Source organism: Babylonia areolata, chromosome 10, assembly GCF_041734735.1.
Source record: "Babylonia areolata isolate BAREFJ2019XMU chromosome 10, ASM4173473v1, whole genome shotgun sequence".
NCBI lineage: Eukaryota > Metazoa > Mollusca > Gastropoda > Neogastropoda > Buccinidae > Babylonia > Babylonia areolata.
This window is the reverse complement of record NC_134885.1, coordinates 17,754,748-17,898,926: the sequence shown is the minus strand read 5'-3', so window position 1 is coordinate 17,898,926 and position 144,179 is coordinate 17,754,748. Positions and strand designations below refer to the sequence as shown.

Below are 144,179 nucleotides of genomic sequence, written 5' to 3'. Positions count from 1 at the left end.
TCTTGCTCACATCAGCAGGCAAAGTCTTCCCAGAGGGCAGTGTTCAGTCACCGGGTACTTGTTGCCAGGCAGATATGTGCTGGCTGATGTAGGAATCAGATCTTTTTCCAAAGTTGGATCCTGTTGTCTGCTTGATCGTTAGGACTCCTTTCTTTAGTAACTGATCTTCATACTTAGCACCCGCTACCAGATTGGTTGGCCTATGACCCTTGATATTGCTTCTGGGCCACAGGTCACTACAAGACTGTCCATGTTTCACTACAATATTTTTTAAATGTATACAGACATCAATTAAATCAATAGGACATGGAGCATTCATTATCCTTTTGATCATTTTAGATTACAAGGTTTTTGTACCATTTCTTCAAATGAACTTTCTGTGCTTTTCTTAAGACCTTTTCATATTCTTCGCTGCTGATTTCAAAGACTATATCAGTATATGATTAAGTTATGAAGCATTTTGTTGAATTGTTTTTGGCTTTGAATTATGCAGCTCTTTTCCTCCTACATGTGGCATTGAACTATGGTTTAGTATAGCTACTGCAGTGTGATTCTTTTCTCACCCCATTCTTAACTTCCCCAAGCAGTACTTGAAAGGGTTTGCATCAACATTTGATGGGTATCGATGACTGATGCATTTTCATTATCTAGTAAATTGTTTAATTTTTCAATATGTTTCATAGCTAATTGCATTTGTTAGCATTCAGCTTTTAAAAGGATCCAAGTTTTTTACATTCTGGAGCAATCAGTACGAAAACCAAACTCCACATCTTCAACTCCAATGTGAAGTCAATTCTGCTCTACGGATGCAAGACATGGTGGACAACACAGACGATGCAGCAGAAGATTCAGACATTCTTCAACACCTGTCTGAGGCGCATCTACAAGATCCGATGGCAGGAGAAGATCCAAAACAAAGATCTGTGGGAGCGAGCGGGACAGGAACCAGTGGCCAAGCAGATACTGCGGAGGAAGTGGGGCTGGATTGGACACACCCTCAGGAAGCCAGCGTCCAGCATCACACGCCAAGCCCTGAACTGGAACCCGCAGGGAAAGAGGAAGAGAGGCCGGCCTCGCAACAGCTGGAGGCGAGATACCGAGACAGAGCTGAAGCAGCAAGGGACCAACTGGACTGGAATGGCCAGAACAGCCCAGAACAGAGTGCGATGGCGAGGGGTCGTCAATGGCCTATGCTCCACCAGGAGCGATGGGCAAAATGAATGAATGAAGTTTTTTACATGGACATCAGAAAATACTGGCTTTACATTTGAGCTGAAGATATTTCTGGCATTACAGAACTAGGATCCAGTTAGATGGATTGTAGATCCTGCACACATTCTCTAATTCAGTGCACTTGTTTTTCTTAACTTTCAGAGGTAAAACAGTGAACATCTGACAACATAGGATCAAATGGATCAATGTTAGAATCAGCAACATGTGAACACAGATGAGGATTTCCCAAATCATAATTAGTAGTTCATCCAGTGCTTGTGCTCCTTCCAATGCTAGCATCACTTCCAACTCAACCATTATATAAACAAAGATTTAGAATTACACAAATCTGATAATCGATAACCATAGTTGTTTGGTCTACACTTATGCTGTGAATATATTTCAGTTGGAATGTCAAGGTGCTGCACACAAGCAAAACTACCATCAAGTGTCACTAATGTTGCAGCAATCAGTGTCCATATTTAGGGTATCAGCAAGAATTTAGTGTTAGCATCAAAATTACCCATAATCAACGCATAACATTCTAGGGATTATGACCTACAAGACTAGTCTCAATCTTATCAGAACCATAGACAGTCCCTTCAGGAGGAATGCAAACTGCACCTGATAATAGGTCTTTATCATACCCAGTCAGTACTTTGTTAATCTGAAACCAAAGAATGCAATCACAATCACCATCAGATTTGGATACTAAAAATTTTGTGTAACCTGAATAGTGTTTTCTAAAAGGCACAGGAAAACTTATGAAGAAGAAACATAGGCCTAGTTGTTCAGTCCCATCTGACAGTAGTTGACTTCCTTCATGCACTGATGGAAAAGATCATCAGGGCTGTCCAAGTAGTGTCACTTGTAGGTTGGCCACATTTTTCTTTAGATGGTAGACAATCTTTCGATCATGGCTGCATTGTGTCATGATTTTTTGCCAAGTTGGGGAGTTGAGACTGGAGTGGACTGAGGTCATGGTTGAGGTACACTGTCCTGTTCTTCTCGCAATCCTTCAGCAGCTGGCATTTCTTCATCACAGCGGCCTTGATCCACATGGATCCAGTTTTAAGAGAATTGGTCACGATTTTTTCGCGGAACCTTCTTTATCTTTTCCATTTTCGCAAGTGACGGAGAGATCTTCCCATTGCTTACCACAGCCCAGTTCTTCAAACAATTTCACAACCACTTCTACGTCTTTGTCTTTCATATACAAACCAGTTATCATCACATGACCTGTCACTGGTACTGTTCAGAACAGCCTGTCCAATTTGTACTTTAAAAGATTTGCAGTCAGCATTTGTTTATGCCTGGTTCTTTTCTTCATGCACTGTAGCCACTATTGCAGTAACATACAGATGAAAACATTTCTGGAAAACTTTAACCATTTGAAGGGCTAGAACAGGCTGATGGATTTCTGTGACACATTACACTGTGATGTCAACATTGACACTTGTTTAGTGTAATTTTTTACGGCATTCTTCTGCTTTCCTTTTACACCAGCCTCTGATTTGTTTTGTTTTGTTTTGATTGAATGCATCCAAAACTTTCACCTCTAGATCGTCCTTCACTTCCAAATCTCTGAATTGCTTCAATATTCTCGTGATCAATTCTGATGTAGGTGAGGACAAAGCTGGAGCTGCAGAGAAAGATGCCAAAGCAGACATTTTCACTTGATTGCTGTGGAGCCGATTAGTTAGGATTATCCACAAAAGAATGGTGTGCATACAATGAATACAATACTACCTGATGTCTGTGTAGGTGAAGGAAACAAATATGAAAAAAAAAGAAGATAAAATCTCACAAATGGAATGTCAGAAAACACAAACAAAGACTCTCAGAGCAGCCGAGGAAGTCACACTTAGACTGAACGGAGCTTGCGCACACACACACACACACACAAACACTTCCATGCCCACTCATGCACATGCACCCTGCATGTTTGCAGGAATACCTCCATTTGGGATTCCCATTGCTGCAGGCTTTGAAGGTGAAGACTGAACCAGGTAGTAAAATTTGCATTGCAATTCCGTGAAGACTGAACCAGATAGTAAAACATGCATTGCAATTCCAGCTGTGACACACCACACAAAAGCGGTATTTGCACTTTCAAGAAGTTCAGCTGTGATTACACATCGTGAGAAAAATTAAGCTACACAGCTGTGTTGATGTTCAGAAGTGGAGGGAAACCAGATATGTCTCATGCTGCTCAAGCAGAAGACTGTTGTGGGATGGAATCAAGATGTTGGCATCAGTGGCAGAGGTCAGACCTGAATGACTCATCAGCTCCCAAACATATAGAAATGGCCTCTGATAATTTAGAAATATGTATCACTAATGCTTTAGAAATATAAAGGTCACTGGCAATGTTTTAAAAATCTACTGAAGGAATGCATAAAAAGAGTAAAGATGGGATTGTTTACAAAACAAGAGTAGTTGCCCTTCAGTTTTTGGCCCAGAATCCTGAATGATTATATGCAGCCATGCAGATCTGACTGGAATATGCAGCATTAGAGTGACCCTCTTAAGGTAGTCAAGAAGTCCCTAGTATGATGGTAAGACAGTCCTTGGGACCCACAAGATTTTAACTTATCAGATGCCATGAAAAAACGTGTCCACATCCTGCCTTCCTGATATTTACTCCAGATTTAAGTAAATAGACCACAGTAATGTAAATGAAAAGAAACAAAATGGAAACGAAAGAAATGCTTTTTTTCAGATTTTGTAACAAAATTTTATCTTTCAAGTCCATGACTCTATGTTTTTTTATGCTGACAAAGCCAGTGGTTGTTTCCAAAGAGCTGTTATCTGATAGCCGACTGGTTTGACATTTCTGTTTGTGGTTGATTGTTAACTAAACCTGATAACTAAGCCACAGAACATCCCTAATTAACATGTGATCTTTGAAGACATCAGAACTGGTCAGTAGCCAAACATAAAGCCGCATCGGTTCAAAAACAAGTGAGCGTAGTAATCAAGTAGAGGTACAGACAGTGAAGGATGCACATACCCCTTTACACAGGTGACATACAAAAAATTCTACAATTTGTCATGTGTGATATGGTTGGGACAGTATCAGTACAATAAAATGAAATTAAATAAATGAATAAAAAGGAAAAAATAAAATAAGTGTACAATTATGTGCCCACTCCTGCTCAATAACTAGATACCTTGCACTTTTTCAGATTTCTAAAAGGTATATCATGTTTGGAAGCATAGAGACAAACAGCAGCAAGTATCTTGTGTGGAGGGGGCACATTATGTTTCATTACAAAGAAATGGTGTAACTTTGGTGTGCTGTATAGTTTTATGACACTGTTGACAGAATTTGTATTGTGCTTGTTGTCAGTCTGTATCCATCTTCTGTAATTGTGATGCATGGGTTTGATCTACACATTTCAGTCCTATTATTTAGCACTGTTTGACAGGTTTTAATAATTGATTTTGTTACTGTATAGGCAAATGTTAGTATATATCTGACACAAATCTTGTTACTGTGTAAAGCCACGTGTAAATAGCCATATGTGAAGATATATCTGAGACTGTCAATAGTGTTAAGTTGAAACTGCTGATAATGAAATATGATTTTTTTTTTTCACTTACCTTTTTTGTGTGAATGTGAGTGGGCATGACATTATTCTTTACTATGGCTTATGATCATGGCGCTGTTCATATTTACAATCCCAACTTTTTCATGGTGGTGGTGATATTCTTGCATATTTATTTGGTTTCTGGCATGTGTGTGAGGTGATATTGTTGGATAATTTTTGCTTGCAGAGAAATGCATGTGTGTGTGAGAAAAAAAAAGAGGAGGAAGGGGTTGGAATGGAGGAGGGGGAGATATGGGTGCTGAGGTGCTTGGTGCTCAGTAGTGGGCAGATGATGTTCCTTGGTATCAAGCTGTCAAGTGACATGGGATGGATCCTTGAAATATGAACTCGCTACTTTTCAAATATCAAACAGTATTAAGATGGTATGTCTAAAAACATTGATGATATTCAGATTTGTCTGGAAATCTCATTTTCAGAAATAGTTGAATAAAACTATAGATCACTAAATATCTGACATAAAAACATTCAGTATTTCAGAGGTTTTGACTATGTTCCTTTCTCCAACAAAACATTGGAAATGCACTGACAAAACATAAAGACTGCTGCCCTAAGAAATGGTTTTCCATGACACTTAATTACTGATATAAGGCTACTTTCAAGAGGTTTGAGTGTGATCCACTTTGACATAGTATACTGGGTAATCAAGAATGTGTTTTGGCTAACAGTGAAAGTACTCAAAGACATAATATTAACTTGATTGTAAAAGGAAATAAGTCTTCATGGTCATGTCAGTGCCGGTTTTGTTGTTTGTTCATGGCCAGTAAAAATTTTATTCTCTTCTTATGTTTTAAACATATGAGGATTAATTGCACAGAAATCAACCCTTAAGGTATCTTTTTTTTCTGCTCACTCTACACTGCCTAAATATTTTCTGTTTGTGACAGTGTTTTCTCTTAGAGCTGCAGTAGCCATATCTGCCATGCTTTACATGTCTGGTGTGTATACTAATAATTGCATATACTGATACAGGACATGTTGTTCATATAATATTCATCAAGCAGTCAAGGGAGTATTATTTTTAAGTATTCAGTAAACATACTTAGTACATTTGTTATATTGCTGGCATTGAACTCTGATGAATTTGTTTCTCTTTTTTTCTGTTGTTTAACACTAATAACAAATGAAGATCTTCATCCAACAGAAAGTGGTCTGTCAACTTTTGCAATAGAGATTTAACACTTCTGTATACCATCAGGTGAAAGCTGTGTCAAAATGGTTTGTCCTCCCAACTTCTACTTGCAAGGACCCATGGTCTGGCCTATAGAGCAAATGCTGGTGATCTCCCTATGGATTTCTTCCAGTGAGAACAGATCTACTTTTCATTTATGAAAACATGTATCATCATTTCTGACCTTTATAATCATAACACGTGAAAAATGCCTCTAATTAAAATAAATTATTAATTAATTAACACTTATCATCTGTGTGTACTTCCAAAGGCGATAAGCCCTACCTTGATCACCATCAACTGGGGTTTGGCACTGCATACTATCCTCATTGTCTTGGGCATGGAGAACTGATGACATGTTCTTTGTTCAGGAATGAGGAATTTGATTTTCGGAGTGGTAGAGTGGTACAAATGTGACCAAGCAGCAGTTCCAGAAATCACTCACACTAAGAGCTGAAGCCAAGCAGGTTTTCAAATCAGAGTGGAGTGAAAACAGGCAAGTAGTCTGTGATTATGTGTGCAGTCATAGTGCAGTTCACACACTGGCATTAAGTGGAATTCAATACCAGACATGAATAGTACTTTTACTTCTGATTTAAAAAACAATGTGGTTGCTAAAAGTCACACTGGAGTTGCTGGAATTTGATGTCATTAGCCAGCATTTCTGTGTTGCATTTTCCATTCTTTTTGAAAATTAAAATTCAGTCTTGAACTTCTGAAAGATACTATCCCTGTGTATTCTTCATCAGCCATGGGCGCCTTTTTGGCGTGTGCTGTCATGCCCTGTACGGTTCTTGGAATTATTTTGGGGTGTATTTAGTAGTTTTCATTTCTAAAAACACTAGGAATACTTATGTGCAGGAAATGAGACCTGGGTGTACACTGTAATGGTGAGATTGCTGACTGGAACATACACTCTATATTGCCAATATGTTCTGGTGGAAAAAATAAATGTTTTTAGTTCTACTGTCAGTGTCACCTGTGTAGGTATCATGTGTACTAGTCACTTCATTAATCAAATGAATCTGTAGGGTTTCATGAACTTAATGATGTATATTGGTTAAGTACTTGAACAGTGCCAGTTATAATGTCAGCCAGTTGAGGTTTCTCTATCTGTTCCATCTGTACTGATCAGTATGGCCATGGTGTTGCGTCAGTGGGGTTGGTACTGCAGACATGATGCTTTTTTTGTTTTTTGGGTTTTTTTACTTGGTATGAAGGTGGTTTTTCCAAGCATCAGCTTCTTCAATGATAATTTTGGAATTGTGTTTTTTACATCTCCGTGTTTTTTTTCTTTTTTCTCCCAAATAACAGCTTGTATGCGATGTTTTTTCATTCAGTTCAATTTTCTTCCAATAACAGTATGGAAAACTGTCATTGAAGTTGTTATAAATTAAATCAAAAAAAGAACACCTTTAGTTTTTTTTCTGTTTTGCTGAGTGTTTGAACTCGGTGTGTGTGTGAGAGAGAGAGTGTGTGTGTGTGTGTGTTAAGAGTAAATCTCTATGGGTGTACAAACATACTGCACACTTCAGAAATTACTCTCTCTTACAGTTTTGTGAGCACACTTTTATTTTCTATTTATCCATATGCCACAAAACAAGATACAATGTTAAATCCGAAGGAAAGTAGGCTATTCAATTTGTATAAAATTATAAGCGTTGCCAGTTAGGAGAGAGGCTGCTGCCATCTACTACAGCCATCATATGGAGCGGTGGCCTGTTGGTAATGCATCTGCCTGGGAAGCAAGAGAATCTGAGCACACATGATTGAATCCCACACTTGCCATTATTTTCTTCCCTTCACTAAACCTTGGATGGTGGTCTGGATGCTGGTCATTTAGATGAGGCAGTAAACCAAGATCCCCTGTGTAGCATACACTTACTGACTTAGTGCATGTAAAAGAACACATGGCAGGCAGCTAAAGGGTTGAAAAATCCACTTTGTAAGAAAGCGAATACACTTGCAGGCAGGAAAAGAAAAAGAAAAAAGGGGTGTGGGGCTGCACTGTACTAACAGCCTCTCCCTGGGGGAGAGCAGCTTGAATTTCATACAAAGGAATCTGTTGTGACAAAGAATAATACAATAAAATACTACTGTACATTTCTTACACTTAAATCGGAAAACAGTCATTCTATCTTAAAAATCTCTCTCAAACAGACACACATGAAATTAACCATAGTTTATTGTATTCTTATTCAACATGTTAAAGTGCAAGCCCCAAACATTGTCCTAGTTGAGTAACAAGGTGGTTAGTATTACTCTGTTGATTCAACATCAGTATTGCCCCATTGGTTCATCTCTGCTCCAGTCAGCTGTCTAAGGCCGTAAAGGGTCTAAGAGCACAGCAGTTCTATCTCAACAGATGATATGTCTCCAACCTTAGGTCTGAACTCAGTTTCCAGCTTCACTTGGGACAGCTGTACATCTCAGAAATATATGTTTTCTTGGCTTCATTGCAGAAGTATTCAAATTTATTCAAGAAAACATAGGCCATGTCTACATGACAAGCAGCAGGCATTCATATTCTTCAAAGTAAACTACTTTAAAATACACATGGGATAAAGTGTTGGCAACCATATAAAAAAAGTTGGCAATAACTTCTGAGACAATGCAATCCAAAGTACAAGACATGGGCAATTTCACAGACCCCTTGGCAAATGTTGTGTTCTACCACAGGCTCATATTAAACTTTACTGATGATCATGACGATACATCCACAAATAGAAATAAAATATGTACTGATGGGTAGAACTAGGAGAATGGGGTGCCTTCAAACATGTTTCAACACTTTTTCAAATGTCCATTCACTCCTCACAGGAAAGATAGCATCTTCTACAAAAATAAAAAAGCTGCTTTTCCTTTTCCATCTAATCTGTTCTCACCTCCCCTATCCAACTTCTCTCTCTCTCTCTCTCTCTCTCTCTCTCTCTCTCTCTCTCTCTCTCTCTCCTGTCAACTAAAACAGACAACACTGATGATCAATATAATCCCATCCCAGCTTTCCTGTGCTCAGTAGCGGTACTTGGTGGAGTAGTCTTTGGGTGAAACAACTAAACCACGGCCTTTCCTTGCTCCCCGATACACTGTCTCCACAATGTCTACAAACTCCTGGCAATCCTCCATGCACCAGTTGATTTTGTTGTTGTTACCCGTCCCCAAGTCAATCATGATGTGTTTGTTACGATAGAAAAACATGACAGTGCATGGGTCGTACAGTTCGTACATCTTGTTAAAGTCTGGTACTTCTGTTATGTCCACCAGGTAGCACACGGCAAAGTTCTTCATTTTCTCGGCGCACTTGTACATTGTCTCATCCATCACCATGCAGGAAGGGTCCCAGTCATGGCCAAACCGGATGACCACAACACGATCTTCTTCCGCCAGGATGGCCTGGTCAACCTGCCATCCATTGTGGAGATGCTGCAGCATGTAAGACATGGTGTCGAATCACACCAGGATCACCTCCCCTGATGACAAATTGAAGCCAATGTTGACAGTTGTGAAACTTGTCTTTAATACAATAATAGTTTGAAAGTCTGCATCAGAAGCCGTTAGCAATGCAATGATTATAGGGATTCCTATAACCATCAAAAAAGATATAAAAATGGCCAACATTTTGCTGAATACTTTCATTCCACTTGACCAGAATTAAACTTCTACAAATTTCATTAATCTCTGTCTTCCCTTCAAAGTTTCTTATGGATACAAGACATACAAGGTTATTAATGGATCCCAAATAACATCAATTCTGAACTCAGTCATTCAATGTACCAAAATCAGTTCACCACCTGGCACCATTCACCTGAACTATGACTTGAAGTATGTTCCTTGTGATATTAAAGTACATTTCATTTACTGTTTATGTTTTGACCAGTTGAGTGCCAAATAATTTTGAAAAAAAAGTGCTCTCCCCTGATCAGAGAATTTTGAGGCGTAATAAATCTTTAATAAATTCTAGCACAAAAACTATGAAAGATACAGAAAGAAAGTAAACATTGTTGTGGTGGAAAATAAATGTAGATTCTGTTTTCGCAATTAGTTTGATTGTAGATAACTGTTCAGGCATTAATAGTCAAGATAATATCTGTGCAACAAAAAAGTCTATTTCCACCTCGACATCATGACATCTATAAAGAAAACGAGCAAAATACAGCTAGAAATAGCATGCCTATTGTCAGATTATACCTGTAGAAGAAATTTAATCACACCATAAGCTTATAAAAACAAATCACAACTCGTAGTAGACATGTAAGTGAATCGCTGTCCCTGCAATGACAAACATGGGTATAGTCGATATAAATTAAAAAGTCAATCACATTCTCAGAAACTGAGCTGACAAGCTTTTTGACAACTTACGAGCTTTCACAAGTTACAAGGTGAAGTTCTTTGATGACATTCACTCCCTTCAAGTTGCACATAGGCCAATTAAAGTGTCTGTTGCACATCCGGCTTGCCACCTCTTCAAACAAGTCAACCATCTGATCCAGTGACAAAAAGCAATAAAAACAAAAAGCATGTGTTTCATGTCCAGTGCACGTTCAACCCTGCGTTTCATTAAAATTGAGGAGCATTGGCAGTTGTCATTTCCTGTGGTATTCAAAGAAATGTGAGTACATTGGCCTCCAAATGCCATGCACACTTCACACCTTCTGGCTGGCATTCGACCTATCATCTAACGTAACTCCTCTCCCTCTCCTCCCCCTCTTCCAATGCTCGCTGCACGTATTCTGTCAGTCATAACCACTTGATGTGTCTGGATTATAAAAATACCATTTAAATGAACATGCATCAGGTAGAAGACCCCTTTCTACTCAATAATGATTTGCTAATTGGACCATGTGGAATGCGCGTAAAAAGGGGACTGCATCATATCCAAAAAAAGGTGTTGAAAACTTTTTCCAGTGAAGGAAAAGGTCCCAGTCAGCGGATTTACACAATTTTGAAGCTGTGCATAGATTATAGGTAGCTACAGCAATGGAGAAGGATTTCTCCTGTCTGATGATTGGTCTGAACATGAAGGTGAATGACAACAACAGTGGTGAAACTGACTGCCCATTTGATGGTAATTCAGTCCGTCTATCCATTCAACAACATCAGACTCATCCCAGCACCATGTCGTCAAAGACAAGGACACACTCAGCAGTTCTGTACTATCCACTACCCCACCGAACACCAGAGAAATTCATTCTTCCCGCAGACCCACTACCTGAGGAAGCAGTCTGTGCCCCCTCCCTGGGCATGTTCCAGTCTTCCATTAGAACATTCTAAACTTTTTTTCCTTTCTTATTCTTCATCTTTTATGGTTTAGGAGTTCCTGCTGATTCAGCATCATGTTGGTCCCGCTAAATGGGTGTTGACCAATGAGATCGTATTTACATAGAGCGCGCGAGGCGCTGCGTGAGCGACGCCACAGCCGCGCGAACTTTCCGCCATGTTGGACACCTCCCGTACACCGGCCTTTTGCAAGAGAGTGACAACAGAGTACAACAATGTCCGGAACGTTTTGTGCAGCTTTCCTGCTCACTTGCAAAAGGTAATATTAAAATTCATTTACAACATCTCTTCTGCATGGGGTAGTTTGTATATTAAAATATTATTTATTTTTCAGAATGCCGCACTTTTCTTTTACCTGCATGAATTACAACAAATCATGTTAAAAATGGAACTAGAATCCCCTATAACCCCTACAAAATGAAACGTATTAAGGAAATTAAGTCAATCTTACATGTGCATTCATCTTTTGGTAAATGACCATAAAAACGCCTCTGTGTGTGTGTGTGTGTGTGTGTGTGTCACTGTGTGATTGTCCGTGCATGTGAGCGTGTGCACGCGTGCGTGTGTGTGTGTGTGTTCATGTGTATGCATGCATAATTGTGTTTGTGTGGGTGGTGGGAGGAGGGAGGGAAGAGCGAGGACGGAATGGATTGGGGGATCCTAAGCAATAAATTTTATTATCATCATCCTGCTTTGACGATACACACATGTCAATAAACACAGACGAGCTCTAAAAACAGCTGTTTAAAGATGGAACATTTTAGTGGTTCTAGTGGTATGTTTCAGTTTTAAAGTAATTTGTAGACACTATATCATTGCATAGAAATCATAACTGGTCATAACTCTGTTTCAGGAGGTGAAACCACGGAAAAATTCAGCTCCAAGAAACTTGACAACTGAGTCGTCGATGCCCATGTCTTCATCTCCATCTTCATCTACATCGTCCCAACCTGAAACGGGGGCCCCTGGAACAAGTGTTGCCAAACAACACAATTCTCTCATCACGGGAAAATATATTAGAAAGCAAATGAACAAACTTGTTCTCTTCAAAAACCAGTAACGTCTGTCCTAGAGACATGCATGTGCAAATGCACCTGACAATTCTTCACCTTGTGTCAATCTTTCTGGTACATTGTGATGCTACAATCTGTTAATTCACTGTGCCTTCTATGGCGTCCTTTACCCAGAAGAACATACACACAGTCATCCGTTTTCATGGTGCATACCCATGACATAAGGTTGGGGCTCGAACTTGTTCTGTTTGACTTGTGCTGTCTGATTCGGTTTTGGTTCTTTGTACTGATGTATGTCGAAACTTCCTTGTCCTATGTGCATTTATGAAATTGACTCTGAATCGCATTTTTTCCTTTGAATGTAATGTTATAATACTCTTGAGAAGTATGTGTATTTTTTTTTTTTAGAAAAAGGTTTTGCTAAAAGGAGAGATTTCGTTTGTTGTCATCTGAAGACTGGAGATTTCGTTTGTTTGTTGTCATCTTATTACACATTCCTTTGCTACAGTTATTTAGGAAACATGCATATTAGAAAAAAAAGAAGATATTTTTCTGACAGTTAATTCACGGAACTGACATTTGGTCAATTTTTTTGATGGTCAAATATTATAATTGGAAATTTTGTGTCTGTTTGTGTGTGAACGCGCGCGCGCGCGTGTGTGTGCATGCGTGTGCGTGCGTCTGTGTGTGTGTGACTCTGTGTTTGTGACTGTGTGTATATGTGTGTGTGTGACTGTGTGTGTGGGAGGGGTGGGGGGACTGTATATATTATAATGCGAGAACACAATAAAAATATGAATATATTCCCGTTATACTTTTTCTTACCTCCATCCTCTGCCGTGACTCATTTTGAAGCTCACACACACACACACACACACACACACAGAGTCACACACACGCACAGTCACACACACACACACACACAGTCACACACACACACACACATACACAGTCACACACACACAGTCACACACACACAAACAGTCACACACACACAGTCACACACACACGCATGCATGCATGCATACAAACACAAACAGGCACTCAGACGCGCGTAAACACACACGCGGGCGCACGCACAGTCTTTTCAAGACTGAGGTAGGATTAGACAAGTATCCATAAGAGGTGTCCAAAATGGCCGCGGCTCGCTCGCTCAGTTGGCGTCAAGTGACTGCAAGGCGCACACAGCGGCATTCCCAGTCCATGTTTATAGGTCAGTGGTGTTGACTGGCTGGGTCAAGCGTACTTGTGATTTTGTTTTGTTTTGTTTGTTTGTTTGAATCTAATTCTAATCAATGTTTGTTTTTGTTTTGCTTTGTTTTTTGTTGTTGTAGTCGGTTTTTTGTTTTTGTTTTTGTTTTTTGTTGTTGTTGTTTGTTTTTGTTTTGTTTTGTTTTGTTTTTGGGGGGGTTGTTGTTGTTTTTGTCAACATTCGACCATCGGACCTCGACCATAAATCAACCTGATGACTGTGAAAACTCATATGGAAAAAGAAGTATTACTCAAATTCTTCTTGTGTTCTTCCTCCAGCTCAGGTGAACACCATCTTGTTGATTACTTCACACACGCAAGTCTACATTCAATGAAGTCTCACTATCAAGACATATTACAATAAATGCCAAAAACATCACATGTTTGAAACGTTGAAATAAACACCTTATAATGGCAGATGATGTCCACAGGACTGGCTCAACAGAATGGAACGTCTTAGGACGAAGTGGAAGCAGTGTGGCAAGCCATTAAAGTGCTTTTTACCGAAATAAACCCAATGTACCTAAAACTTCAGGAAAAATGTCTTTCTTCTTCTTATTTTCCCCACGATGTTCACCATTTGTTTATTTTCGTTTCTCGTGAAGGTACTGTAACGTATGTATACATGTATGTTTACTATGCAATGATATATTCTGCAATGAGTGTGTAATTCATGTATATTGGCATGCCAGCCGCCAGGCATGCCGTTACTGACTCCTTGCTCATAAGTGTCTGCAACAGCAGAAAAAAAGGTGCGGGGGAGAGAAACTGACGTGTTGTCTACATGAACGTGTGGGGGCTTATTGTTTCAAGATTTGGCGTAAATGCTCATAATAATAATAGTAATAATAATAATAATGATAATAACATAATGATAATAATAATAATGTACACACACAACACACATACACGCGCGCACTTACACGCGGCACGGCACCGTGCACAGTTTGCGCTCCGTGCAGTGCGACGTCAGCATAAATTCCCGCCTCTCCAAACTTGCGATGGAGTACAGGCCCGGCGATAGATGAAACTCGGTGTACGTTGCCATATGAATGCGTTTTGGTCTTTGTTATCATCATGTTTTTATTCACTCATTGTGATAGGCTACATGTAATTACACACTATGTCATCTGCCTGTTGCATGTCAAACGCCGCATTTGAGGATTGACAATACAAGAGAAACTGAAAAGATATGTAACTACTTCAGTTCCGATTTTGTCCCGTTTTTGTTAGTTTCGGTTTCATTTTGACGATGTGTGTGTGTGTGTCGGTGTATGTCGGTGTGTACATATATATATATATATATATATATATATATATATAGTGTGTGTGTGCGTGTGTGTGTGTGTGTGTTTGGATAAATCCGGCGTCCCCCAGGAATCAGTGCTTGGGCCTTACCTCTTCCTCGCCGCTACATAAAATGACCTGCCAGAGAAAGTAAACTCACCAACGAACGCGACTATTTCAGGTTCAGGTTCAGGTTAGGCCGGACGATGCCACTGGCAAGCATCGAAGCCCCCTTACGGCTTTATACGCCTCGTTGGTTTTCGTTTTGTTTTGTTTTTTTGTTGTTGGTTTTTTCAGTTTTTGTTGTTGTTCAGTGTTGTTGTTGTTTTTGGTCAGGTACTCCCAAGCCCAGGCCCACCTTTGACCATCAAAGTCAAACAGTTTTCTTTATGATATCGTGGTCATCAATGAGCTTTTTAAAGGCATTCATGTTAGTTGCACGTTTGATTTCTGGAGTCTGTTCCAATTGTTAGTTACTCTGTAACTAAAAACATATTTCTAATGTTGCTACTATAATGCTGCTTCTGAACTGATTTTGTCGCACTGTTACTGGTACGGGTGACAATGTTAGTTTGTGGATTAATAAAGAAACATGCTTTGTCAATGTCATCAACATTATTATGTATTTTATACGCTTGTATCAAGCCCCTCGCATCCTTCTTGCTTTAAGGGAAGGGAGCTTAACTGAGATATTTTAGCCTTTCTTCATAAGAAAAATCATTTATTTCATGGACTAATTTTGTTGCTCGTCTTTGTACACCTTCGATTGCAGCAGACTGATTGACGCTTCAGTTAATTTTGGGAACCAAACTGTGTTTGCAAATCAGTTGTAATATAGGTCCTACCAATGCTTTATATGGTCTTAAAAATGTACTGCTGTCCAGAAAGGTGAAGGTACGCTTGATTATACCAATTCTCTGATTTGCCTTATCTATTATGCACCAATGCTGTATGTGGCTTGTCAAAGAATAGGTATTTATCAAAAAGAATACCTAAATCATTTTCTTCTTCACATTCTTCAACATTAAACTCTTTATCACCAATTTCATCAAGTGCAGGGTTTTTGCTACCAATATGGAGCACTTTTCACTTTGTAGCATTAAAGTATAGGTTCCATGTGTCTCTCCATTCCACTCAGTAGTGAATCTATGTCTCATTGCAATATTTGGTATACTAAAGGAGATGTGTATATTTTAGTGTCATCAGCCGGCAAATATTTTACAAGTGCTGTTTACTGATTGTGGAAGATCATTTATAAATACAGTAAAAAGAACGGGTCCCAGTATATACTGCCTTGGGGGATTCCACTCAGGACATCCGCACCACTTGATTGAGATCTACCAACCTTTACTTTCTGTGATATGTTACTAGAAATTCTTCTGTCCAGTGAAGTATTTTACCCCAGGGAGACCTCTGGATTTTGGCCATCATGGCTCTTGGTGGAGGGTGCTGATGCTGACAAGCCCTTCAAGTGTCGACTATCAGCCCCTTCGTCATCCAGAAGGGATTTCAAGGTCTAGCTGGTACTTTTGAAAACTGTCAAGCGGCTGAGGAACGGATCCTTTTTCAGTGGTGGAATGCACATCGAAGAGGCAGTCTCAGCTTCTGCAAAAAGCTGTGACATTCGTAGATCGGGCGGTGAAGGTCTCCCCTCACACCGTGCGGTGAAGGTCTCCCCTCACAAAGGGCTGAACTGCTCTAAGGGGGTAGTAATTAGATGCCCTGATCTGGGAGGAGTATCGGAGGCTGAGATTAAAAAGGAGCTGTCGTCGCAAGGCCCGGTGTAACAGGCCAGATCTTACCCTGGCCAGAGTTTACTCCCATAAGAACTGTCCTAGTCCAGAGTTTACCCCCGTAAGAACTAGCCTAGGCCAGAGTTTACCCCTGTAAGAACTGGCCTGGGCTACATCTTACCCCGGGTAATGTTTGGCCTAGGCCAGTTTATATCCTCTGGGTCATTTCTTACCCCCTCTCTTTTTCTCTGATGTACATTGATATTTGAAGAGTGCCAAGATTAACAACATTAGAATGAAGGGTATGTGAACTGCAAGGAATATATTTCACATAATATTTATTACCAATTGGCTTTTATTCAAAACTGGAAAGCAATCAATGAAATTGTTGCTTAGATAAAACTGTTGTCTTTTTTTTGCAATTAAAATTTTCGATATGGAACACCTGTTTCAACTGATGTTATCTTTGAACATGGAGTTCGTTCCTGGAGACGTTCAGTCGCTCTGTTGTACAGTAATTGCTTTTGATGAATTATGCCAAGTAATCTTGAGTTGGAAATAGAAAGAGGGAGACGTAGTGACACACCACGAGAGTTGCGGTTATGCAAGGTTTGTAATATGGCTGTGATTGGGGATGAGTTCTGTTTTATAATGGAATGACTTCCGAAACAAGCGTGTGCATGAAAAAAAAATTTTTTTGTTTGTTGTTTGTTTGTTTTTTTTGTTTTTGTTTTGTTTTGTTTTTGTTTTTGTTTGTTTTTTTGGTTCATAAGAAGCAGATGGAGTTTGTTAGCTATAAGTACGTTTATCAAATTTGCACATTCAAATGCTGGTTGTTATTTGAAACATATTTGGGTTTTCTTATTAAGTTATAGTGTTGAGTATTTGAATGTCTTCTTTTGGGCGTAAAAGTATCATTTCATAGCAGTCCTCCATAAGCAACTGGAGTGAAAGGATGAATAAAATTTTAAACTATATATTTTTTTTAAGATAATGAACATGGAAGAAAGAAGAAACTGAGAAGAGAAACAAGAAAGAAAAAGAGGGTATTGAAGAAAGGTATCTCCACTAAAAAATCAAAGAGCAAGAACAGAGACAAAGAACACACACACACACACACACACACACACACACACACACACACACACACACACACACACACACACACACACGCACACACACAAACTCCCTTTATTGTTGTGTCTATAAACCTTTCATTCACCGTTTCAGTATTGGCGCGTATATAGTGTTCAGTGGTTCTCAGCGGTGATAAGTGGTAGTCAATGGTCTTCTGTGATTGTCGTCATCGGTAGTCAGCAGTAGTCAGTCGTAGTCAGCAGTCAGCAGTGGTCAGTAATGGGCAGCGGTGGTTATTAGTGGACAGCGATGTCAGTGGTTAGCAGAAGTCAGTGGTCAGTGGTAGTCAGCAGTGGTCAGTGCTGGGCAGGGGTGGTCAGTTGTCAGAAGTGGTCAGTGGTTAGAAGCGGTCAGTAGTGGTCAGAGGTCAGTAGTCAGAAGTGGTCAGTGGTTGGTTCTGGTCAGTCAGTGGTTAGTGGTTTAAGTGATCAGTAGTGCTAGTAGTCAGTGGTGGTCAGCTGTCAGTAGTGGTCAGTGTTGCTCAGCAGTGGTCAGCATTAGTCAGTAGTCATCAGTGGTCAATGGATGTCATCGGTGGTCAGTGGTCAATAATGGTTAGTGGTCAGTCCATGGTGGCCAGCAGTGGTTAGCGGTGATCAGCAGTAGTCAGCGGTCAGTGGTGGGCAGCAATGAATAGCGGTCAGCAGTGGTCAGTAGTAGTCAGTGGACTGTAGTGGTCAGTAGTGGTGAGTGGTGGTCACTGGGTAGTGGTTGTCAGTGATCAGCAGTGGTCAGCAATGGTCAACGGTCAGTGGTGGTCAGCGGTCAGCAGTGGTCAGTTTGCAGTCAATAAGATTTTTTTTTTTTAAACAAAAAAAACAAAAACAAAAAAAACAGGACGTCTTGATAATGCACAAATGTGACAAGACAAAGCAATCTGAAGAATTTGACGTAGTGGTCAGCAGTGGCAAATAATGGTCAATAATGGCCAACAGTGTAGTGAAATCTGCTAAAACGTTGCGATATTGCTTACAATGTGATGCAAGCTGAACTCTGATAGTGGTCAGTAGTGGTCATACAGCGGTCAAACATCTTCAAGGACATAATGTACAAATGCGACAACATAATGCAGTCTGAGCACTCTTGAACTGTGGTCAACCATGGTCAGCTGTGGGGGAACATAGACCTGTGGGAACTCAGACCTAGAGGAATATAGACCTGGGAGAACTTAGACCAGGGGAAACAGACATGCTCCCCTGCACTGGATGCCAACTGGGTCACTGTTAACCTCTCTGATGTTATCTGAAAGTGAGCATGATGTGAGCGGGCGTGGCATGGCACGTGAAGGACATACGTGTGTGTCTGTGGGTGGGTGGGGGTGGTGGTGGTGTGTGTGTTTGTCTGTGTATGAGAACATAGACGCTATAGCGCTAGCGTGAGAAACAGGATTGCCTAAGTCAGCGCCGCCTTTGGGAGACTCCGTGACAACGTCTGGGAGCGGAGACGATTCAGCTCTACCACTAAGCTGAAGGTCTACTGTGCAGTGGTCCTTACCACCCTCCTTTACGCCAGAGAGACTTGGACTGTCTACAGCAGACACGCCAAACAGCTCAGCCTGAGCTGTCTCTGCAGACTCCTCCACATCAGATGGCAAGACAAAGTCCCCGACACGGAAGTCCTGGAACAAGGTGGCCTCTGCGCGTCTAAACCCTGCTGCAGAATGTCCAAGCCAAGTGGGCTGGACATGTGGCCAGAATGTCAGACAGCCGACTGTCTAATCAGCTGCTCTGTCAGGGCAAGCGCTCAGTTGGAGGACAGAAGAAACGCTACCAAGACTGTCTCAAAGCGTCCCTCAAAGATCTGGGCGTCGACATCAACACGTGGGAGACACTTGCCGTTCTGAACCGTCCAGCTTGGCACAGCGTAATCACCACAGAAGCCCGTGCAGCTGAAGCCAGGCGCATCACCGAAGCGCACCGAAAGCGTGCTGTACGTAAGGCCCGAGCAGCATCCACTGCCACAACAGCAACCACTCACTTGTGTCCCACATGTGGGCGAGACTTCAGGGCCCAGATTGGCCTCACCAGTCACCTCTGGACCCACAGCCACCGATCTTCCAACTGACTCTTGAAGCCATGGTCATCTTCGAATCCAAAGGACGAACATCATCACATAACTTTTTTGACAAACATCATCACATCACATTTTTGCATTAATTGCAAAGCGGATTGAGCGTTGGAAGGAGTTATATACATTCCCACTATCAATATTATTATTATTATCATTATCATCATCATCATTAATGTAAATGTGAGACAGACTGGTTGGGTGAGCGAAGTGTACACAGGGGGTATATTCCAGCCAGGAGGGGTAAGAAATGGCCTAGGCTGGTTCTTACCCGGGATAAGAACCAGCCAGGGGTAGGTTTTGGCCTGTTACACCGGGTCACTGATGTTTACAGGGTGATGGTACGAAAGGGGTCAGACAGAGTTCCGAGGCAGAAGTTCAGCCATGTGCGAGACCGCTGCAAGAGGGAAGAGGCGTGTGGCACCTGTTCAAAGGCGGTTCACCAGAGCGAACGCGGGAGTCCAGCCCTTTGCGTCAAATGCGGTGACTGCCCCACCTGGTAAAAAGAGAAGGATATCCAGAAGGTGAAGACAGAAAAGAAAATTCCCTTTTTCGAAGCTCGAAAGATAGTGGAGGCTACATTGCCGAAGGCAGGACCGTCATACATGGCTGTCGTCAGACCAGAAGGTGAACGTTGCGGTCCAGACGGCGTCCACGGGGACGCAGACAGACGCACGTACATCAGTCAAATTGTCGGCCTGGGTGGAGGCGCTGTATTCACCCCTTCCCATCCTGCACGGCGGTTCTCATGGGGCTGCTGGGCGGGGGATGGCGGGGGGGAGCATGGGGGAGGGAAGCCTCGGGCAGAGGCATGGTGTCCGCCTTCCGTCAACCTCCCTCCTCGTCCCGCCTCTCGTCAGCTGGCCTCTCAGTGGGTGGGAGTGCCCAGAACCGCCCCCCCCCCCTCCTCCAAAACCGAGTGAGGGGAAGTTTGCGATCTCGTCGGGGCTGGGGAGGGTTGAGGTGGTGGATGTTCTGGCTCGGCCAGGATCAGACAAGGCTGAAGTTAGCATAAGAAACAGATTTGCAGTCTTGTCTGACCTTGGGCCATCGCAAGCGGCGGAGCAGGAGGTAGCGATGGACTAGGTTGCTGCTACAATTTTAACCTCTTTTTTTTTGTTGCGATCATTCAGTGGAATATCCGTAGTTTTAACGCTAACCCTCAGGAACTCCAGTTGCTTTGTCGTTCTTTTAAACCTTCAGTGCTGGCTCTGCAAGAAACTCTGCAAAGAGATGGCAAGTTTAATTCTTTCGGGTTTTAACTCAATTTTTAAACCCGCTCAACCTAAGCAAGAGGGATCAGTGACGGGAGGTGTTGCTCTGTTTTTACGTAAGTCTCTCTTATATAGTACCGTTTCTTTAAACACACCTTTAAAGGCTAAATAAATAAAACCATCACTGTCTGTTCACTCTATCTTCTGTTCACTCTATCTTCCTCCTTCTGTCTGAGTTCTGAGGCAGGACCTCATAAACCAGCTTCCACGACCATTTTTCCTCAGTGTTGGGCGACTTCAACGACCACTCCCCGCTCTGGGGTAGAGAGGTAACATCAGCCCGAGGTCTTCTCTTGGAAAACCTCCACTCTGCGGATATGGTCCTATGTTGTCTAAACGACAAATCGCCCACTTACCTTCATCTATCTTCTGGGAAGCTCTCGTGTCTAGATCTGTCAGTCTGCGATCCATCGTTGGTCCTGGACTACGAGTGGAAAATACACAACGATCCGCACAGGAGTGACCACTTCGTTCCTGTTGTTTTCCGTTCCACAGATGTGGAAGGCGACTCTCTGCCTGACCGCCTAAACTACGACAAAGCCAACTGGGGAATTTTTAGTACTGCGAAGATAAGAGTGGAGCTGTAGGAAGAAACAGTATTGCAAAGCGAAGATCCGGCCTGCTGACACTCTGCCACGGATAATTTTATAATGCGCCAAAGCAGCCGTCCCATCGTCTAACTCCAAGCCTCAGAAGCCAAGGACGCCCTAGTTCAACGCGGAATGTCGGGATGCCCGGAAGTCTCAGAAGAGAGAGGAGACAGACAGCGTTCGAACCCATCAACAGCTGAGGGCGAAAGCCAGATATGTTTTTAAAAAGAGCAAGCGAAAATCATGGAGATAATTTTGCTCTTCCTTAACCTTCACTATACCCAAGAAGAAAGTGTGAAGTTGTTTTTTTGGTTTTTTTAATCAAAAGCAAAAACGTCTGCCCGACTTTTCACCATCTCAGTCTCTCAGACGCTTTGATTACAGAGAAGAAGGCAGTTGCTAATATGCCTGCTAACCTCCACAATAGAACTGAACACTGGATCTGCCAACAAATCTGCCCTTTTTCTCAAAACCAAAAATCTAAAAGAAAGAATGCCCTGCAACTTCTATTCTGACAACACAGAGAGCTATAACCTTCCTTTCACTCTGTAACAGTTAAAATCTGCCCTTCAAACCTGCACAGGTTCCTCTCCTGGAATCAGTGGACGAGGTTCATTATAAACTTTTGAAACATCATCCGGAAACCTGTCTGACAACTCTACTCATAGTCTACAACCACATCTGGACCCCAGGCTTTTCCCCACCCTCTTGGCGGACAGCCCTCATAATCCCTGTGCCATAACCAGGAAAGGACCCCTTTAACCCTTCCAATTACTGCCCAGTTGTACTGACCAGCTGCATCTGTAAACTGATGGAGAAGATGGTCAACGGTAGACTGATGTGGAAACTGGAGACTGACGGCCTTCTGGCGAAAGAACAGTGCTGTTTCCGCCAGCATCGTTCTACTGTTGACCATCTAGTCCGTTTGGAAACCATAGTGAGAAACGCGTTCGTCAACAGACAGCATGTGGTGGCCATATTAAAAAAAAAAAAAAAAAAAAAAAATATATATATATTAGTTTGGACCGGATCAGGGCTCTATAGAGGTGCAAGAGTATTCTCTTATCAGCGCCCCAGTCCGTGTGTGCCATGACTCAGATGATGTTCAGAGCTTTTTGGCAGGATGTTTTCAGCTGTTTGATGTGGCTGAGAAAGTTCAGCTTCTGATCGAAAATGACCCCAAAAAATTTGGCTCCACTGACCGCCGGGATGGTGGATTTTCCCAGACGGATGTCAGGGTCCTGATAGAATTGACGAAAGTTGTGAAAATGGATACATTGAGTTTTAGTTTTAGTGGTCGAAAAGGTGAATCCGTTCTCCTCTGCCCAACACTGAATTTTGTCTACGCAGAGCTAGAACCGTCGCTGGATGCTGGCATACGTGCTGCCAGCTGCGTATCGGGCGAAATCGTCTAACAACAAAGAGCTGTCCGATCCCTTCATCCCTTCTGAACTGACTGGACGATGTCGTTTATCTTGATGCTGAAGAGAGCCGGCGACAGAATGCTCCATTGCAGAACACCCAGCTCCTGCTCGTGAATGTCGGACAGGACGGTGCCAACCCGCCTCACCTGGAATTGTCTGTCTTGCAAGAAATTGTGGATATATATATATATATATATATATATATATATATATATATATTTTTTATTTTTTTTTATTTTTTTTTTTTTTTTTTAAGAGAAAGCCTACGATACCACATGGAAATTTGGAATCCTCTCAGATCTGCACAAGCTCGGATTCTGAGGACACTTGCCCCAGTTTATCCACAATTGTCCCTTTGAAAAAATTTCCTTCCATCGGTTATGAAATCGATCCCATGCTGATTTTTCTAACAAAGTGTATGCCGGCCTCTTTTACGGAAAGACGGACATGTAGTTTTGTCGATTTTTCTGAAACTTGTGCTCCTCTTTTAGCTGCTTTATCAGCAGTTTCATTGCCATGAATGCCCACACGAGAAGGCACCCAACAAAAACCGACATCAGTCCCCGTTTAATCCTCAAACAATGTACCAAATGATTTGCCAGCCTCAATAAGTCAGGTCTTGTTTCAAGGCTAAATAATTCTAGAGGATCAACATAACAAAGAATGCTATTTTCGAGAACACTTTTTGATGGCTCACTAAGTAGTTCAGAGCTTGTATAATAGCAGTTAGCTCAGCTGTGAATATGGAAAGATGTGTTCCAATAAAGTAAGATTTTTCAACTTTAAAGGCAGGAATATAGAAAGCCGCACCAGCATTTCTGTCATCAAGAACAGATCCATCTGTAAATATATGGAGATGATTCTGATATTTTTCTGCTATATGAACTGATTCTGGCAGTAGTTGTGATATTTATGTCAGTTTCTTCCTTTTTTGTTTCAGAATAACTGAGATAAAAATCTGCTTTCAACATTTCCCAAAAACGGGAACAGAAGTATGATGTGGTTTTGCAGCTAACTCTTTCACGTTAACATCAGATTCTTCTAACAAATTTGAAACGTAAGTTGCAACTGTTTCTTGTGATGAAAGTGTCAGATCTTACTGTCAGTTCATCACCAATGAAAATTTTTGTCATTGAAGTGTATCTCACAGCGAATTTTGCTGTTGCTAACTTACAACTGATGTTCATTTAAGGGAAGAATTCCGGCTGTGTTGTATGTTTCCCGGTTGGATGCATGAGAGGGGACTCCGAGGGCAATTTTGATATCCCGGCTTACAGTCTACACTTTGAATCTTTTGAAATAGATATGTAGGTGCACTGAAAAATATGATGTTCATTTAAGGGAAGAATTCCGGTTGTTTTGTATGTATCCTGGTTGGATGCATGCGGAGAGGGCATTGCGAGGGCAGTTTTGATAGCCCGGTTTACAGTCTACACTTTGAATCTTTTGTAATAGATATTTAGGTGCACTGAAAAATATGTCTTGTGCATAGGCTATCTTAGATCTTACAAGGGCCATGGAAAGATGAATCAATGTTTTTGTATCCATTCCCCAGGGTAAGTGGCTTCAAGTTACAATTTTCACTGGCATAAAATTGATACTTTTACTTGCCTCAAGTTGTGTGTGTGTGTGTGTGTGTGTGTGAGTGCACGCGCGCGCGTGTCAGTGTGTGTGTGTGTGTGTGTGTGTGTGTGTACAGTGTGTCAGTGTGTTGTGCGCATGTGCATATTGTACTGCATGCAAAGCGAATTTATTGTCGAACTGTAAAGTGACTGTGCATATAGGCTAAGCACGTGCTGCTGTTGGATAGGCCAATGTTACAGGAAACCAGCAGACATTTTCAACGCCTGGAACAGTGAAAGAGCGTAGTGAACTGCAACTGAGCCTCTGGAGAAATACGAAGTATGAATATCTTAAAACTGTAGGGATTGAGTTTTGTTTTGCAATGATGAAAAAATATCATTAAATGTTTACTGATTTGTATTTTTGTGGAAGACATTCTCAAATTCTGTTTTTGAAGGTTTTTTTCTTGCATTGTTCACTAAACATTCGGTGATTTACTGTGTAGCCCGCGCGCATTGAACAAAGCGGTATCGTTTCGTTCAAAATATGTTAAAACAGATCATGGACACATCGGTTTCTTTTATATCATTGGAAATGATAGTTATGATAAATGAAATTGATAGTTATGATAAATGAAATATGACTTACAATGGCATGTTCGTTGTGGGAATATGTCGATTTCAGGTCTGTTGATGCGAAATGGGAAATGGCGGTGTCCACATTATCATATATTAATTTTACGAAGCTGGCAGCAGCGAAAATTAAACGGTCTGTCAGCAACAAGATTCTTCTTCAGCGTTCCAAGGCCATGTTCAGACGGTCAGTCCAGAGTAGGCTACGAAGTCCGCAGTCCTCACAATTTGTCCTGGAGGGCTGCGGGACTGGGCCAGATCTGGCGCCTCAGTTTATTGTGTAGAGAGCAGTCTTATAGGACATGGGCTGGAGGTTGAGGCGCTCAGTCTGGAGAAGGTTATGAAGTCTGCAGTCCACTGGAGCTCTGTAGCCATTGCAGTTCCGCACAACCTGTCCTGGAGCGCTTTGGAACTGGGCCAGATCTGACCCTCAGCTCATTGTGTAGAGGGCAGTCTTGCTGGACATGAGCTGGAGTTTGAGGAGTGGTGTCACATGGACATTGGTCTGTTTGGGAAATTTTCAGTTTGTAGAGATGGGAGGGGAGCTGGCAGTGGCCTGTGCGTAGTCTAAGGATGGTGACTTGCTGAGCTCGACCCAGTTGATGGATGCTGTCCTCCTCTGCTCCCAGCCATTCTCACCAGCTGTTTCTGAAGTGGCTGCACAGGATGGTCTTTGCCTCCCCAAAGCTAAGGGGGTGGGCAGATTGGGTAAGCCTGCATCCTGCTTTGGAGAGCTTGTCTGCCTCATTTCTTGCAATGCTGCAGTGAGAGGGGATCCACTGCAGAATGGTTGTGGTTCTGGCGCTCAGCGCCTGCATCTTAAGACTGGATGCCCCACGAGGTTTTGTCCCCCACTCTGGTCTGGAGGCTTTGTAGGACAGCTACTTAATTGATGAGGGAGACAGTGTGGTCTGGCAAACTGTCTCTCTGAGGCTAGTAGTGCAGATGCTTCGGCTCAAAAATTGTTGAGGTGAGGCCAGTAGCAATGGAATGCCTCACTGAGCTGCCATCTGGGAATCAGATGTAGACACCACCTCCCCCGTTTCAAACAGCATTCTCGGCAGAGCCATCTGTGTGTATACACAGGACCAGGTGATGGTGGGGTAGCCCCTATCCAGTACTTCCAGGGTCAGCAGCTTCAGCTCAGCATCCAGGAACTGGCCTTTGCTTTGAATGTCGGGAATGTCAAGGACAGTAGGAGGGACATCTAGAGACCAGTCTTCAAAGTCTAGCAACTAGCTTTTGTTAGGAGTTAAAGGTCTTGGTAAAACTAAAAGACCTCTATTGAAAAGTAAACACACACAATCACACAGATGAATTGTACTGGGGAAATGATTTTGGCATTTGAATTATTCAGCATTGATTGAAAGACTGCAAACTGACAATGACGCACCATTGCATGGTGTGAAAGCTTCAAATGGTCCAGACTTTGGGAGGGGTTTAGCAGCTCCAAGTTTTTAGTATTTAAAATTTTTGGAGTGGCATCCCTGGACAGAATGATAAAAAAAGGTGCTAGAAAAGCAGTACAGCTCAGTTAACATGACGAAGGATGACACCCAACAGACAGACTCAAGCATAGATTCTCAAGGTCTTCACAAAGCACTGCAAGCACCACCCCCAAAGATGGAATGTGGATTTGAAAATTAAGAAAAAAATGAAAAAATCCCACACATAAAGTCGTACCCCTCCCCCAATACCCCTTGCACTTCCTCCCATCAGTGCAGCAGATTCTTTAACCTTGGAGTTGGCACCCTACCATTAGTATCAGTATCAACAAGAGGAAAAAGTATAATTTAGGTAAATACTGTTATCAGTTTCAAGAGAAAGGTATTCTAATTTTACACAATATACGATCTCACTAACTTGTCAACAGTTTCAAAAGAACAGCATTCCAGTTTTGTTTTTTTGTTACAGTGATCTTGCAATCTTGCCATGAGATTAAAACAAAATGAGAACAGTGTTTCAGTTTTATATTGGAAATGGAAAATAAATGTTGGAAGGAAAAAAAAAGATGCCAAAGAGGTGACCTGGAAAATTGTCTTTGAGGCACGCACACATGATCACATCTTCCCCTCCTCGCAGAACTGCACTGGCTGCCAGTTTCTTTCAGAATTCAGTACAAGATTGCCACTATTTGCTATGATGTTATCTCTGGCTCTGCTCTTCTTTATCTTCAGGAACTCCTCCAGATCTATATTGTGTCTTGGTCTCAGCATTCCTCCTGTGACATTGGCATTTTTTGCATACCAAACAGGCGAAAGAAACTGTGGGGAACATGCTTTATCTTTCATTGGACATGTCACCTGGAACAAACTCCCTTATTCTGTCTGACACGCTCAGTCTCTGTCCTCGTTAAATCAGCTCTAAAACTCACCTTTTCCATAGGTGTGAGGATGTTTTTCAACCCTGTGTGTCTGTCTGCGATTGTAGGTGGAGAGACAAATGAGGCTGTATCAGTATGAATGTCTGGTGTGTGTGTGTGTGTGTGTGCGCCCTGTTTATTTTTTTTATGCAAAAAGGCAAATGAATGTTATGAAATGTATGTGCATCAATGTATGTATGTGTAGTATTTATAAACGCTCTGAGCTCTCCAGAGATAGGGCGTCCAAATATTTATTATTATTATTATTATAGAATTGAACACCTGAGAAAGTCTTGAATTTGACTTAATGAATCAGTGAAGGACTGAGATCTTTTCTCACCCCTTTGATAGTCCTTGAGGTACTATGTGCTTGTCGTATGGATGAGATGATGATTTATAGAAATATGGAAATGAACATACCCAGCGTGTGTCCAACCCCCCAAGACAAAATATGACTGCCTTTAATGTTGATATATGAAAATCATGAATGATCAACATAGAATTTGATAAACAAGTATGTAAGAGTTTCAGCTCATGAATTAGGTAGCGGCAGCCCCCATGGCCGATGCCGGGAAACCTATGAACGCCTAAAAAATTGACTAATTTTGAAGTGCATTTTCTCAAATTTGATTTCATTTTGTGAAAAACTATCCAACTGAAATAATTATTTATCATCCATATTTTAAATTTTTTATTGTGTTTGCTTTATACAATGCGTAATGAGTTTGCGGATGGAAGAAAAAGAAGTGTACTGTAACGCGGAATAGCGATCCTTGTTCAATGGCGGCCGGCGTCTTTCTAAGCGCGACACAGTTTCAACCACATAGGCTAGTGGAAAAAATCGCATCCGTTGTTTTCCATTCATTGGTTACTGTTCGAAAAACTGGGAGCCGTGAAAGGCGAAAGTTCAAGGAGAACTTTCGTGTGTTTTTTTCCAAGCCTTGGGCGAAGTAGGGTAGTTAGATCTGAGCGCAAAGTTACGGGAATTTTTCGGCTATCTTTCAACGCCTCGCGCAGTTCGAAAATGAAATCTGACCCTACGCGATACTGTATGACCGGTAAAGAGCATTTTCTACTGATTTCAATGGTATCCGAAACTAAGATTTTTGATCCATGATCAATTTGCTCAAGCGATTCAAAAGCAGGTACCCCTCTTCGTCAGTTGCGTCGGCCCAATCAACATTCGACACAGGAGAGCGGCACTTCATCTAACACAAAAATGGCATTGTTTCTCCAGAAAATCTTAAGTTTCATCGGTAAGTTTTATAATATTTTTGAAAACAAATGTCTTTAGCACTTTCATGCACAATATTGAGCTGAAATTCTTTGAATCAGGATTTTGATCGATATCAGTAACTGAACAGCTTGGATCTATTTCATCAGTGTTTTCGTAACGTGACACCGTGTTTCAATCGGAACACGATTTATTTTTTTCTGAGTAAAACACACAAAAACTATTGATACAGAATGAAAAATGGACATGTTAAAACAGAGCCCATGAATTCCAATTACTAATATTTGATTGATTTTTGCTTTAGTAAGCAAAATATTACCTGGGTCTAAAACCGGAAGTGCTCGGGACAGCATTAGCGTTGTCTGCTACAGACTCGGTGAGTGTTAAATAAGTGAGTAAAAAAAATTGTAATGTGGTTTCTTTTTCCATAAGATGAGCATTTCATTCAACATCACACAGAAGTCTGATAGTCTGATATTCTAGTTGCTTTCTGCTTCGATAGCTGTGAAACTTTATATTAATATATACAGACAGATAACTATGCTCTCACATTCCAAAAAGAACAAGAACACCAATTCATACTAACCCCCCCCACCCACCCTCCTCTGCAAATTTTTTTTTTTTTTTTTTTTGCTGCCCCATCATCTGCACCGTTTCAGTGGCATTACTCCCACACCGCTCATTTAGATTCCCATATACACGGCCACACCCGGGTTCGTCCGTCGCAGTTCCAGCGTCGGCAGTCCACAGGGAACCATCGATGTTAGGTCGCCAGGAGGCCACACACCAGAGGAGACCCTGCACTGCTGCTGAGTCACTTCGGTGGTGTTCAGTGGTGCCTGTTCTGTTTTAACGTACTTAGGACACCACCTACTAAGCCCCCTACTAACGACAATAATGGTTTAGTCGCGGAGCCAGACTGAGTGAGCGTCCCTCCCAGAGTGGAGACCGCCACCACGTCCTTCAAACAACAGCCCCCCATGAATCTGCCGACACTGACAGGACTCACCCCAAGCACGGAAGTGGAGGGGTATCGAAACTGAGGTCACCATGAGAGCAGGGCATGAAAGGCCACAGACTTTGAGACTATTTTGTTTATATTGATGACGATGAAGGAGGAGGAGGATGACGATGATGATGACGATGTTGCTGTGGAGGTCCATTTTGGTTTGGGACTGCGTGACAAGGCTGTACTCTACGCTTCCTGTCATAATGATATCCTGGCGTTAACCAGGCCCGAGAGATACAGACACTTGCAGTGTTGGTCAGGTTATTAGAGCAACACACCCAAAGACGCATCCTTGAAGTGGATGACACTCGACTGTGTGGTCCCAGTCTCCCCATTTAAGTCCACAGCATACTCAACTCTGGGTAGGAGCCGGATGGGCCAAAAAAACCCACCTCCGCTGGGATTCGAACCCGCGTCCTCCCAGCCGTCAGTCCGCGACGCCTACCACTTCGCCACGGCGGCTGGTTCCTCTGCAAACTTCACTTTAATAATTTGCTGAAAGTTGTATAATCATTCCCCTCACTTGTCTCTGAGTATCATCCACCAATGGTAAGTAGAGGGGAGGGGGTTGTCAATGGCTGTGGCAAACTTGGCACTGAGCCAAATCACTGACCACTTGCTCTGGCTTAGAATCCCTGACTGCTGACCCACCACCTCCTCCCTCCAGTCATCCCCTCCCCCATTTCTTTCCTGTCAGTGGCGTAGGTGTGTGTGAGAGAGAGAGAGAGAGCAAGTTTGCATTTGCACATGTATGCTTGTGAGTATGTGTATGTATGTCTGAGTATGAAAAAAGTGTAATGTGAAGAGATATATGATTAATTTGAACAGTGCAGTCAACATCCTGTTTCTTAAAAAAATTAACACCAATTTTTAACAAACTAAAATTAGTAAAAAGAAAATCAGTACAATAATACCCATAGCCTAAGCTGCACATCAGGTTAAGTCAAACTATATAACACTATCTGGGATCCAGCAATTAAGAGTATAACGTGTGTGTGTGTGTGTTCGTTCGTGTAACCCATGATATGCTATGCATCTCGACTGCATGAAACAGGAAACAAAGAGATAATTCATGAAATGATAAAATGCAAAATACCATGCACATATTGTGAATGAAATATTCACTTTGATATATATATATATATATATATCTAAGACATCCATTCTCACATACACACACAAATAAAGGTGAGTACACAAAATATATATATATCCAAGAATAAGATACTAAGTATGATGTGCATATTAACAATAAAATATTCAGTATTTAGTAATCATATATACCTAAGACATTTAGTAATACATTCATCTCAATCATGAAATGTAGTACCCTGAAGTGGAAATATTTGAGTAAATAATCGCATGCAACAAAGACACATAAGTTGAACAGTACATGTAGATGGCAAAGCTCTTGTCAGCAACTGGAAAGGACAGACCCCCAAAACTTCAGCCTCAGTTGCCAAAGCATAAGTTATTGCTGCAATTTGAGTTATTGTGTGAAAGGAAAATGCAGCCAAATAGTTCAGTGCAGTGAATTTTGTGTTGCTGTTAATTGCATACTTACCTGTCAGTATGCCATTTTATAATTCTGTTATCACAGTGTTTTCCTCCCACTCAAAACACACAGAAATTGACAAAATCCTAAACATATATTAAACTGAGAGCTCTGTTTTTGGTTGTATGTTTTAAATTTAATATAACTTTTGTTCTTTCTTATGAGCTGATCTGTGTATCTAACATGTTGCAGAAAGGGCTGCTCATGGCAGGGCATGCAAGACCTATTCATTGATCCAAAAAGGCCAGTATGAACAGCTCAGGTAGCGAGCAGTATGTTATTGCTGATGCCAGGAAACCTGTGAGTGCCAAAAAAGATATTTTTTGGTGTGCATTTTCTCTCTTGTGAATCAAATGCCATTTTGTGAAGAAATAAAGATGCATCATCCACCTTTTATTTCTTATTTATTGTGGTTCTTCTACAATGAAATGCATGACTGGGTTCATGGATGGAAGAAAAAGCTAGAGAGCTGAAAGAAAACAGATTGATATATCTGTCATTTTTGCTAGCAACTTAAGTAATATTTGCTCCCTCTTGGGAACCTTTGTTGTGGAATGCCCCATCAACCTACCCATTCTGTACAATGCTCTCAAGTTGCATTTGTTTAAAAATTTGCAGTTATTTTGCAGAAGCTGATCAGCCATGACCACTGGTAACTTATTGTGGCTGTAACTTCAATATTTTTTCAAAACCAAAAATTTTAAAGAAGTCTCATCCACAACGTGCACCCTTATTTATGAGGAAATCGGGTATCATTCCTTTTCTGCCAACTTTAGATGAAAGTTTTAAGGTTGTTTTTAATTCATTTTGAAAGCTGACATTTCACTAAATACACACAAAATTTCCTGGTCCTACTTGTGACAGTTACTGAAATATTCATCTTTGCAGCATGCTACCCCAATAAACAGTCTTTTTTCCGCTGGTCAAATTGAAGATTTTTCAAAGTTTGAGACTCTGATACTTAAAATTCAGTAAATTATCCTGCCTGAAAAAAATTCAGTGCACTTTTTGTGATGTATTCTGCAAGATATTTTATTATGAAATGCAGCTGTCTATTCTTTTCAGTGCTGTAGACCTTCAAAGTTGCTATTCTGTGCAGATTGACATGTCTTGATTTTCTATTTCCCCCTACTTTGACAGGCATATTTTCCAATTTCTTTGCTGCTGAAGTGTCATTTTTTTCTTGTGCAGTATGCTATTATCATATGGTTTTTAGAAGTATATGAGTTTTCATAACAGTATCATCATGGACAGTACAGTATGACTGTGAAAATGTGAAAATATTAAGTACTAACAGCATGTACGCATCATCACATCTTTAAAATGGAATATCTTCAGAACCAATCAAGATATTCACTTTTTTTTGTTTGTTGTTTTTCTTATATTGTCTTGTTGTTTGCCAAAAATCACATTTCAGTCATTGTAATGAATATTTAAATTTTCACTGCCGCCACCTACATGAATGGAGAGCAGGTGTGGTGAAAAGGACACATCAGTGGTTGCTTTAACTTAGTTTAAGTGCATTGTTGGATTGTGAATTTAATTGTATCAGTGGTGATGTTATATGATATATATATTTTTTTATTTTGCAAGTAATTTTTTTCTCCCCCCCGTCAGGTTCGCATCTGTGAAAAGCGTTTCACAAACCCACTGCAGCCATGTCACGTGAATCCAGGTCCAAGGTGTACGTTGGGGATTTAGGCTATGGTACCACAAAGGAAGAACTTGAAGACAAGTTTGCCAGATATGGACAACTGCGCAGTGTATGGATAGCCAGGAAGCCCCCTGGATTTGCTTTTGTGGAGTATGAGGATCCTCGTGATGCTGAAGATGCCATAAGAGCATTAAATGGGGTGTAAGATATTCTTTGTATCGTATGTGTTTGGTCAGATATGTTGGTAATTGTTTAGAGATAAAACACAGCAGACAGATATGATCTTTAAAAAAAAAAAAAAAAAAAAGGGGGGGGGGGGGGGGAATCAAATTTAGCAATTAGCTCAAAGTTGCACATGCATTAAGTTTTGAATACTGTGCCTTTTGAACTTGTCACGTGATACTACTGATAGGCCAGGAAATTTAGATTAAAATTTGCGTTAGGTCAAAATGTCTGCAACAAAACCGTTCTTTTTACGATAAAATAGAATAAATCATACTGATCACACTGATATAAAGTTGACCACTATAGGGGGGCGGGAACATAGGTAGATTTTGATTTTTAATGTCCAGCCAGAATCGAATATTTTTATTACTTCTGCCTGTGTGAGAGCGCCTTACAAAGAGTGGCAAGGCAAGCACAGGTGAAGGTTACGCAAGCGCGGTATAAGGGGTCGCCAGAGGAAAGCGTTCAGCACGGTACAGTACATGTGACTGACTGCTGCCGCGCTGATGCTGATCTGTGAGCAGGTCACTGCAGCAGACAACTGATTGTGAACAGTAAGCTAGGAACAGAGCTCTTTGGAGTCGAAAGGAAACAAACATTTTCAATTTAATGTTTTTTATACTTAAGTGGTAGAAGACGCAAATCCGCTTTTATGAATGTTTTCCAGTTTCCTACCATTCATGACATATCATAAAGAATGAAATCGGTATTATACCGACTGCAAAGGTGAATTTACGAAGGCAGCACGGGATCATTTAGTTTGTAAGTACAATTTTGTTGATATTTTACGCAATGCACAACTTGGACCGGATATGCTTCATGCTCCGCTTATTAACGTGCAGAATATAAATATCTAAATATGTGTTAACCCGGTTCGGTTTCATTGAACATTATCGGCGCTCTGCCCAGACAATAAATTGGGAAGTATAGAGGGCAGATGATGGCAAAATTGAACATCATGTCTTGATGTGAAAAGAACGGTATGAAATACATATTTTTCTTTGGAAATGAAGCGGTATTTGCAAATGTGACTCACGAACCCTGGCGCAGTAGACGTCGATTTAGCGTGGGATATAAATAATAATCATAATGATAACAATGGATCATAAATTTTATTAATGATTTTGTAAAACTTTGTTGTAACACGTGTAACATTGAATCCAAGTTACCTAAACTAACTTTCCCAACGCAGATGTTTGAATTACTGGATTTATAATAATGATAGTAATGAATCTATCATGCGATCCTTAGCCAGTGCAGTGCATTCAAACAAAGCCTGTGCAAAATTATGTATTTTATTAATGATTACCTAAAACCTTATGATATATGTAACATGGAACCCAAAATACCTAAACTAACTCCCCCACCCTGGATGATTTTATTTATCAGAAACACTGCAGGCACTCCATTTTCACATCAATTCTCCCCAGTGTTTAACTGTTTAAAGTACTACTGTTTTTCTTATTATGAAATGGTAATTGTATTATTTATATCACTTGACGAGAGTTTTCCTCTTTATCTGAAGAATTGTGATCAAAACACCAGATTCTTTGTATCTTTCTATTTGGTCAATCAGCAAAACTGATAAGTGTTATCATCACAGTGAACAAATATGTAGGATTGCAGAAAAACAAAATGTAATAAAAGTAAGACTTTGAGAAAAAACAAAACCAAACAACAACATCAACAACAACAAACAAGAACTAAAAATAAGGAATTTTATTATCTGTGTAAAGCAGAACCAAAGAACATGTGTTCCGTGTCCGAATGTGACACCTGACTTCATCTCAAGCACTACTAAACGTGAAATGCTTCAAACTTAATTAATTTTAAGAAATTCATTCACAGTCAATGTATACTTTGGTTTTTCAGAACTTGTGTGATGTAAAATGTGGCTGTTCTAATTAAATTTTGCAAAACAATAAGCGTGTAGGGACTGACATTTTTCGGAAACAACAAATTTTTTCGTTCCACACTTCGTCTGTCTTGTGAACTGATAAACTACATCATTTTGTGATAAAACTTCACCAGACAGCAAAAGCCAAAATCAAGATAATTTAAGGGGGTGATTTTCTACTTTTAACTTTGTTGTTTGGAACTTTTGATGCAACAAGTCTTCAACTGAAAACAGTCTTAATAAACTACATGCATTGACTTGGTTCGAAATCTTACGCCAGTATCCGTATATTACTGCATCTCACCATGTGTCAGAAACAGTGATTGTGTCTAAACTTAATTGGATCAGAGATAAATGTACAAACAAATCATAACATTAACAATGACGAAATTAACATACACAGTTTTTTGTTGTTGTTTGTTTGTTTTTTTGTTTTGTTTTTAATATTAAAATAGCAACCACGGGGTGAGAATGAACATATTGGAGATTTCCGTGTAACATATGTACATCTCACACGCTGTCGGAAACAACACATTCTCTGAATATGTGTTCAAACACACACGATTGAAGGGTGTTTGTCAAACCGATTTATGCTTTCCCACGATGAATCCGCATGATTTATGTGGAAATAGTTCTAATTTTGTTTACATGTATATTTTTATTGGGTTGTTTACATGCACAGAAGTAACACAGAAAAGCAGAACTGAAAATTAATATACGACGTCGATTGCATTTAAATAGTTGAATAGACATTTTTTTTTCAGAAAATGAGTATGTGCTGCAGAAGATAGATGTGTTGACCACCTGTTGCAAGTAAAGAACGTGTAGTGTATTCATGAATGTGCTTGCCTTTGAATGAATAAAAATACGTCAAGAAGAACGGGTTGTTTACGTCTGTAACGCAGATTTTTTTCTTTGCATAATATTTCAAACTTAATGTACCACTTTTACTGATAATCAATGTTTTATTATCACAACGAATGAATATAGATTAGGTCTGTATGTACTGGATTTTAATCAGGTTTGTACTTATTTGTTTCTGACCACTTCATGTTCAGACACATTGCCATGTCACAAAATGGCGCTGAAATTTTGGATGTTTTTAATAATTTTCAATACATTTAAGACAAGAACAAACCATATTCTCACAAAATTGTTGCAGATATTTCTCTAATGAATTGCAATCCTAATAACGTGAAACATTTGAATAATCATTGTAAACACATGTTTATACTGAATCAGACTGAGAGACCCCCATTTCCAACAAAGTTCTGTAGACTGACCCATTTCATTTTCCAGGCAGTCTTTGCTCTTCATGACTATCTGATGCACCTCATTTTGCCACCTTCATACTCCAGCCAGATACATTTTCTTTCCCACGCTAAACTGACCTGTCTACTGCGCCAGGGTTCGTGAGTCACATTTGCAAATACCGCTTCATTTCCAAAGAAAAATATATATTTCATACTGTTCTTTTTACATCAAGACATGATGTTGGTCGATTTTGCCATCATCTGCCTTCCATGCTTTCTGAATTAATTGTCTGGACAGTGCTCCAACAATGTTCATTGAAACAAACCTGGTTAACAGGTATTGAGATATTCATATCCTACACGTTAATAAGCAGAGCATGAAGTATTTCCAAGTTGTCCATTGCGTAAAATGTCAACATGATTGTTCTTACGAACTAAATGATCCCGTACTGCCTTCGTAAATTCACCTTTGTAGTCGGTATAATACTGATTTCATTCTTTATGAAATGTCAGGACTGGTAAGAAACTGTAAAACATTCATAAAAGCAAATTTACGTTTTCTGTCAATTTAGTATATGATATTAAAAATGTTTGTTTCCTTTTGACCCCAAAGAGTTCTCTTATTTTCTGTACGGTATCTGTCGTCAGCCGCAGTGACCTACTAACGGAGGTATAGGACAGCATCAGTGCGGCAGCAGTCAGCAACAAGTACTGTACCGAGCTAAACGCTTTCCTCTGGCGACCCCTTATACTGCGCTTGCGTAACTCTGGCTCGCTCTTGCCTTGGGATCTTTGTAAGGCGCTCTCTCATGGCCAGAAGTGTGACAAATAATTATTAAAAACCAAAATCTAATCATGTTCCCGCCCACCTACAGCGGTCAAGTTTATATCAGCGTGATCAGTATGATTTATTCTATTTTATCGTGAAGAGAACGGTTTTGTTGCAAGTCATTCTAAATGTGAGATTGTAGAGCTCATCTTTATTGCAATTTAATTTTGTGCAGCAGATTTAGTGACAACCTATGAATAACATTTTTTTAACTTAGTGAATTTCAGTATAATGATTGTGTTGATTTATTGATTTTTACTTTTTTAGTCTGATACTATTTCCAATTATTCATTTATTGGCTGTATGTGTATCTATCTATCTATCTATCTATCTATCTATCTATATATATATATATATATATATTTACAATTATTAGTATCATCAGTTGTAACTTAATAAAAGTTTTTCCTTCTCTCAGTCTGAGTTTAAAAATTCTTAACCCCCTGCTCTTCCCCCTCTCTGACCAGGTACACTGTTCAGTTCCCCTCAGTCCCCACAAGCTGTGTTGGTTAATTGCTCAAAATAGACCTCAAATAGACTTCCTCGTGATGTAGATGGGGTTTTTAACGGTCAATATATTCAAAAAAGATTCTCCAAGCTAAAGCTACCACAGTACCAGTGTTTTTTGTCAACTAACTCGATACAACTCGAGGAAAAGTCTGAACATTTCAGTGATGAGTTATCTCATCATTGTGGCAGGGAAGCGTACAACTACATGGTTGCGCTGACAAGTTAACTCGTCATAGAGGCAGTCCAGGGGTTGACATGAATAATAGATCCCTTAGTTTATTGTATTTGGATCTTTTTCTTCTTTAAACAGTTTTATTTGTCAGATGTCAAACATTTGACTTACTCTGTTGTGTTGTTAGTGTTCATAATTTTTTTTAATTAATTTTTTTTATACTTTGCATGAAAAAGGACTAAAATGATCTTATAGAACTGTAAATTGCACACTTTTCTTTCTCTCATCCTCTGTCTCTCTGTCTGAGTGTATCATCTTTTTAAAAAAAAAATTTTGTGTGTGCATGTGTATGTTAATAAGTTTATGTAGGTTGACCAGTTGTAACTCATGTGATTGTAATGTAAAGAGGTTCTGTAAGCTTGCATATTATGTACATAAGTTTATGTAGGTTGACTGCCATGTGATTGTAACTGTTAGCTTTCAAAAGCTAGAAGTGCAGTTTTATACTAACATCCATGGTAGAAGAGGAATTAAAATCATATCAGGGGGCAGGTTTGGGGGACTGAAGATACTTTTACACTGAAACTAGTTCAGTAGTTGACTTATATTAAGTTTCAACAGGTAGTGATGAATAGAGACCAAGACTGACATTCTACAGGTTAGGACAGAAAGGTACAGAGAAAAGAGTATTGAGCATGGTGTCAGAATTAAGAGCCAGGATAAGATAGGCAGCCTGTCGTTCGTATTATTGCAGGGAGAAAATGTTAGATATTATGAGATAAACGTGCATGATACTAAATGATAAATGGAGAGTGTTGACTGATGAAAATGATACTGTGATTGTGAAGCAATGGGAAAAGGTGGTGTGTATATGTGCATACATATATATTAATAATAATAAAATAAAAAATTATAATTTGATAGTATTAACTGTTATCACTGAATTGGTAGATGCATGCATTGGTACAGTGATTGAGTGGTGATAAAATCTCCAGTTGCATAAAGCTGAAGAGGAGTATTTTGTTTTTGTGTTACTGTTCATATGTGCTGTTAAGTGTTAAATTTGTTCACAGGTGGACATTATTGTTATTATTGTCATAAGAAAAAGAAAAAAAAAAAGGAATAGGTATGCATCTTTTGTAAGAAACTTGGGCATTGATTTATTTAAGAGTGTAGACTTCACAACATATTTTAAGATGGGAGTATAATACAGTATTAAAAATGTTATGTTGTGTATTTTGATAGTCGTATAAATGGACGAAGAGCCCGAGTTGAGATGGCATCAGGCCGTAGATCATCTGGTGGTGCACGGTATGGTGGTGGCGGTGGTGGTAGAGGTGGTGGACGCTGGGATCCACCTTCCAGAGGAAGACCATCCTATGATGACTACCGCCCTCAACAGAGGCATTTCAGGTGAGTGATAAGTGAGAGGGGATGGGTAGAAACAAGGTTATTTTTCATTGTGACTGTGGTAAAATGCTTTAAACTAAACAAAACTATCCAAAAATATAAATTATGTTGTCATTTTGTTGCTTAAAAGTTACGGTAAATATTATTTGGTGTAGAGTATTTTGAATTTATATTTTAAAGTATTTAAAAAAACCCATAAAAACTACAAATTATTTATCATGTTTTGAGAGTAAAAATTGCATTATTAATACCCTTTTCCTGAATGATGTATTTATCGGCACCTGGTAAGATTGGTTGTTGTTGTATGTAATGTATGCAAAGAGGGTGGGATTAACAGTAATCAGAGATTTATCAGCAAATGTAATGTATTGCTGATGAGTGGTATATTAACATTTAAGCCATAGAAGAATATTCATATTGTTTATTTTAATGAGTTTTGTAAAAACATTTTCTGTAAATGAAATTTGAATGTATGAAAGCATTTAAACCCCTCAATAAATTGTGCAAAAATGACTGAATTGTCTTCAGACTAAAATAGAGTCTTCATTTATGGCCAGTTGCCCCAAGGATGGTTGTCCTTTAACCTTCTATCTCCCAGGTCTGCTGCTCCCCATCCCACTGTCCCCATCCCACTCCCCACACCACTGTCACCATCCCACAGGCACGGTTCCCTGGTCCCATGTCCACTCACCTGGATGTACCACCAGATCTGCTGTGCTTAGTCATACAGAACTAGAGTACACCATCCCACTGCCGCCCAGATTTGCTGTCTCATAGATGTACTGTCCCATCAGTGAACTGTCCACCAAGTCTACTGTCCCACAAGTCAACTGTTCCCCAGGTCTACTCAAGTCCACTGTACCCAAGTCCCATTGCCCCTAGCCCTGCTGTCTCTCTGTCAGTAGAAAAAAAAAAATTACACATACTTAACCATGACCCACTTGTGCAGACTTCAGCAGGGGTCTGACATTCCTGTCCTGTGCAAACTACTATCCGCCTATGCAGAGAAAATGAAAGTAGCTACGGCTGATAACCTCCTAGAAGGAGGTAACCTCCCCTGTGCCCCTCTGGCTAGCGTCCTCTTTTTCCGGCAGCCATCTCGACTCCTGTTCCTGTGCTCTGCATATGGCTAAGTTTTTTTGTATTTTCATATCTATCGATTCTTTAGCGTCCTTGTCGTTTGTCCAATTATGTCTTCAGCCAGGTCGCACAATTATGTGGCTCATTTGGGCGATCAGGCTAAAATTAAGGTGCGATCGCAATCGATTCGCGGACACTCTGGGTGGGCCCTCTACTTTGGGCTCTCTCAACAACGCCAACCCGCCGCCTCCTCCACTTCCTCCGCTACCTCCAGTCGACTCCAGACCCCCACTGCCTCCGACGTCTCCGTTGGTGACTTCTAGGGTTTCGTTACCCCATACTCAGGTCAGTGGTGCCATTGATGCTATTCATTTCCATCCGCAAACAGACTCGACATGATCTCGGTCCTGCCAGTCGGCAGTGCCCGAGTTGATCTCCTCTATCACTTTGCCCATACCCACAATATCAACAATGGAATGTGCCACAATCCCTTTGGGAAAACACCACCTTACACTGGCTTTGGATCCGCATGCTAGACAGGGCCCTATGTGCGATGCGTCTGTGGTGGCGGCCGTGACATCGGCTCACGCACCCCCCACGCAGCATGCCTCTTCTGTCTCGGATCCTATAGCGACCAAGGCGCTTAGGGATGCCCATGTGTAGGGAGGGAGGTCGACCACTACGGGACACGCTCGCCCATACGCGTGCATCTCCCTTGTCCCGAGCACCCGATCCAAGGGGGGCAACTCCTGCTTCGGCGCCCTTTCCGGTCACCACCGCAGGTACTTCCCTTGCACCGACATCGCCCCTCGCCTTCAGTGCGGGTGTGTGCACAGCCCCTACAAGCTATGCAGTAATGACCCCATCTGCCATACCGCCGGTTGCTCCTGTTTCCCACCTACTAATGACGGATCAGCAAGCTGCAACAACTATGCACCACTCTGCTTCCTGGTGCCACACCTACTACTACTGCTCATCTGCTGCAGCAAATCCGCTTCCACCCTCCACGACCACCTCCCAGCAACCTGGTCACGTGCCCAGCACACAGCCTGACCCATCCTATGCCATAGAAGAGACATTTTCTGATGGGGATACTGATACAGAGGAACACCTTTGAAAGATAATCCGCTGGTTTCCTTGCAAGAAGCAATAGCCCTCCTAGCTTCCTACACTCCAGATAGGGTGGAGACAGTTCGCGCACCGGGCACGCCTCTAACATGTGGTGCTATGGAGATTATAGGCATCCACAGATCCTCCCATGCCCCTCATTATGCTCTTACACAATCGACCATGGTAGTTGAGGCTGTGCAGAACACACTGGCATGCACCAGTGGCCAACCCATCAGCGATGTCCCCTCTGACTCTGTTCTAAATTTTCCAGCTGCAATGGGTCGAGGGAAATTCCTGAAAACTCTGCCCTGAACCACTTCAAAACCTCCACTTCTAGCTCCGGGCCCTATTCCTCAAAGACCCCTTCCTCTTTCTCATGAGGACCTCCTACTCCTCCCGCAAAACTTGCGTGATAGTCGCAAAGTAACATTAAATGACAAATTCCTCATGGATCTGGAGGAAGCTCTCAGATCTTCTTTAGAATCGACTGCTGCCATGGAAAGCTTCCTTGCGGGCCTTGCCAGGGCCCTCATGGAAACCCCCACTGAGCAACCAGCCAACCTTGACGTTACTATTTTCTCCCCTTTCATTCAGCAGATCAGCCAGCTTCTCATGTGTTTTACAGATATACAATCAGAGGCCTATATGAATATCATTTTGGCCAGGAGGGATGCTGTGCTCGACCAATCCCCATGCGTGCACTCTCCACCAGAACACGCTTCCCTCAGAGCACTTACCCCACCAACGGTTTCCTCTTCGGTCAGGGCTTCCCCACTGCGGCCATAAAACGCTACGCAGACTTGCATAGGGACCTTGTCCTTGGCGCGGGCCCTCTCCGCACTTTGGCACACTTGCGGCACGCTTCGCGGCATCAGCCATATACCTTCCAGCGCAGCAATGTTGCCACCTTCAGGCCGTGCTCACATCAGCCTTCCCCCTCAATCGCCAGAGTGCAACCCAGGGGGCAACCCAGGGTGTACAGGCATCAGCAGTATGCAGTTCGGCCTCCACACAGGCCTCCGATGACACGGCTGACCTTGTCTGCAGGTCACATCACAAAGGCAGTCAAGGCGTTTACTCTGCACACTGGAACCGCTGGCTTTCCTGGTGCTCAACCCACTCAGTCAGTCCCACGCACCCATCCAATATGGATCTCGCCAACTTCTTGCCTTCCTCTCCTCCTCCAAAGGCCTCTCTGCCTCCGCAGTACGCGTCCACTGCGCTGCAATCAGCTCCACTCTTCGGCAACTAGGCGGGTCCTCTTTCTCAGATGACCCCCTGCTCAGAGCACTGGTTCGAGGGGCCTCCCTCAGTCACGCATGTAAATCCCTTCGGACACCTTCTGGTCCTAAAATACCTCCGCAAGGCCCCCTTCGAACCCCTTGTTGTAGCTCCTTTCAAGCTACTCTCCATGAAGACACTCTTTCTCACCTCACTAGCCTCAGGTAGGCGGTGTAGTGAGGTACATGCCCTCAGTGGCATCACACAAGATACAGCCTTTAAGCCAGACGGATCTATCTCACTTAGATTCCTCCCCAAATTTCTTGCCAAAAATCAAACTCCCAGTACACCCTCTCCCATTCTTTTTATCAAACCTCTCTTCTATACTGACCCATGACGACAAGGACAGATTCCTCTGCCCGGTCAGGGCCCTGCGCGTACACCTCAAAAGGTCGCATCCCTTCCTATCGTCCAAACGACGCCTCTTCATTACCTGGAACCTGGACCATCCGCTTGACATTAGCAAGTCTCTTGTCTCGATGGATAGTCAGTGCGATTAAAGGCACATATGCAGATGCAGGGTTGAGACTTGATGCCTCCTCAGCCAGAGCACATGAAGTCAGAGCATGGTCCTCTTCTCTTGCCTTATTGCACTCAGCACGGCTGCAAGACATCATGGATGCTGCCTACTGGAAAAACCCTGCCACCTTCATCGACTTACCTGAGAGACGTCACACACCTGCGGGATGATGGCTCAAGAGGTATCGCTTCTGTGGTAGTTGCACAACAGGTCATCGCAGCACACAGACAGTAGAACAGGTGAGCCCTCCACCTTGTCGCGCTATTCTGCACAAGTGGGTCACGGTTAAGTATGTGTAATTAAAAGGAAATTTTCTATCTAAAATTACGTTTAAGTAACATACTTACCGTGACCCAAATTTAAGACCCTCCCGTCCTCCCCACTTCCTGTTCTCCCTGCACGCTGCGCTGGTTATGGCATATTGCCGTCAAAAGAGGGCACTAGCCAGGGGGGCACAGGGGAGGTTACCAACTTCCGGGAGGTTATCGGCGGTAGCTACTTTCGTTTTCTCCGCATAGGCGGATAGTAGTTTGCACAGGACAGGAATGTCAGACCCCTGCCGGAGTCTGCACTAGTGGGTCACAGTGAGTATGTTATTTAAACGTAATTTTAGATAGAAAATTTCCTTAAAACACTGCAGGCAGGAAAAAATACAAAAAAATGGGTGGCACCCACTGTACCCCACTCAGTGTCCTCCATCATACTACCCCCCCCACCCCACTGTACCTCACACACTGTCTACACCCCACAGTCCACACCCCACTGTTCCCCATCCCACTATACCCCACCCCACTGTCCCTTATCCTGCTGTTCACACCCCACTGCCCCCCACCCCACTGTCCACATCCCATTGTCCCCTATCCTACTGTTCACACCCCACTGTCCCACACCCCACTGTCCACATCCCATCGTCCCCTATCCTGCTGTTCACACCCCACTGTGCCCCACCCCACTGCCCCCCATTCCACTGTCCCCCACCCCACTGTCCACACCCTACTGTCCCCCACCCCACTGTCCACACCCCATTGTCCCTATCCTACTGTTCACACCCCATTGTGCCCCACCCCACTGTCCCCCATTCCACTGTCCCCCACCCCACTGTCCACACCCCACTGTGCCCCACCCCACTGTCCACACCCCACTGTACTCGACCCCCACTGTCCCCAATCTCGCTGTCCCTCATCCCACTGTCCCCACCCCACTGTCCTCTACCCCACTGTGTACCCCATCCCACTGTCCCTCAGTACCACAGTCCACCATCTCATTGTTCCAAGTCCCATTGTCCGTTGTTCCTCATCCCAGATTCCCATTGTCCTTCAGTCCCATTATCCCTGTTTCCATTGTTAACCATCTCACTGTACCCCAGATCCACGGTCCCCCATCACATTCTCCCATATCCCACTCCCCCATCACACATATCCACTGTCTCCAGTCCCATTGTCCATCTGCCCTGGGCAGAAATAAGATGGCATTGTAGTCATGCATTATGGCAGCTATTCCTACAAACCAAATTTGAAATGTGCCAAAATGTGAAGATTTATTATGAAGTAATTTATCAGCATGTATATTGTAACACTGAGTTATAAGTTGTGAAAATAGCTTGAATTTGTGCAGGCTTGTAACCTGCAAAATCATAAACCTTGTTACAAGTATTGCCTTCATTTACTTTTACAATTTTGAGGAAAGTGCATTCAGTCTGATTGAAGAATAATTGACGTGTTAATATTTTGTTTTTGGTTCCACCAGAAGGAAATGCAAATATTATTTGTTAGGATAATAGCAATGAAGATATCTGTATCAGACATGTTGATGTATTAAATGGCAGTCTCTGGCTGCATGCACTTTCTTTCTGTAGCCTCTGCATTTGCTGATGAAAACTGAATTACCCTTGTTAATACAGTTTATATAATTGCAAGTGAAGATTGAATATTATGTACTATTCAGTATTACAGATGCAGAGTTTATTTGTTTTTTTACATTTTTCTTATGAACAATGTCAACTGTGTTCATAACATATTGTGTGGTGAATTGTGGACAGTATTGACTGAAGTTTGCACTGGACAAAATTTACAGATTGGCTTGCGCCTTCCTGCTTCCTCCAGGCTCCTGACTCGGTCATGAATAGCTCCATATACTTCGCCCCCTGGCTTCGGCCTTCCTGTCTGCTCCATAGGTGCAGCACAGTGCTCACTCTCTCGCTTCTCGTCAGTCAAAATTGCTGACCTTCTGCTACTGCCCCCTTTGGCCCTGCTGGACCCATGAAGTTTTTGCACAACTTCTCGAAACTTCTGCCCCTTCGATCTCTAGTCCTCTGATACATGGGCTTCACAAAAGGTTTTCTTCAAAACCTTTCAGCTTACTTCACACGACATGTGATAATGGCTCCATGTCTCGGCTGTCGGCTGTTCGTTTCGTTTCGTCTCTGGGTATGCTAGCATTTTGACCTGTGATGTTCAGTCTTTGTGATTGAAAAATACTGTGTGTAAACGTTTTTGTGATATGTGTGTGTTTAGTGATGAGTGATATTTTCGTTTGTTGCACTTGTACATTGTATGTAAGTATGTTTGTGTATGGATATGTATGACTGTGTTTATGTGTGTGTGTGTGATACTGTGTGTTCATAATGTCCTCAAAAAAGACAAAAGAAATGCGACTTTTGATTGGTACATTTAGGTAAAATAACCTTCCCCACAAGTATGAAGATATGTACTTGACATGAAGGTGAAATGGAATGTCCTGTTTGATGGTTGTCCACCTGTAGAAACATGTCATACATCTCAGAAAGTAAAATTGGTGTCCTGGTCCGAGTCAGTGTAACTCTGTAATTACTATGGCCAGGAAGTCCAGTGCAATGATAATGAATATACTGACCACGACACACAGTTATCCTCAGCTTTATTTGTGATTATTTTCTGTAATCCGTAACATTTCACTGAAACTGTAGTCTTGGTTATAACTGTTAGGGATGTGAAATTTCAAATCTCTGTTCTCTGGTTATGTAAGAATCAATGCAAAAGTTGCATTCCTTTTGTCTTGGGGTATACAGTATTTTTAATTTTTTAGCTTCACTTCTCAAGAGGAAAGCAGTTGAAGGTCAATGGTAAGCCTAAAAAAAACAACCCAAAAAACAAAAACAAAACAAAACAGGTGTTTAAAATGTTTTGATGGTATCATTTCTAAAGTTTGTTTATGAATCATGTGAGTAGGTGTGAGAGTGAACCAGTATAAATATATGTATACATGGTCATTGGAAGTGGGATGGTTATTTTTAGAAGTATGTTACAAGAATACTTAAGGAATTGATAGTTTATTCGTAGTCTTTTTTTTTTAAGATGTTGAAGGTTACGGTTCTGTCTCCACTATCAACTTTATGAAATGACTCTGGTCCAGGCAATGCCTTTAAGAAGACTAATTTTACTGAGTGGTCTCAATGTCGATTAAAATGTAAAGAGTGAATATAACATAAAGTTGAACACAATGTCAGTATTTGGTTAGTTGTAGTGTGGGAATGTTATTCCGCTTGTCAAATATATGTAAAGAAAAAATTTCCCCTACACCTTTTGGAGTAGGAGCAATCTGTACTAACTACTATACGATTTGAAGCTATAGCCAGTTTCACCCACTGAATTTTAAGAAAGGGACAGAACAGAGATTGTCAGGTATGTTTAAAAAATGCAAGAAATGCTTGAAAAAAAAAGTTTTTTAAAAAGCTCAAATAAATAACATGGTTCGTCTGAATCAAATGGTAGAGTTTCACAGTCTGCTCATAAAACTTAAGTAGTTGATATTTACAATGGCAGTTTCTGCTGCTTTAAATTCAATGAGTGACAAAAGCAAAATAAGTTTTGTTAATTTTTTCTTCAGAGAATCCCGCAGTCGCAGTGCATCAGCATCACCACCAAGGAACAGGAACCGCAACCTGACCCGTAGTCGTAGCAGGTATGTATAGGGTGTTAACTTATTTGAAGCTCCTGGAAGTGTGTCAAGGATGATTAAAAAACAAACACTGGAATTCTTTGGGTGTACCTCAGATGTCTTGAACAACATATTTTGAAAATGGTCACAGGTTTGTATGGTGTATTTGACAAGTGTTTGGAGCTTTTATTATGCAATATTGAAGCTGGAAAGCCATGATATGATAAGGTCAGGAAAAGCTTAAAACATTAATAGATTTGATCCAAACAATTGCATGCACTGAAGAGTGATATGTTGATCAGTTCGATGGGACTACCTGCGTTGGTGGAAAGGTTCTCCGCTTGACAGAATTTCATTTTCTGATGATAGTTTTGTGTGTTAATAGGATGCTTGTTGACTAAAACTACTGCTTATCAGTCTCATCTTTGAATATTCAAGTTTTCTGTGTGTCTAAACTATAAAGAATGCTGAACTTTCTGCTGATCACTCATGACTTATGATATTCAAGTTGTCTGCTTGTCTAAACTGATGAATGGTGAATTTCATTTCTTTGAGGCAGACTGATCTTCTGCACATCATTCTAACTTCATGTTTAATTTAGCTGTCAGTTGCCATCTAGAGCTTCTCTCTTTATTTTTAGGGTGATGGGATTTTGTCAGTAGTTTTCTTTTTTGAAATATTTTTATAATGTTGTGAACTGAGGCTTTGCCCCTCTTGTTATTAGATTAATCTGCTTTGTATGGTTTGTCAGATTTTGCAAATTGTTATAACTATCCATGTGATGCGATCTGAACTAATTGTGATTATATTCTAGGACAAGTGACCAGTTTAACAGCAGACATGCGATGATTACATCAGGGCACTTGGTTTTCCCTGCTAGGGTGACATGAGCACTGGTGATGACAGGGTGACATGATTACTGATGATGGCAGGATGACATGAGCACCAGTGATGTCAGGGTGACATGAGCACTGGTGATGATGACAGTATGACATGAGCACCAGTGATGACAGGGTGACACGAACACTGGTGATGACAGGGTGATATGAGCACTGGTTATGACAGGGTGACATGAGTACCAGTGATGATGGTGAAATTTGCACTGGAGATGATAGGATGACCTGAGCAATGATGATGATGACAAGGTGACATCAGCACCATTGATGATGACAGGGTGACATGAGCACCAGTGATGACAGGGTGACATGAGCATCAGTGATGGTGACAGGGTGACATGAGCATCAGTGATGATGACAGGGTGACATGAGCACCAGTGATTTTAGGGTGACATGAGCACTGCAGATGATAACAGGTGACATGAGCACCGGTGATGACGGGCGACATTCGCACCATGATGACAGGGTGACAGCACTGCAGATGACAACGGTGACATGAGCACCAGTGATGACAGGATATGAGCACCAGTGATGACAGGGTGACATGAGCACTGCAGATGGCAAGGTGACATGAGCACCAGTGATGACAGGGTGACATGAGCACTGCAGATGACAAGGTGACATGAGCACCAGTGATGACAGGGTGATGTTAGCACTGATGATGATGACAGGGTGATATGAGAACCAGTGATGACGGGGTGACATGAGCACTGCAGATGATGACAGGGTGACATGAGAATCAGTGATGACAGGGTGATTTGAGCACCAGTGATGACAGGGTGACATGAGCACCAGTGATGACGGGGTGACATTAGCACCAGTGATAACAAGGTGATGAGTACCAGTGATGACAGGACATGAGCACCAGTGATGATATGAGCACTACAGATGACAGGGTGACATAGCACTGCAGATGACAGGGTGACATAGCACTGCAGATGATGACAGTGTGACATGAGCACCAGTGATGACAGGGTGACATTGGCACTGGAGATGATGGCAGGGTGAAATGGGCACTGCAGATAATGACAGGGTGACATTAGCACTGGAGATAACAGGGTGACATGACAACCAGTGATGACAGGGTGACATGAGCACCAGTGATGACAGGGTGATATGAGCACTGCAGATGATGACAGGGTGACATGACAACCAGTGATGACAGGGTGACATGAGCACTGCAGATGACAAGGTAACATGAGCACTGCAGTTGATGACAGGGTGACCTGAGCACTGCAGATGATGACAGGGTGACATGAGCACTGCAGATGATGACAGGGTGACATGAGCACCAGTGATGACAGGGTGACATGAGCACTGATGATGATGACAGGTTGACATGAGCACCAGTGATAACAGGGTTACATTAGTACTGATGATGATGACAGGGTGACATTAGCACCTGAGATGATGACAGGGTGACATTAGCACTGGAGATAAGGTGACATGAGCACCAGTGATGATAGGGTGACATGAGCACTGGAGATGACAGGGTGACATGAGTACTGTTGTTGACAGATTGTCAATTATGTATGTTCCAGGAGCTGAGGTGTTCAATACTTCTGGACTTAAGCTTAAGATGGCAGTCCCATATACACTGGTCAAGGAGACATGGCATCATTTTCCTTAACAGCTTATTCCTTTCATATTTTTGTTGTGTTATGCTTTGTTTTCAATTGATCCCTATTTGTTTGCTATTCATTTGTGTAGGATTGAAATTAGGTTCATGTGCACTTCAAAATCAGCCAGGAAAAAAGTTTAAAAGATAATTGTGGTCTTTATAGCAACTTCTCCGTTCATTTTTATCATAGTGTGAATGCAAAGTTGGATGTGAGAGAAAGGTGGCTGAGGTATGGAAATGTGTAAAATGTGAGAAGATGGGAGAAAAAATATGAGAGAGAGAGAGACTGGATACATTGAATCTTTTTTAAACTTTCTTTTTAGACATTCATTTGCCTGTTCATATTGTTGACATATAACTGAACACTTTGCTTTCATGGAACAAAAAAAATGTAACTAGGGCAAAGGCCTGTGAATGTGTGAAGAGGAAGAGAGTGGATAGGTATCCAATCTGAAATATGGAAAGCTGTGAATGATTCATAGCTGATTCTCCACCTCCTCACCCCCACCCTCTCTTTTTTTTCTTTAACCCCTCCATTCTACTATCTTGATCAGCATCATTTCTCTCAAACTTCTTCACTCAATCTGTCACCCCGCCATGTTGTTTCATGTCAATATATATGATGCTTCAGTATTTTCAATGGGTCAGATCTTTTATTCTTTTTTTTTTTTAACAAATGAACAGATTAAAACAAACAAAAAAATTTGCTCTTGTGTTGCTTTGTTACAAGTTTTTTTTTTAGTGTGCAGTTTGGTGGCACAATTTTTCTGATATTGCAAAAGTCATGATGTGTGCTCAAGAACATATTGTAGGGAATTGGTGGTAGTTGAAACTGAAAAAAGTAACTTGGTTATTTAAGTTCTAGCATTTCTCTACTGATGTAAAGCACCATGTGGAGAACAGTACATTTTTTCAAGGTTACTAATTCAGGCATCCATTTGTTGCTTATTTGATAATTAATAGTTTGAAATAAGTAGTAAGTTGTTGAACACCACATTTTCATATGCATCTAGTTTGAAAATTGAATCATTTTAGTTTGAAAGTATTGAAACAAATTTTCTGTTTTAAGCGCCTTAATGTTTTTCACTTTGGTCAAAAGGTATTGAAAGTTATGTTTTCTTAATGATAGGCATCTGGTATTAGTAATATGAGCATTTTTATGGTATGTATGGTTTTGAAAGCAATATTTTAATCCCTTGCTGCTCCCTCCTATGCACATCTCTTCCTAACTGACACAAGAAACATTATTTTTTTGTGTGTTTTGTCATATCACAGAACTTTCAATGTGCTGTTAGAAATCTCAGAACATTTCAAGTTTGACACTCACTACCACAGCAAATTGGTTCTAGATTCAAAATGGTTTGCCGCAGTGTGTTTATTTGGTATACACGTTTTTTGTTTGTTGTTGTTTTGTTTTTTTACTTATTGTTGTGCAGTAATGTCATAGAATATGAAGAATATTTGTTTTTAATTTTCTAAAAAGAAGTTATTAACCCTTTAAAAGTTGAAATAAATATTCTTTCATACCTTTGAAATTTTTCTTGGTTGACTGACAGACGAGTTGTCCTTTGTTTTCACAGGTGTGTATTTACAAATTTTCCTTCAATTTCTTGACAGAAAAATTGAATCCTGGAAACTGAGGTCAAGGGGCTATGCCCCTGAATCTGGAGAAATCCTTGATGCCAAAAATACCTTGAGAATGCTTGGTACCATTTAACAGCAGGGATGTGTCATTCATGTTCTTTCTTTCCTGCACTTTTTTTTTTTTTTTTTTTTTTTTTTTTACAACAAAGTGTGAAGGGGTGAAGTGAAAAAGATAACTGCTTTTCATTTTAACAGATGTGTAAAAGCTCCTGCGTACTTGCTTTTGTCAACACAGTGTCAAGGGTTGAAACTGAACCTGTGAAGAAAAATTGAAAACCGCTAGGCAAAAGAAAAAATCCAAAATAATGAAAAAGAAGATAGTGCCTATTTGTCACTTGCCAGCGTTAGTGCCAGTTCTGTCAGTTTTGGACCCATCACAAATGGCAGCAAGATTTTTGCAGTGAAGCTGCACATGATGCCTTTCTGGACAGCTACCTGGTTTGTTTCAGACATAAGGTGCAGTAATTTGTTCTGATCCAGGGGTTTTTTTGTTTTTGTTTTTTTGATGACAGCATCAGTGCCAGACCTTCGTCTTGCATGGCCACTCATAGCTTTTTTCACTACTGCTATACTGAAACATACGACTACACACTACACACAAGACAGCACCACAACCAGTGCATCAACTTTGCGCAGCCACAACACAAAACTTCCTAATGTCTTTCTCCTTATCCACTTATTTTTCACACATTGGTCAACTGTTTGGCTGGACTCGGTCTTTCTCTTCTAAGGCCTTCATATTGAATTCAAAGATGGTGATAAACTGTATGACAAGGGGAGTTGTGACTTAAAAGAAGGGTTTATGATAAAATAAACTGACTAAATATTGAATATTGCGAATCCAGAAATCCTCCTCCGTCCGGAAAAGGCCTACCCATGACTTTGAAAAGCTGTTGCTTGAATACTCAATTTACTTATCTTCAGAGTATGCTTGGCTTCTCTTAAAGGTTCTGGATGCAGAAAGTACATTGAATCAGTAAATACAAAAAGACCCCCACCCCCACAGACCCCCCCCCCAAAAAACATGCCAAGTGGTGAGTGGAGGGAACCTTTTGTAATCTTTCTGCATACTAATATTTATATTTTAATCATTCTCTGCCTTTTCACATTCTTTCTGGTTTGACAATTCACTTTTTGGTAAAGATAGTGTATCTGGATACTTAACATTGTGATAAAATCATAAATGGTCAACACCAGAGATGCACCCTAGATTTATATGTTTTGTCTTATTTTTCCGTCCTTGTCCCAGGGTTTGACAGGTTGTTCTGATATGGTTGATGTTTTTGTTGGTTTGTGACTGAAATGTTTTCAGGCGTGGCCTAACCCCACACGGTTAGCTGGGCAATTACCAAGAAAGGAATCAACTCAAAACGCAAAGCATACACATCTTGAAAAAGATTTATTTCAAAACCTCCCTTGAAACATGACAACTACATAACTGAAGAGAACACACTGTGGTTACAAAGTTTCTAATTATATGCAAATAAGACACTACAAATTACAGACAGTTTCTTTTACATCAACATCTAATGGATGAACTCCAAACATAACATATTTCAGTTGCTTTGTTCAAACTTGCAAATGAAAAATCAAACTGGCAATGATGGTGGACATAATGTATTCTATCACCCTGACTGCTGTACAATGATATAATTTCTACTGGAAAATAACATTGTCCAGTACACAAATCGGCAATCATGACGACCAACTATCAGAACAACAGCATTAGTTTATTGTTGCTTATAGTCAAGCCGACAGCACAGGGACATATCAGGACTGCCAAACGATACAAATGCACAAACGCTTCAACACGAAACTGTCACATCTACAAAGACGAGACAAACCCACACACGCACAAAAAATTCATGACATTCTTACCATTTAACTCTTTAAGGCCAATAAGACTAGGTCATGCTGATGCATCGGCCCTTCTGCTTAATTTATCATTACAAAAAATTGGATAAAAATACTTAAAAGCCAAACAAAAAACATAAAAAGGCCATATAAGCAAATAACACAAGAATGGACAGCTAGTACACATCCCTGAGTTGACAACACTAGAATGGACAGCTAGTGCCCATCCCTGAGTTGACAATTTCACTACCAGAGCAAAGCAGAGTTCTCGGCAGCAGTCATCAACCAGTGGTCAAACCAACACTAGTACTCGAAGCAGCAAGAATACCAACATCAATTAGTAGTTTAACCAGCAATCATACCAACATTAATCAGTCCTGAAACCAGCAATCATACCATCAGCCAGTACTGTATAATAATAATATAGTGTGCCAGCATTGTCACCCCCCCACCACCCACACTGTCCCCCTTCCCTCCCCATCCCTTTGCTCCCCCTCCTTGTCTCCCTTCCCGCTCCATCCAAAGTCCATTCTTTGAGGTCGCGCCGATACTGCGCCACCCTCCCACTCCCAAGTCGGCTGTCTTTGGTCAGCAAGTCTGCATCACCCGGCCCAGTCGTTGAAACATGTAAGGTTATGTGATGTCTGCCGCAATCCCCGTGCCGGACAAGATATCGGCGTGTTATAAACAGATGAGTGTCGGCATGTCAGAACATCCCGTGTGGCGGCCTGTCTTTCAAGTCGTTTCTCATCTCCTCTTTCACAAACACAGCTGAGGTAGATGGCGGGACTTCAGAACGTAAGCTAGGGAAAATTTATGCTAATGTGAACTTTGATCATGCCGGCTAACCTGCCGAGAGTTGTATTGTCCTGTCTCCCCAATCTCTTTGAGACGTAAACGGGTGAACTTGTCACAGTATGTGTATAGACAAGTGGGTTGAATTGTAGCAAATCAGATCTGTTGAATTGGACGAATCAGAATTAAGCAGTGAATCTGTCAGTCCTTCACATCGTGTCACTAGGACAAGCAAAGATTGGTTATTTCAGTTCAACTAGTTGGGGGAGCGAGTGTTGTAGCTTGCATTAGTATGCACAGTATGTTGTGGGAAGGGATAAAACCAGTCAGCACAGCCAGTTTTCAGCTTTTCCCCAGAAAATCTGACCGACACAGGCTGACTGACTGAACATGATGTGAGGTGCAAGGAAATCCTTGTTGGGCTGTGTGCTGCCTGTAGGTGCTGCTTTAGGTGTTGGGTGAACTTTTTACTGTGTGCTGCTTGTAGGAAGTACTTGAAGTAGGTAGTGTGTGTTGCTTTTGCTAAGTAGGGTGAAATGCTTAGTGTGTGTGTTCTGTATTGTAAACACAATAAAAACCACTCCATGTGGCCCTGCAGGTGTGAGGAGAGCAAGTGAGTGTGTGCATCATCAGTCGATCCTATATCCCCCTGTCTGCTCCCCTCTCTCTTAGAATCGAACCACACTTTCAGAACACAGTTTTTACAATAAAAACCAACAATCGTACCAACTTAACCAGTTCTCAAACTGACATTCATACCAACATCAACCAACACTTCAAGCAGCAATCACACTAACAGTACTTGAACCAGCAATATTACTCAACATCAAATGGTACTCAAAAGATGAAATCAGTCTTGTACATACAACAGCAATAATACAGCACCAGTACACACCACATACCAAAGGTGGTGAGAATACACAACCTTTTTTGGAATCTGATTTCAAAATAGAAATTATATAAAGCACCTGTTCATTGAAATAAAATCGATTTCAGGAAATAAAATTTTCCTGTAGATTCATGTAAGCACTGGTGTAATCTGTACCTGCCTTCCAAACAAATCACTCTTTGTAGTCTCAATTCCAAAGGAAGTATTTTTGAACTCAAAACATGAACTGTCAAAACAATTTAATCCCTAGGCAGCCTGTATGATAACTTGTCAGTGCAGCCGTATACACTTCACTGCCATAGTGATGAGATAACTCATCATTGAAATATTTGGCCTTTTCCCTGGTTTGTATTTGTTGACAAAAACACTGGTAGCTTTTGTTTGGGGAATCTTTCTATGTTCTTTGGATAGCTAGAAACCCCATCTACATCATGAGGTAGTCCTTTATTTGAACTATTTGGTTGGGTTACTGTGTTTAGCCTGGCTTGTTGCAAGCTCAGCAAAATGGTGACATTGGACTAAAGCTCTACGATCGACTTGCACCAAAACAACAAAAATTGCTTTCTTCTGCTGATGCTCAGAAAGAATTGAAGCATCAACCAGAAGAAGACAGAAATGAACTTTAATCAGACAATTCAATAGAAAATAAAGGGAGTGATGTAAAGAATGGCAAGACAGATGATCAGTGAGTGACGCTGTACACAATTTGTTGACGAAACCAATTTGTATACACAGCAGACACTACAATAGGTACAGGCTATTCCAGGCAGGCAGAAAAAAAGTACTCCAAGTATATCAGCAAGGACAGATACAAGTGTGTCTGACTTAATGATGGGCTCACTGATTAAAAAACAAAACAAAAACTGATCTGAAAGGATTGGACAGTCAAATCTATGTTGGTATCACCTGAAGAAGTCACTATGTTCCATTCATATGTCTGGGTACTTAATTACATGTTATTGCAGTGTGCCTGTATAAACAGTACACACAAATCATACTAAAACAATTACAATGAAAAAGAGACACCTTTTTTATGGTGGTTGTTTTAGCATAATTTGTGAGTACAGTTATCAGTTTGTCCAGAAAATATTCCTGTACAAATGACCAGACTAATGTTTGTAATGAACAAGTTGAAAACCTGACAAACATCAAAACACTGGTTTCACAACGACTGTATGTCTGGAAAAGTACAAAATTGGAAAGCATCATGAGTTTTCTATTTTTTTTTTTATTCATTTACCATTCAGAAAATGTATGCTTTTATGGGCCTCTCTCCAATAATAAAGTCACAGAATTAAAAAAAAATATATATATACATCCATTCTTTTGTGAAAAATCCCTGGCAAATACATTTCACTTAAAACTATTTCCCAGGCAGTGAAAGGGTTAAACATCAATATTAAAAATTAAAACAATTAAAGGCCAGTGTTCACCAACTCTTTCTGTCTCCCTCAACAAACAAACGCTAACAGCCATAATCTGTTTCTTACTAACAGAAGGCTTGATGCCTAGAGATCAAAAGTAAGAAGCGACCGTCATTCAAGAGAAAATTCCAGCAAAATCCCAACGCTTCTTTAAAAAGAGGTCAGCTGAATTTTTACAAAAGGCAATCTAAATCACTGAATAACTGATGACAAAAAACCCCAACTATTATAAGTGATCTTATGATGTAAATAAACAAGCAAACGAAAAAGATAAAGGGAGGAGGTGGGTTTAAATGCAATGTATATACATGAAAAATGGTTTGGGTGAAACAGTACGTTGCCATTTTTGACTCGTAACGATGCTCATTTATGACATGTTGCTCAACTTCCACTGCATGTACTGGGTGGTCTTGGCAGACTAATGTCTGTAACAGTAACAGTGCCCTGTATTTGTGTCACTTCTCAAGGCCTGACTAAGCGCGTTGGGTTACGCTGCTGGTCAGGCATCTGCTTGGCAGATGTGGTGTAGCGTATATGGATTTGTCCGAACGCAGTGACGCCTTCTTGAGCTACTGAAACTGAAACTGTGTCACTGGGGCTTAAAACAAAAAAGAAAAAAAATGTCAAAGGTCCTGTAGCCTTTTACAGCCATATGGGCAGTGAATTCATATTGATTGTATCTACAGCAAGGCATAAAAAAAGAGGCCTAATCCTCTCTTTCAGCTGTATTTCTTTCCATAACTGAAGTCGGGAACCAATTAACACCTTGATGGAGTGGGGAATATCAGAGTAAAGAGCCTTTCTTGAGAACATGACACCATGCCAAAACACAGCCTCTAAACCCTGATGACTGCTGAACACTGGATCAGAAGTCCAACACCTAATTAATTCTGCCACAGTGCTATATCAAAAGTCTACACATGTCAGCTAATTTATATTAAAAAACAACAACAACAACAAAATAACAACACGAAAACACTTGAATACAAATGAGTTTGGCACAAATACATTCAAACTACCAGGGCATGTGAAAATAATAATATAAACTGAAATGTAAGCATATATAACTAATTAAGTACTCTGACATGTAAAGACTAATTATCTGAAGCCAAGATGAAGGCACATGATAATCTGGAATGTTTATGTCCAGTGAGTTGCTTGCCACTCCACATGTACACTATGTTAATGCAACATGATCACATCTTCCTGTCCATGCGCTCAGCTCACTATTTCATCATTTGAAAGAATAACTGTATCACTCAAACCAATCCATTCAATTTCAGCATTGGACTCTTCCATACTTATTTGTTCGTGGGCTGTAACTCCCTGGTTCACCCATTTGTACAAGAGTGGGCTTTTATGTACATGACTGTTTTTACCCTGCCCTGTAGGCAGCCATACTCCCTTTTTGGGGTGTGCATGCTGCATATGTTCTTGTTTCCATACCCACCGAACAGTGACATGAATTGCAGGATTTTTAATGTGCGCATTTATCTTCTGCTTGTGTATACACAAGAAGGGGGTTCAGGCGCAAGCAAGTCTGCACATATGTTGACCTGGGAGATCGGAAAAATCTCCACACTTTGCCCGCCAGGCGACATTACCAAGATACAAACCCGGGACCCTCAGATTGAAAGTCCAATGCTTTAACCACTCGGCTATTACGCCCATCCTTCCATTATTAACTGCTGTTTATAGCCCAGTGATCTAGATTTTTGAAGGATGGAAAACGTTAAAAACATCCAGAAGTATAAATGTTGACCCAGAGGCCTGAGGGATGAAAAACATGTTAAAAACAGCCCAAAGTAAAAACGTACAATGGAAATGTACAGTTCCTCCAGCATTCAACCAATCACAATGTGTAACTCCACAATAATAAAACTGGAAAACACTAATGAAAACAGCCATGACAACATGATTCCTCAGCTCCAACAAAATATGCCCAAGATTTAAAAGTATAAAAAAAAAATTCCAAAAGTAATGAGAAAAAACTGAAATATAAAATACACACTATAAGCAAAATATTTGAAAAAAACAACAACTACAATACAAAATCACCTAGAAATCCCATTTTTTAAAATGCATATATAAAGCATACATAATGGTAACCAACACAAGATTCGCTAGTTCCATCTATTCAACTGTATAGTCACCTAATTTGACTACCTCAATCATCTGCCTCTGTTTACAATCACAGGACTGCCTAATTCATCCATCCCACTGTTAACAATCACCAAATTCACATGAATACCTATCTATCCCACTGTTTACAATCACTAACTTGACTACCTAATTCATCTATCCCAGTGTTTACAATCGCCTTACGTGATTACTTAATCCATCTATCCCACTGTTTATAATCACAAAACTTGACAACCTAATCCATCCATCCCACAGTTTATAATCACAAAACTTGACTACCTAATTCATATATTCCACTGTTTACAATCACATGTGAACCAAATTTTAAAAAAAATCATCTACCCTACCATTTACAATCACCCAACTTGACTACCCAATTCATCAATTTGTTAATGATCACATGACGTGACATATAAAATGCACACAGGTACAAGGAAAGGCAAAGACTTTATTGAAAAAGCAGCAAACAAGGAAGTGGTCCAAACCTGACTGTAAATCCAGCGTTTTCTGTCGCTGACGATATTATGTTTGTGAAGCCAAACATTGTTTTTTTGCTATGATACTGTTTGATGTATTTGAAACCGAATGCTTGAGACAAGGCCATCCATGTTTTGTACTTTAAGTGATTTTTTCTTTCTGAGATGATTTGCGTGCATACTGACTGTGGGTTCAAAAAGATTTTCCAAGTACTTTTATCTTGTTCTTGTGATTAACACAAGCTTGCTTTGCATGTGTGTGTGTGTGTATGTGCACATGCGCTCGCGCGCTGCATGCGTGCGTGTGTCCTATATTCGATACAAGATGAATAATTTGCTTCACACAAATTAGCTTGCGCATGTGAGTACTCCGAGTGTTCAGCTTGAACACGAACATGTGTGCGTACATGTGTGTGAGCACGCACGCGCATGTGTGTCCTATATTGGCCTCATCTCCAGCGTTCTTTTTATCACTGCTAACAACTACTATCTTAATCCTAGTGATTTCTCAGCACTACAGACTTTTTAGTGTCTGGCTACTGTGTTACAAAATAATGATTTTGGGAACTCTAGGCAAAACAAAGCAAATGAAGCAAACAAACACACACCAAGTGTGGGTTAAAAACTAAAAACATAGTTGTTTTAGCAATTATGACCACATACCACATGGTCTGAGACTTAATAAAGTTAATTACTAATGCTATCCATTAAAAACAATAATAAAAGACTAACTGATGAATCTTCAACTGATCTGCTGCTGCAAACGACATGATTTTTATTCATTATTAGAAATGGCAATAAAATGTTTAATTTGTATTTAACTATTTGTCTTTGAGGAATACAGTATTCTATACATATTCTACATTTATTCTTTGCATCTGTACATTCCCATTAATTCAGTGTCACAGATAATTTTCTGGCCAATATCTTGATTTATCCAACCATTTTCTGGTATTCTGACCATTCATAAACAGGGGTAGACTGGTCAGAATGGGGGAATAGTTATATATCACATAAAGTAATCATACAAATATTTGTTTTGATGTGGACAATACATTATTATCATGCACAAATTCCTCAGTAAAAGACATCAATGTTTCATTTGCTTAGTTCAACAGACAGATGTAACAAAACAAAGATTCTGTCAGTGGAATTACTACATGTAAGTATTTGTAATGAGAAATAGTATCACTGAAGATGGGATTTCTAATCATCATTGACATGAATATCAATGAAACTTCCACACTCAGTCATCTTATACTCATCAGATAACCTGTGTCCCAGATCATGCACTTCAATCAGAATACAAGCAAATGGTATCTTTACACCAGCTTATAACTTCAGGCAGTTGAGATTAAAAAAAAAAATCATTATGCCTCATTCTACATTAAATTACTTTTTTTTCTGTTAATTCCAAACTCACAATAGAAATATCATCTCAAGATGTGAAATTCAAAATTATGCCATTCACATACATTATGAGCATCTGCTTGAAAAAGTCAACACCTACACTGCAAACACATTTTCCCTAAAGCTGCTGCCTGATCCAAGACAGAACATGATGTCCAATATCTTTGCGTAACTTAAACTCACCTACAGTCATCACATTTAAGCCCTAAAAATAACCTGTCTCTTGGAAAGATCTGGAATGTCTGACCCTTTACCTGAACTTTTTACATTTTCATTGACATTAGAAAGGGAAATGATGCTGTTATCAGGAAACAGAAAAACTGGAAAGAAGACTAATCAACCTATAATATTCCTGAATTTAAAAAGCATGAATGTTGGTGACATGAAAACCTGGTACTGATTCAGAAATGTCAGGGCAACCATCCTCCACTGCTCTTTTACACCATCATATTTTAAATCTGCAACGTGTGTGCTCGTCTGTGTGTAGCACACCCAGGGCTTATATGATAGTCAGTCGTGTCTGACTAGGACCATCAGAACAGCAGAGGAGGCAACTACTATTCCGACTATTTGGGCTAGAATTTGATTATAGTGGAGAGTGTCTTGCCCTAGTACATCCCCACTCTCTCGGCCATGAGGGTTTTAGGACAGTCAGCATTGGGATGGTTCCCAAAGGCCAACTAGCCCACAAGGCTGCAACACTAAGAGCCAGTGCAATTTTGCCTCCTAGTTTGAGAGTCAAAGTCCTTCACAAAAGACTAAGCTGTAAATGTTTCCCACTGACTGGAGAAACCATTGATAATACAGCTCTCACTCTGCTGTTGGCCTAAATGTAAACTTATGTCAATCTGTGATATAAGCTGAGTGTTGGGCCTTATGGTATCACAAAAATATGTGTCCCTGATGCTTTGGAAATGGAAAGGACACCCTGCATGTTCACTGAACAGGCAGGTCCCTTGGACATTCTGAAAATTTCTAGAATGAATACATAAAAAGAGTGAAAATCATGTACTGAAGCTTCAGTCTGACACCAGCATCATCTGCCACAAAGAAGAGTTCTTTTCCTTCACCACCACTTGGCCCAGAAACCTAGATGGATATGACTTGAGGGTATGCCTGCCATTGCATGTGTATAGCAATGCAGATTTGATTAGAATGCACAGCTTTAGAGTGACCCTCTGTAGTAAGGCTGAGACCCCACAGTATCGTGATAAGACATAAGAGTCCATGGGGTCCAGAAGATTTCTGACTCATCACAAACCCTGAAATGTCTGAGTGTGTGTGTTTGTGTGCAATTTTAGTTATGTTGTTTGATGCTAACAGAAAATGCCTCAAGATTAGTATGCTGCTTTGAAAAGTAGTGATTTTCATCAAATTTAATAATCATCAGATCAAATATTCAAATTTACATTCTCCCTTCAGACCCCTTTCCATTTTTGTTTATTTTATATGTGAACAACTATCACTTTTTTACACACACAGGACATCTAACATCACTTGTCCATCTTTTCCACTGGAAACAACAACAAACGCTCTGATTCACAGACATGCACACAAACAATGCTTCTCTTTTACTCACATCTATTCCACAGAGAGTGAAAACTTGAGATCATTCTGTAAAACCTCTGTTCCAACACTGGCACAAGGATTATCTGTTATGTGTAATGTATATGCTTTCAATATGTCTAAAGATGTGTCTGAATATTCTGAGTGAGATTCATTGTGAAGCACACAAAAACTGTATAGTTATGGCACGCTTTAAGAACAACATGTGACTGCACAAACCCTTATTTTACACAGCACAGCAAACACATATTTATTCATCTCTCAAGAAAGAATTATTCATACATGTACTATTCAAACAGCATTTTTTCAAATTCTGCCTCAGGCATTTTGCTGGAAAATAATGGTAAAAATATAACAGTCTCTTCAAACAATTCAAATTTCACAAGTTACTCACTAATTTTGTGTCAAGTATTTTGATGATAATAAAAGCAAAAAATGCTACTGCCCCATCCCTGCCGCCCCCAAAAAAGAAACCACATAAGCTATTACCTCCTCCCTCCACTCCCCCAAAACACACACACTGATAGCACTGTTAAATAGATGAGATTCTTTTGAGAACAAAGCATACACACCATTTTGATTTCACCCACCATACGTTCAGGGATATTCAATAAATGTCAGAGACATAATGTCCTGGATCAGGTCGATCATATGGACCATCACATGAGCAAGTTATTCTGTTGGAAACAGGACTTCGTGGAGCTCCCCTGTAACAAACATGCAAAAATATATGTCACACAGCACGTGAAAACCCTGCTAAGGTCACTGATTGTTATTCTTAGCTATGCACAAAAACATGTCATTGGGGTCAAAATAATGAAAATCTAGATTTTTACAAACTTTGCATCTTTGATGTCTTATCTTTGTTATTGTTAAGTACTTTAGCATAAAACTGCCTCAGACTGTGGTATGAAATGAAATGAAATGAAATTATGGTGCTTAGAGCCTCGCCGACCACTAAGGCCATCTCAAGGCTATCGCCGCGTTAATAACTACTACAAGGATAAAAAAACAAACAATTAAAACGAGTCACCACTTCAAACTTTCCACTCCAAAGTTTAAAAAAAAACAACTTCCATAGTTTAAAACCTTCAAATCTGGTTAAAAATGTTCACTTCTTTTAAGAAGTCCATCAGCGCCCACGGAGGGACATCACGAAACAAAGTCTTCAAAGAAACTGCCGTGTAATGTCTGTGTCTAACGTCATGCAGATCCCAACAGTCAAGGAGCACGTGTTTCACGGTGAGAGGCTCATCACAGGGAATACATCGAGGGGCCTCTTCCTCCTTCAACAAGTATGAGTTAAAAAAGTGTGCCCCGCATGCAGTCTGCACAGCAAAGACTCCTCCTTTCTGTTCTTCACCCCCAAAGGGAGGGTCTCTTTTAGGTCTGGATGGATCTGGAAGAGCTTGTTGTCCGTCTGGGTGTTCCACTCCTCTTGCCAAAGAACCTTAACGTAAGTGTTCACCTTCCGCTTCATGTCTGTGTATGGTACAAAGGATCTGGATAATTCTTTCTTTACAGCGTTCCTGGCCAGCAGGTCTGCCCTTTCGTTACCATGAATGCCAACATGTCCGGGAACCCAGGCCAACACAACCTGGGTGTTCCACTCCTCTTGCCAAAGAACCTTAACGTAAGTGTTCACCTTCCGCTTCATGTCTGTGTATGGTACAAAGGATCTGGATAATTCTTTCTTTACAGCGTTCCTGGCCAGCAGGTCTGCCCTTTCGTTACCATGAATGCCAACATGTCCGGGAACCCAGGCCAACACAACCTCGTATCCTTTCTTCGTTGCAAGAGTAAAAGCTTCATAAAATTCCAGCAGTTTGGGATGAGTGATATTCCTGCAGGCTATCGCCTCCAGGGCTGACAAGGAGTCGGAAAAGATCATGAATCTCTTTTGTTTCGAAGAGAGAACCATTTTTACTGCCAGAACCAGTGCGGTCAGTTCTGCAGTGTACACCGAGCTGTCAGACAGGATGTGTTCCGTTGAGGGCCGGTCAGGAAAGGCGGGACAGAATGCAGATGCAGCGACTCCATCCTCGGACTTGGAACCGTCAGTGAAGATTCTTTAAAAAGTGGGAAATTTGTGGCAGAGTTCCGAAAAGAAAGTTCTGTAGGCCAGAGAACTGGTGGAGTCTTTACGGTACGAGGCCAGATCAAATCGGACCTCAGGTGTTCTAAAGGTCCACGGAGGGCTGTTGGGGAACTCAGAGAAATCTGAGATGCCACCGACCTCCAGATCGGCATTTTCTAAGTGCGGCTGAATGCGGAGTGCAAGAGGAGGGATGCAGTTTGGGTTGTCTTTAAATTTCTTATCGAAAGGGTTGTTGAATACAGCATCATAAGCAGGGTTTGTAGGTTCAGAAAACAATTTCAAATAATAATTTAGGGTCAGCTTCAGTCTGCGGTTGGAGAGAGGCGGTTCCCCCGCCTCTGCGTACAGGCTGTGCACAGGGGTGGTGCGGAACGCACCTAAGCTGAGACGGAGCCCTTGGTGGTGTATAGGGTCCAACAGTTTCAGGTAAGACGGTCTGGCCGAGCCGTATACTGCACTTCCGTAATCCAGTTTGGACTGGACCAGAGCTCTGTAGAGGTGCAAGAGAGTTCTCTTATCAGCACCCCAGCCCGTGTGTGCTACAACTCGCATGATGTTCAGAGCTTTTTGGCAAGATATTTTCAGCTGTTTGATATGGCTGAGGAAGTTCAGCTTCTGATCAAAGAGACCCCTAAAAATTTGGCTTCCTTGACCGCCGGGATGGTGGATTTTCCCAGACGGATTTCAGGGTCCGGATAGAACTGGCGAAAGTTATGAAAATAAATACATTCAATTTTGGAGGACGAAAAGGTGAAGCCATTCTCCTCTGCCCAACACTGGATTTTGTTGACGCAGAGCTGAAGCCGTCGCTGGATGATGGCATACGTGCTGCCAGTTGCATATAAGGCAAAATCGTCCATGAACAGCGAGCTGTCCGATCCCTTCTGAACGGATTGAACGATGTCCTTAATTTTGATGCTGAAGAGAGCCGGCGACAGAATGCTCCCTTGCGGGACACCCAGTTCCTACTCGTGAATGTCGGACAGGGTGGTGCCGACCCTCACCTGGAATTGTCTGTCTTGCAAAAAATTGTGGATGAACTGGGACAGGTGTCCTCGGAAGCCGAGCTTGTGCAGGTCCGAGAGGATTCCAAATTTGCAGGTGGTATCGTAAGCTTTCTCCAAGTCAAATAATATGGCCACCATATGCTGTTTGCTTACAAAGGCATTTCTTACAGTGGTTTCCAGACGAACCAGATGGTCAACGGTAGAGTGATGCTTGCGGAAACCGCACTGTTCTTTCGCCAGAAGGCCGTTGGTCTCTAGTTTCCACATCAGTCTACCGTTGACCATCTTCTCCATCAGTTTGCAGATGCAGCTGGTCAGTGCTACTGGGTGGTAGTTGGAGGGGTTCGAGGGGTCTTTTCCCGGTTTCGGCACCGGGATCATGAGGGCTTTCCGCCAGGAGGGTGGAAAAAAGCCTGTGATCCAGATGTGGTTGTAAACTTTGAGCAGGGTGTCCAGACAGGTTTCGGGAAGATGTTTTAAGAGTTTATAATGGACCTCGTCCATTCCTGGACAGGAATCCGTACAGGTCTGAAGGGCAGATTTAAGTTCATTCATAGTGAAAGGAAGGTTGTAATTCTCTGTGTTGTCGGAAGAGAAGTTACAGGGTGTTTTTTCTGTCAGGTTTTTGGTTTTGAGAAACCGAGCAGATTTGTTGGCAGATCTCGAGTTCTGTTCGATTGTGGAGGCAAGCAAATTGGCAACTGCTTTCTTCTCTGTGACCAGAGCGTCTGAAAGTTTAAGGTGATAAAAAGTTGGGCAGACGTTTTTGCCCTTAAGTTTTTTTAAAACCCTCCACACTTTCTTCTTGGGTGTGTTGGAGGTTAAGGAAGAGCAAAAATCTCTCCATGACTTTCTCTGGCTCTTTTTAAAAACATACCTGGCTTTCGCCCTCAGCTGTCGATGGGTTTGAACGCTATCGGTCTCCGGTCTCCGAAAGACGCGTCGCTGCGCTCTCATCCGAGACTTATGGGCCTCCCGACATTCCGCGTTGAACCAGGGCGTTCTTGGCATCTGAGGCTTGGAGGTAGACGATGGGACTGCTGCTTTGGCGCAATCTAAAACGATCTGAGTCAGAGTGTCAGCAGGGTCCTTGCTTTTTAATATGGTTTCTTCCTGCAGCTCCGCTCTTATCTTTGTGGTAAAAATTCCCCAGTCGGCTTTGTCATAATTCAGGCGGTCTGGCAGAGAGTCACCTTCCCCATCTGTGGGGCGGAGGATGACAGGAAAGTGGTCACTCCCGTGCAGATCGTCGTGCACTCTCCACTTGTAGTCCAGGACCAATGATAGATCGCAGACCGACAGATCTAAACACGAGAGCTTTCCAGAGGACAGATGAAGGTAAGTGGGAGACTTGTCGTTAAGACAGCACAAGTCAATATCGGAAAGAAGGTTTTCCAAGAGAAGACCTCGGGCTGATGTCATCTCATTTCCCCATTGAAGTCGCCCAACAGTAGAAACGGTTGTGGGAGCTGGTCGACCAGGTTCATGAGGTCCTGCCTCAGAACACGGACGGAAGGAGGAAGGTACAGAGAGCAGACAGTGATGGTTTTCTCAAGTGTGACTCTGACTGCCACCGCCTGTAAAGGGGTGCTTAAAGGAACTGTACTGTATAAAAGGGACTTACGTATAAAAAGAGCGACACCTCCCGTCAATCCCTCTTGCTTCGGTTGAGCGGGTTTAAAAACTGAGTTAAAACCAGAGAGAGATAAAATCTTGCCATCTCTTTGCAGAGTCTCAAGGGTTTCAAGGCACGACAAAGCAGCTGAAGTTCCTGGAAATTGGCGTAGAACCCACGGATGTTCCAGTGGATCACTGCCATTAGAAAGGTTAAAAAAAGTAAAGCAGCAGCCTAATCCATCGCTACCCCCTGCTCCTCTGCTTGCGGTGGCTGAAGGTCGGCTAAGATAGCATATCTATTTTTTTAACTGAATTTCTCCGATTCCGACCAAGCCAGAATATCCACCACCTCGGCTCTTCCCGATCCCGCCGAGGCTGCAACCCTCCCCTCCTTGAGTTTTGGAGGTATGGTGGGTTTCTGGCCACTCCCACCAGCCCGAGGGCCAGGCAGTCGAGAGGCAGGGCGAGGGGGGCCAGGGGGTGGGGGGGGATGGGAGGCGGACAACGTGCCTCCGCCTGAGGCTTTCCGCTCCCGCCCAGCAGCCCCTGAGGATCGCCGTACAGGATGGGAAGGGGTGGACACGGCGCCTCCACCCAAGGCCAATGGTTCTAACAAGGCAGGCACGTCGTCCGTCTGCGTCCCTGTGGACGTCGTCTGGACCGCGACGTCCACCATCCTGGGTCTGACGACAGAGGCGTAAGACGCCTTAGGCAATGCGGCCTCCACTTGTTTTCTTGCCTCAAAGAATGATATTTTCTTCTCCGTCTTCACCTTCTGGATTTCCTTTTCTTTTCTCCAGGCGGGGCAGTCTTTTGATGAGGACGGGTGGCCGCCTCCGCAGTTCACATAACGGGCTGGACTGACGCATTCGCCCTGGTGCGCCGCCTTTGAACAGGTGTCACATGCCTCTTCCTCCTTGCATCGGTCCCGCACGTGTCCAAATTTCTGGCATTTGAAACATCTTAGAGGGGACGGCACGTACAGGCTTACATTCACCATCAGGTATCCGACTCGAATGTCCTTGGGGACATTCGGGCAGCAGGTGAGGAAAATTGTGTTGGTCGGGACTCTGTCCGACCCCTTCTTTACTGTCACCCTGTAAACGTCGGTCACTCTCTGAGAGGACAGCTCGCTCTTGATCTCTGCTTCAGACATTCCTCTCAACTCCGGGCATCTGATGACCCCCTTTGAACAGTTCAGACCTTTGTGAGGGGAAACCCTCACCGCCCTATCCACAAATGTAGTCGCCTTGAGCAGAAGCTGTGTCTGCCTTTTAGACTCTGTCTCCACCAAAAATGCTCCGTTCCTCAGCCTCTTGATAGATTTCAGTGATGCCGCCAGTCACTGGAAGCCCTTCTGGATAGCAAAGGGGCTGAGAGCCAACAAGGGCTTGTCGTCATCAGCGCCCTCCATCACAAGCCACGACGGCCAAAATCCCGAGACTCCGAATCAGAATCCGAGTCGTCTGTTCCTGGTCTCCTTCTTTTGCCAAGTTTAGGGGTGTGTGTTTGTTTGGAATTCATGGTTTATTAATTGTATATTCATCCCTCCCTTACCCACCCACCATGGGATCCAACTTAGGGACCAGGGTCAAGGGAACACCAGCTTGACCCCTTCCAGGTTTCGGGAGGGATATACGACTAACAGCTTAGCTCCAACGTGTTCCCCCCCGATCATGCCCAGCTCCCGGGGACAGAGAACCGAGCACTACGGGGGTTATCCTCACTAGCCTCCAAACAGCCAGTCTTGACCCAGCCCCATGAAGGGGTAGCCGATTGACACACACGGGCCAATGTGTGCCACCTGTCTTAGGAGAGGTCCGAGCCAAAGGGATGTATTGAGAGCAGCGTGCTCTCTCAATCCCCAGGATCTCATTCCCCTCCATCACAGGTCACGCTGCACGGCAAACATGGCGGACTTGAAGAAGGCCGTAGAGAAAAAAGAATGTGGAAAAGAAGGCTTGATGGGGAGCTGAGGACAGAAAAGAGGCGGTAAAAAGAAGAATAGAGAATAGCGAAAGGGACAGTGGGTCACGTTTAGTATGGGCCTCACTCACGACCTGTTCGGCATGGGAAGCCCTATCAGGGGCATCAGTACGAAAACCACCACTTATTCAGCCTAAACAGCTACGATGGCTATGTAGGCTGTCAATTAAGACCTGGGACTAGAGCAGCAAACCCCCAGAAGCACTGATGCCCCCGCCGACATAGCTCGCTCGATCACTGGCCATTAAACCTCCTGACCACGACAAGGTAGTGACCCCCCCGGGAGGGGGTCAAGAGAACACCAGCTTGACCCCCTCCCGGTTTCGGGAGGAGACTGTGGTATTTTGAATGTTTTCAGGTGCATGCACTGTTGGCACTGCTGACCACATTCATCTCTTAAGTTGCAATGTTCAGTGCTACTGGCTATTCTGAAATCACATCAACTGAAGATGTGGCAACAAACTTAATGACTGCAGTTTGTAGCAGTTACTTTGATCTGTGATCTAAACCCAAACTTCAAAAGATTAATCAGCATTATGGGAAATATTTTTTGTTCAAACACAAATGCCACCTTCATCTCTCATTTGATCATTCAATGTTGCCGGTGACTACTCTTTCATGGTATGACATCACTCCTCCACTCACCATTCTTGACTTAATTTGCCTACAGAAAGAAATAGGAAATTTTTCTCCTACAATTATGTTTATCTAACATACTTATAGTGACCCACAAGCTAGTTTGTTCATCAGCTGGCACCTTGACCACATAATTGGTGAGCTCTCCACCTTGTCATGCCATTCTGCACTTGTGGGTCATGGTAAAGTATGTGTAGTTAAAAGCAAATTTTTCTCCTAAAATTACGTTTATCTAACATACTTTCCAAGACCCAAATTTAAGACCCTCCTGTCCTCCCCATTTCCTGTTCTCTCTGCACACTGCACCGGTTACAGTAAACTGCCATCAGAAGAGGATGCTAGTCAGGGATACAGAGGGGAGGTAACCTACTTCCTGGAGGTTATCCGCTGTACCTACTTTCATTTTCTCCTCATAGGCGAGTAGCAGTTCGCACTGGATAGGAATCAGACCCCTGCCAGTCTGCACTAGTGGGTCACGGTAAAGTATGTGCATCTAAATATGATTTTTCCTGTGCTTTTTGACAGCAGATACATGTTGTTTTTTTCCCCAAAGTTACAAGCAGGCAAATGTGTGTGTTTTTTCATGAGCTGATTTCTCCATTTTTTCTTTAGGGGCACACCAACTTTAAGAAAATTTTAGAAAAAAAAACTATAATAGATCAATTCTGTTTTTTGTATGTTAATCTGTGACTTTTTAACTTTTTGAAAATACATAAATGTCAAAAATGATAAATTCTTACTTTAACCAGATTGTAGCACATCTCTATTAAAGCTAATAATATGGTTTAAAACTCGGCTGAGTCATGCAAAATCATTTTAAAGTGTGAAATGAAACATTATCTAAAGTGATTAAAATGCATAGTACTGTACACACTCATGCTGAAGAGCCATATTTTACACACACACAAAAAAACATTCATCACAAGTAAATTTCATCTGCTGCCATAAAATGTAATTTGAAAGGATCAATGTCAAGTTAGTCTGGCAGAAAGCGCCGGAACCTCTCAAAAAAGGTCTCATAATTGTTTTCAGCGGTTTTGGGTTCCTTAATACATATACATCAAATATCCGACTGATGCCACCTTGTCATCATTGAGCATTTAAAAAAAAAAAAAATTAAATAAAGAAAAATCGAAATAAGCATTCTCTCCTTTTAGTCCACACGGCACACCATAGCCGCGAAGACCATGTACGCCAGTACCACTGGCTGTCAGCAGCTGACTCAACTCAGGAATGTCCTGCCTGTCATCACCAGTGTCTGGTCTTCTGCCTCCCATCTCTGAGAGAGACTGTGGCACCATAAAACAGTCACCTTTTTCAAGGCAGTGCCACCTACTTCTTGGCAATATTTCAAAGTACACAACTGTGTGTGTGCGTGTGTGTGTGTGTGTGTGTGTGTTTGTGAGAGTGTGTGTGTGTGCGTGTGTGCTTGCGTGCGTGCGTGTGGGTGGGTGGGTTGATGGGTGTTTGTAAGAGAGAGAGAGAGAGAGAGAGAGAGAGAGAGAGAGAGAGAGAGAGGAGAGGGTGTCTGTCTGTCTGTCTGTGTGGACACCCATGTGCATGTGTGCACATTCTAAACATTCCCCTGTCTTTTTTTCAACAGGTGGGAGAGGAACTTTGCTACTTCCAGCAGCATTCATCTTTACATAAAAAAAACTGTTCTCTGTTTCTGAACATGCCTTCATATGCTGCCATCTTAACCATGCATCCACTTACACCTCTTCTCTTCACGTCAAACGCTACCTGAAACGCAAAAAGAAGCCAGCACCGCATCCAACGCAACAGTCGCCATCCAAAAAAAGTCAGGTCATGATCCAGGTGGTCTGCCTAGCATCACTCTGAACCCTGGTGCACAAGCCAGATGGGCACTCAGTCTCCACACTTGCACTGCAGCCAGCTGATCATAGGAATATCTGAGAACCAGGAGCAGAACACTGAATCACAGAATGTTACATTCCACAAAAAGAAATGCCAGTGTGGATTCAGTCCGATGCCAAAGACAGAGACAAAATTCAAAGGAAACTTCTGGTGCGCATTAACCCACTTGCTCCAAATGATCATATAGTAGCATTGTCAGCATCGCCACTGGAATGATATACAACCAAAATGTCAACGTTGACAAAACTTTAATTTGGGGTTAAGCAGATGGAGGAATTTGAGAGCACATGGCCAGAAGGGTTCAATTCTTCCCTTAGTTCGAAGATCGTCAGCATGACTGTCAGCTGAAAAGCGACAAAAAAGTATCTGGAACCACGTTTGACACATAGCTCATCTACAGCAGAGTCATGGGTCTAATGAGCACACATTTCTTGACCTGGAAAACATTTCAACATGAGATGGCGCCAATACCAACTTCCATGTTTGCAGACAGTGAGCTCATGAGACCTTCCGCCACAAAGTCTGTACTGAAAAGAAAACTGCAGTCTCATCTGTCCACACGTACATGTCAGAAAGCTGATGTTATCATTGATGTCTGTGCAGTGCTGTGGACTGTCTGCTGGCCATCAGTACTTAGTACTCTGTACATCAGGGCTCAGTACAAACGTATGTGGACAGATTCCTCAAGCTGATTATTACCAAACTGAAAAACAGTAATGTTTGTCTTGTCTGACAGATATTATCCAGTCAGCATCAAAAGCACCACGAGATCCTCTGGAGCTGTGGAAACAGCTCAGACCAGACACTGTTCTGCCTCCTAAACGTGTAACACTGACAGTGACTGACAACAAAATACAGATGATTGCCATCATCTGTGAGCAGCTGCTGGAAAAGGTACGTGGTCTTCAGGTTCAAGGGTTCCTTCAGCACAAGCTCGTAGTGACTGCTGAAGACCCCATCCCTGATGAAGTCAAGAATGGCATCTCATCCCCAGCTGATCACCACTGCTGTTGCTGCTGTTGTGATGGAAGGCACATCCTCCCAAAAAACATCAGGTTACATCACCGTGACAGTCACAGAGCATGAACATATGTGTCATCACGACCTCTTGGGTTGTGACACAGTGACTTACATTTGGGGTATTGGAAAAGCCACAGTTCTGAAAATTCTTTAAAAAGGGTTTTCACTGGAAAGCTTGGAGAACCCAGAATCTGATTTCGATCACGTCATCCAGCAGTCTACTCAGTTTATTGGTGCTTGTTACGCCTGCAAATGCACAGAAATGACCAAGATCAGGTTTGAAGCCTGATTCTTTGAAACATCAAGAAAATCAGCAGCAACTCCAAAACTGATATCACTGCCACCAACAGCAGCAGCCTTCACTGAGAATGTGAAATGTGCTCATCTGCAGGCATCCATTTGAAAAGAAACACTGGATCCTGATCCGCCAGAACTTTGCCTGACTTCAGGTGGTACAAGACTGACACAATTTTGCTGCCTGTCAGATTATCCCCTGGTGTTGAAGCAGCACCTGCTGAGGTGCTGCAAATGTTGAAGTGTGGCTGCAGTACAGAAGAACCATGTTTAACTGCACGGTGTGGATATCCCACTGCACAAATGATATGCACTACCTTTTGAAAATGTTATATAAATGAAAGCTGTCAAAACCCATGGACCAAATGTTCTGATGTCCTTGACAGATAAGACAATGAAGAACCTGATACTGCAAGTAATGACTACTCTGTGCTTGATTTACAGACAAAAAATATATTTGCCATGTTTTTTGTTGTCCCTTTTTCATTTGTGCTCTGAATGAAAAAAGTTCGAACAAAACATTTACTTTCATAACACATTATAACAGTGCAATGTGGTTTTACATGTTATACAATTTACATGTATTTGCTTATGTTCCTGCGTCCCTGTATAAACAGAGCACAACACAGATAGGTAAGTTTCTAGCCATATTGTGCAGTATCCTATGTTAGTACTTTCTGTCAGTGTGTGTGTGTGATGGTTTTCTGACCATCTGACGCTGACCTACTTTTTTCACAATTTTTTCAGTTTATGTGTTATATTTAAACACTTTTATAATGTTTCCCATTTACTTGTGGTAGAGTAACTTACTCTACTGTGTTTTATGTCAGTAGTGCAACATACCTTTTTAGTTTGTCAGAAAATCACATTGGCCTCCTGCCTCCACATCCATCCATTTCTTGAATTTTGGCGGCCATTTTTGACTCACTTGTGTAAACAAAGTGAGTCTATGTTTTAACCCGGTGTTCGGTTGTGTGTGTGTGTGTGTGTGTGTGTGTGTGTCTGTGGTAAACTTTAACACTGACATTTTCTCTGCAAATACTTTGTCAGTTGACACCAAATTAGGCATAAAAATAGGAAAAATTCAGTTCATTCCAGTCATTTTGTTTAAAACAATATTGCACCTCTGGGATGGGCACAAAAAAATAATAAAAGAAGCCAAATTATATGCAAACTGCATTTACTGTTATATCTATATTTTTTGTATTCTCTAAACTTGCCACTCTGATTTGGTATTCTGACACAACAACAAGAGCAGTCATTATTATCATTTTTTGTTCAAACTGGAACTTCTTTTGCTATGCATGGAAGTTTTATTTATTTTGCAAACGTTTTGGTGCAGATAGTAAAAAAGGGAAATTAATCTGTAATTAATGCTAGGGGACTTAATTTGCTTTAAACTGATCTTTCTCATCCTAAACATTACATTTTGAAATTATACTCAATACATAAAAAGCTTGTGTGTTTTACTCTCAGTGTACAGGGCTTTCACTATGTTCATTCGCCCAAGTGGTCTTTTTCGGAAAATACTAAAATAAATACAAGTGGACTTGAAAGATCTATTGGCTGAGCCCTGAAGGTCATGGGCAAAAATCAATTGCGTACACATATTTATACACATTCAAAGCTCATATTCTTTGCGAACGCGAATGACGCCATTTTGTTTCAAGTTGTTGACCTGCCCGTTCAATCCTATATTCAATGGACAATACACGATAATATGTGATGGAAAGTTGGAGAAGGAGACCGTTAAATATTTATTCAGAGAAAGATTTGTGAACGCCTCATCATTTACTGGATCATGCCCCAAACTGCCATAAAAATATCCAAAAAATCAATCGGAATTCACAGTTAAAAATTGTAAACCATGCGAGTTAATACCCTTGAATTGATCACGATGAAACAAAAAAATTTCCAGTCTTGACTTTTCTAAAAATGAAGTCCTTTTCACTTCATACGACGTTTAGAAGTACTTGTACTTGGCTCTACATGTTATTAGTTTAACAAAATACTAAATTTTCATATCAACTTTAAAACTATAAAACTGGAATGAACATAACAGAGAAAATGAATCGACCGAGTCGTACTACATTCCCGGCGGGTGTAAATAAACTTGTACATCTATCTAGATCTAGAGAAAACGGCTAAATGTTGCAGTGTGATCGCGGCGATAGCCACATCTCCTTTACCGCGGACTTAAAAAGAATTTTTTTATTGCCCTTAAAGTTTTTTGAATGCCCAAGATACACCAGAATAATATGATTTAAACAGCGTTCTCACTGCGAATACCGCAATTGATTTATCGCCCTTTAAAAAAGTATGTTCAAATATTAAATTTTAGAACGTTAGTTAAGGAGCCACGATAGTGTAATAGATAAGACAGTTTCTTCTCACCCGAACATGCGGGGTTCGAGTCTGGTTAGGACTTTTTTTTTTTTTTTAACCCGAAGCTTTATAATAACAAATACAGAACACATTTTAACGATTAGAATTTTTTTTTTTTAAGTGTATCACAAGTGAGTCTTGAAGGCCTTGCCTCTCTTGTTATGTTATGAAATATAATCGAGCCATGTAAACGAATCAAAAATATATTCTACGTATCCCAAAGTAGGAAACAAACAGTGCTGTTTTGTCGCAAGAAATAAAACTCTCGCTCTAACTGAAACCAAACATGTGCTGTAACTGTTTTTATTTTCGGCCACCATATTGGCGGCCATCTTTGAAATGTAAGCAATGAAAAATGAAGTTTTCTTTAAAGATAACTTCTGCTAAACATTTCCTGGGAAGTCTGTCACAAAAATAGCTGGCAATATTGCCTGTTCACACTGTTTACAACTAATCACAAAATACAAAGAGCGTGCTACAGCTGGATGCACAGAAAAAGCAACTGCAGAATCACAGTTATCATTCCTTGAATTCCCAAAGGATCAAGACTGTAGGAAAGAATAACCCCTGACAATCAACAGAGTTTGCATAGCAAGCTGTGGATGCCAAAAGTTCATGATGTTGTGTTTGAAGCGCTTTCTACCTGGAGATTTCACATAGTGAACGCACATAAAAGGAAAAGATGGTTTTCTAAAGCATGATCTGCAGTTCTTGTGTCTAATCTTAAGGTAAGAAAAAGCTTATGCGATGCGAGAAGCAATGGTGGCTAAACTGAAGCTTAGGATAGTGCCACTTGAAGACCATTTTTCAGATGTAAGTGTAACAATAAAGTTTGCATTTGTTATCAACTTATGTCCTACAAGAATGCCTTGACATGTTTCAAAGCATATTTACACCAGAAAACCATGTTTCTTTGGTACTTTAACATAATTTGTCTAAACTGTCTACACAAGCAACTGAATCATTACTCACCTGCACTCAGAACTGCAGTACTCTATCCTGTTGTCAAGTCCAAAAGGATCGGAAGTCCTGTTGCAGTCAATTCTATTGCTATCTGGCATATCATCAACCACCATCATGGATGACATTCTTGATTCCTGAATAAAAAAAAAAGTGTTGAAAACAAAATACTCTTTATCAAATATTAGTAACATCAAGAAACAAGGATCCAATGCTATAACTACAATTTTATCTATTTATTGAGACATCTTGCTATAGCGCATATTCTTGAAGCTTTATGCACTTTACAATAGCACTAAAAAACATTCACTCAAACATTCCCACACAAACACATGCATATAATTTGAAACACAGGTAAGAGAGAACAATCAAAAGAGATCATGTCATTGATTAAATCGAGAAATGTATCCGATATAAAAGATAAAACGAAATAATAACAACAAGAACAATGTACACAATTGAAAGATACACGCAAACAGTTGTCACAAAGTTAGAGAAAGACATCTTAGATGAACAGACTATAAATAAATAAACGAAAAATGAACGATCAGCTGCCTTTAGTCTTCGTTTTGCTTCGAGGTACACTAAAAGTTCTGTTGTCTGAAGAAGAGTGTAGTTGTCTGGCAGAGCTATAGACATAAAGGAGATCAGAAAGATAGACAAGAAAGTAGGGATCAGAGAGAGAGCTGAAGCAAACCATGGATGGTTTGTGTTGTATTCTTGCAGAGATTGGCAGCCAGTGAAGTTGTTGAAGGAGTGGCTGTATATGTTCATGCTTTCTGAATGATGATCAGTCATGCTGCTGAATTTTTAATCTTTTGAAGTTTGTCAAGGGGGTACTGAGGAATGGTCAGGTCAGGTCATTAGATCTGCTACTGGTAACCTGTAATCCAGTACAATCTGTTCAGGGTCGGGTTGCCGGCGACTAAACCGGCACTCCCACCACTCCCTTCCGGGACTGGTGAGGCGGGTGGCTAGACACCCTTATGGAGATCCATTAAAGGGCGTTGGCTCAGGAGAGCCACCGACGGCCATCTAGCTCCACCGTGCTGTGTGCATGCCACACGCAGTTGGCCCCCGGGGTGTGTCTACCCATGCATGTGAAGTCTGGATCCGGCAGAATCTGCGGAAGAAACCTATCGGTTCAACGGAGAGGAAGGCGGTTACAGCAACGCACTGTGGAGTGCAGAGAGCAAGATGAGACACCGAAAGGATATCTTGGTCATCCACTGCATCCGTGCTCATCCTCCAGTCGTCTCGACTTAGTCTTGCCACTGGAAATTGGTGGACCCGGACGAGAGAGTGAGGTCGACGTTGCGCAACTCCTCTTCACTTTAAACAAACTCATTGCGCAAGTCATCAGTCATCCAAAATGACCTTTCATCCTTCATCATTTCATCACCCCCAAGTCCTGTGGCGACAGGCGAGCGACGAAACGACAGGTGTGGGTACACTGGCAGTCGCAGCCGCAGACCTGCACGCAGGCGGCTCAGGCCATAGGGTCGTTCTTCGTCGACAGGAGCAGCGATGGAGCTTGGCAGCCGTCTGAGCAGCCCTCTTTAGGAATGCACTGCTCACCTCCCTGGCATGAGGAAGGGGCTAGAAAAGGTGCCCTAAAAATTGCCTGCTCCATATCACCCTGGCCAGCATACCGCGGCTGGTGGGGACCCTACATCAGCGGTCGAAACAAGAAAGAAAAGAAAAAAACAAGGATCGTTCCTCTCACCATTGGTGCTTGGAACATAAGGACTCTCCTGGACAGAGATAACGCGGACAGACCTCAAAGGAGAACGGCACTAGTTGCATCCGAACTCGCCAGATACAACATTGACATTGCAGCCTTGAGTGAGACTCGGCTTGCAGGCGAAGGCGAGCTCTGTGAACAGGGATCTGGTTACACCTTCTTCTGGAGTGGACGAGGAAGCGAAGAGCGACGTGAGGCTGGCGTTGGTTTTGCAGTAAAAACAGCACTTGTCAGCAAGCTAGCTGGAATCCCAAAGGGAGTCAATGATAGGCTTATGACCATGAAACTCCCACTGGCATCTGGCCAGAAGCACCTCACCATTGTCAGTGCCTACGCCCCAACCATGACCAACCCGGATGAAGTGAAGGCGAAGTTCTACGAGGACCTTCACTCTGTCATTGCTGCTATCCCTAAAGCAGACAAGCTCATCATTCGTGGGGACTTCAATGCTAGAGTTGGCTCTGACTACATCTCCTGGGATGGAGTGATTGGAAAGCACGGTGTGGGCCACTGCAACCCAAATGGATTGCTTTTGCTTCAGACCTGTGCAGAGCACGAACTGCTGATAACCAACACAGTTTTCTGCCTCCCTACCCGTAACAGGACGTCATGAATGCACCCTCACTCAAAGCATTGGCATCTCATCGATTATGTCATCGTCAGGAAAAGGGATAGGCAAGATGTACATGTAACAAAGACCATGTGCGGCGCTGAGTGTTGGACAGACCATCGCCTTGTAGTCTCGAAGCTGAATATTCGAATCCAGCCCAAGAGACGCCCCCAAGGCCAGAAGGCTCCAAAACGGCTCAACATCGCTAAGCTGAAAAACATCACCATCAAACAGTCCTTTGTGGAGCTGCTGGAAGATCGTCTGGAATCCGCCTCTCTGGACAACCAGAATGTGGAGTCTGACTGGAGGACCCTGCGTGAGCTGATCTATAGTACAGCTTCAGAGACCCTGGGACCCATGACCAGAAAGCACAAAGACTGGTTTGATGAAAACTGTGATGAAATCAAGCAGCTTCTGGATGAGAAACGCCGTCTGCATCAAGCCTACCTGAGCAACCCAAAGTCCACATCAAAAAAGGATGCGTACGATGCCATCCGCAGGACTGTTCAGCAAAAGTTACGCCAGGTGCAGGATAAGTGGCTGAGTGACAAAGCTGGTGAGATCCAGGGATATTCTGACAGGCACGATATGAAGAGGTTCTATGATGCCTTAAAAGAAGTCTACGGCCCCACATCCTCAGGATCATCCCCCCTCCTCAGTGCAGATGGGAATACCTTGATCACCGAGAAGGAGAAAATTCTCGAACGCTGGGCTGAGCACTTCAACAGTGTCTTAAATCGGCCTTCCTTCATAAATGATGAAGCCATAGACCGTCTCCCACAAGTCCCCATCAACGAAGCACTGGACGATCCGCCAACACCTCTTGAGACCCAGAAAGCAATCCGTCTGCTATCCAATGGCAAAGCACCTGGCTCAGACTCCATACCAGCAGAGGTCTACAAGGATGAAGGCACTGTGCTGAATGAGAAGCTCCATCAGCTGTACTCACTCATGTGGAAAGAAGAGACGATCCCCCAGGATTTCAAAGATGCATCTATCATTCACTTGTACAAGCGAAAGGGGAACCGGCAAGCCTGTGATAACCATTGGGGCATTTCCTTGCTCTCCATCGCAGGCAAGATACTTGCCAGGATCCTACTAAACCGCCTCACAGCACACCTTGACCAAGGTCATTTGCCTGAGAGCCAATGTGGATTCCGGAAAGAGCGCGGAACCACCGACTTGGTGTTTGCTGCAAGGCAGCTGCAAGAGAAATGTCAGAAGCAAAATGCTGATCTGTTCTCCACCTATGTCGACCTCACTAAGGCCTTCGACACCGTGAGTAGAGAGGGACTGTGGAAGATCATGGCCAAGTACGGATGCCCTCGGAAATTTATTTCCTTGGTCAGCCAATTCCATGAAGGCATGCAGGCTCGAGTCCAGGACAATGGTGAAACATCGGCTCCTTTTGCTGTCACAAATGGTGTCAAGCAAGGCTGCGTCCTGGCTCCAACGCTGTTCAGCCTCATGTTCTCTGCAATGCTTACTGATGCCTTCAGAGATGGCGATGTTGGAATTGGCCTAAAGTATCGAACAGATGGCAAGCTGTTTAACCTCAGAAGGCTTCAAGCAAAAACGAAGGTCATGACAGACATCATCAGAGACTTTTTGTTTGCTGATGATTGTGCCCTCAACGTTGGATCTGAAGCTGACATGCAACTCAGCGTCGACAAGTTTGCCACTGCCAGCAGGAACTTCGGCCTTACCATCAGCACGAGGAAAACTGAAGTTCTCCATCAGCCAGCCCCAGGGAAACCCTACGTTGAGCCCAACATCACAGTCAACGGTCAGAGACTCAGTGCGGTGGAGCGGTTCACATACCTTGGCAGCACACTGTCACGAAATGTGACAATTGACGATGAAGTGAACGTCAGGATTACAAGAGCAAGCGCAACTTTTGGTAGACTCAATGCAAATGTCTGGAACAGAAGAGGCATTAGTCTTGAGACCAAGCTAAAGGTCTACAGAGCAGTAGTTCTCCCCACACTACTGTACACCTGCGAAACTTGGACAGTGTACCAACGATATGCCAAGAAGCTGAACCACTTCCACACAACATGCCTCAGGAAGCTACTGAGCATCAAGTGGCAAGACAGGACCCCAGACACAGAGGTGCTCGCAAAAGCCACCCTTCCCAGCATCTTCACCATCCTGATGAAGTCCCAGCTTCACTGGGCTGGACACGTGGCGCGCATGCCAGACCATCGGCTGCCCAAAAGGCTCTTCTATGGCGAGCTGCAACAAGGGAAGAGATCACACGGTGGTCAGAAGAAGCGCTTCAGAGATACTCTGAAAGTCTCTCTGAAAGCGTTTGATATCAACCCTGACTCCTGGGAGGAATCTGCAGTGGACCGTGACAAATGGCGCGCTGCTGTGCACAAAGGCGCCAAGTTGTGCGAGGCCAACAGGACTGCTGCAGCTGTTCAGAAGAGGCAGGCCAGAAAGTCACGGGCAAACAAGCTCCCTGACAATGGTATGCCTGTCTTTGTCTGCCCCAACTGTCAGCGAACATTTCGTGCGCAGATTGGACTATTCAGCCATCTGCGCATTCACAGATAGATTCATGAGCATCCTCCCCCCCACCCCACCACCACCCTCCCCCAGCTGGATGACAACGATGGTCATCATCGATCTCGATGGACACACCACCACTGAGGAATGGCAGAGAGTAAGGAAGTACAGTAATCAAACGGAGACAGGACAAGAGAACAGACGAGAGTTTTGATTGTATCAAAAGTGAGAAGATGGCAAACGCTGCTAATTTTCCTGAATTCATGGTAAGCAGAATGACAGATGTTGGAGATATTGTTTTTCCATGGACAGAGTGACAGAAAAAGTCACCCCTAGGTTTCTACTTTCTTGCAGTAGAGGAGAACTGTATGTCTGTGTTACCGACAGAGATAAAAAGGGAGCAGAGTCAGGTAATGGCTTGTTCTGTGAGTGAATTAGGACTTCAGTCGATAAGCATACAGATAATTTACATGGGATGGAGCAAGCACAGATACACTGATTTTGTTCTCCCACCACTGTCAAAACAGACTTACACAAATACTATATAGTACATGTAGTACTATCATGATTTCTTTACAAAAGAAACACACACAACACCACAGCAAAATAAAAAATAAAAAACAAAAACAAAAAACAACAACACTGAAATGTGAGAAATGTACTTGAGACATTCAACAAAGCATTCACACACGGTATTTTGGCAATCACATGACAAGCCTGACTATTCAGTATGTGATGGCTACTGAACTGCAACTCAAAACCAGTTGGGAGTGAAACCTGCTGAGACAAAAAAGATCACGCAAACCTACAGAAAATGAAAAATACCATTTTCGTTATTTCAACTTATAACAAATCACTTTGTACATGTGTTGTCAGTTGGTGACAATTTTTAATATGGTATTTTTTTGTGCATGTTAATTTTGGTGTTGTCTATTGGAAAATTAGGATAATTTTTTTTTAATCATTTTCGTTATTACCACTTGTAACAAATCACTTTGTACATGTGTTATCAGTTGGTGACAATTTTTAATATGGTATCTTTTTGTGCTCGTTAATGTTGGTGTTGTCTACTGAAAAATGCGGACATTTTTTCACACAGGAACAAAAGGTTCCCAGCCAATGTTTTGTAGTGTGATAAATTGTGAAGCATGTGAATGTAGTTTTTTAAAAACTTAATTGTTAATGTTAGGCCAGTTCTGTTTCCCTGAACTGGTTTATTTTTGCTAATGCCAGTCATTACTGTTTGGCTTGGTGGGCCAGAAACATTCCCGTTGGGAACAGCATCGTCTGATTGTGGCAGACTGAGATAAGGTATTTACTGACTTGTTTTATTTTGCTGAAGAAACTAAATATATTTTTGTTCTTGATAATTTTGCCAATATTTGGCTAAAACTGGTTTCTGTTTAATGTTGAAAAAGATTTTACTTTAAAAAAATACACGAGCTGAATATTGATTTTTCATGTTGTGGATACTACTAAAGTCGAATAATTTGGGGAGCTGCTTGGTATGATGCTTGAAATGCTAGTGCTTTTCAATATAAATGTAATGGTTGATCAGTATTCACTGGGGGCAGACAATCTGGGTGTAGCTGGTTGAGGTGGGAGACTTATGGGGATACTTTTACTTCATTTGAGGGAGACGCTGGTCCACTGCCATCCAAGGGGAGAGACTACCAGCTGAGGGAGAGCAGCCATGCCAAAGATGACTTGGAAGGGCAGACCACCCATCGGTGTGGTGCCCTGTGTACCATGGTGTCCGTCCGTGGTGTGTCAGCACCTCAGATGTGGGCAGCCATTGTCATAGTATATGAAGTTTCTTTTTGTTTATTTTGAGTGAGTTCGGAAAGAAATGAACATTTATTTTCTTACAATCTTTACTTTGATTATATATTTATTAATATTATTAAGTGTAAATAGCCAAAAGAAAATGGGAGTTTTCGTTCTTAAAAAAAATCTAGATTCGCGTTTGTGTTGTGCTTTATGGTTCGACTGGAATGCCAGGTGAAAACAGCATAGGCCCACATATTTACGTTAAAAAATTCTGTTACACCAAAGTTTATGATTTAAACAGTTGGAAACAACTAGAAACATCAGGTTACATAAATCAATACTACTTCAGCTTGTTAGAGAGACATTACTTGTCCATGATATCTGAAGTCTAATCTACAAAAAATAAAACTGGTTGTCAATACATTTAACAATGTGTGCCTGTGTATGTAACTGTATCAGTGTACGTGTACATTTGTGTGTGATTTTGCCAGATCTATTTACCCCCCGATACAAGTGTAGCTTGAATGGGCAAAAAGTGTAGTTTCATAGTAGCAAAGTGTAGCATTTTTACCCCCACGCATCGTCTTCCAGCCAAAGTTGATATAAATATTATATTATTATCATGATATAGACAAATGAATGGTTTTCTTACCTTACATTAACAGCCTAATAAAATTGTATTTAATCAGTACTGAGGATTGTCTCAGACTGGTAGATGAAGGAACAGGCAACTGTTAGTGTTGATGTTCATCCCAAAACAGGTATTTATTTACGTGCATGTCAAATGCACACACACACACACTAGTACAATAGTAACCTGGGTCACTTCAATGCTTTCAATTGGAAGAAATAAGTGCTCAAATGTGTCCAAGGGGAGGAAGCTTCCAATCCAACTTGGATGTGATTAGATGGGCAATTAACAGGATGAAGAACTAAAATTTATATCCATAAACTGAACTTGATTAGTCCACTGGGCTACAATTTAGTATAAAGAGGATTCTAATTGACTGACTGAAGAACTAGAGGAAAGTCCAGAAAACAAACTTATGTAGTCCACTTGGCTATAAACATGACTCTAATAGACTGACTGAAGAACTTCAGGAAAGTCCATAATTAAACTTTTGTAATCCACTGGGCTATAAATGTGATTCCAATTGACTGACTGAAGAACTAGGAAATTCCGTAACTAACCTGTGTTGTCCACTGGGCTTGAGATGAATGTTCCCAAATAAAAAATAATCACAAATAAAACAAGAAAGTCACATCACCAGTCATTGACTATTACTAATACTATGTTTGCATTTTAACTTTATAATTGAATCCACTATCAACCGGCAGATAATTGCTTCGGCCCTCGTGACATCCTGCTCCAATGTATTTTTCTTTTCTACCATTTGGGGCTGAAAGAATGAAGCCATGGATTTAAAACTTTCCAATGGCTTATTGTCCGCATGTGTCTAGGTATCGTAGTGATGAGTATGATCAAACAACCTACCATGCTTACATGAGAAGTCAGTTTTGCATAACGTGCAGAAAACAAAGTATGGCCCCTTCTTTGACAACACCAGAAACGGGTATTTCTGGTGATACAAACCGATAAACATTTGCTCTGCCTTTTTTTTTCTTTTGCAATCTGACTTCGATGTTGAAGGCTGCACAATTTCACAATCTGATTCATCTAAAGTTTTGCATTGTCGTTTCTTATCCACTGTTTTGGATGGTGAAAGACATGTTCAGATATTGTGAGCTTGTGCTTGGGCATGCAATTGCTTCAAGCACTTATCATGAGAATACTTGCGGGTGGTAAAGGAGAATAAAACAAAGAAGCGCAATCCCATGAGCTGAAAAATGCACACCATCTGTTGAAGAGAAAAAAAACGTGGAACTGTGTTTCGACCGCATCAGGAGTGAACTGCGCAGCCGGCGACGAGGCATTCGTGGAGTTCTATGTATTGATGTGTAGCAATAACTTCAAAAGAGGAGAATTCTTTGCCTAAGTCGTAGGATAAACAGGTCTGTTTTGTGTGTGTGTGTTTGTGTGTGTATGTATGTGTGTGACTGTGTGTAGTTTTTTTTTACAAGAAAAACAAAACAAAACAAAAACAAACAAACAGAAACAAAAAGATAAACGTTTCTTTAGTAATCTCAGATAAAATAAACTTTTCTTTTTCTAAAGTCCACCATGCTCATTCTCACCAACCACACCATGGTCAGAACTGGTGCTACCAACTCAGTAGCTGTTTTTAAGTAGTCAGTCCCACCTTTTTTGACTCACTTGTGTAAACAAAGTGAGTCTATGTTTTAACCCGGTGTTCGGTTGTCTGTGTGTGTGTGTGTGTGTGTGTGTGTCTGTGTGTCCGTGGTAAACTTTAACATTGACATTTTCTCTGCAACTACTTTGTCAGTTGACACCAAATTTGGCATAAAAATAGGAAAACTTCAGTTCTTTCCAGTCATTTTGTTTAAAACAATACTTTCGCCTCTGGGATGGGCACAAAAAAATAAAGAATGAAGCCTAATTATATGCAAACTGCATTTACTGTTATATCTATATTTTTTGTATTCTCTAAACTTGGCACTTTGATCTGATATTCTGACCCAACAGCTAGAGCAGTCATTATTATCATTTTTTTTGTTCAAACAGGAACTTCTTTTGCTAAGCATGGAAGTTTTATTTATTTTGCAAACGTTTTGGTGCAGATAGTAAAAAAGGGAAATTACTCTGTAATGCTAGTGGAGTTAATTTGCTTTAAACTGATCTTTCTCATCTTAAACATTACATTTTGAAACAAGAGAGGCAAGGCCTTCAAGACTCACTTGTGATGCACTTTTTAAAAAAAATCCAAGCTTTTTATGTATTGAGTATAATTTCAAAATGTAATGTTTAAGATGAGAAAGATCAGTTTTAAGCAAACTAAGTTCCCCCAGCAGAGTTCAATTCATGTTGTTTAGAGCCCAGCCGACCGTTTAGGCCATCTCAGGGCTGGCCCAGCAGAGTAATTTCCCTTGTTTTACTGTCTACACCAAAACATTTGCAATAAATAAAACTTCCATGCTTAGCAAAAGAAGTTCCTGTTTGAACAAAAATGATAATAATGATAGATCTTTTGTTGGGTCGAATATCAGATCAAAGTGCCAAGTTTAGAGAATACAAAAAATATAAATATAACAGTAAATGCATTATACTCAATACATAAAAAACTTGGATTTTTTTAAAAGTGTATCACAAGTGAGTCTTGAAGGCCTTGCCTTTCTTGTTTTCCATGAAAGGAGAAATCAGAGGACATTTAAAAGTTCTGCAGAGAGCAGGACAGTCTCAGAGTCTCTGGAAGAATTTTTGTTTTGTTTTTTGTTTGTTTGTTTTTTTACTCTCCCTTTTTCTTCTTTTAATATTGTTTCAGTCTGTCTTCTTCCTATTGGTATGTTCCAACATTCTATCCATGTAGGTCAGACTGACATTCCCTTTACAGATCACACAAAAAATCTTGGTGTTACTCTCTCGAGTGATATGTCCATGGACAAGCATGTTTCTAATGTCTGTACGTCAGCATACACAGAACTCCAGATGTTTGCCACAGTGTGTATGTGTGTTTGTTTCTGTTTTCTGTGTGTTCTTGAGGTGTTGTGTGGAGGGGAGCAAGGGAAAGTGGGACTGATTTTTGGGTGTTGTGATATACGCAATTGGTTTTGAATGTTTGAAATGTGTTTTGGGTGTTAATTGTAGACAAAGAGTTCAGTATGTACTTTTGATGAAATATCTTGTCATAATTCATCATGTTTGCTTACTTAGCTGGACCAGCCTGTATGTTTTGATGGTTGATTTATTTTATTTTATTGGAACTATTCTAATTGTAAAGCACTTAAAGCAAAATCATCTGATCAGGCACTATTTAAACAAAATTATCATTATTTCCTCTGTTACTGTTAGTGTCTGATGGAGGAAAATCAGGTGAACATAATCTGTGTGTGTGCATGTGCATGCACTATACTTATGCATGTGCAATATACATATGTGCTTGCTTTTGTTTATGCTACCTCTGAGTCTTTCTGACTTGGCATCCTGTGCATCATGTGAGCTGGAGGTGTGCTGGGCTTTGGTGGTTGGTATCCAGACACTGGCAGACTATTGTGTTCAGTTTCAAGGCCTGTGTCCATGGACCTTTCAACCCTTTGTCCTAGGTGGCTTGAATGGTGGTTGGCATCTTCATCTTGCTGTGCCTTTGTTCAGCACAAAAGAGAAGAATGCATAAAGCAATTTACATACATTGCTGATTCTAAGATGTATCAGTCAAACAATGCATAATGTAATATACAAATACAGCTGACTTTGATTTATCCATTAATGAATGCATCAACTGATAAAGTAATATAAATATATATATATCATTTGAATCAACAATAATATAATTCGGTAAAAATGATCAATAAGCCAAGTATTATGACTGATACATGTCTTTTACTGTTTATAAGATCTGGTAACAACAGGATAAAAACAGGTCAAGTTCTTGGATAGAACAAGAGACAGCATCAAATCAAAATCATACTGCTTGTAGCCCAGCTGACACACACAGTCAATTTCTGGGCTGAACACCTGTCAGTTCTTAAAACCAGTTGAGAAGAACCCAAAGTAATGTTAATTTAAAACCCAATGACCCATATCTCACGTAGTCCACTTTAAGTCTGAATCAAGTTAGAAGTACTGAAAATAACTGAACTTTTTTTTTGCTGCAATAGACAACTTTTGTTGACACGACAGTTGCAGCCAGTTTCCCACCCAACAGAACAGTGACTAAAACAAAACCTGACAGTTGCAGCCAGTTTCCCACCCAACAGAACAGTGAGTAACTTTCACTCTCTAACCAAGTTTGAAGTGAACAAGTCCACTGTGTTGTTCTGATATGATCCTAATACTAATTGTGTGACTTAGAGTGCTGGGTATAAGATATTTGGCGATCAGGGATGTTTTTCTCACATACTTGGCAGTGAAAGAGTTCAAAAGACCACTTCTCCCACTATGTCCCAATACATATTAATTATTAGAATCAAGTTAAAGTAACTGATTTCCTTCAGGAACCAAAAATGTGTATCCTGGGGATGGGGGGTGGGGAATAAAACTAGAGACAGTTACATAGTAATTAAAGAGATTCTGGGGAAGGTACGGAGAGAGTGGGAGGAGGGGAGGACACAGAGAGAGCCAGAGACAAAAAGTGACATGGGAAAAGACACAGACAATTTTTTTTAAGTTGTTCTGGATGAACCTGTACTGTGTACCTGATGGCATAGTCTGTTCACTGCAGTCCAGTAGTGGGGCTCTGCTGGAGGATCATCAATCTGAAAGAAATTGTCGAGCAGTTCTATAACTGAAAGCTATCAACTTACCACAGGTATGACAAACATTGCCACTGGTGCTGGTCCCAATCTATCACCACTGCAAAATTGTGTGTGTGTGTGTGTGTGTGTGTGTGTGTGTGTGTGTGTGCGTGTGTGTGTAAATAAAGTAGAATTTATTTAATGAAACTATGAGTTTTATAAGGCATGAGGCACACACAAAACTGAGTGGGTGTGGGTGTTTATCATTATGTATAGTGTGTGATTGTATGTGTGTGTGAGATTATGTGTGTGTGAGTACGTGTCCTATGAGAATGGATTATAAATATAAGGTGTGTGTGTGTGTGTGTGTGTGTGTGTGTGTGTGTGTGTGTGTGTGTCCCTGTCCTATGGACCGTTTGATGAACATGCAGTGCATCCTTTCCATTTACTACACATCTATGAGGACCACATATCAATGCATGATTAAAAGCCGTTAAGACCAAAAACTATGATAAAGAATGGTTTCAATTAATAAAGCAAACTAATTGAATTAATTAAATTTCAGAGCAATTAAAAACTACTTTATATATCTTTTCTAATGAATCTTAAATAAACCGTGTTATGCTTTTGTTCAGTCAAACTTGCTTTTGAGTTTTGTTCAGTCAAATAAAAGCTGTTTTAGTTACTTTTACCTTGTTTTTCTTGTAAGAAATAGCATGTCTGTCCTCCTCCATCAGTTTCCTTTTGCAGCGAATGCCAGCTGAAGGCTGATGTACAAGCGGAAGCTCAAGCAGGTCAAAGTTGTGTTGAGGCATTTTTTGTCCAGATCTGTGCATATAAACAGATATAGCCAACAGATTTTTTAAAAAAAACTCACAAAAAAAAAACCAAAAAAAAAAAACCCCACACAAACAAACAAACAAACAAAAAACAACAAAAACAACAACAACCCAAAACCAACTGTATTTCCAATCACATACACAAACTGAAAGTGTTCTTATATAAACTTCTCCCAGCTGTAATTTTTACGCTCAATTTGAAACTGGTACAGCAGTGGTAAAATTAAAATTCAAGAATAAAAAATATATTAATGTACATTTATAATATAGAGCCCTTTCTCTCTAAGAGTAAGAGCTCAGGGTGCTTTACATGAAAGAAAAAGTTAGAAATTACATTAATCATTCATGCCCACTCTTTCTCAAAACCCCTCCCTCCCCTCTCCTTCTCATTTGTCATGCATCCAAAGTGAGTTGACAAGGATGGTGATAGAAAGAAAAAAGGAAGCTGAGAGTGCTTATAGGTTTTAAAAAGATGACTTTTTAGTGAAGAGCGAAAGGCCAAGATAAAATCAGACGCACAGATATGATCAGGAAGGTTGTTCTAGATATGAGGAGCAGCAAAGAGGAAAGAACGTTCACCACTGGTTCTTGTACTGACAAGAGGAAGTTTCTGAAGGTAACAGCCAGAGGAAAAGCAGAGAGTTTTTGAGGGAGTGTAAGCACTGATAAGGTCAAAAAGAAAGGTAGGTCCTGTGGAATGGAAAGCAGAATAGAAGAGACATGAAACTGATTTAATTCTCACTTCAATGGGGAGCCAGTGTAGAGTACGGAGGTGGGGAGAAAAATGATCAGTATTTGGGACTCTTGGAGTCAGATGGGCAGCACTGTTTTCAAGTTTTTGAATTCACTGAAAAAGATTATATGGACAGCCTGTGAGAAGAGAATTACAGAAGTCGATTCGTGACAGTACAAAAGCAGAAATAAAAGAGTTTTTGTAGTTTCAACAGAAAGGTACTGATGGACAGAGTTAATGAACTTAATCCAACAAAGTTCACAATTGACTGTGCATATCATCAGACTGATTACTTGAGCATGCATATGAGGTTTGAGTCAAGAATGACTCCACTGTTCCTCGCTGATTTAGAAAACTGAACTGTGACATCACAAACCACATCTGAGGCAGAGAAAGAAACAGATGTCGACATTATTAAAGAGGAAATAATTTAACATCAAGAACAGAATCTTGCATTGACTGAATCAGACTGTCTGTTTGGTTAGTCTGTCCTGCAGACTTTTGTCGCTGAGTATCCTCAGCAAAAGAGTGGTGAAAAATAGAATGACCAGAAATGATATCGGAAAGAGGAGCAGTGTACAGAACGAACAGAATGGGGCGTAAATGCCAGGATTATATAAAATTATAACTTAACAGTCTGAAGTCATGTGAAGGTTAATGTCAGGAGGATGCGGGCTATCTTGTAAGAGGAAGGGAGAGGGAGGTTGGGGAGACGGAAGGAGAATGTCACATCTCATGACAAATCAGTTATACATACTTAACCCCCTCCTTGTTCACCCACCCCATCTAGCTAGAGAGCAGTGTGGACTGTGCTGATTACATGTAATTTTTGAGTCTCAGTCTCAGTTCAGTCACTGAACTGAGATCAGCCTCTTCTTTGCTAGTCAGTGACAAGATTCTGGGCTTTTCGCCCGTGACTGTCACAGGAAGCAGTCGTGCCTGTGGTGCTCTCTTCTGGGCTGTTTTGCCCGAGTTCTGCGCTCAATTGTGAGGATCCTTTTTCTCCGAGTGGCTCCCGTTCTTCTGTGTTTTGTGCCTTTCAGCACCTGGGTACCAGTACCCGCCTGAAAGGTAAGACAAGACTGTATAGACAGTTCAGCCATATTGTTTCGTCCTTATGTGTTAAGAAATTTTGTTTGTTCGGTATATGTTCATGTCCGTTAATAAGAGAGGAGGATTCTGACAGAGTAGCTAGCATTGGGTTTTCAACTGGTCGGCAGAACGTTCTGGGGCAATCCAGCGAGAAGATCAGTCATCATAGTGGTCTAGCGAGAGGATGTCCAATCAAAGACACTGATCCAAAATAGCATAAGCTGTTCAGTGTCACATATTTCGGTAAGCGGAGTTGTAGCGGTTCTTTTTTTTTTCTGGGGGTTGAGGGAAGAGACGTGAAGGTTAAGCTTGCAATGAGTTCGTGGTGTGCAAAATATGCCTTGAATTGTTGTAGACTTATGTGATTTAAGGAGTGTGGTATTTTGCTTTGGGAGAGATTAAATGGATTCTACTTCAAATCTGTTTCTCCATTCTCAATGTCTGTAAGTACCCAATAATTAATTTTTGCTCACTGGGTTGAAGCAAGTTTACTGCCTAGTTGACGTGAGTTCCACAAGTGGTTTTGAAATGCAGACAAATCTATATGGTTAGATGTTTGTTTTAATAGTGACGTTCACTGTTCAGATAATTATAGCTGAGTTAGTGTTGTTAAGTTTGGTCAATGTGAGATCGATTGCTGTCTGGTCAAGTAGATGTTCGACGATTTAGATCTATTCAGTTTCAGATCTGCAGTTGTGATCATCAGCACTGGTGTTTGGTCAAGCAGAGGTTCGACGGTTTAGAACTCTTGGGTTTCAGATCTGTAACTGTGGTTATCAGCACTGGAATAATTTTTTGTCTTTGAATAAAAGTTTCCGGGTCAGTTTCTGTCCAGGTTGAAGAGGGATTGTTTGGGTAGAGGTCAACAGTGTCTGGGTCTTCCTGCATGTAACATGAGGTGTGACTCTTGTGGAAGCTGAACACAATGGTGATCCAACCTGATCTCTATTCTTTACACGAGAGAGTCTGTGTTCCCACTTTCCGTGTCTTCCACTGACTTCCCAACCCTTCCACAGACCATCCACTGTCTTCCCTAGAATTCCACTGCCAGCCTCCGTGGGCTGTTGCCGCTTGCCACTGCCTTCCGTCGCCAGTGTTCTCTGGCCTGGTGCTCATCGTCGTCGTAGTCAGTGTTCTTCGTCTTCGTCGTCACTGTTCTTCATCGTCGTCACCTACTGTTCTTCGTCGTCGTCACTTACTGTTCTTTGTCGTTACTTACTGTTACCTGTTCTTCATCGTCGTCACTTACTATTCTTCGCTCTTCTTCATCGTCGTCACGTACTGTTCTTCGTCGTCATCACTTATTGTTCTTCGTCGTCTTTACTTACTGCTACCTGTTCTTCGTCGTCGTCACTGTTCTTCACTCTTCTTCGTTGTCGTCACGTACTGTTCTTCGTCGTTGTCACTTACTGTTCTTCATCTTCGTTACTTACTGTTACCTGTTCTTCATCGTCGTCACTTACTGTTCTTCGCTCTTCGTCGTCACTACTTCATCATCGTAGTCATTACATTCGCTGTGCTTGTGTTTCCATGTCACTCTACACACATATTCACACACTCACACACACTCATGTGCTATTTGTCTATTTTCCTCCAGAAGTGAATTTATTAACTCATGAGCCCATTGCCCTTCACTTGATGGATCAGCTGTGATTATTTCCGCGTTTGTGCCATTTCACCCTTTTTAATTTGCTGGATAACTTATCATTGTAGTAGTGTGCTTTGTTGTTTTCCGTCGTCTATTAAACTCTCTGTGTATTGTCTGCTCCATGTGCTTAATAAATTTATATTGAACTCTTATCCTGTTATAGTCTGTGTTTGTAGTGTCAGGGTGTTAGTGCTGGGTTGGGTGGGGGTTATTCGTCCGGTCTCATACACAGCGTGAGAGAGAATGGTGAAATATGTCACCATAATTCACATACTCATGATACTGTCATGAACATACACGCTTGATTAGTTGATAATGTACTTAATCTCTTAGTCTTACAGTCTTATTCTTAATTCTGTTGTACTCTGCTGTTCATAGGCTCTCCAGTCTGGTCATTTGCAACTGAATATAGCTCCTAAATAACCTATACTACGGTGTGATGGTCAGTGGAGCAGTATAGTGTATACTCAGGAAATTGTCTATCCTGCTGTAGACTTCTTCTTCCGGATCATTATTGGCACTAATGGCAGATAGTTTAGCACAAACCCTATTGGGTATGCTTAGCATTATTTCGGGTGCTTTCAGTTGCACAAAAGTTTCAACTGTGTTTCTTGAAGTGGAAATGTAACTTATATTACTCTAAGTGTACTTGTGATGTGTCTAACATAGTTCCAAAACTTCTACAACTAAAAGTAACATGAGAGGCAAGGCCTTCAAGACTCACTTGTGATACACTTAAAAAAAAAAAAAATCTAATTGTTAAAATGTGTTCTGTATTTGTTATTATAAAGCTTCGCGTTTAAAAAAAAAAGAAAAAAGTCCTAACCAGATTCTAACCACGCGTGTTCGGGTGAGAAGAAACTGCCTTATTCATTACACTATCGTGGCTCCTTAACTGACGTTCTAAAATTTAACATTTGAACATACTTTTTTAAAGGGCGATAAATCAATTGCGGTATTCACAGTGAGAATGCTGTTTAAATCATATCATTCTGGGTATGTTGGGCATTCAAAAAATCTTTAAGGGCAATAAAAAAATTCTTTTTAATGGCTATCGCTGCAATCACGCTGCAATGTTAAGCCATTTTCACTAGATCTAGATAGATGTACAAGTTTAGTTACACCCGCTGGGAATGTAGTACGATACAGTCGATTCAATTTCTCTTTTACGTTCATTCTAGTTTTATAGTTTTAAAGTTGATATGAAAATTTAGTATTTTGTTAAACTAATAACATGTAGAGCCAAGTACAAGTACTTCTAAACATCGTATGAAGTGAAAAGGACTTCATTTTGAGAAAAGTCAAGACTGGAAATTTTTTTGTTTCATCGTGATCAGTTCAAGGGTATTAACTCACATGGTTTACAGTTTTTAACTGTGAATTCCGACTGATTCTGTGGATATTTTTTATGGCAGTTTGGGGCATAATCCAGTAAGTGATGAGGCGTTCACAAATCTTTCTCTGAATAAATATTTAACGGTCTCCTTCTCCAACTTTCCATCACATGTTATCGTGTATTGTCCATTGAATATAGGATTGAACGGGCAGGTCAACAACTTGAAACAAAATGGCGTCGTTTGCGTTCGCGAAGAATATGAGCACGCGCTTTGAATGTGTATAAATATGTGTACGCAATTGATTTTTGCCCATGACCTTCAGGGCTCAGCCAACAGATCTTTCAAATCCACTCGTCGTGTTGATTTCAGTATTTTCCGAAAAAGACCACTTGGGCAAATGAACATAGTGAAAGCCCTGTACACTGAGAGTAAAACACACAAGCTTTTTATGCATTGAGTATAATTTCAAAATGTAATGTTTAAGATGAGAAAGATCAGTTTAAAGCAAATTAAGTCCCCTAGCATTAATTACAGAGTAATTTCCCTTTTTTACTATCTGCACCAAAACGTTTGCGAATAAATAAAACTTCCATGTTTAGCAAAAGAAGTTCCTGTTTGAACAAAAAATGATAATAATGACTGCTCTTGTTGTTGCGTCAGAATATCAGATCAAAGTGCCAAGTTTAGAGAATACAAAAAATATAAATATAACAGTGAAAGGAAATTTTCTATCTAAAATTACGTTTAAATAACATACTTACCGTGACCCAACTAGTGCAGACTCCGGCAGGGGTCTGACATTCCTGTCCTGTGCAAACTACTATCCGCCTATGCGGAGAAAAAGAGAGCAACTACGGCCAATAACCTCCCGGAAGTAGGTAACCTCCCCTTTGTTCCCCTAGCTAGCGCCCTCTTTTGACGGCAATATGCCATCACCAGCGCAGCGAGCAGGGAGAACAGGAAGCGGGGAGGACGGGAGGGTCTTAAATTTGGGTCACGATAAGTATGTTATTTAAACGTAATGTTAAATTGAAAATTTCCTTTTAATTACTCATACTTAACCGTGACCCAACTAGTGCAGAATAGCGTGACAAGGTGGAGGGCTCGCCTGTTCTACTGCCTGTGTGGCCTGTTGTGCGACTACCACCGAAGCGATGCCCCTTGAGCCATCATCCCGCAGGCGTGCGACATCCCTCAGGTAGAAGTTGATGAAGGTGGCAGGGTTTTTCCAGTAGGCCGCATCCATGATGTCTTGCAGCCGTGTTGAGTGCGCTAAGGCAAGAGAAGAGGACCATGCTCTGACTTCATGTGCTCTGGCTGAGGAGGCATCAAGTCTCAATCCTACGTCTGCATATGCGCCTTTAATCGCATTGACTATCCATCAAGACAGGGACGTCTTGCTAATATCATGCGGATGGTCCAGATTCCAGCTAATGAAGAGGCGTCGTTTGGACGATCGGAAGGGACGCGACCTTTTAAGGTATATGCGCAGGGCCCTGACTGGGCAGAGGAATCTGTCCTCGTCGTCATGGGCCAGTATAGAGGAGAACGGTTTGATGAAAAGAATGGGAGAGGGTGTACTGGGATTTTCATTTTTGGCAAGAAATTCAGGGAGGAATCTAAGCGAGATAGATCCGTCCGGCTCAAAGGCTATATCTTGTGTGATGCCACTGAGGGCATGAACCTCACTACAGCGCCTGCCTGAGGCGAGTGAGACGAGAAAGAGTGTCTTCATGGAGAGTAGCTTGAAAGGAGCTATAGCAAGGGTTCGAAGGGGGCCTTGCGGAGGAATTGCAGGACCAGAAAAAGGTCCCAAGATGGGGTCCGGAGGGATTTACGTGCATGATTGAGGGAAGCCCCTCGAACCAGTGCTCTGAGCAGGGGGTCATCTGAGAAAGAGGGCCCGCCCAGTTGCCAAAGAGTGGAGCTGATTGCAGCGCGATGGACCCATACTGCAGAGGCAGAGAGGCCTTTGGAGGAGGAGAGGAAGGCAAGAAAGTTGGCGACATCCATATTGGATGGGTGTGTGGGACTGACTGAGTGGGTTGAGCACCAGGAGAGCCAGCGGTTCCAGTGTGCAGAGTAAACACCTTGAGTGCCTTTGCGATGTGAACTGCACACAAGGTCAGCTGTGTCATCGGAAGCGCCTAGTGCTGACAGAGATTCCCACACAGTAGCCAGGCGTGAAGGTTGAGAACCTCTAGGTTTCCGTGGGGAATGCCCGAGCGGGGCTGGACTAGGGAGCGTCTGCCGATGTGAAGGCGGAGCGGGGGAACGCGAGTGAGGTGGAGAAGGTCGGGGAACCACGGCTGTGCTGGCCAGTGTGGTGCAATGAGAATCAAGGTGGCACTCTCCAGCCTTGCCTTTCTGAGGACTTTTCCCATGATGGGAAATGGTGGGAAGGCGTACCCCAAAAGGTTGGACCAGCTGATCGATAGGGCATCTATGGCCCAGGCCTGCGGGTCTGAGATTGGGGAGACATGTTGGGATGCGGAAGTTGAACCTTGTGGCGAAGAGATCCACCTGTGGTTTGTGCCAATGGTCCCGGAGTTGAGTGTGACAGGGTCCACTCCGTTTGGAGCACGGTGTGGGATCTGCTGAGGTAATCTGCTAGAATGTTGAGCTTGCCTGGGACATGTCGTGCTGTCAGGTGGATGCTGTGCTCCTGGCACCAGAGGAGGACTGTCTCTGCGCGCAGGGACAGCTGGTGTGAGTGAGCTCCCCCCTGTTTGTTCAGATAACATGCTACCGTTGTGTTGTCCGTGCATAGCATGATCGACCTGTGCGGCACGTGGGGGAGGAAGTGCTGGAGGGCAAGGAAGACCGCCTCCAGCTCCAGTCTGTTGATGTGCCACGACTGCTGTTGTGGGTTCCAAGTCCCCGAGGCTGTGTGATTGTCCATGTGGGCACCCCAGCCCATGTTGGAGGCATCTGTGTACAATTCTGCATCCGGTGCTGGGTTCGAGATTGGAACTCCGGCCTTGAGCCATTGCATGTCCATCCAGCGTTGGGTCGACTGTGAGAACCATGTGCCCAGAGGTATACGGGTGTCCCATGCTTGTGAAGACTGGGACCACCTGTCCTGGAAGTGGCGCTGAAATGGGCGTTTGTGTAGTCTCCCTAGTGGAACTAGTGCAGCGAGGGACTCCATGAAGCCTAGCAGAGAGGTAAGTTCCCTGGCAGACGCCGAGGTTGCCTGTGATAGCTGAGACAGGAGACTGTGTAGCCTGTGGAGGCAGGGCACGGCCGGATGTATGGTCATTGATACTGAGTCGATCGCCATACCCAGGAATTCGAACTGCTGAGAGGGCTCCAGTTCCGATTTTTCTGCATTCATGAGAAAGCCCAGCGACTGGCACTGGTTCCTGACAAGGTTCAGGTGGTGCTGGCAGAGGGCCCTGCTCTCGGCAAGGATCAACCAGTCGTCTAGATAGACCCTTAGGCGTATGCCCTTGCTCCTGAGAGCTAGACATAGTTCCCTGACCACCCTGGTGAAGACCCAGGGGGCTGGCGCAAGGCCAAATGGAAGTGCTCTGAATTGGAAGGACTTGCCATCCCATGAGAAGCGTAGCCATTTGCGGTCCCTGGGGTGAATCAAGATATGGAAGTATGCATCTGTGAGGTCTATGGAGAATGCCCAGTCGCCTTGCCTGATGGAGTCCCTGATTGATGTGGGTGTTTCCATGCAGAATGGTTTGTACTGGAGGTACTCGCTTAGAAGGGAAAGGTCTAGGACCGGCCGCCATCCGCCGGAGGCTTTGGGGACGACAAAGATGCGGCCGAAGAAGCCTGGTGACAGAGGAGGGGCTTCTTCTATGGCTTCCTTGTGGAGGAGAGAAATGATTTCGTCACGCAGGGCTGAGCGGGCTGAGTCGCCCTGGGGGGGGGCAGGGGGGGAAGGGAGGAGGAGAGAGGGTGAGAGGTGCCTTGGAGGAGAGCCAAGGTAGGCGAAACCCCGACCCTATCACCTGGAGGACCCACTCACATGCTGGGAGGGACAGCCACGCTGGCATGCGCCTGGAAAGGCTGCCTGCTGGCTGCTGGTACGCGAGTGGGGGGTGAAGGGCGGGGATGAGTCATTAGGGGTGGGCCAGTCTGGAGTTGGCTGTCGGCCTGTGTGGAGGCCGAGCTGCGTACTGCTGACGCCTGTATGCCCTGGGCTGCCCCCTGGGTTGGCCCCTGGCGTTAGAGAGGGATGGCTGATGTGAACGTGGCCTGAAGGCGGCCACATTGCTCCGCCTGAAGGAATATGGCTGCTGTCGCAGAGTGTGCCGCGATTGTGCCGAAGTGCGGAGAGGGCCGGCACCAAGAGCAAGGTCCCTACGCAAGTCTGCGTGCCGTTTTATGGCCATCGTGGGAAATCCCTGACCAAAGAGGGAACCATCGGTGGGGGTAAGCGCTCTGAGGGAAGCGTGTTCTGGTGGAGAGCGCACGCATGTGGACTGGTCAAGCACAGCATCCCTCCTGACCAAAATTATATTCATGTAGGCCTGTGCTTGTATGCCCGCAGAACGCACGAGAAGCTGGCTGATCTGCTGGACGAACGGTGAGAAAACTGTAATGTCAAGGCCTGCTGGTTGTTCAGGGGGGGCTTCCATGAGGGCCGCAGCAAGGCCCGCAAGGAAGCTTTCCATGGCAGAGGTCGATTCTAAAGAAGATCTGAGTGTTTCCTGCAGGTCCATGAGGAATTTGTCCAGCCCAAGAGACGCCCCCAAGGCCAGAAGGCTCCAAAACGGCTCAACATTGCTAAGCTGAAAAACATCACCATCAAACAGACCTTTGTGGAGCTGCTGGAAGATCGTCTGGAATCCGCCTCTCTGGACAACCAGAATGTGGAGTCTGACTGGAGGACCCTGCGCGAGCTGATCTATAGTACAGCTTCAGAGACCCTGGGACCCATGACCAGAAAGCACAAAGACTGGTTTGATGAAAACTGTGATGAAATCAAGCAGCTTCCGGATGAGAAACGCCGTCTGCATCAAGCCTACCTGAGCAACCCAAAGTCCACATCAAAAAAGGATGCGTACAATGCCATCCGCAGGACTGTTCAGCAAAAGTTACGTCAGATGCAGGATAAGTGGTTGAGCGACAAAGCCGATGAGATCCAGGGATATGCTGACAGGCACGATATGAAGAGGTTCTATGATGCCTTAAAAGAAGTCTACGGTCCCACATCCTCAGGATCATCCCCCCTCCTCGGTGCAGATGGGAATACCTTGATCACCGAGAAGGAGAAAATTCTCGAACGCTGGGCTGAGCACTTCAACAGTGTCTTAAATCGCCCTTCCTCCATAAATGATGAAGCCATAGACCGGCTCCCACAAGTCCCCATCAACGAAGCACTGGACGATCCGCCAACACTTCTTGAGACCCAGAAAGCAATCCGTCTGCTATCCAGTGGCAAAGCACCTGGCTCAGACTCCATACCAGCAGAGGTCTACAAGGATGGAGGCACTGTGCTGACTGAGAAGCTCCATCAGCTGTACTCACTCATGTGGAAAGAAGAGACGATCCCCCAGGATTTCAAAGATGCATCTATCATTCACCTGTACAAGCGAAAGGGGAACCGGCAAGCCTGTGATAACCATCAGGGCATTTCCTTGCTCTCTATCGCAGGCAAGATACTTGCCAGGATCCTACTAAACCGCCTCACAGCACACCTTGACCAAGGTCATTTGCCTGAGAGCCAATGTGGATTCCGGAAAGAGGGCGGAACCACCGACATGGTGTTTGCTGCAAGGCAGCTGCAAGAGAAATGTCAGGAGCAAAATGCTGCTCTGTTCTCCACATATGTTGACCTCACTAAAGCCTTCGACACCGTGAGTAGAGAGGGGCTGTGGAAGATCATGGCCAAGTACGGATGCCCTCGGAAATTTATTTCCTTGGTCAGCCAATTCCATGAAGGCATGCAGGCTCGAGTCCAGGACAATGGTGAAACATCTGCTCCTTTTCCTGTCACAAATGGTGTCAAGCAAGGCTGCGTCCTGGCTCCAACACTGTTCAGCCTCATGTTCTCTGCAATGCTTACTGATGCCTTCAGAGATGGCGATGTTGGAATTGGCCTAAAGTACCGAACAGATGGCAAGCTGTTTAACCTCAGAAGGCTTCAAGCAAAAACGAAGGTCATGACAGACATCATCAGAGACTTTTTGTTTGCTGATGATTGTGCCCTTAACGCTGGATCTGAAGCTGACATGCAACTCAGCGTGGACAAATTTGCCACTGCCATCAGGAACTTCGGCCTTACCATCAGCACGAGGAAAACTGAAGTTCTCCATCAGCCAGCCCCAGGGAAACCCCACGTTGAGCCCAACAGCACAGTCAACGGTCAGAGACTCAGTGTGGTGGAGCGGTTCACATACCTTGGCAGCACACTGTCACAAAATGCGACCATTGACGATGAAGTGAACGTCAGGATTGCAAGAGCAAGCGCAGCTTTTGGTAGACTCTATGCAAATGTCTGGAACAGAAGAGGCATTGGTCTTGAGACCAAACTAAAGGTGTACAGAGCAGTAGTTCTCCCCACACTACTGTACGCCTGCGAAACTTGGACAGTGTACCAACGACATGCCAAGAAGCTGAACCACTTCCACACAACATGCCTAAGGAAGCTACTGAACATCAAGTGGCAAGACAGGACCCCAGACACGGAGGTGCTTGCAAAAGCCACCCTTCCCAGCATCTTCACCATCCTGATGCAGTCCCAGCTTCACTGGGCTGGACACGTGGCGCGCATGCCAGACCATCGGCTGCCCAAAAGGCTCTTCTATGGCGAGCTGCAACAAGGGAAGAGATCACACGGAGGTCAGAAGAAGCGCTTCAGAGATACTCTGAAAGTCTCTCTGAAAGCGTTTGATATCAACCCTGACTCCTGGGAGGAATCTGCAGCGGACCGTGACAAATGGCACACTGCTGTGCACAAAGGTGCCAAGTTGTGCGAGGCCAACAGGACTGCTGCAGCTGTTCAGAAGAGGCAGGCCAGAAAGTCACGGGCAAACAAGCTCCCTGACAATGATATGCCTGTCTTTGTCTGCCCCAACTGTCAGCGAACATTTCGTGCGCAGATTGGACTATTCAGCCATCTGCGCACTCACAGATAGATTCATGAGCATCCCCCCCCCACACCCCCCAACACCACCCTCCCCCCATCCCCCAGCTGGATGACAACGATGGTCATCATCGATCTCGATGGACACACACCACCACCACCGCCATGAGGGCCGCAGCAAGGCCCGCAAGGAAGCTTTCCATGGCAGAGGTCGATTCTAAAGAAGATCTGAGTGTTTCCTGCAGGTCCATGAGGAATTTGTCATGTACTGTAACTCTGCGACTGTCACGCAAGTTTTGCGGGAGGAGTAGGCGGTCCTCATGAGAAAGCGGAAGTGGTTTTTGAGGGATAGGGCCCGGAGCTAAAAGTAGAGGTTTTGGAGTGGATCGGGGCAGAGTTTTCAGGAATTTCCCCCGGCCCACTGCTGCTGGGAAGTTTGGAAGTGAGTCAGAGGGGACATCGGTGATGGGTTGGCCCCTGATGCGTGCCAATGTGTTCTGCAGTGCCTCGACTACCATGGTCGATTGAGTAAGAGCATATTGAGGGGCATGGGAGGATCTCTGGATGCCCATAATCTCCATAGCACCACATGTTATAGGCGAGTCCGGTGCGCGAATGGTCTGTACCCTATCTGGAGAGTAGGAAGCAAGGAGGACAAGTGCTTCTCGAAAGAAAACCAGCTGATGATCTTCCCCAGGTGGTTCCTCTGTATCAGTGTCCCCTTCAGAGAATGTCTCTCCAATGGCATAAGGTGATGGGTCAGGCTGTGTGCTGGGCATGTGACCAGGCTGTTGGGAGGTGGACGTGGAGGGTGGGAGTGGATTTGCTGCAGCAGAAGAGTGAGCAGTGGTAGATGGTGTGGCACCCGGAAGCAGAGTGGTGCATAATTGATGCAGCAAGCTGGCAATGAGTTGCTGGTTGTTTGGTTGAGCAGATTGCTGATCCGCCTTTAGTGAGTGGGAAACAGGAGCAACCGGCTGTATGGCAGATCGTGTCATCGCCGCAGAGCTTGTAGGGGCCGAGCAAGCACCCGCACTGAAGGTGAAGGGTGGTGTCGGAGCAAAGGAAGTAACTGCGGCGGTGACCGGAAACGGCACCGAAGCAGGAGTTGCCTCCCTTGGATCGGCTGCTCGACACAAGGGGGAGGACACACGCGTATGGGCAAGCTTGTCCCCTAGTGGTCCACCTTCCTCCCTGCACATGGGGAGGGCATCCCTAAGTGCCTCGGTTGCTATAGGACCCGAGACGGAAGAGGCATGCCGCGTGGGGGGCGCATGAGCCGATGTCACGGCCGCTGCCACGGACGTATCGCACATAGGGCCCTGTCTAGCGTGCGGATCCAAAGCCAGTGTGTGTTGATTTCCCAAAGGGATTGGAGCACATTCCATTGTTGATATAGTGGGAGTTGGCAAAGAGATAGAGGAGATCGACTCGGGCACTGCTGACTGGCAGGACCGAGAAAACACGGATCGCGTCGAGTCCGTTCGCAGATGAAAAAGAATACTGTCAATGGCACCACTGACCTGAGTATGGGGTAACAAACCCCTAGAAGTTGGTGGAGGAGACGTCGGAGGCTGTGGGGGCCTGGAGTCGACCGGAGGAAGTGGAGGCTGCAGGTCGGTGTTGTTGTTTACCGGGCCCCAAGTAGAGGGCCCAGAGTGTCCGCGAATCGATTGCGATCGCGCCTTAATTTTAGCCCGATCGCCCAATCGAGCTACATAATCATGCAACCTGTTGGAAGGCATAATTAGACAAACAACAAGGACGCCAAGGAGTCGATAGACAGAAAGAAATACCAAAAAACTTAGCCGTATGCGGAGCACAGGAACAGGTGTCGAGATGACTGCCAGAAAAAAAAAGGGCGCTAGCTAGCGGGACAAAGAGGAGGTTACCTACTTCTGGGAGGTTATCAGCCATAGTTGCTCTCTTTTTCTCCGCATAGGCGGATAGTAGTTTGCACAGGACAGGAATGTCAGACCCCTGCCGGAGTCTGCACTAGCTGGGTCTAAGTATGTGTAATTAAATGCAGTTTGCATATAATTAGGCTTCTTTTTTTTGTGTGTGTGCCCATCCCAGAGGTACAATATTGTTTTAAACAAGATGACTGGAAAGAACTGAATTTTTCCCATTTTTATGCCTAATTTGGTGTCAACTGACAAAGTATTTGCAGAGAAAATGTCAATGTTAAAGTTTACCATGGACACACAGACACACACAGACAACTGAACACCGGGTTAAAACATAGACTCACTTTGTTTACACAAGTGAGTCAAAAATGAAAAACTATAAATCGGGTATTTTGATGGTCTTAACCCTGGGTAGACAGTTTTCTTTAGGTATTTCTCTGCCTATTTTTTTCTGCTAGGTACATGCGTCATCCTAGTTCCGTTGCGTCTATATCGCCAGAAGTGGAGTCTGCGACGTACACTACCAGATCCAGACTGCAGAGCAATAGCAACATTGTAAAAGGGTAGCATTTCACTTAATAAGCTTCAATCATGTTATAAAAACGTGTTCATACTTTATTTAAACATATGCAACACACACAGAGAACTCTTTTATGCTGACAGTGCAACTGCAAAGTTTATGTTGCAATATAAATCTTTATCCAGAACGATATTTCACGATTTTCAGTTTTGGCTGCTACCTTTGCTTCCTGTCGCTTGTCAAACAGTATCAAATCCTTGAAACATATAAAAGGGGTAAAGTTCTATTATAGCATTATAAATTCATAAGGGTTTGAGGCTTGTAGTTGTATAGCGATATCTTACGTCCTCAGCTTCACCTCTGCTGTGACTATTACAAGTACAGTATTATCAATTTATTTCAGCGATCTACCAAATTTCTGTAAACAAAAGAAAGTGTATGGTTCTTTGGTAGCCGTGCCGGCACTGCGTTTGGCTTCTTCACTTCATTAAATTTAGTAGTAGTACTTTACTCACACTACCAATCAACCTGATTCAACAGACTATGATAAAGCATTGAATGTACCGTTTCGTTTGGTGGTGCAAAGAATGTCGTATTCTGCAAAAGCTTTTGAATCGCGTGCTGCGTCCCAGTGACCGGCTTCCGCGTTCTCGCAAGATCTCGTTGCCTGTGACGCTATTCCCTCACCCCCATCGACGGCCGTCCGTGAAGTTTCCCCCCACCCCAACCACATGTTATCTTACGGAGAAATTTATCATTACTATTATCTTATCATTTTCTTTTTGTACTGTTAATTACCTGTCCAGTGTTGATACAAACACATTTCGTAAATCTTGGTACTTCTAGTGCGAGGAGGTGTGTTTTTAGTTTTCCGTTTCCAAGTATAGAAATTTAGTTGACATCATGGCGGTCAACATGAACGGGCGTGAATGTATACAGGTGGTTTTCGGGGCTTTTATTGTATTTTTAGTCATATTGAACCTTGCCGTTGCAGCGACAACAACACCACAGTCTGTTAATACATCTTCGATTGCCGCTGGCACAACAACAGTTCTCACTTCGAATACGACTGTATCTGTTCCAACATCTCCGACCACAACTGTGACCACAACCACCACAACGACTGCAACCACCACAGCGCCAGTGCCTCTTCCAGAAGCAACTGTTTATGATGCAAACTCGTGTATGTACACTGATACGTATACAACATTGATCCTGGAGTTGAATTGAGGATGCTAAAGTGCGATTATATCCAACATTGAGCATACATAAATTAACACACACACACACACACACACACACACACAGTGTGTGTGTGTATTACTGTAAGTGTACTTGTGATGTGTCTAAATTTTAGCTAGTGTTAACTCTGAATTAAAATTTCAAATTCAATGAGATCACCTCAAACTGTCAAACTCAAAGTGAGTCAAACCATCCTACACCCTGGGATATTCTTCTGTTTTGTCATCAGTGCAGAAGTTAATTACCATAATTCATTTAATAGAAATGTCTCACTTGTCTTAATTCAGATAGATACAAGATATTCTTTTCCAGTGTTTAGCTTGTCACAGGTTTGGATCACTGTAGTTGGTTTCCATTATTTTGATGTATTGGTCTGTGATCCACACCACTTGCCCTTGATGTAAAGGGGTCCGGTTAGTTTGTTACCAGCATGTTGATTTTAGTTTAAAGACATCTTTTACTTCTGCTTGTCAAGTGATTCTCTTTATTCTTGTAGTGCTGGTTCCTTTCTTGATGGTAGTAGCATGTTGATTTTCTGTTCATCAAAGTTTCAGCAGGTGATGGAATTTGATGACTCACTGGAGTTGCTTTTAGGTTTAGTAGTGCAAAGTGAGTATCCTGGCCAGTTGTTGTGAATTTCTTGATGGTGTTTTTTCACAGTTTGTATTTTCTTTTCGATGAACCTGTTTAATTGTTGATAGTGTAGTGTTTTGATAAAGTTCTGGTGTTGTGGTAGCCTTTTCCTCTAAATTGTGGTCCATTATCACTGATGATGGTACCAGGTTTTCCAAAGAGTGCATGTGTTTTCTTTGTTTTTTCTGTCACAACCTTGCTGCTTGTTTTTGTCTGTGGGGTCAGGATCGGGCACTTTGAAAAGTAATCTGCAAAGATCAGGTACCCTACACTATAAACAGATGAATTCCTATCCTTTTCTGTGGTGCAGAGGGAATTTAATGTGCAGTCAAGAGTTCCTTGTGGTTTGAGGGTCATGTTTCTTGGCAGATATGGCATGTTTTTGTCATGGTTTCTGTGTCCTTGTTTATATTAGGCCAGTAAACAGACTCTCTCAATTCTTGGTGTGCTCTGTGGAGTTGTGCAAGGATTTCTCTCTGGAATGATAGTGAGATAAGCACTTGTGTTCCCTAGGATTGTGTTCCCTTTAAAATGATCCTAGTTTTCAGTTGCCAGTTCATCTCTGAAAGACGAAAAACATATGATTTTCTGCAGGCAGCTCCCTAATTGTTGCAGGCCATCATCGAGTGATAATTTCTCTCAGGGTACACAGTACAGAGTCTCTGTCAGTCTCTTCTTGTAGTTGTTCTTGATTTCCTCTTGAGAAGTTGACGAGTGCTATCTCATCTGTTTCTCAATGCTCAATGCCATCCACTCTCATGTCCAGGGGCATGCTGTCTTAGTTATGTGGGTCTGGAAGTTGGGTTAGTGTGTATGATATATTCATTGTGTTTCCATGTGAATTCATGATTTTGAAGTTGTATTCTTGTACTTTGGACAACGTTCATTTTACATGTGGCGGGATTGTGTTAAGAGGCTTTTCTGTGATCAGAAGAGAGGTTTGTGATTGGTGATCAGAGTGAAATGTGTTGCATGTAGGTAAGTTTGGAATCATGTGATGCCAAAGATGACTGCCAGCATTTCCCAGTCTGTGTTTGGGTAGTTGCTTTTGGTGTGGCTCAGTGTCTTGGAAGCAAATGCCACAGGGCAGTTGTCTTGGAGTAGGGCTGCACCGACACCTTTTTGACTTGCATCTACTTCCTGGGTGATTAGTTACTTTGGGTTGTGGACATGCATCACCTGACAGACTTGACTTAAGCTCCTCAAAGCAGTGGATGTAGCCCTCCTGAATGATGAATGGTGTGTCTTTCTTGAGATTTTTCAATGGCTATGATTTGTCACTGAAATTTGGAAGGAATGAGGCAATGTAGGTCATGCCCAGGAATTGCTGCATGTCTTCTTTTGTTGTTGTTGTTGAGACATTGAGTGATTGACATTTTCTTGATGGCCTTTGCTTTTACTTTTGCTGAGTCTGGTTTGATACCCTTAGTGGAATAGATGTTTTCAAAAAATGAAGAATGTGATTTCTTGATATTGCATTTTTTGGAATTAGAAACCAGTCCACTTGCTTCAACCTGTTCCATCAGTGCCCTTCTTATCATGCTCTTCTTCATTTTTCCCATGCATACAGATGTCATCATGGATGCAGGTAACTCTTTGTAGTGCCTCAAGGATTTCATCCATTCATGATTCTGGCCTGAAACATGTCCTGAGATTCTTCGCTGAGTTTTTGTTTCATCTTTCATAAATCTTGTACTGTGAGAGCATTTCTGCCAGTGTTTTTTCTTTTTACAAGCTCCACAAATATCTTCAAATGCTGGGCACATTTGTGGGGCATGGCTCAAGGCCACAGTTATTACAGGATTATTTGATGTTGTCAGTCTTCATGGTTTGTTGGTGTAGATACTGCTGTAGGTGTTAACATTGCTTGCAGTTTGCTTTTCCCCTCTATAATTGCTTTAAATTAGCTGCCTTCTGCTTCTTCTTCTGTGTTCGTGGACTGCAACTCCCACGTTCACTCGTATATACACGAGTAGGCTTTTACGTGTATGACCGTTTTTACCCCGCCATGTAGGCAGCCATACTCCGCTTTCGAGAGTGTGCATGCTGGGTAAGTACTTGATTCCATAAACCACTGAACGCTGACATGGATTACAGGATCTTTAACGTGCGTATTTGATCTTTTGCTTGCGTATACAAACGAAGGGGGTTCAGGCACTAGCAGGTCTGTACATATGTTAACCTGGGAGATCAGATAAGTCTCCAACCTTTACCCACCAGGCGCCGTCACCGAGTTTCAAACCCGGGACCCTCAGATTGAAAGTCCAACGCTTTAACCATTCAGCTATTGCGCCCGTCGCTGCCTTCTGCTAAGTTGTCTTTTACCTCAGTTTAAGGAAGTAGACATTTTCTTTACCAAGTAGTTATCTTTTGAAAGGTTTGAATGGAGTGGAAGCAATGATCAGTTCATTAACTTTCACTTTTAATTCTTGTTCATCGAATTGGCATTTGTTATTGTTGGCTATTTTTCTTGTTCTTGTGTAAAAATCATCAAGTGATTCATCTTCTCTTTGTCCATGTTCATTGGCTGTAGTCTGTACTCTGATGTTCATGTTTACCTATAACTGTGAATGAGAAAAAATGTCCATATTTTGCCTGGGTCTTTTTTGTCATTTTTTTGTCAGGTGTGAGGCTTGAAATCATTTGATTCCTTCAGCACCAAGCCCATGAAGTATCTTGAATGCTTGTTTTTCTGGTCACAGGATGTCTTTTTCTTCCAGAAAGTAGTTGATAGTTTGTTTGAAGATGTCTAGTGCCTCAGCCAGATTTTCATCATTCCAGTTATTCTATGGATTTCTGGCATGATGTGTTGTTATTCACTTAGCACTGTCACCATGTTGAAGTATGGTGATTGATCTTTCATTAGGTATCTCAGTTTGGTAATCCCAAGTTTTCAAGATTGATTGTTGGCATCTGGGTTGTCATAGTAAACTTATACCAGAATCACCCTCAACCATAAGATTAGTCTGAGGGAGATTACTCTACAATAATGACACTGGTCATCACCTTAATGATGGCTAGATAAGCAGGGTGAGAACAGAGAAGTCAAAAGCTTGTAGTTGTAGAAAGAGATAAGTTCTTGCATCCAGTGTTTGTCAAGCTTTGTTTAGTTACATTGAGAACAAAAAACAATGTATTTTTTTAATATTTCATAATACCTGTGTTGGAATAAGTGGGCATCACACATGGGTCTTGATGGGTTTGTCTGTCTTGTGTCTTTTTATCACTCTCCAAGCCTTACAAGATTCATAACAATCAAGTTGACAGTCAGTCTTCAAGAACATTCTTGACAGAACCTGGGTAAACCATGTCTTCGACTTATTCGTTGTCTTTTCATCAGTGAAAGGGATTGCATTTTTGTCATGATTCACAATCAAAGATTCTTTGCATTACTTGTGCTGGCAGTTCGCAAAGCAAAAGTTTTGTCAATGTTAGATAATATTTGGGTCACAGACCACAGAAGCCTCTGGTAATCTTAATGACTCAGAGCCAGGTTAATTTCATTCACATTCCACGAAGAAAAAGTTATGTTACAGTGTTAGCATTAGATAATAGTGTCATACATGTGACACAGAGCTGACTCTGGCACTAACTTCTTGCTGAATCATATTATGTTCAGAAATACATGTCACTATCTCTATTAAGTCCATTAGTGGGGAATTGCCTTTTTGTCCTGTTGATGACAGTACATGAGTGCTTAGCTATGGAGCTGGACTATGTGACTGCATGCCACTGATACAATAATTTTGTTTTTGTACTTGCTTGTTTGTTGATTAGATAACTGACCATACAGTTTAAGATTTCTGAAAATCAATGAAAATGTTTCATTTTCAGCCAAATAAAAGTTTTCTTTTAATTAAATGATTATCTTATGCGTATTGTCTTCAGATTGTACATTTCTGATTTAGTTTAAACTGACAGTGGTTGGCTGCTGGAATAATCTGTCATGTCTGTGTGATGTTGAATTTGGTTGCAGTGAAAGGGGTGTGTCCCTGTGACCTGACAGGCAATGCCTGTGACGTGAATTGTTGCTGTGACCAGACTTGCACAGCTGATGATAAACTCACTTTCAGCCAGTGTCTGCCTTTTTCAGTCAAGTGAGAAACGTACCCAATTAGTCAATCTGTCGCAAACTCCAGCTCTTTCTCTCAATGTGTTTTTTGTTTGTTTGTTTTTTTGCTCAGTGTAAAAATGCTACATGTATGTATCAATATGAAAATGTGGTGGGTGTGCCCATGCTTTTAAAGAATCATTTTATTCATACATTTTTGTGAGGGCTGGATGGCCTTTTTCCACTCCTCTCATTGAGTATTTCTTCTTTTTCTTCTTCTCTCTCTCTCTCATATATATATATATACAGTACACATGCACGCACGCACGCACGCACACACGCACACACACGCATGCTTGTGTTTTCATCTCTTTCTCCTACTATCTCTGTCCTTTGATTTTTAATTTATCTTTTTAAGCAGTCGTTTTCTTCTTCGAGCCAACTGGCCACTGATTTATTTTGATATCATTTTGCTGATTTGCTTGCCTGTTTTCCTACTTACCAATAGAAATCTACCAACCATATCTTTTTCTGTGTCTCTGTCCATTCATCCAGGGATCTGTCCATGTGACTGTCAATCTGTCTGCTCATCCTTCCATCCTGTCACGCTATCTGTTTGTCCTGTCTGTTGTATTGCTTCAATTTATGTAAAAAAAACAAAACATACAAACACATCAAATCTGTTGAGAGAGGGAGGGAGGGGTGGATAGTGATGAGAGAAAGAGAGGGAGGAGGACAGAGAGGGAGAGAAGAGACAGATTGTTGGTTGAGGAAAGTACACACAATAAAATGATTTATAACAAAGCTTAGAGTATTTCATTATGTGAGGCTGTTATTTAAATTACACCACAATTCAGGATTTAAAACTCATGCATTGCTTGTGAATTTTTTCCCCAGTGTTGACAACCGATTGTGTGCACAAAATGAGATCACCGCTGATGACAGGTTATTCTGCATTTACTATGATAACAGTAAGTGTGTTAAGATAAATGAATGATATGTGTATGATATCATTAATCCTATGAAATGTTCATATAGTATGAGTTTGTTTTTAATTGAATACATATCATATTGCATTGAAATTATGTGTGTGTGTGTTCATGTGTATGTATATTTATGCACATGTGTGTGTGTCTGTGTGTATGGACATGTTATTGTGCTTTTGATTGATTATTGTTCTGTCTGAGACATAGTTTTTCATATTAATGCTTTGATAACATTTTTTCAAGTCTCAAAAATGAAATTATCATCAATCAGTTTGATGAATGTAAAAGCACACATTGTTTTCACTGTTTTAAATTTCAAGTTGATATACCTTTTGATGCATCAGAGTGCCACATTTGTCTTTTTTCCATTCTAAGCTAATAAATCACTCATAGACAGATTTTTCAAAAGTTATTCAGAGCCTTTATTATGCATCCAGACTATATTTCACTGTTTGTATAAATACATTATATTTTTCTGGGTTTCCTTTTTGTTTTTGGATTTGTTTTATTCCGTACATTGATGTTTGACTCCTTTTTTTTCTCTTTTTTTATGTATTCAAATTTTCCTTAAAAATGCTCTGTGTTGCATTTCAGAACAGGAAAGGAATTATTACACCATTCCAGACATTGTTCCTTCCCTAGCCAGCTTTGACAACTACAGAAATGAATTCCATTCATTCTCCTTTCAATCGACTCCTGCCAGTAGTGTGAACTTTGATTCATCTTACTACAAGGTATACCAGCCTCAGTATTTGACATTGTTTAGATATTACTGTTGAAATTACAAACAATAATATGTTCCAAAGCACAGCATTTGAACTGAAACATTTATCAAGTAAGTGTAATATGTGTATGTCCTCCTTCCCTCGAATACAAACTTGGTAAAATGGGGGAAAGCAGAGGACCCTGCGTACCCACTCTGCCATGGCAAACAAATAGTGGAACATATCCTCAGCTCATGCAAAGCAGTGTTGGGCCAAGGATGGTACACATGGAGGCACAACCAAGTGCTAAAAGAAATTGCACACGTGGTGAGCACTGTCCAAGGAGCACCCACACCACCAGATGTCCAGTAGAGTTCCTCTCTGCAGAAGGCAGTAAAGTCTGGTCAGGAACAGCTGTAACATCCAAAGCATGGAAACGTGGGCTGCTTGATGGTGCCGAAGACGGAATACACAGTTGACCTACCAGAGGGGAAGAAACACCCGGAATTCATCAGCAAGACCTGACATGGTACTCTACTCCAAGGCAACAAAACAAGCGATCCTGATTGAGCTTACTGTGCCATATGAAAGTAGAATGGAGGAAGCCCACATCTACAAGACCGAGAAGTATGCTCGTCTAGTCAGCAGCCTGAGAAAATCTGGCTTCCAAGCCAAAGTCCTCGTCATAGAGATTGGTGCGAGAGGGATTGTGAGCGCATCTGCTTACAGTCTCATGAAACAGCTGTTGATTTCTGGCAGAGAGAGATACAAGGGCTCTCAAGGCAATGGCAGAAGCAACAGAAAAGAGTTCCAGCTAGATCTGGTTGAGGAGGAATGAAAGTGAACTTCATAAGGATTAAATTTCCCTTCTCAGACTAGGCGTATGATGGCTCAGTGGTTAACACGTCTGCCAGAAAAGGTGACTAAGTCCTGAAAGTGGCGACCACCCTGGAGGCGTGGGTTCGAACATGCTGAGGACCAGGGGAAAAAAAGAAGAAAAAAAGATGGCAATACAAGGGCATCCAGAAGTTATGACCTGGTGCAGCCCGGCCCCCTTAGAGTGTAAGGAGCTAAGGGCCGAAACACTTGACTGAGGGTGGCTTCTTCTCTGAAGACCTTGTACTGTCCAACTCTCCCTAGAGTTTCTTATCACTGTTGATGTTGTGTATGTTATGACGTTCAATGTGACTGTAATGTATTGATATTCAGTGTGTTTTTACATTGAGATTGTAATTTGTTACTGTTCAGTATATATTTCTGCCAGTGTTCATTGTGATTGTAACATGTTGATGTTCATTTGATGTTTGTATTGATGTTCCCAGTGATCATGGTTTGAGGCTCTGTTTTGGTGTGTTGTTGTGTCCTTGAGTAAGGCACTTTACTAATTTTCCTCACTCCACCCAGGTGTAAATGGGTACTTGACAGGTTGGGTAAGATTAAAAATGATGGAAGGAGATAATTGGGCTTCTCCTTCATGTACTGTGAAAAGTGTAGATGTTTGTATTGATGTTCAGTGTAATTGTAATGTTCAGTGTAATTGTAATGTGTAGATGTTTGTATTGATGTTCAGTGTAATTGTAAGGTGTTGATGTTTGTATTGATGTTCAGTGTAATTGTAAGGTATTGATGTTTGTGTTGATGTTCAGTGTAATTGTAAGGTGTTGATGTTTGCATTGATGTTCAGTGTAATTGTAAGGTATTGATATTTGTATTGATGTTCAGTGTAATTGTAAGGTGTTGATGTTTGTATTGATGTTCAAGGTGTTGATGTTTATATTGATGGTCAGTGTAATTGTAAGGTTTTGATGTTTGTATTGATGTTCATTGTAATTGTAAAGTATAGATATTTGTATGGATGTTCAGTGTAATTGTAAGGTGTTGATGATTGTGTTGATGTTCTGTGTCATTGTAACATGTTGATGTTTGTATTGATGTTCAGTGTAATTGTAAGGTGTTGATGTTTGTATTGATGTTCATTGTCATGTTAATGTTTTGATGTTTAGTGGATTTTTGTATTAATGTTCAGTGTCATTGTAATGTGTTGATGTTTGTATTGATGTTCATTGTGGTTGTAATGTAATGTGTTATTGTTTGTATTAATGTTGAGTGTGATTGTAATCTGTTGATGTTTGTAATCTTGTTCTCTATGTTTGTAATGTATTGATGTTTCTATTGATGTTCAGTGTGATTGTAATGTGTTGGTGTTCAATGTTATTCTGTTCTGCTGTTCTGTATGATTATAATGTATTGATGTTCAACATATATATATATATTTGAACTGAAGATGCACACAAACCTGGATAAGCAATGTAAAAAGGAATATCTAGAAAAATCACATTGTTAATCATTTTTGCTCTGTCTGTCTGTTGTCTGTCTGTCTATTTCTTTCTCACTGTCTCTGTTTTTCTCTCTGAATAAACACAAGTATTCTCATTCATTGACCCACTTAAAAGTATGAAGAAAGTTTCATTCATACCAACAGTCTTATATAGTCTCATTGATACAGTCTCATACATGCAAACATATCTCACTATCACTTTCATTCAAGTGTCAGCACTAATAGAAAATGAAGGAATTATCATTGTGTTAAGTAAATGGTGTACATTTTAGTATGTATGTGTGTTGATGCATTTGTATGTGTGGGTTTTTTGTTGTTGTTTTCATACATGGACTTGAATGTGTGTGCTAGTATGCACATGTGTATCTGTAAACTGTGCATGGACATATCTGTGTGTGTGTGTGTGTGTGTGTGTGTGTGTGTGTGTGTGTGTTTGCAGGATGGAGATCCAATCTACACAGTGTTTGAGAGTGAGATAATTGGGGTTCTTGGCTTACCTCAGATGCTGACAAGTGAATGTGTGGATGACAACCCTGCAGGTCTGTATTGTACAACATTGTCTGGAACAAAGAGGACTAGTGAGCATGTGTCCTCATTGTCTTTACTCTCTCGTTTTTCAATATTCATGTAAAGGTAATTTACATTACTTATTGTAAAAAAATTGTTTCAGTGAGAATCGTTGAATAGTGCATAATATTAGGAAACTGTTTTTGTAAGTCAGTACATTTTTTGTTGTTGGTTAAATCATTTATAGATAGTACTTTGAAACAGCTTATAGAGGGAAGGGTGTACTTTTAAAAAAAAAGAAGAATTGTACATATATCACTATCAACCTTATTAAAAGTTGAAATGAAAGATTAGTAGTAAAAGTGAAAACAAAGAAAATAATGGATTACATGCATATTAACCTTTTTAAGCTTTGAAATGGACATACAGTAAAGTAAAAAAAAAAAAAAAAACCAAGAGAGGCAAGGCCTTCAAGACTCACTTGTGATACACTAAAAAAAAAAAAAAAATCTAATCGTTAAAATGTGTTCTGTATTTGTTATCATAAAGCTTCGGGTTAACAGAAAAAGAAAAGAAAAAAAAAAGTCCTAATGGCAGATTCGAACCCCGCGTGTTCGGGTGAGAAGAAACTGTCTTACCCATTACACTGTCATGGCTCCTTCACTAACGTTCAAAAATATAATATTTAAACATGCTTTTTTCAAGGTTGATAAATCGATTGCAGTATTCATAGTGAGAACGCTGTTTAAATCATAATATTCTGGTGTAACTTGGGCATTCAAAAAATCTTTAAGGGCAATTAAAAATTCTTTTTAAGTCCGCGGTAAAGGAGACGTGGCTATCGCCGCAATCACACTGCAACATTTAGCCGTTTTCTCTGGATCTAGATAGATGTACAAGTTTAGTTACACCCGGTTGACACGGTCGATTCAATTTCTCTTTTATGTTCATTCTAGTTTTATAGTTTTAAAGTTGATATGAAAATTGAGTATTTTGTTAAACTAATAACAGGTAGAGCCAAGTACAAGTACCTACTTCTAAACGTCGTATGACGTGAAAAGGACTTCATTTTGAGAAAAGTCAAGACTGGAAATTTTTACATTTCATCAATTCAAGGGTATTAACTCTCATGCTTTATTATTTTTAACTGTGAATTCCGACTGATTCTGTGGATATTTTTATGGCAGTTTGGGGCATAATCCAGTAAGTGATGAGACGTTCACAAATCTTTCTCTGAATAAATATTTGACGGTCTCCTTCTCCAACTTCCCATCACATGTTATCGTGTAAAGAGTGTTAGCTCTCTCCATTTCCAAGGTACACAACTTCAAGTCAGTGCTACTTACGCTACCAATTCAGCTAGCACACAGGTAAATAAAAGGTACATTGGAACAAATCCATGTGTAACATGGAAAATTATGCACTAAAGTGAAGACATGATTGTTTTGTTTTGTTGTGTGTGTATTTGTGTTTGAAATCAGATCATGTCGCTTTAACCCTGCTGGCCATAAAGGGGCCATTTCACTGTGGTGGTTTTTGTTTTGTTTTTTGTGTGTGTGTGTTTGAAATCAGATCATGTTGCTTTATTTAACCCTGCTGGCCATGAAGGGGCCTTTCATGGTGGTGTTTTTTTGTTTTTTTTTACTTGTAACATTTTGAAGTTTGAGATCCCCAGTCCTTTGTTTATTATTGCAGAAATCAGCAAAAAAGCAAAATTTCTTTGAAGTTTATGCATTTGAACAAAAGATTAGCTGACATTGCTTTCAGACAGAATAAGGCTAAGTTTCTGGACCCTACCAACACAAGAAAAAGATACTGATTGCTTGAATGGACTTTTTAATGTTTTCATGCTTTAACATGGTTTTAGTCTGTAAAATCATAGGGCATTGTTTTCATTGATGTGTCTGCATGCTAGATTTACAAATATTCTTTCTGATTTTGACATGCAGACATAAATTTCTTGACTAGGCAGTAACGGGGTTTGTATAAACTGCACCGCTTGCTTCTTCACTGGTGTGCATGTTTGTTTGGCATGTTTGTCTTGTGAAAGAGATGTTTGTTTGGCATGTTTGCCTTGTGAAAGAGATGTTTGTTTGGCATGTTTGCCTTGTGAAAGAGATGTTTGTTTGGCATGTTTGCTTCGTGAAACAGATGCTTGTTTGGCATGTTTGCTGATATAAACCGAATGACTCTGTGACTACAGCCTACTTGTCTGAGGCAGCCCACACATGTGTGAGAACCATGAACAACCTGACAGGCTGCCTTCCAGGAGCACAGGGTTTGGACATCACCCAATTTATCCAGGGATTCCGTGTTGTTCGAGTAAGAGTCCCATGGTTGATTCACTTCATTGTGTGTTGTAACAGTGCTAGTTGTCTTCAAAATTATGAAGCGTGAGAGAGGGTTTGTCGTGCAGAAGAAAAGCCAAACAAAGGATCTTGTCCTGCAGGACAGTGGAGTACCAGTAATATTACTTCATTGCTGCATACTTTTTGTTATATGCAGGTCATAAACAGCTCTCATTTCTTGGAATTAGTAATGGGAATCATTTTTGAGGCTGTATGTTTTGTCTTGAATTTGGCTATTTGTCATTGATGGTTCAAGACTAGGTATTTTTATTATTAGTTTTAACAGTGACTTCATAAGCACCTTTTTGGAGAAAATTTTTTTTCATTTTGAAAATTTGATTTTTCTTTTTATAATATCAAATCACAGCATAAAAAGTTTGCTGTTGTTTTTTTGTGCTTTTTTCTCCTCTTTGACGTTGTGTACTTAAACACATTATCAATTTGAATACATCATGTTGATAACAAGACATTATTTCCTGCATGTGCCTTTTTTTTTTTTTTTTTTTTTAATGTGTTTTTTTGTTGTTTTTTTCCTCACTTTGGCGTACTGTTGATTACTTTAATATTTCAACGATGTGAATATATCCTATTTGATAACAAGACATTATATCTTGCATGTTATCTTTGAAGGCACATGCTGTAATGTGCCAGTTTTATAGTTGTATTCTTTGTTATTAAAAGAGCAAACTTTGCATCCAGCCTTTATGTTGCCAGTCACAAATAAAAAGGCAGTGTGGACAGAAATTTTATTATCATAAAATAAATGCATTCTGTTTGTAAGATTATAGCTCTGCTCTTATTTAGACAGAAGACTTTCCATTCAGTTCCTAAAGAACAAGTCACAGATGAGATCATTAAAAGAAGTAGGGACTGGGAATTGTAAGTTGACAAAAACAGTTTCCTTCTGATACACAACTAACAGTTAAAGCATGAACAGAATGTCACAATCTCATTTCAGAGTCCCAGGCTGTTCCAGGAGCTCAGCGTCACCATTCCTGGCACTGATGGATGTAAGTCACAGAAACGTTTGGGCTCTATGGTACTAATAAAAGAGGCACTATGGCATGATAAGATCAGATACAACTTGATTGTCTGTACAGAAATTTCTCTTTTGGCTTAAGTACATGTAACATTGAAGATATAAAGTACAGTTACTTTTAGAACATGAACATTCATGAAAATATGCAAACAACAACAGTGGAGTGTTTGCCAAATGGTAATGTGTCCACCTAGGAAGCGAGGGAATCGGAGCGCATTAGTTTGAATCCCACAGTCACCAGTATTTTCTCCCCCTCCTAGACCTTCAGTGGTGGTCTGGACACTTGTCATTTGGATGAGACAATAAACTGAGGTCCTATGTGCAGCATACACTTAGATGACATAAAAGATCCAACAGCAACAAAAAAAAGAGTTGTCCCTGGAAAACTTCTGTAGAAAAATCTGCTTAGATAAGAAAACAAATAAAATTGCAGGCAGAAAAAAATAATCCAAAAAATGGGTATTGATCTTGGTGTAGCGACGCGCTCTCCCTGGGGAGAGCAACCCAAATTTCACACAGAGGAATCTGTTGTGACAAAAGAGTAATACAATACAATACATACAATACAATAGTTTAAGTAATAAAATTGATGTTGACAAGGTAAGAATAAACATGTCATTGACACTAAAAGACAGGATAATCTGTACATAAGCACAGCACAATCACTTAAAAACATTTATGATGATAATTATCAGTTACATCAGTTTTATGAATAAAATGAATGTAGACCACATAAGAAAACGTCCTATAACACATTGAATGATAATGATGATGAGGATATGGATACTTATATAGCACCTTTCCTTGGTCGGAGACCAAGCTCTCAGCGCTTTACAAACACGGGGTCATTTGCACAACAGACTGCCTACCTGGGTAGAGCAGACTGACGGCTGCCATTGGGCGCTCATCATTCGTTTCCAGTGTCATTCAGTCAGATTTCAGGCACACACACATACACACTTCAACAGACATGTAACATTTTACATGTATGACCATTTTGTTTATTTGCCCTGCCATGTAGGCAGCCATACTATGTTTTCGGGGGTGTGCATGCTGGGTAAGTTCTTGTTTCCATAACCCACCGAACACTGACATGGATTACAGGATCTTTAACGTGCCTATTTGATCTTCTGTGTATGTATACACTTGATATATAATGATAACAAATAGATAATTAGAATTAAATAAAATAACATTAATAATTGATAACTCAACCACTCACATATCAATACACACCCAGTCAACGTGCCTACCCCCAACACTTGCCTCCACACATCAGCAAACAGGCATTGGACATCTGATCCAGTGATCAGACTTCAAGGCCCCATTTCAGCATGGTGTTGCGTCCTTGAGAAAGGCACTTTACTCAGATTTTCCTCATTCCACCCATATTTGAATGGGTACTTGACTTTGGTTTGGGAAGGTTAAAATGGTGGAAGGAGAGGATTGGGCCCTGCCTTCCTGTGTTGAGCCCTGGACACAGTGACTGAATTCACTGCCCCTATGGTTGTAATAGGCTACATGTACAACCGTTAACCTCTTGACTGCGCTGTTGACGTACGGCGTACGTCATGAAAAGTCGCTCACCAATGCTGTATTGACGTGCGCCGTACGTCATGTTACAACGTTCTATGTTTCGAGTCCCGCATTACAGAAAATACAGTCTGTTAACCATTAAATTAGCTCCCCTGAGAGCTCTTTATCTCCTGAGTTCCATAAGCTAAAATTATTCATTGGATTGTCATATTTATGGCGAAAGTTTTGCAAGTTTGTACGAAGCTCAAGTTGTGTTTGCAAAGCCATGGCTGAACGCAGACAAACCCCAACACTTGCACTTGTATTGAAAGAATTCTTTCGCGATGCAAACAGCAGAGATGAAGATTGTGGACTGAATGAGACAGAACTGCGTGAAGTTGATGCCGAAGACGCTGATTTTGACAGTGGAGGGGGGTGGGAGGTGGAGTTGCTTGACGAAACTGAAGACAGACAAGCTCAACTGATTCAAGATGCAGGTAGGAGTTTTCGAGGTTTGTCAGTTTATTATTTGCTTTCTGTTTGTTGTAACAATGAATATGACTGCATTGTGTGTGTTTTGAATGTGTTAGCTGTGGTAAGTAGTTTCGTCAGTCACTGATCAGTGTGTGTGAGTGAGAGAGAGTCAGTCACGTGGGTACTGTGTCTGACCATCACAGCCCAGGGGGGCGTGGCTTGCTGGCTGGCTCATTGTTGATGACAATGTGTGTCGCTCGCCTGCAGCTTTCTGTGTGTTCGTTCCTGAATGTGTATTGGTTTGTTGTTGTTATTGTTGTTGTTGTGTGTGTGTGTGTGTGTGTGTGAGAGAGAGAGAGAGAGGGGGGGGGGGGGAAGAGATGATGTTTATAAAACTGAAATCAGAGAATGATATACAGAACTGTATGCCTAAATTACTTTGTAAATGCAACACTTGTAGAAGTATGTGTGTGTGCGTGTGCGTGATGTGTTGTCATTTTGTTTTGTATGAGAAAGAGAGAATGAAGGGGGTGTGGCATACCATGAACCAGTTTCAGTGTGTGTGTGTTTTGGGGGTTTGGGGTGGGGGGTGGGGTAGGTATGTGTGTGTTTGTATTTCAGCTTCTGAAAACAATCAAAAATAAAATGGTACCATTTCATGATCTTTTTATATGTAAAAAAAACAAAAAAACAAACCCCAAACCCAACAAACTTAGTCTTCTATGCAATGTGTTTCAGGTATGCAGCATGGTGATGATCATGATGTTCATCCTGGATCATCTGGAGTTGACAACTTGCCACAAACCTACAGCTGAAGACCAGCAGCAGCAAGACCAAAGGGCAGTAAACAAGCCTCCAGCAATTCTGGATTACAACAAAAACATGGGTGCCATGGACCATCATGACCAACAACTGCAGCACTACGATGCCACAAGGAAAACCCTGAAGTGGTACAAATAGCTGTGTGTGCATTTTCTACAAATTGCCATGCTGAATGCACACATCCTCTACAAAAAAGCAGGCAACAGCAGTACACTCCTGGACTTCAGAAGGATGTAATTAGTGCCATGATTTTTGGTGACCAAGACACTGCTAATGATGACCACGCTGTTTGTCTTGTGTGGACGACACTTCATCCCACCTACCCCACAGAAGGCCTGGCCACAAAGGAGGTGCAGAGTCTGCTGGAAGAAAGGACAAAGAAAAGATGTGGGGTTCTACTGCCCAGACTGCCCCAGCAAACCAGTACTGTGTCTTGAAGACTGTTTCTGCAAGTACCACACACAGCGTTTTTACTGGCGATAGATCCTAGGTGAGTACACCTTTTTCATTCTTTGTGTGGACTGTGTTGGAGTCTTATGCACCTGGACACTGTTGCTCAGCCTTGACAGTGTGTGTGGTTGATCACAACAGTCACAAGAAAGACAGGTTGATAACCTGGTTGATATTGTAGCACCTACATGGTGGAATGACAGTCCCAGTTTTTTTTATTAATGCATTTTATGGAATTTTTCTGTCAGATTGACTCATTATTGGTTAATTCAGGGGTTGGGTGGAAGGTTTTTTTTAGATGTGATGATTTGTTAAAAATATTTGTTTGCACTTTTACACTTCATGATATTATAATTTTGTTCTTGTTTGGTTTTATTTTCTTGTGTGTGCGTGCGTGCGTGCGTGTGTGTGTGTGTGTGTGCACGTGCTTAATAATTCCCTTTGTAGCTTTACAAAATGATGGTGATGATAGTGGTGGTGACTGATGCTGTGTGCAGTCTATAGCCTGTACAACAACAGCCTGACACTAGCTGTGGAGCTGGACACCACCAGTGCCATAGACCCTGTACAGTGCTTTGATCAAGGTTCAGGTCTGACAGGCCCCTGTAACTACAGCACCAGTCCACTGCCCACACCGTCACCAGGGACCAAAACCTGTGACAAAGTGGTGAAGAAGGTCAGTCACTGCTACATCTGCTTCCTCTTCTTCTTCTCTAACACTGTTTGGGGTGCCACAGAGAACTGCTAGATATTACAAATCAAGCAATGCAAAGATGAAACCATCTTTTAAATTTGTTATTTCTTGTTTTATACTTTCTTCTATGAACAGAAATGCTCTAACCCCTCTGCACCCTCAATTTTTTTTTTTTTTTTTTTTTTTTTACTGCCCCATCATCTGCACCGTTTCAGTGGCATTACTCCCACGCCGCTCATTTAGATTCCCCCATACACGGCCACACCCGGGTTCGTCCGTCGCAGTTCCAGCGTTGGCAGTCCACAGGGAACCATCGATGTTAGGTCGCCAGGAGGCCACACACCAGAGGAGACCCTGCACTGCTGTTGAGTCACTTCGGTGGTGTTCAGTGGTGCCTGTTCTGTTTTAACATACTTAGGACACCACCTACTAAGCCCCCTACTAACGACAATAATGGTTTAGTCGCGGAGCCAGACTGAGTGAGCGTCCCTCCCAGAGTGGAGACCGCCACCACGTCCCTCAAACAACAGCCCCCCATGAATCTGCCGACACTGACGACATTGATAGGACTCACCCCAAGCACGGAAGTGGAGGGGTATCGAAATTGAGGTCACCATGAGAGCAGGGCATGAAAGGCCACAGACTTTGAGACCATTTTGTTTATATTGATCACGATGAAGGAGGAGGAGGATGACGATGTTGCTATGGAGGTCCATTTTGGTTTGGGACTGCGTGACAAGGCTGTACTCTTCGCTTCCTGTCATAATGATATCCCGGCGTTAACCAGGCCCGAGAGATACAGACACTTGCAGTGTTGGTCAGGTAATTAGAGCAACACACCCAAAGACGCTTCCTTAAAGTGGATGACAGTCTCCCCATTTAAGCCCACAGCACACTCACCTCTGGGTAGGAGCCGGCCACGGGCCGAAAAACCCACCTCCGCTGGGATTCGAACCCGCGTCCTCCCAGCCGTCAGTCCATGACGCTAACCACTTCGCCATGGTGGCTGGTCCCTCAAATTTTTTACCAGCCTGAATCAGCTGACAAATACATTGAGATGTGAAAATTACCAGGAAAAAAAAATCCTCAAAGTTCAATTTTTTTTTAAATTATTATCTGTATGGCATACTTTGTGTCTGAGTTCTGACTCAGCATATATTGTGTTGCAGGTGCATTACAGAGTGATTACTGAAGGAACCTCTGGCATTGCCAGGGTTCTGGTTCGTGTTGTGCTGACCAATCTGACTGTGCCGTTTGCTTCACATGTCCTCTTCACACAGTCCTTTTCTGCCACATTTGAAGCTGTGAGTCGTGTGGATAATGTTGACCTGGGGCAGTGTGAGGAACAGTTGTTTTGATAATGGGGGATGGAGGTCAAGTGAAGTGAACAGGGTATGGGGCAGTGTAATTCATCATGTTAGTGTGTAATATATGTGTCTATAATTTGCATGGAAGTTTTTTTTGTGTATTTGTTATTGTCGCAACTCATGACAATCTCGGGAGTGTCTTGTGTGTCTATCTATCTATCTATGTTGGTGGTCCTGTCTTGGACATAGGCCATCAATGAGAGCTCTCCAGGCACCCCGTTCCTGGGCCAGTCGCTCCAGCTGTCCCCAGGTACAGCCCATCCTCATGATGTCTGTCTCCAGATTTCAGCATCAGCTGTTCCTTGGACGGCCTCTTTTTCTTTTCCTCTGAGGGTTCCGGGTGAGGGCTTGATGTGTGATGCTGGATGCAGGTTTTCTGATGGTGTGGCCAAATCACCTCCAGTGTCTTTGGAGGATGTCTTCTTCCACAGGCTGTTGGTTGGTTCGTTGCCACACGTCTTGGTTACTGATGGTATTTGTTGGTGAATATCTGCAATTTCTTCATGGTTTTGGTGGTGGTTCTTCAGGTCTCAGCTCCATACAGTAGTACTGGCTTCATGGTGGTGTTAAAGATCCTTATCTTGGTGTTGATGGTCAGGTTTGTGGAGCTCTGTATGTTTTTCAGCTGCTGGAAAGCTGCTCTTGCCGTGCAGATCCTCACTTTCACATCAGCATCTGTATCACCCTGCTTGTTGACAATGCTGCCAAGGTACATGAAGGTCTCTACATCCTCCAGTGCTTCATCGTCGAGGATGATGGGGGCGGTGCTGACTGTCCTGAGAACTTTGCTTTTTCCTCTGTCTAAATTCAGTCCAATGTATGGTGAGTATTCCGCAAGGTTGTTGGTCTTTTTCTGTATCTGCAGTTGGCTGTGAAAGAGAAGAGCCAGGTCATCAGCAAAGTCCAGGTCATCCAGCTGTTTCCAAAGTGTCCACTGGATGTCGTTCTGCCTTTGGTCTGTTGCCTTTGGCAAGCAGAAACAGTACAGGTAACAGCAAGCATCCCTGTCTCACTCCAGTCTGTACATGGAAGTCACTGGTGAGCTGTTTGTCATGAATTATTCTGCACACCATTCCTTCATAGGAGTTTCTTATGATATTGGTGATTTTTGGCAGGACTCCATAGTGCCTCAATAGCTTCCACAGTGTCTGCCTGTCAATGCTGACAAATTCCTTCTCATAGCTGATGAAGTAGTTTTGTGTGTACTCTTCCTCATTTGATACTTTGTTAATGGTGTTTTCTGTGTCGCCATTTACCCTCAGTTGATTAGTTCTGGGTCGTTGGATCAGAGACGTTTCCTTAGTTCTGTTCTGTCATGTGTTTGTTTAGGATTTAGGGCTTTTTGCCCAGTTGGATTGCACCCCTATGTGTGGATTGAGTTTCCTCTGGGTGACCATTGATTCTGTGTTATCTGTGTTTCTGTGTCACTATTTACCCTCACTTGATGGGTTCTGGTCTTTGGGCCAAATGTGTTGCTTGGTTTGGTTCTGTCATGTGTGTCTGAGGGAGCCACCCATCGCCTGCTGCTTTGACTGTCAGTAGAATGATTTTTAGAGGATCTGAAAATAAGATGAGAAGCATTGTTCTTCTTCTTCTTCTTCTGCGTTCACTTGTATGCGCACGAGTGGGATTTTACATGTACGACCGTTTTTACCCCGCCATGTAGGCAGCCATACTCCGTTTTCGGGGGTGTGCATGCTGGGTATGTTCTTGTTTCCATAACCCACCGAACGCTGACATGGATTACAGGATCTTTAACGTGCATATTTGATCTTCTGCTTGCATTTTCACACGAAGGGGATTCAGGCACTAGCAGGTCTGCACATATGTTGACCTGGGAGATGGTAAAAATCTCCACACTTTACCCACCAGGCACCGTCACTGTGATTCAAACCCGGGACCCTCAGATTGACAGTCCAACGCTTTAACCACTCGGCTATTGCGCCCATCGAAGCATTGTTCTGAACTCTTTGAAGTTTATCCAGTGAAGTTTTTGGAATGTCGGCAAGAACAGAGTAGCAATAATCAATCCTAGACAAAACAAACGCAGAGACTAATGTTTTAGTTGCTTCCATAGACAGATCATTAGCCAGATTAAATTCTGAACATTGAAACGTTGTGTCTCACAAGTTAGTGAGAAGACAATTTATAACACCTGACAGTTCTTCTGTGCGTATGGATTGTGAAATTTCATATGGAGTGTTGACAAAGATGAGTAAGATTCAGATAGAGAAATTATCCTAGCAGACTGTGATTTTATTTTATTTTTTAAAATATTTATGTTAAATTTGAAGTGTATTGAATTTCTTAACATATTTGTTAAAATATTTTTTACAATAATATACTGAATTAATATATATCTATTTAACTTTTTATTCCTGAAGACTATTTGTTGTTTTGTCAGGGCATTAGATCTGGGTTGGTTGTGGGGGTTCTATTCCGCCTCTCTTATAGAGCATGTGACAGTTATTTATATGTGTGAAAGAGTCTTGATGTTTTTGTGTATGTATGTTTGTTTGCATGCATGTGTGTTTGTACACATTTGAGAGAGACTGGTAGTGTGTGTGTTTGTGCACATGCATGCACTAAGTACATTTACATGTACATCCTTTCAGACAATGTGTATATTGAGGCATGAGATTCTTCAGGCTATTGTCTATAGATGTGATTTGGAAAGTAGCACTCTTATTATACTTTCACATGTAACTTTAGAAGTGTCACAGTGTTTTCAGAAAAAAATGGAAATCCTCTGTCTCTTCCCTGGTTTATTTTTAGTCTGCTCATGCAATGCTACTGTACATGTTGTTGTATTTGTACCTATACATGCATATGTTCTTGCCCTGTGGGTTGGGCACTGATAGAATAGACCCACTGCCCTGCCATGCATGTCGTAAGAGGCGACTAAGGCAGGACCACCTTGCCCGGAGGATAAAGGGGTTTGCGTAGGGTTAACTACCCTGCCTGTAAAAAAGACCAGTTACAGAAGCATCGATGACAAAGAACCAAAACATTCACCTGGGCAAGGAAGGGTCTCCATCCCGGAGACTTATGACATGGTGCAGTCAAAGCCAAAAGGAAGCTGCAAGGCTGACTCCCCTTCTGACACCCAGGACAAAAATGCGAGTAGCCACATGGAACATCAGAACGATGTATGAAGCAGGAAGAACCATCCAAGTAGCGAGAGAGATGAAAAACTACAAGATCGGAGTGCTAGGATTGAGTGAGACAAGGTGGCTACAGTCAGGACAGATGAGACTTTCATCTGGAGAGCAACTGCTGTATTCAGGACACACAGAGGATGGAGCCCCCCACACTGAGGGTGTGGCCCTGATGCTGGCACCAGAGGCACAGGGGGCACTCATCGGCTGGGAACCTGTCAACTCCCGCATCATCACAGCCAAGTTTACCACCAAGAAGAATGACATCAGGCTGAACATCATACAGTGCTATGCTCCCACCAATGATGCGGAAGAAGAGAAGAAAGATGACTTCTACCAATAACTACAGACAGTTATAGACAGAAGAGGAGCCAAAGACATAACCCTACTGATGGGAGATTTCAACGCCAAGATCAGAAGGGACAACACCGGCTACGAGGACACCATGGGGACACATGGACTGGGACAGATGAATGAGAATGGTGAGCGCTTTGCAGACCTGTGCGCCCTGAACCAGCTGGTGATAGGAGGAAGTATCTTCCCACATAAGCGCATCCAGAAGGCCACATGGAAATCCCCGAACCATGTCATGGAGAACCAGATCGACCACATCTGCATTAGCCGCAAGTTCAGGAGATCATGGCAGGATGTACGAGTGATGAGAGGAGCTGATGTGTCATCAGACCACCACCTTCTTACGACTACAGTGAGACTTCGCCTCAAGAGATTCACCAACGCCAACAACACACGGACAAGGTACAATGTTGGACTGCTCAGAAGCAAAGACACACAAGCAGCATTCCAGACCAGCCTTTCCAACAGGTTCCAGCCACTACAAGAGCTGATAGAAGACGGTGAGATGGACATCGAGACACAATGGGAACACAGCAAGAATCTCTGGCACGACACATGTGAAGAGGTCCTTGGCAAGAAGAAGACTCAGCACAAGGAATGGATCTCTGCCAACACCATCCACAAGCTGGAAACAAGGAAAGAGAAGAAAACTTTGCTGAACACGAGCAGAACAAGAGCAACTAAGGCAAAGGCACAGGAAGAGTACACAGCAGCGGACAGAGATGTAAAGAAGAGCATCAAGAAGGACAAGAGGGACTACATCAACGACCTGGCCAGTCAAGCAGAGGCAGCAGCTGGACAGGGGAACCTGAAGGACCTGTATCTGGTGACCAAGAAGTTGACAGGCAAGTTCCAGCAGACAGACAAGCCAGTGAAGGATAAGAACGGGAACCCATTGACAACAACCGAGGAACAGCTGAAACGATGGGCAGAACACTTCAGGGAGCTGCTGAACCGCCCCGCCCATGATGCACCACCAGACATTCCACCTGCAGAGACAGAACTGCCCATCAGCTGCGACAAACCCTCAAAGGTAGAGATCAAGAAGGCCATCATGACTCTGAGAAATGGGAAGGCTGCAGGGCCAGATGAGATACCAGCAGAAGCCATCAAAGCAGACACAGAAATAGCTGTCAACATGCTATACAGCCTCTTCAGCAAGATCTGGGAGAAGGAGGAGGTACCGGCCCAGTGGAAAGAAGGAATCATCATCAATCTGCCGAAGAAAGGAGACCTCAGGGACTGGAGCAACTACCGAGGGATCATGCTCCTGTCAATGCCAGGCAAGGTTCTCAACAGGGTTCTACTGGAAAGGATGAAAGAGGCCGTCGACCCCAAGTTCCGAGACCAGCAGGCAGGCTTCCGGCGGAACAAATCCTGTGCCGACCAGATCGCCAACCTGCGCATCATTGTGGAGCAGTCGCTGGAGTGGAACTCCCCCCTCTACATCAACTTCATAGATTATGAGAAGGCCTTCGACAGTGTGGACAGAGAGACGCTGTGGAAGCTGCTGAGGCACTACGGAGTCCCAGGGAAGATCATCTCCCTCATCCTGTGCACCTACCAGGACATGAGCTGCAGGATTGCCCACGCAGGCCAGCTGTCCGAAAGTTTGAGGTGAAGACTGGAGTTCGTCAAGGGTGCCTGCTGTCACCATTCCACTTCCTCCTGGTCATCGACTGGATCATGAAGACCACTACAACAGGCAGGAACAACGGTATACAGTGGACACTCTGGACACAGCTGGACGATCTCGACTTCGCTGACGACCTGGCGCTCCTGTCACACAACCACAGCCAGATGCAGGACAAGACCACTCGCCTGGAGACCACGTCAGCCAGGACAGGGCTCAAGATCAACAAGAAGACCGAGCTGATGAAGATCAACACCACTGCCAACACTCCAGTCACAGTCGGTGGAGAGCCCATCAGGGAGGTGGAGTCTTTCGTCTACTTGGGAAGCGTGGTTGACCGACAGGGAGGCACGGACCGAGACGTCACAGCCAGAATCGGCAAGGCAAGAACAGCTTTCATCATGCTCAAGAACATTTGGGCATCTGGAGCAATCAGTATGAAAACCAAACTCCGCATCTTCAACTCCATTGTGAAGTCAATTCTGCTCTACGGTTGCGAGACATGGCGGACAACACAGACGATGCAGCAGAAGATTCAGACATTCTTCAACACCTGTCTGAGGCGCATCTACAAGATCCGATGGCAGGAGAAGATCCGAAACGAAGATCTGTGGGAGCGAGCGGGACAGGAACCAGTGGCCAAGCAGATACTGCGGAGGAAGTGGATCTGGATCCAGCGTCCAGCATCACACGCCAAGCCCTGACCTGGAACCCGCAGGGAAAGAGGAAGAGAGGCTGGCCTCGCAACAGCTGGAGGCGAGATACCGAGGCAGAGCTGAAGCAGCAAGGGACCAACTGGACTGGAATGGCCAGAACAGCCCAGAACAGAGTGCGATGGCGAGGGGTCGGCGATGGCCTATGCTCCACCAGGAGCGATGGGCAAAATGAAATGAGTGAATGAATGCATATGTTCATTGATGTTGATAAACCTGCTTTGTGATATGCTGTGTTGACCCATGTCTGGCACTATTCATGATTATTGACAACAGTTCTGGCACAGCATAATGTTGGTGTATCATTCATTGTGGCTCAGTGGTTAGTGTTATAGCCTGTTGACTTGGAGGTTGTGGATTATATCCCCATCAGTTGATTAAATATTGTAGTGGGACTTTTTGACCCAACAGACATGCAGCCAGTGTAGAACATGCTCTATGCTCTGATGCTAAAACTGAAACAACACAGCCCTGTGTCAGCCATTTCACAGATGTCTGTGAGAGTGTTGGTCAGGCTTCCTGAACAAATCTGGAGGTGTCTGTATCTCCAAGCCCTGGTTAAAGTTGAGCATGAAAATGACCACAGCTGGGTTCAGTTTCAAGGAGGTGTCAAAGCACGTGAACTGATCCATATGCATTATACTCATTTGCTTAAAAATTATATTATGAAAAAGGAGCAGATATCTTACCTGTGTTTAATGCCAGTGCACTGGTCCGGCCTTGAGAGCATACCATAGGTTTTTTTTAAAGAACAGGAATGAAATAATTTTATGAAATAAAAGTAAATACGTTAAATGTGTAAACTTGTGTGACTTTTGAAGAAAATGTTTGGAAAAACAGTCATGAGGTTGGTCTTGTTACAGTCTGGTGCAGCCAGCAGCTTTGAGCGCAGTGGGAACCCTGGATACATGGCAGGTCAGCCTGTACTTGCTGGCACCCTCAACCAGACATCCCAGGTTGACACTGTTTCGTATCCTTTAGGTTTCTCCCTTTAGTTAATTTCTATTTGGATGTAACAAGATACTGGTTAGAAATAAGAAAGACAAAGTTTGATTCATAGTTGGTATCTTTTATCGTCAGACAAGCCTTCCTGTTCAAAATGTCTGTGTTTGACTGTCTGTGGTGAGTTGATAGTCCTCTCACTCTCTTCCCCCCACACCCCCCTGACACTCTTCTCCACCCACATACTCACACTTCCCCCACTCTCTGTCTGTGACCACTTAGGGACAATTGTATTGTTGATTGATTGATTGACATGGCTACTTAAATAGTGCCTATCCTCGGTCAGAGACCAAGCTCTAAGAGCCTTTTACGAACCTGGGGTCATTTACACAACATGCTGCCTTCCTGGGTAGAGCCGATTGATGGCTGCCACTGGGCGCTCATCATTCGTTTCCTGTGTCATTCAATCAGATTCAGGCACGCACACATGCACACTCAGAAAGACATGTAACATTTTACGTTATGACCGTTTTGTTCTATTCACTCTGCCATGTAGGCAGCCATACTCCGTTTTCGGGGTTGTGCATGCTGGGTATGTTCTTGTCTCCATAACCTACCAAATGCCGACATGGTTTACAGGATCTTTAATGTGCACAATTGATCTTCTGCATGTGTATACACACGAAGGGGGTTCAGGTTAGCTAGCAGGTCTGCACATATGTTGACCTAGGAGATTGGAAAAGTCTCCACCCTCTACCCACCAGGTGCCGTCACCGAAATTTGAACACGATATCCTCAGATTGAAAGTCCAATGCTTTAACCATTCGTCTATTGCACCCGATGACCAAAAACTAGCACAAGCATAACAATTGTGAAGGGTGAGGGTTAGGGTGCTGAATGCCTCAACACATTATCAGTTTGTGCATGAACGGGTAAATTCTGCTTGTAATGGCCATGGCTGAGAGGAGAATTCCTGCATCTTGAAAGGAATCTGGATTTAACAAAATCATGCTATCAACTATTAACTTTTATTCTGTAACTTGGCTTCAACAGTTAACTTTTATTCTGTAACCTGGCACCAGCAATTAACTTTTATTCACTAACCTGGCATCAACAAATGACTTTAATTCTGTAACCTAATATCAACGGATAACTTATATTCTGTAACCAGGTATCAACAAGTATTTTTCATTTTACAACGACAAAGGAACCGACACAAGGATTGGCTTAAGGGTTAGTCTTCAGTCACCGATGTTTAAAATTTTGGAAGAACAAGTGGCTGGTTTACTAGTTAATTTACAAATGGCTCCTTCCCTCAGAGTACTGCTTTCCTTTTAGGAATCTGTAGTTTTGTAAACTGATTTGTTAAAACATTTATTTTGGATAGCTATTTAGTCTGGCAGTAAAGATAGTGGATAGGAATTCAAATGATGCACCATCAGTGGCATTATCTCTGGATTTAGTAAAGGGTCCTTTGGTTATCACTATCAGAGATATCAGATATTTATCTTCCATTCACATTGTCATGCCCACTGCTCTGTTTTGCTAGCTAAACAAGTTCTGGGATGGGGGTCACTGGTTGGTTCAAAGTTATACCACTGACTATGTAAGGTACTTTTTCTTGATATCCTGCATTGAAGATGGAATGCATTCACAGCTTCAGCTATGCAATGAAACCACCCCATAGTCTTTGCATAAGTGTTGCTCTATGATGTTTGTTGTCAGTGTTATTATGTATTTGCCCTTGACTGCAAAGTTATCAAATTTTTCTGAGCTCCAGCCGTGACCAGTACATGACAGTGGTACGAGCCTCTGCCACAGGTGACTGTTTCACAGACTCGGACTCCAGAATGCCGGTGTTGTTTGGCCAGAACGTCAGAACTGGATGTATGCTGAGGTAGGTAAAATTACATGTTGGCGTGTTTCTGATTTGAACATTACCGTCTGATATCTGATATCCTGCATTAACACAGAGCAGCACACAGAATTTTAGTTTGCATCATACTTGGGTTCAAACACCATCAGGAACATAAATATGATGTAATCATATTACACAGGCTGAACATCACCAGTACAGTTGGAAAAACTTAACATGTGTGTTTGAGAGTGTATCTGAGGTGTGTGTTTGAGAGTAACAGAGGTACATGTGTTTGAAATTGAGTGTAACTGAATTGAGTGTTTGAGAGTGTAACTGAGATGTGTTTGAGAGTGTAACTGAGGTGTGTGTGTTTGAGAGCATAACTGAGGTGAGTGAGAGTCTAACTGAGGTGTTTGTGTTTGATAGTGTTTGAGTGTGTGTGTTTTGAGAGTTTAACTGAGATGTGTGTTTGAGAGTGTAACTGAGGAATTTGTTTGAGCATGTAACTGATGTGTTTGTTTGAGAGTATAACTGAGGTTTGTTTGAGAGTGTAACTGAGGAATTAGTTTGAGAGTATAACAGGTGTTTGTTTGAGCGTGTAACTGAGGTGTTTGTTTGACAGTATAACTGAGGTGTTTGTTTGAGCGTGTAACTGAGGTGTTTGTTTGACAGTATAACTGAGGTGTTTGTTTGAGCGTGTAACTGAGGTGTTTGAGAGTATCACCAAGGTGTTTGAGAACTGAGGTGTTTGTGTTTGATAGTGTTTGAGTGTGTGTGTTTTGAGAGTTTAACTGAGATGTGTGTTTGAGAGTGTAATTGAGCTGTGTGTTTGAGAGTGTAACTGAGATGTTTGTTTGAGAGTGTGACTGTGGTGTGTATGTGTTTGAGAATGTAATTGAGATATGTATGTGTTTGAGTGTGTAACTTAGCACTTTGTGTTTGAGAGTGTAAAAGAGTTGTGTGTGTTTGGAAGTGTAACTGATCTTTGTGTTTGAGAGTGTAAAAGAGTTGTGTGGGTTTGGAAGTGTAACTGAGGTGTATATGTGTTGGAGTGTGTAACTTAACAGTTTGTGATTGAGAGTATAAAAGAGGTGTGTGTGTTTGAGAGTGTAACTGAGGTGCATGTGTATTTGAAAGTATAACTGAGGTGTGTATTTGTTTTAGAGTGCAAATGAGGTGCTTGTGTTTGAGAGTGTAACTGAGATGTATGATTGAAAGTGTAACTGAGGTGTGTGTGTGTGTGTGTGTGTGTCTGTGTCTGAATAGAATAGAATAGAATACTTTTTATTGTCATAAAACCTTAAAGTTTATAAGACACAATGAAACATAAACATGAGCATATTAAGAAGAGAAACATTCATGAACAAATTTCGCCAGCCTTGGCTGTATTTCTGTTAGAAGGATCAATTCACTAGGCTTTGCATTTGGACAACATACATCGATTAGGAATCTGTGTCTGTAAGTATTGTACTTTACACAATTGTCTAAAAAGTGAATCTCATCTTCTAAACTGTTACAAGTATCACACAGTCTTTGTTCTTTCGGTGTATTTTGATATCTTCCCTGTTCGATTTGTAAGTCATGGGCGCTGATTCGTAACATGGTCAGTGCTTTCCTGTGTTGTGTATTTGCTGTATTCTTTAAATACGGTTCAATTTTATAATTTGTCACAGCGTTCTTGTAAAATGCTAATTTAGATGAACTGTCATGTTTCTGTTTCCAAAATTTTATATATTCATTTTCAAGCTTCTTGGATACAGCATGCTTTAATCTTTTAACACTAAAAGTGAACCGATTTTTCCAAACATGATCTAATCCAATGCTAGTTAATACATTTCTTATGAAAAGTAGCCACTGAACATTTTCATTTGTTTGACGATACATGCAGTTATATGTTGTGTATACAAGTGAATTTTGAGGAAGCTCTAATATGTGTATCCAATAGCCAATAACTTGACATATTATTTTTAGGCTTATAGGAAATCCCAATTCTCCTGTGTCTGTGTGTGTGTATGTTTTGTAATATAACTGAGGTGTGTATTTGTTTGAGAGTGTAACTGGGGTGTGCATGTGTTTGAGAGTATAACTGATGCGTGTGTGTGTTTGAGAGTGTGATTGAGAGGCATGTGTTTGAGAGTGTAACTGATGTATGTGTTTGAGAGTGTAATTGAGAGGTGTGTGTTTGAGAGTGTAACTGATGTGTGTGTTTGAGAGTGTAATTGAGAGGTGTGTGTTTGAGAGTTTAACAGAGATGTGTGTTGAGGGTGTAACTGAGGTGTGTGTTTAAAAATGTAAATCAGATAATCTCATCAGCTTAGGTATCTGTATCCAGAGTTCCTTGTCAGTATATTCCAGAATTTTGTTTTTCAAAAGTGATTTCATTGCTAGAATGCTGAAATAGTGAATGTGTCTTCTGATTTGCAAGTGCAGTTTTGTCACATTTTCAAGACATCTTGATTCTGATGGTGAGTATTTTGGATCAACTGATACAATTCACATTTAATCTGTGACGATTCTGTTGCTTTTTTTTTTAATTTTTTTTTTTAACATACATCATGTTTCACTTTAAAATCTATTTATTTCTACTCTTCTCTGCATCCCTCTCTGACCCCCTTTTGCCTCCCCCCTCCCCTCTTTCTCTGCCCTCTTTTATTTGCTTTTCAGTGACCACTTTGGAAATAAGATAATTTTTTTACCAGAGAGTCGTTTGCAGCCCTTAGTATCACTAAAGTCCTTTTTTCCTGTTCTTTATCTTTATCCGTTTGAAGTTTGTTGGTTTTTTTGTCAACAGAGTATCCGCTTCCAATCTGACTCAGTACTGTGCTCTAATGCAGCAGAAAATCATTGAAACCATGGAATTCGAGAGTGTCCCTGAGATTGCTGTGAATGGTTTCCGTGACACAAATCGTTATGTTGGTCTCTTTGGCAACTCTGATGCCAGCAAGACCGGAGACTGGGTGAAGGTGTTATATCAGAATCGCCCTCCTGTGAGTAAAGGTTTTTCTTGTTTAAAATGTTTGTTATGTTCTGCATGTTGGTTTGTTTTTTTGTTGTTTGTGTGTGTGGGTGTGTGTGTGTGTGTGTGTGATAGTTTAAAATCTTCATTGTTTAAACACCATACAACAGACATAAATTCATGCACACAGGATTCTTGATTTTTAAAGTTGATTGAAAAATAGCTGGATCTAGACAGTTACTACTGATCTATTTTCTTTCACAAGGGTCAGGTCAGGGGCATAGCCCTTGCTACTGGTACCATATAACCCAGTACTACCTGCCGCATGTGAAGTCGCCCAACGACAGACCAGGCGGAGGGGGAAACCTTTCCCAACGGCTGTGAAGGCAGAAGAGGATGACCAAAGGGCAGGGGTAGCTCTTATCCTTGGCTGGAAGTCCTCCTAGGAGACGGAACTCCGAAGAAAAAACCTGCACATGCCAAGGCCATCCTACACATGGCAGTATCTGCACTTGTGGGACTGTGAGCGTCGGTAGGCAAGAGAGTGGGGAAGGGACTGCACAAGTTCTCTTCACTAAAAAAAGTCACCTGTGCTGGTCAGGCAACCAGGCTAATGTCAGAACATCGAGCTAGCCCTTCAACACCCAGCTTTCCCAAGCCCTGCTGCGATGGAGAAGTGGTAACGGGGACAGGCAAAGGATGCTGCTGGCAGTTCCTAGGCACGACTCTGCACGCAGGCGGCTGTGGGGTGATGGTTTTCCTCTGTAGACTGGGGCAGATACAGCAGCCATATAATCCCACAGTCAGAGCAGCCCTTTTTAGGGACAGCACTGCTCTCCCCACATGGGGAAGGGGAGATAAAAGGATCCCTAAACAAAGCCTGCCTCACCTAGTACCTAGTAGGAAACTGCACCTACTTGGACATCCAACACTAGCGGTCGAAAACAACAGAAGAAAAGAACAGGAGTCATGCCTTGACTCTGGGTGCCTGGAATGTTCTCACCATTTTAGATAGAGACTACAGACCAGAAAGGCGCACAGCGCTCATTGCTTGAATGCTTGATTGCTACCAGGTGGACGTAGCAGCCCTGAGTGAAACCAGGTTTGCCGGTGAAACCCAGCTGGAGGAAGTTGGAGGGGGCTACACCTTCTACTGCATTGGGAAACTGGATGGCACCCCAAGAACCTCAGGCGTGGGCTTTGCCATACAAACCTAACTTTCACAACAGCTTGACAGTTTTCCACATGGGATAAACGATAGGCTGATGACCCTGCATCTGAAGCTGTCCAAGGATCGCTTCTCCACAGTCATCAGCTGCTATGCCCCAATGATGACCAACCCTGATGACATCAAAGAAGCTTTCTACGAGGAGCTCAGCTGCACCATTTCAGCTGTAGACAGAAAGGACAGGCTGATCATCCTTGGGGATTTCAATGCCCGTGTTGGCGTGGACTTCTCCTTGTGGCCAAAAGTCCTAGGACGGCATGGCACTGGCAAGTGCAGCTCCAATGGACTGCTTTTGCTCTCACTCTGCGCACAGCATGGACTGACCATCACCAACACCCTCTTCCAACAAGCGGACAAGTATAAGAACACATGGATGCACCCCCGCTCTAAGCAATGGCACATGCTGGACTATGTGTTTGTCCGACAGAGGGACAGAGGTGATGTTTCCATTACACGCTGCATGAGAGGAGCAGTCTGTTGGTCGGACCATTGCTTTGTGCGCAGCAAGATAAACATCAGACTTGCACACAAGCTCCAACCAGCCAGGCAGAAACCCCCTAGGAAGTTGAACATCCACCGCCTCCCTATCACCAAGGACGTGCTGCCGCAGCAAATCCAAGCAGCTCTCCAAGAAATTCCTGCATCGACTGATGTAGAAGAGGTATGGAGCACCTTTAGAGATGCTGTGTGCACAGCAGCAGCTGACACACTCGGCTTTGAACAGAGGAGCCACAAAGACTGGTTTGACGAGAACGACTCTGCAATTTCCAAGCTCCTGGACACACTGCATATACAGCATCAGGATCACATTTCCGAAGGAAGAAGGACCAGTTCTTGCAAACCAGGCAACCCATACAGAAGAGGCTACGTGAGATGAAGAACACCTGGTGGGAGAGAAAGTCCAAAGAGCTTCAGTCTGCTGCTGATGCTCACGACATGAAGACCTTCCATGATGGTCTCCGAGCTGTGTATGGGCCAAGAGTCACAGGATCAACCCCTGTCCGAGCCTTGGACCAGACCACCCTGCTGGGCAGAGCACTTCAACACCATCCTCAACAGGGACTTGTTCATATCTGATGAGGTAATTGCAGCCCTCCCACAGCTATGACTTGCTAGCTGCCCCTCCCACCAAGGCCGAGACCCGGAAGGCCCTGAAGCTGACAAAGTCAGGAAAAGCACCAGGAGCGGATGGAATCCAGGCTGACATCTACAAGTATGGAGGCAAGGTGCTGACAGACAAGCTGACTGCCCTGTTCCAGTCTATCTGGGAGAGAGGGGAGGTCCCCCAGGATTTCAAGAATGCTTCAATTGTCCACATTTACAAATGGAAGGGAGACAAAACATCCTGTGATAACCACTGTGGAATCTCTCTCCTCAGCATCGCCGGCAAGATCTTCGCCTGCATCATACTAAACAGACTGGTTGACCATGTCTCCAACACAGTCATCCCTGAAGCACAGTGCGGCTTCCGCTCAGGCAGGGGAATATGTGACATGGTGTTTGCTGTATGCCAGATGTCTATGTAGACCTGACTAAGGCCTTTGACATGGTGAACCGCCGTGATCTGTGGAAGATCCTCCTAAAGTTTGGCTGCCCAGAGAGCCTAATCCAGCTGATTGCGTCATTCCATGATGATATGCAGGCGAGAGTACAGGAAAATACTGACATGTTGGATCCGTTCCCTGTGGTAAATGGAGTGAAGCAGGGTTGTGTCCTGGCACCCACACTGTTCTCCATTCTCTTCTCTGCCATGCTGATTGACACCTCCCAAGACTGTGACTGGGGCATCTACATCCAGTTCGCACAAATGGCAAACTTTCCAACTTTCGGCGACTCCATGCCAGGTCCAGGGTGTTTGAGGCACTGTTGAGAGAGTTCCTCTTCGCTGATGACTGTGCGCTTGCTGCACACACCCATGAGGACATGCAGTTCATTATGGACAGGTTCTCAACCCCCTGCAGGCGCTTTGGACTCACCATCAGCCTCAGCAAGACTGAGTCCATGAACCAACCAGCTAGCTCACAGAATGCCAGTGCCTAACCCCCACCTGCAATCAAGATTGATGACACAGAGATCAAGTCAGTTGACAAGTTTTGCTACCTGGGCAGCACCCTATGCAGCAACGGAGCTGGTGATGCAGAAGTGATGCTGCGCATCGCCAAGGCCAGCTCCGCCATGTCAGGCTGTGGAACAACAAAGGCATCAAGCTCAGCACCAAAATCAAAACCTACAGAGCTGTTGTGCTGACCACCTTGTTGTACTGCTGTGTAAGATGGACGACGTATCGCCGTCACATTCAACAACTTGGGCAGTTTCACCAGAGATGCCTACGAAAGATCCTTGGCATAAAGTGGCAAGACAGGGTCTCCAACCTCCAGGTCCTAGAGAGGAGCGGCCTGCCCAGCATCGAAAGCCTGCTGATCCAGTGCCAGCTACGCTGGACAGGACACGTTGTCCGCATGACAGACAACAGGATCCCGAAGATGCTCTTGTATGGCCAGCTGAAGGAAGGCCACTGCGAACTTGGAAGACCGTGCAAGTGCTTCAAAGACACCTTGAAGACAAACCTCAAAACCTGTGACATAGAAATCGCTTCCTGGGAAACTGATGACCTTGACCGCACTCACTGGAGGATACTGTGCTCTAGTGGCATAAGGACGTTTGAAAACAAGAGAACACTGGCCATTAAGGAGAAGCGTGAGCGAAGGAAGCAGGGCTCAGCTTCTGGAGACGTTTTCCCTTGCAACACCTGTGGGAAGTGCTGCACATCCAGAATCGGCCTCTTCTCCCTTATGAGGACACACACCAGCAGATAAGCCTGCCTGCCTACTTGTCAGTCGGTGCGACGGGAGACTCCATTATTATTTTCTTTCATGTAAAGGGACCTGAGCTCTTAGAGAGAAAGGGTGCTATATAAATGTACATTATTATATTATGGAAAGAAAGTGTAGCAAATATTATTGGGGTATTTTTGATGGAACCATACAATGGTGATAAAGCAGAAACTGTTTTGTTGCTTCAGACCCCATCCACAGACACATCAATCTGCCGACTGTCATTGGGCATGCACATCCAGATACTGTATGCCAACATCGGAGCTCTCACCAACCCACAGGCCAAAATCATTGGTGTATCCTTCATCTATGACTCCACCAAAGCTTTGCAGATCAGGGTCAGTTGCTGCAGGGATAGCTTAAATGTACATAGAGAAAATCTTAGAGTGAAATTTATCTTTTTTGCTTCTCACTGACCAGTTCAAGAAGTTAAATGCCAGTACAGGTCAAGGACTGAAAGTGAAGAGCAGCAGGGGAGAGAATATCCATTAGAAGTTTAGTGGAGAAATAGAGAACAAAAAAAGGATTTCAGTTGATCCAAAGATTATGAATCTAAAGAATATTACATAATCAAAAAAATGTTCCATTTCCAAGAAATAATCACCCTGATCTCTCTCTCTCTCTTTCCCTCTCTCTCTCTCGGTGAATTCCTTTGTTGACTCACTTGTGTAAACAAAGTGAGTCTATGTTTTAACCCAGTGTTCGGTTGTCTGTGTGTGTGTCTGTGTGTCCGTGGTAAACTTTAACATTGACATTATCTCTGCAAATACTTTGTCAGTTGACATCAAATTAGGCAGAAAAATAGAAAAAATTCAGTTCTTTCCAGTCATCTTGTTTAAAACAATATTGCACCTCTGGGATGGGCACAAAAAAAATAAAAAATGAAGCCTAATTATATGCAAACTGCATTTACTGTTATATTTATATTTTTTGTATTCTCTAAACTTGGCACTTTGATCTGATATTCTGACCCAACAACAAGAGCGGTCATTATTATCATTTTTTGTTCAAACAGGAACTTCTTTTGCAAAGCATGGAGGTTTTATTTATTTTGCAAACGTTTTGGTGCAGATAGTAAAAAAGGGAAATTACTCTGTAATTAATGCTAGGGGACTTAATTTGCTTTAAACTGATCTTTCTCATCTTAAACATTACATTTTGAAATTATACTCAATACATAAAAAGCTTGGATTTTTTTTAAAAGTGTATCACAAGTGAGTCTTGAAGGCCTTGCCTCTCTTGTTTTAGTTGGTGTAACAAATGAGTAATGAAGACCTCATTCCTCATGTTTAAGTGTATAAATGTTGCATTCTGTTGTAAGGATTTTATATTGTTTGATGATAATTGAGCTACCATTCAATTATGGTTTTGTACTGTACATGATGCTGAACTTAACTTTGAAATACCAGAACTTGGCTTGACATTGAACTGTTGATATTTGCCAACAGCCCACACTGACAGGGGAGTATAACCAACCTGTGGAGATCAGCATGTCTGTTGCCTTCATTGATGTCAGCAAGCCAGCCACAAGAGCAGAAGGGGAAGCACCTATCTTCCTGGCCAAGATACCCTATGATTTTTTCTATCCTTTTATTTCAGGTGCCTCAGTTCCCAAACCATTGATATCTGCCATCTTTCCATTAGTTTTGATATTGTACAAGGTTTTGTTGTGAAAATCTGTGGCACATCAGCACCATGTTTTGTATGGCTCACTTTTTTCTTAGCCATTTGAAAGGAACTGAAGTCCCATGATGTGTACCTTGCGACAGATCAGTTAAAAAAATCTCAGTGAATGCTGAGACTTGGAAGACATCAGACAAAAACACTGTAATGCTAACACCATCAGGTCCTTTTTTCTTCTTTTTTGTAACGTTCCACCTCAGGCAGTTGTTCAGTTCTTGAAGAAAGCAAGTATTTTTCATTTAATTCGATCATCATATTCATGGAGATAAACTTGGTTCCAAATTAGTAATTTTTTTCGCCATTTGTTTTGGTTATATAAATGATTTTGATTGGATGAGATAGCCTCTGCATTTGGCTGGGCACTAAATATGAATGGAATGAAATTAATTTTGTGTGCATGTTAACTCCATTCCACAAAAAGGGAAGAGAGGGAGTTTTGGGAGATCACCAAATCCATGTCAGAAATGGAGATGAGTGACAGAAAGTCAACTCACATGGAGCTGCGATACAAAGGTCACAGTTCCCAAACAGAATACATCTGACTTGTCCTCTGTCACTTGACATATATTGTAAACTTGTATTTTTAGCACATCATTGTTCCTAGTGCTGTGTGTTTGTGTCTGTGTGTGGACATAATAAGGTGTGTGAGTGTGTGTGGACAGATGGGTGTATAGACAGGTGTTTGTCAGTGTTTGGATGTGTGAAGGAACAAATATTTCAGTGCATGTGTGCATGAATGACTGCATGTGTGTGTGTGTGTGTGTGTGTTTCATTCTTAATATATGTTCACTATGAGTATGAGTGATTTTAGACAGTGTGTGTGCACATGTGTCTGTGTGTGTGTGTGCACATGGATATCCTCAGAAACTGATGTTCAGATGTATTTCATTTGTTGATTGTCTGATGGTACTCACCAAACTACATGCCATCAGATTGTTTGTAAATGATATGATTAATTAGATAATACAGAATCTGATACTATTTACTGTGGTTTATTTACTGTATTCTTGAAATATTGTCTTATGGCTTTGAGTGTTAAGAATGTTACCTGTCTGCCTGGTCCCATTCATTGAGTTACTGCCACTGTTTTACATGTGATGCGCGATATCTAGGCATTCAGTTGAGTCATGTCTTGCATAACAACTGTTCTGTTCTCTTGACAGGATTCATGGACACCATTTGCTGTCTTTGAATGATTTCTTATTTATGCTCTCCCATGTTTTCTTCTCACTACTCAAACACATTTTGCTTTAAACATTTACACTTTTTTTCCCTTTAATTTCAGGCTCTAACTAGGCTGTATCAGCAAGTGGGCTTTTATGTGTATGGCAATTTTTACAGGCAGCAATACTCCATTTTCAGGGGTATGCATGCTGTGCTTGTTTGTGTTTCTGTTACCCGCCAAACACTAACATAGATTATGGAATCTTTAACATGCATATTAGATCATCTTCATGAGATATACACTGGGGGGATTGAGCAGCTCTGCACTTACATTGACCTGGAAGATAGGGAAAATCCCTACCCTTAATTCACCGGGCACCAGTACCAGGGTCAAACCCAGGACCATCAGACTGAAAGCCCAGTGCATTACCGTTTGGGTGTTGTGTCTGTCAACATTTGCACACAACAAGAGGATTGTTTATGCATACTATTCTACTGTCCACTGTGATGATTTGGTTAAGTTGTTGTGATTTCACTTCTATGTAGATTGAAATAAAGGTAATAATGATACACAATTCTGTGTCATTGCACATATGCCAGACAGTTTGACCTCCCTTGCATCATTCATGTTCCCTTTGCTTCAAGTGTTAAGTTTGTGTTTATTGTGCTTTTTTTTTTAGTTTTCCTGTGACCAGAAAAATATATTGATTTCATTCTTAGTAGTATGAATTGTAGTATTTGTATATCATAGAAGCTGTAGTATAGATAATTATGTCCTGAGTCCTAGCTGGGTCAAAAATATCAGGATAAGTGAAGGATAAAGCTTGAAGATCTGAACAGACTCTTTGGACGATATGGGGTTTGGGGTTTGAACCATCAGTCTTTAATCAACAGCCTGGTGCACCTATCACAATGCCAGGGCAAATCAGGTAGATGGTATTCCATTTATATATCTTAATTGTTACGGTGAGAATGCCATGACGCTGAGAAAATCTACATTCCGTCCATTGTGACATACGCTTATGAATATTTTTGATAATGTTCACTGTGATATTTATATGAAATGAAATGAGTTCTTTTGGTGAGAGACACAATAAAGAAGAAACCAAATCTTTCTGCTAAAAAGTGTTTGAAAGTTGCATGTAAGAAAGTAGTGTAACACAAGTATGTGGCATGGCTGAAATGAAAAATACATAACCATTCAAGCATCTGTAAAAAAAAAAATTATACATGAATCATCACACCAGCATGAAGTACATGCATCCTTCTTTACATCACACACAAACACACACACACACACACACACACACACACACCTTTTTTCCCCCCATTCATACATGCACTTAACCAAACAAAAGCATTGTTGGAGAAGAGTAGTGAAAGTGTAAACATCTCTTCAGATAGTATTGTGGTGTGTGTCCATCGAGATGATGACCATCGTTGTCATCCAGCTGGGGGATGGGGGGAGGGTGTTGGGGGGGGGGGGGATGCTCATGAATCTATCTGTGAGTGCGCAGATGGCTGAATAGTCCAATCTGCGCATGAAATGTTCCCTGACAGTTGGGGCAGACAAAGACAGGCATATCATTGTCAGGGAGCTTGTTTGCCCGTGACTTTCTGGCCTGCCTCTTCTGAACAGCTGCAGCAGTCCTGTTGGCCTCGCACAACTTGGCGCCTTTGTGCACGGCAGCACACCATTTGTCACGGTCCACTGCAGATTCCTCCCAGGGGTCAGGGTTGATATCAAACGCTTTCAGAGAGACTTTCAGAGTATCTCTGAAGCGCTTCTTCTGACCTCCGTGTGATCTCTTCCCTTGTTGCAGCTCACCATAGAAGAGCCTTTTGGGCAGCCGATGGTCTGGCATGCGCGCCACATGTCCAGCCCAGCAAAGCTGGGACTGCATCAGGATGGTGAAGATGCTGGGAAGGGTGGCTTTTGCAAGCACCTCCGTGTCTGGGGTCCTGTCTTGCCACTTGATGTTCAGTAGCTTCCTGAGGCATGTTGTGTGGAAGTGGTTCAGCTTCTTGGCGTGTCGTTGGTACACTGTCCAAGTTTCACAGGCGTTCAGTAGTGTGGGGAGAACTACTGCTCTGTAGACCTTTAGCTTGGTCTCAAGACCAATGCCTCTTCTGTTCCAGAGATTTGCATAGAGTCTACCAAAGGTTGCGCTTGCTCTTGCAATCCTGACGTTCACTTCATCGTCGATGGTCACATTTCGTGACAGTGTGCTGCCAAGGTATGTGAACCGCTCCACCGCACTGAGTCTCTGACCGTTGACTGTGATGTTGGGCTCAACATGGGGTTTCCCTGGGGCTGGCTGATGGAGAACTTCAGTTTTCCTCATGCTGATGGTAAGGCCGAAGTTCCTGCTGGCAGTGGCAAACTTGTCGACGCTGAGTTGCATGTCAGCTTCAGATCCAGCGTTGTGGGCACAATCATCAGCAAACAAAAAGTCTCTGATGATGTCTTTCAAGACCTTGGTTTTTGCTTGAAGCCTTCTGAGGTTAAACAGCTTGCCATCTGTTCAGTACTTTAGGCCGATTCCAACATCGCCATCTCTGAAGGCATCAGTAAGCATTGCAGAGAACATGAGACTGAACAGTGTTGGAGCCAGGACGCAGCCTTGCCTGACACCATTTGTGACAGCAAAAGGAGCCGATGTTTCGCCATTGTCCTGGACTCGAGCCTGCATGCCTTCATGGAATTGGCTGACCAAGGAAATAAATTTCCGAGGGCATCCATACTTGGCCATGATCTTCCACAGTCCCTCTCTACTCACGGTGTTGAAGGCCTTAGTGAGGTGGACATAGGTGGAGAACAGATCAGCATTTTGCTCCTGACATTTCTCTTGCAGCTGCCATGCAGCAAACACCATGTCGGTGGTTCCGCGCTCTTTCCGGAATCCACATTGGCTCTCAGGCAAATGACCTTGGTCAAGGTGTGCTGTGAGGCGGTTTAGTAGGATCCTGGCAAGTATCTTGCCTGCGATGGAGAGCAAGGAAATGCCCCGATGGTTATCACAGGCTTGCCAGTTCCCCTTTCGCTTGTATAAGTGAATGATAGATGCATCTTTGAAATCCTGGGGGATCGTCTCTTCTTTCCACATGAGTGAGTACAGCTGATGGAGCTTCTCAGTCAGCACAGTGCCTCCATCCGTGTAGACTTCTGCTGGTATGGAGTCTGAGCCAGGTGCTTTGCCACTGGATAGCAGACGGATTGCTTTCTGGGTCTCAAGAAGTGTTGGCGGATCGTCCAGTGCTTCGTTGATGGGGACTTGTGGGAGACGGTCTATGGCTTCATCATTTATAGAGTAAGGGTGATTTAAGACACTGTCGAAGTGCTCAGCCCAGCATTCGAGAATTTTCTCCTTCTCGGTGATCAAGGTATTCCCATCTGCACTGAGGAGGGGGGATGATCCTGAGGATGTGGGGCCATAGACTTCTTTTAAGGCATCATATAACCTCTTCATATCGTGCCTGTCAGCATATCCCTGGATCTCATCAGCTTTGTCACTCATCCACTTATCTTGCATCTGACGTAGCTTTTGCTGAACAGTCCTG

The 144,179-nt window shown here is 42.3% G+C and overlaps 5 protein-coding genes across 7 annotated transcripts; 2 read left to right on the top strand and 3 right to left on the bottom strand.

Annotated features, from left to right (window-relative positions):
- Positions 1 to 7,542: 7,542 nt before the first annotated feature.
- Positions 7,543 to 14,055, bottom strand: LOC143286842 (thioredoxin-like protein 4A). Of its 2 annotated transcripts, XM_076594674.1 has the most exons (3): positions 13,941 to 14,038; positions 10,354 to 10,475; positions 7,543 to 9,464 (listed from the first exon to the last, which is right to left on the bottom strand). In XM_076594674.1, exon 3 carries the CDS (start codon positions 9,433 to 9,435, stop codon positions 9,007 to 9,009), a length of 429 nt encoding a protein of 142 aa, XP_076450789.1. In that variant the 5' UTR covers positions 9,436 to 9,464; positions 10,354 to 10,475; positions 13,941 to 14,038; the 3' UTR covers positions 7,543 to 9,006. The 2 variants fall into 2 exon arrangements, with proteins under 2 accessions (XP_076450789.1, XP_076450788.1); XM_076594673.1 differs by lacking the exon at positions 10,354 to 10,475 and having other exon boundaries at positions 13,941 to 14,055.
- Positions 14,056 to 24,847: 10,792 nt separating this feature from the next.
- On the top strand, positions 24,848 to 51,310 carry LOC143286841 (RNA-binding protein 1-like). 2 transcript variants are annotated; one of them, XR_013055866.1, is made up of 6 exons: positions 24,848 to 24,949; positions 33,020 to 33,257; positions 39,188 to 39,355; positions 45,417 to 45,769; positions 47,208 to 47,282; positions 49,696 to 51,310. XR_013055866.1 is itself a non-coding variant. In XM_076594672.1 (5 exons), exons 2-5 carry the CDS (start codon positions 33,061 to 33,063, stop codon positions 49,700 to 49,702), a joined length of 447 nt encoding a protein of 148 aa, XP_076450787.1. In that variant the 5' UTR covers positions 24,848 to 24,949; positions 33,020 to 33,060; the 3' UTR covers positions 49,703 to 51,310. The 2 variants fall into 2 exon arrangements, 1 of the variants encoding a protein (XP_076450787.1); XM_076594672.1 differs by lacking the exon at positions 45,417 to 45,769.
- Positions 50,209 to 103,576, bottom strand: LOC143286840 (uncharacterized). Its single transcript, XM_076594671.1, has 6 exons — positions 103,490 to 103,576; positions 88,494 to 88,629; positions 87,763 to 87,822; positions 86,527 to 86,709; positions 75,869 to 75,993; positions 50,209 to 62,682 (listed from the first exon to the last, which is right to left on the bottom strand). The coding sequence occupies exons 2-6, from the start codon at positions 88,614 to 88,616 to the stop codon at positions 62,583 to 62,585; spliced, it is 591 nt and encodes a 196-aa protein (XP_076450786.1). The 5' UTR covers positions 88,617 to 88,629; positions 103,490 to 103,576; the 3' UTR covers positions 50,209 to 62,582.
- LOC143286671 (uncharacterized) lies at positions 95,598 to 97,463 on the bottom strand. Its single transcript, XM_076594306.1, has 4 exons — positions 97,436 to 97,463; positions 96,736 to 97,239; positions 96,231 to 96,381; positions 95,598 to 95,973 (listed from the first exon to the last, which is right to left on the bottom strand). Exons 1-4 carry the CDS (start codon positions 97,461 to 97,463, stop codon positions 95,598 to 95,600), a joined length of 1,059 nt encoding a protein of 352 aa, XP_076450421.1.
- Positions 103,577 to 103,636: 60 nt separating the features above from the next.
- Positions 103,637 to 141,732, top strand: LOC143286839 (tectonic-3-like). The gene is made up of 14 exons (XM_076594669.1): positions 103,637 to 104,108; positions 108,777 to 108,897; positions 109,749 to 109,822; positions 110,432 to 110,571; positions 113,319 to 113,418; positions 115,590 to 115,708; positions 116,693 to 116,744; positions 120,532 to 120,710; positions 121,898 to 122,032; positions 128,817 to 128,923; positions 130,652 to 130,792; positions 133,545 to 133,740; positions 137,960 to 138,109; positions 139,220 to 141,732. The coding sequence occupies exons 1-14, from the start codon at positions 103,829 to 103,831 to the stop codon at positions 139,442 to 139,444; spliced, it is 2,019 nt and encodes a 672-aa protein (XP_076450784.1). The 5' UTR covers positions 103,637 to 103,828; the 3' UTR covers positions 139,445 to 141,732.
- Positions 141,733 to 144,179: the final 2,447 nt, after the last annotated feature.

Coding starts and splice junctions, on each gene's coding strand:
- LOC143286842 (XM_076594673.1), bottom strand. CDS start 9,435: ATGTCTTACATGCTGCAGCATCTCCACAATGGATGGCAGGTTGACCAG.
- LOC143286841 (XM_076594672.1), top strand. CDS start 33,061: ATGTCACGTGAATCCAGGTCCAAGGTGTACGTTGGGGATTTAGGCTAT. Junction 33,258..39,187: donor ATAAGAGCATTAAATGGGGT/GTAAGATATTCT, acceptor GTATTTTGATAG/TCGTATAAATGGACGAAGAG. Junction 39,356..47,207: donor CCTCAACAGAGGCATTTCAG/GTGAGTGATAAG, acceptor TTTTTTCTTCAG/AGAATCCCGCAGTCGCAGTG.
- LOC143286840 (XM_076594671.1), bottom strand. CDS start 88,616: ATGCCTCAACACAACTTTGACCTGCTTGAGCTTCCGCTTGTACATCAG. Junction 87,823..88,493: donor TTTCTTACAAGAAAAACAAG/GTAAAAGTAACT, acceptor AATTTCTTTCAG/ATTGATGATCCTCCAGCAGA. Junction 86,710..87,762: donor TGAACAGACTATGCCATCAG/GTACACAGTACA, acceptor TGCTGAACAAAG/GCACAGCAAGATGAAGATGC.
- LOC143286671 (XM_076594306.1), bottom strand. CDS start 97,463: ATGCCAGCGTGGCTGTCCCTCCCAGCAT. Junction 97,240..97,435: donor GTGGCTGTCCCTCCCAGCAT/GTGAGTGGGTCC, acceptor CTCTGTCACCAG/GCTTCTTCGGCCGCATCTTT. Junction 96,382..96,735: donor TCAGCAGTTCGAATTCCTGG/GTATGGCGATCG, acceptor AATTGTACACAG/ATGCCTCCAACATGGGCTGG.
- LOC143286839 (XM_076594669.1), top strand. CDS start 103,829: ATGGCGGTCAACATGAACGGGCGTGAATGTATACAGGTGGTTTTCGGG. Junction 130,793..133,544: donor AGAACTGGATGTATGCTGAG/GTAGGTAAAATT, acceptor TTTTGTCAACAG/AGTATCCGCTTCCAATCTGA. Junction 138,110..139,219: donor CCAAAGCTTTGCAGATCAGG/GTCAGTTGCTGC, acceptor ATTTGCCAACAG/CCCACACTGACAGGGGAGTA.